Source organism: Ovis aries, chromosome 14, assembly GCF_016772045.2.
Source record: "Ovis aries strain OAR_USU_Benz2616 breed Rambouillet chromosome 14, ARS-UI_Ramb_v3.0, whole genome shotgun sequence".
NCBI lineage: Eukaryota > Metazoa > Chordata > Mammalia > Artiodactyla > Bovidae > Ovis > Ovis aries.
In genome coordinates, this window is record NC_056067.1 from 60,324,130 (window position 1) to 60,446,815 (window position 122,686).

Here is a 122,686-nt window from a genome sequence, read left to right on the forward strand (position 1 = left end):
TGCAGAAGACACGGCACAGGGGGATACAATCCTTAGGCAGGAAAGATCCCCTGGAGCAGGAAATCACAACCCAGTGCACTATTCTTGCCTGAAAAAAATTCCATGGATAGGAAAGCTTGATGGGCTACAGTTCATGAGATCACAAAGAGTCAGACAGGACTGAGCAACTGAGCAAGCAAGCATCAATCAGGCAATGCATTGGAATGGTAAACAGTGCAAAAGAAGCATTCTAATGAATAGTGTAAAAGATAAATGGCAGTTAGTAACTGTTCCATAAATACTGCATTGAGAAAATAAAGAATTCTGTAAACCATATATATATATATATTTGCTGGACCATGTGGCTTATGAGATCTTGATTTCCTGACCATGGATTAAATTCATGCTCCCTGCAGTGAAACTACTGAATCCTATCCACTGGACTGTCAGGGAATTCCCTAAAATAATTTTTTAAATTAAAAAAAAAACACTTTTCTAAATACCTCTTAGAAATCTATCAGTAGATAGACATATAGGCATTTTATGACTATTAATAAAACCATTAATAAGTGGTTCATGTAAGTTCTGTTGTGTAATACAAAAAGACCGTCATTTTTTAAAAAACAAAATATAAGTGAAACATTCTCTGCTTACACAATAATCATTCAATACATCAACTCCCTATCTACACAGTAACCTAAACTCACCCAGTTCATTGGCTCCAAGATATATGTAAAGAAACAAGCTTTGGGGCTTCCCTTGTAGCTCAGAGGTAAAGAATCCGCCTGCTAATGCAAGGCACACAGGTTTGATCCCTGATCCGGGAAATCCCCACATGCCTGAGAACAACTAAGCCTGTAGGCTACAAGTGATGATTCTGTGCTCTAGAGCTGGGGAGTCACAACTACTGCGCAAACACACAGAGACCACGCATTGCAACAAGAGAATCCACTAGAATGAGAAGTTCATGCACTGTAATTAGAGGGTAGCCCTTGCTCGCTGCAAATAGAGAAAAGCCCCTGAAGCAACAAAGACCCAGTGCAGCCATAAACAAATAAATTTTAAATAAATCTTTAACATACTGTTATGAAGATGAAGGAATGTGATTGGGAAACCTAGTTAACTAGAGTCGGATGAAGAACCTAAGCTACTCCATTTGGTTAAAAGAGAAACTCTATTTTGTAAGGTTCCGGGAGAAGAGCCTTTAGAAATCCCCTAACCTCACCCCACCGCCCACGAGCCAACCAGACCCCAGACCAAAATCTCCTGACTTAACGCTCAGGAACTTGTGGTCTACCTAGACAATAGGAACCAATCAACAACCAACATACAACCCTTCGAAAGAAAGTGACCAATCAGATGTCCCGCTACCTAGAAATCCTTTCTTTCCATGTATACTCCCTATATAAGCAATGTAATCCAAAACCCGGGGCTCCTCCCTATAGCTGCTGCGTCGGTAACGGTGGGAGCCCCAGCTCGAGCTTGGTAGTAAAAACTCTCTTGCTTTTGCATCGGATATTGGCTCCCGGGTGGTCGTTGGGAGATTTCACGACTTGGGCATAACATTTGGGGGCTCGTCCATGATCTCCCACCGGCTTCCTGGGAAGACCGATCTGGAGAGTCATCTGCAGTCGGTAAGCTTTTTTCTTTCTTTTCGTTTCTGACAGGCCCTATTTTCTGAGACCAGTATATGACTCAGGCAGCTGTGATGACGGGTCACCAGTGGGGGGTCGTTGGGAGACGTCCCTGACCCTCTCGGAGGGGACGGAGTGCCCCTGTTCTCTGTAGACGATAGCGGGTTGCTCCCACTGAACGGCCGGAGGCCGTTGTCTTTCAGTTTTGCCTCCAGACTCCCAGAGGTGTATTTCTCCTATCTCTCTGTCTCTCTGTGTGGCTGTTCGTATTGTCTGTGTTAATTTACCAACATCTGACTGATCCAGGGATGATGGGGCAACGCCATTCTAGCCCCACACCTCTATCCTTGGTTACTGATCATTTTAAGGAGGTTAAGATGCACGCTCATGACCTCAGTGTAGAAATTAAAAGAAATAAATTAAGCAATTTGTTTAAGCACTTTTTGCAGCACAGAATGGCCAACTTTCCATGTAGGCTGGCCCTCAGAAGGCACCTTTGACTTGAGAACTGTACACTGAGTCTGGGATATCATCTTCTGACCACGGATCAGACACCCTGACCAAGTTCCCTATATCATAGTATGAGAAAATATCATATTGCGCCCCCTCCTTGGGTAAAACCTTTTTTGCCTCAACAGGGATTTTCTACCACTCAGGTGTTGGTGACACGTGTAGGAAAGAACCTGAAGAATCCCAAGGAGCCTGAACTAACGGTGCTGCTATACCCTATCTTGCAGGGGAGAACAGAAGAAGAACTTCTCTTTCCTCCCCCTTACCAATCCCCCGAACCACCACCGGCCCCCGTCATCCCTTCACCCAGGGATGAAACACAGGGTGGGGGGGGGGGCGCACAAAATACTTGCCATCGGCAAGCTAGGTCCCTGGAGGGGCCGGCAGACTCAACCGTTGCCCTTCCCTTACGAGTATCTGATCCCCCCGATGAGGAAGGAAACCAACCTCATCAATATTGGCTCTTTTCTACTAGTGACCTATATAACTGGAGATCCCAAAATGCTAAGTTCTCTGACAACCCTAGAGATTTAACCAATCTTCTAGAAACTGCTTTTTACTCATCAGCCCACCTGGGACGACTGCCAACAGCTGCTCTGCTCCAGATTCTCTTCACCATAGAAGAGAGAGAAAGAATACAGTATGAGGCCCATAAAAGGGTCCCAGGGGCAAATGGAGAACCCACCACTAATATAGATGAAATTAACACCTCTTTTCCTTTATCGTGACATGACTGGGATTACAATACAGCACAAGGTAAGGAGAGGCTCCAGGTCTACCGCCAGACTCTCTTTGGGGGGCGCTTAAGGCAGCTGCAAGGAAACCTACTAACCTAGCTAGAGACAGAGATGTTCAGCAGGGCCCCACCGAGAGTTCAGCAGCCTTCCTGGAGAGGCTGATGGAGGCCTTTAGACAATACACCCCCATGGATCCAGAAGCAGAAGGCACTCAGGCTGCTTTGATAATGCATTTTGTCAACCAGGCGGCTCCCGACATTAGGAAGAAGTTACAAAAACTAGAACGCCTATGTGAAAAGAGTATCCAGGATTTAATAACAGTAGCAGAAAGAGTCTACAACACCCGAGAAACCCCCGAGGAAAAGCAAGCCAAAGCGGCAGATCGCCAAACCGTAACATGGCACGCATCCTGCTGGCTGCAACAGTTCCTGACTCGGGGGAGAGGGAGCGCCAGTTGTGCCGCCTGGCTGGTGAAGGTAAGAACCGTCCCCGTACGCGACCAGCATTAGGAAAGAACCAATGTGCATATTGTAAAGAGGAAGGACATTGGGCCAAGGGATGCCCTAAGAAAAAGAAGGGACCACGAAAGGCCCCCATCCTGGCCGTCAAAGAACTGAGCGATTAGGGAGGACGGGGTTCAGCACCCCTCCCCGAACCCAGGATAACCCTAAGACTGGAGGGGACCCCAACTGACTTCCTTGTCGGTACAGGGGCTCAATATTCGGTTTTGCTAGAGCCCCAGGGAAAACTGGTCGGAAAGACCTCTTGGGTGCAGGGGGCTACCGGAATGAAACAATACCAGAAGATCAGTGGACTTGGGTGCAGGCCGGGTATCCCACTCTTTCATGGTCATTCCAGAATGCCCCTTCCCGCTTTTGGGAAGAGACCTGTTGACCAAAATGGGGGCCCAGATTCATTTCCTCCTGGGGGAAACTAAAATATTCGACCAGGAGGGCAGACCGATCCAAGTACTGACCATTCAATTAGAAGAAGAATATCAGTTGCACCAGAAACTTATACTGCCCCCGGTAGACATTCAAAGATGGCTAGATGAATTCCCCAAGGCATGGGCCAAGACAGGGGGAACCGGTTTTGCCAGACACTGCCCTCCTGTATATGTAGAACTCAAGCCACGGGCCGACCTCGTCTGGGTCTGACAATACCCCATAACCCTGGAGGTCCGACAGGGGATCACCCCCCATACCCGCAGGCTCCTAGCCCAGAAAATCTTGAGACCCTGCCAATCGGCCTGGAACACCCCCTTGCTCCCTGTCAAAAAACCAAATTCTTGTGACTATCGGCCAGTGCAGGATTTACGAGAAGTCAACCGCTGAGTTTTAGATATTCACCCTACTGTGCCAAACCCATACAACCTCCTGAGCTCTCTCCCACAAGACCATCACTGGTTTACGGTCTTAGATTTAAAGGACGCTTTCTTCAGCCTTCCCCTGGCATCCAAGAGCCAGGACCTTTTTTTTTTTTTAGCTTTTGAATGGTCTGACCCAGAAGAAGGACTCAACGGCCAGCTGACCGGGACCCGGCTGCCACAGGGATATAAGAATTCTCCCACCATCTTCGATGAGGCCCTCCATGAGGATCTGGGTGAACTCAGACAACAACACCCCCAACTAACTTTGTTACAATATGTAGATGACCTCTTACTTGCAGCAAAGGACCAACAGACTTGGCTTATGGGCACCCGAGAACTACTGCAGACCCTTGGAAAATTAGGGTACTGAGCCTCAGCCAAAAAGGCTCAGATATGCCAACCAGAGGTCACCTACTTAGGGTATGTATTAAAGGAAGGACAGAGATGGCTGTCAGAGGCACGAAAGGAGACGGTACTCAAAATCCCTACCCCAGATTCACCTCGAGGGGTGAGAGAATTTTTGGGATCCGCTGGGTTCTGCCGTCTTTGGATCCCAAATTATGCGGAACTGGCTAAACCCTTATACGAAGCCACAAAAAGTACCACCCCTTTCAGCTGGACGGAGCGGATGGAGACCGCTTTCAAGACAATTAAAACGGCCCTGCTGTCAGCCCCTGCCCTAGGGTTGCCTGACGTTACAAAACCCTTTCTCCTGTACGTAGATGAAAAACAAGGAGTGGCAAAGGGGGTACTGGTGCAACACCTGGGACCTTGGAAGCGGCCGGTGGCTTACTTGTCTAAACGCCTAGACCCCGCGGCGTCAGGCTGGCCCCCATGCCTCCGCATGATTGCAGCAGTGGCCCTAACCGTCAAGGATGCAGATAAACTGACACTGGGGCAAGAGTTGCATATCACCGCCCCCCATGCCATTGAGGGCATACTAAAACAACCCCCAGATAGGTGGATCAGCAACGCTCGGCTGACCCACTACCAAGGATTACTGCTAAACCGCTCCAGAATCATCTTTCTGCAGCCTACTGCTCTCAATCCGGCTACACAGCTTCCTAACCCGGATTTTGAAGCCCCAGAGGAGCCTGGTGGGCTACGTCCATGGGGTCACAGAGAGTAGGACACGACTTTCACTTTTCAGATAGAGATATAAATGCAGATGCAGGTGTAAATATAGATTGGAGTTTTTGTTGTTCAGTCGCTCAGTCGTGTCTGACCTTTGTGACCCCACGGACTGCAGCATGCCAGGTTTCTGTCCTTCAGCAACTCCCGGAGATAGATAGATACAGATACTCTTGATGACAGTGAAGGAGGAGAGTGAAAAAGTTGGCTTAAAACTCAACATTCAGAAAACTAAGATCATTGCATCTGGTGCCATCACTTCATGGCAAATAGTTGGGGAAACAGTGGGAACAGTGAGAGACTTTATTTATTTATTTATTTATTTAGGCTCCAAAATCACTGCAGATGGTGACTGCAGCCATGAGATTAAAAGACACTTACTCCTTGGAAGAAAAGTTATGACCAACCTAGACAGCATATTAAAAAGCAGAGACATTACTTTACCAACTAAGTTTTGTCTAGTCAAGGCTATGGTTTTTCCAGTAGTCATGTATGGATGTGAGAGTTGGACTATGAAGAAAGCTGAACACCAAAGAATTGATGCTTTTGAACTGTGGTGTTAGAGAAGACTCTTGAGAGTCCCTTGGACTGCAAGGAGATCCAACCAGTCAATCCTAAAGGAAATTGGTCCTGAATATTCATTGGAAGGACTAATGCTAAAGCTGAAACTCCAATACTTAGCCACTGATGCAAAGAACTGATTCATTTGAAAAGACCCTGATGCTGGGAAAGATTGAAGGCAGGAGGAGAAGAGGATGACAGAAGGTGAGATGGTTGGATGGCATCACCAAATCTAAGGACATGAGTTTGAGTAGGTTCTAGGAGTTGGTGATGGACAGGGAAGCCTGGCGTGCTGCAGTCCACGGGGTTGCAAAGAGTGGGACACAACTGAGCAACTGAATTGAACTGATAGATACAGATATAGATGGGGCCTTCCCAGGTGGCTCTAGTGATAAAGAGTCCAGTTGCAATTGCAGAAGTAAGAGATAGGTGTTCAACCCCTGGGTTGGGAAGTTCCCCTGAAGAAGGGATAGCCTGCCCACTCCAGTATTCTTGACTGGAGAATCCCCACAGACAGAGAAGTCTGGTGGGCTTCCAGACCATGGGGTCACAGAGTCAGACATGACTGAGTGACTAAGCACAATCCATGATTGCAGCGACATACTAGCCCAGGTACATGGAACGCGAGAGGACTTGCAAGATCGCCCTCTAGCGGATGCTGAAGTTACCTGGTATACGGATGGAAGCAGTTTCGTCCGAGATGGGCTCAGGTACGCAGGGGCAGCCGTAACCACGGAAACCCAAATCGTGTGGGCGGAAGCACTACCTCCGGGCACTTCAGCTCAAAGGGCTGAACTAATCGCCCTAACAAAAGCCCTCCAGTTGGGGAAGGACAAAAAACTTAACATCATTACCGATAGCTGATATGCCTTTGCTATTGCCCAAATACAAAGAGCCATCTACAGAGAGAGAGGCCTCCTCATGGCTGAGGGTAAAACAATCAAAAATAAAGAAGAAATAAAAGCCCTCCTCGCGGCATTATGGCTGCCTAAAAAAACTAGCCATAATACACTGCCTGGGACACCAAAAGTCAGGCACCCTGACCTCAAAGGGAAACAATTTGGCAGACAGATCAGCCTGAGATGCAGCCCAGGGCACCATGATAGAAGCCACCCTTCAATTGCCTGACCCCGGGAGCCCTGTTCTGCCAGCTTTACCCAACTACTCACCAAGAGACTTAGACTGGATAAAAAGTTTGCCCATGACCCAACATCTGGCCGGGTGGTGGCGGGCAGCAGACAGCTCCCCGATCCTCCCGGAGGAACTAGGAAAGCAGGTGTTACTGAGGATGCATCACGCCACTCACCTGGGAAACCGCAAGATGCAGGACCTGATTAGACATGCCAAAATTACCATGAGAGACATCAGATTGACGATAGAAAATATCGTATCAACCTGCAAGGCCTGCCAGCTCACTAACGCTGCCCATCATCCAGCCAACCACAGGTCTAGAGAACGTGGAAGTCGGCCAGGAGCATACTGGGAGGTGGACTTCACTGAGGTAAAACCGGTTAAATATGGATACAAATATCTAATGGTATTCATAGATGCCTTCTCAGGGTGGGTAGAAGCTTTCCCCACCAAGAGAGAAACAGCACAGGTGGTGGCCAAAAAGCTGATTGAAGACATCTTGCCACGGTTCAGGTTTCCTGCACAGGTTGGGGTCGGACAATGGGCCAGCCTTCGTATCTCAGGTAAGCCAGGGGGTAGCCTGGGCTTTGGGGGTAGGTGGAAGTTACATTGTGCTTATAGGCCCCAGAGCTCAAGACAAGTAGAAAGGATGAATAGAACACTCAAAGAAACATTAACAAAACTAGTTGCTGAGACTGGCAGGGACTGGGTGGCTCTCCTCCCCTTTGCCCTATCCCGGGTGTGAAACTCCCCCCTACCAACTGGGACTTACCCCCTTCGAAATTATGTATGGGATACCTCCTCCAATAATTCCTAACCTAAAAATAGAGGTGCTAAAAGAGATAGATGATCAAAGATTACTCTTTTGTCTCCAGTCCTTACAATACTCCCACAGGGAGTGGAAGAGGCTCAAGGCATTATATGAATCAGGCCCACCACCTTAACCCCACCGCTACTGGTCAGGAGACTGCGTGTACGCGTGCCACCATCGTCAGGAGACCCTAGAGCCCAGGTGGAAAGAGCCCTTCCTAGTTGTCTTGACAACACCCACTGCTCTCAAGGTTTGACGGCATATCTACTTGGGTTCACTACACCCACATGTGGCCTGCGGACCTGTTCTAAGGGAAGAATTCCTCCCCCAATGGAAGACCAAGCTGGACAAAATAAATCCACTCAAACTCAAGCTACAAAGGCGATAAAAGTACTGTTTATACTGTTGTCTCTATGGCTTAGTGCTGCCACTAACCCTCATCAACCAATGAACTTGACTTGGATGATTCTAAGCACAACTAGGGGAGAAGCAATTAACTCCACCTCAGCCATTCATCCCCAAAACACCTGGTGGCTGGACTTGGAATTCGACTCTGTCTTCTGGCCACGGGATCTTGGGACATCGGCGAATGGGAGGTAAAGATGCCCGGCAAGCCTGAATGTGGGGCTAGCATTAATAGGTGTAATATTCAGCCCCCCACTAACTCAGGGCCTTGGTGCAGCCACTACATCCAAAGGGCAAGTTTACGGGAAACACCCTTCTATGTGTGCCCCGGAGGGAGATGGGACCGGGCGACCATCAATAATTGCGGAGGGGCTGACAAGTATTATTGTGCCGTTTGGCGATGCAAGTCAATGGGGACGGTCGATTGGGAGCCCCCTGTTCATGGTGACTTGATTATCTTGGGTCGTGTTTCGGGGCCCACTGGGTCAAATGGGGGACATGGAAGGGGGTCCCTCATAACTGGGCCTTGTATGAACTTTCTTTGCAATCCGGTGAGGCTCAAATTCTCAACTGAAGGAAAACAGTTCCCTGGTTGGGAAGCCGGACAATCCTGGGGCCTCTGGCTATATCAGTCAGGAAATGACAATGGGTTGCTGTTTACCATCAGATTGAAAGCAGGACCCATACAGATCGGCCCAAATCAGGGCATAGGGCCCAATTCAGTCCTAGTGCCATGAGAGCCTACCCACACCCCCATTCCCCCCCCCCCCTGCCCCCCGGCTCGAGAACCTACCCAAATACCTCCGGGGCCCTATATTACTAATACAAGCAACTCCCCTCAAGTTAGCCTTATGGGACCTAACATTAAGGATGATCAGGACCCATTATTTAATATGATAACACCTATTGGGTCCTAAATTCCACTCGCCTGGACCTGACTAGCAGTTGCTGGTTATGTTCTGACATCAAACCCCCCTATTATGAAGGTATAACTGTCCCAGGAGTTTACAGTCAAACCAGAGACCACAGAGCTTGCAGATGGCAGCAGAAAGGAGATACCAGATTAACCCTCTAACGAGTAACCGGGTGGGGCCTTTGCATAGGAAATGTCCCCCAAACCTACCAACATCTTTGCCATTCCATAGATTCTATAGAGACAACTGGGTACTTGGTGCCTCCCCAAGAAAATTGGTGGGCCTGCTCCATGGGCTTAGCCCCTTGTATTCACGGGCAGGTGCCAAATGACTCCAGAGATTTCTGCGTATTGGTACTATTAGTCCCCTGACTGTTCTATCACTCCAGTGATGAAATCCTCCCGAAACTAGAAGCTTCACACCGGTCTAAGAGAGAGCCAGTCTCAGCCCTAACCCTCACAGTCCTACTGGGGTTAGGGGCGGCCAGGGCAGGAACTGGGACATCCTCTTTAATAGTACAGAATCAATACTATTCTAGCCTAAGAGCAGCCATTGATCTTGATATTGAAAGACTAGAAAGCTCAATCAGCCACCTCCAAGAGTCACTGAGTTCTCTGGCGGAAGTGGTATTGCAGAATAAAAGGGGATTGGATTTGATTTTTCTCCAACAGGGGGGCCTATGTGCTGCGTTAGGAGAAGAATGTTGTTTTTATGTGAAGCACTCGGGGGTAGTCAGGGAATCCCTGGCCAAGATAAGAGAAGGGCTGAGTCAGAGAAAAAGAGAAAGAGAAATGTCTCAAACCTGGTTTGAATTCTGGTTCAATTCATCCCCTTGGTTCGCAACTCTCATATCTTCCTTGGTGGGGCCCCTGATTATCTTGTTACTACTACTCACCTTCAGGCCATGCTTACTAAACAAATTGGTGGCCTTCATTAAAAGCCACATCAACACGGTGCAGCTCATGGTACTCAGGTCCCAATATGCGGCCCTGCCAACAGTCCCCTTAGCGGGAGACAATATAGAGCTGACCCCAGACCCATGATTGTGTCTGTCCTGGATCCTAGAGAAGGGGGGAATGAAGAACCTAATGCTGGGGTCCAGCCCCAGTGGATCCAGGGAATTCGAAGCAGGGACGGCGTTGGTGAGGAAAAAACTTATTTATTTATTTATTAATATAAGATTAGATTAGGAAGAAATAGTGTAGTAGGAAAATTAAGTGGAGAAAAGAGGCTGAATAACTTGGTTTACGTGGAAAGCCAATAAAGTTCCAGACAAGGAGCTTGCACCATCTACGTTAGCCACCGGCGTCCGTTTGAATATCGGAGAGTGCCCAGCCTTGGGCTCTCTCTCTTACGGATCTTAGAAGCCGGGACAAGTAAGTAGACATGGCGAGCCTCCACGCCCCAAATGCGAATTCAGCCTGAAATTAGAGTAAAGAGGAGACACGGGGGAAACCAGTCCTTCCAATGACTGGCTCCCCCTCTATTGTCCTTCAAGGCCTTTTATACTTCTGGTTATACATAGAGATCAATGGGTAATACAAAGTTATGCAGTGTTAGCAGCCCAGACTCTTATCAAAACCAGGCTTTTCTCTCTGCATACAAGTCTTAGGTGATTTACATCATCTTCCGGCCAAAAGGGCCAATTAACATTTTACAGCCTTTTTTCTGATAAGGGTTTGTCAACCAGAAGACTTATTTGTGTTGTTCTTCTCAAAGTCTGGTGCCACTCTCAGAAAACACTAAATAAAGTTACATTCTTACATAGCAAAGATACAGCAATTTATAACAAGTAAGAGGAGTACAGTGATTATAACAAAAGAAAAGTAATTAACTCAAAAGTCTAATGTTGTTAACATCAAAACTATTATATATCCTTTTCCATATCCCGTTTACATTGATTAACATCCTCCCAGGTGCCTAAAAGATAAAGAATATGGAGATCTGGCAGCAATCATTGAGTCAACAGTGAAATCCTGTCACCAATATGATTTCTAGCTCTTTAGAAAAGGCTCTGTATCTTTAGAAGCTTTAAGCTTAGTGCCTCTGGCAGTTGGAGGGCTGTAAGCAATTCACAAGCTGTAAGAGGTCTGGGGGAACCTGTTAGGCAAGCTAGAGAGTTATCAGAGGGGGCTTAACTGAAACACCCCTTTCAAATGCAGAAGACTAAAGCCCTGAGTTGACCTTTTCCAGAGAATATCAGAAGAGTGGAAAAGCAGGCAGATTCTTATTTTTGGGGGTACATGCTCAGGAAATACCAGGGGGAAAACCTGAGGTCTGATTAGCCTTGCCATCATAGCTCTGCTGTATGACCTTGTCACGGGTGGAATTCCTCACGCTGGCTCCCGGCAACCTAAGCTACTCCATTTGGTTAAAAGAAAAACTCCATTTTGTAAGGTTCCAGGAAAAGAGCCTTTGAAAATCCCCTGACCTCACCTCACCGCCCATGAGCCAATCGGACCCCAGACCAAAATCTCCTGACTTAACGCTCAGGAACTTTTGGTCTACCTAGACAATAGGGACCAATCAACAACCAACACACAACCCTTTGAAAGAAAGTGACCAATCAGAGTCCCCTTACCTAGAAATCCTTTTTTTCCATGTATACTCCCTATATAAGCAATGTAATCCAAAACCCGGGGCTCCTCCCTATAGCCGCTGCGTCAGTAATGGTGGGAGCCCCAGCTCGAGCTTGGTAATAAAAACTCTCTTGCTTTTGCATCGGGTATCAGCTCCCGGGTGGTCGTTGGGAGATTTCGTGACTTGGGCATAAAATCAGAGACAATTCTCTTGGGAATGAAATGTAAAATAACTACATACAAGATGTAATGTAGATGAGACATGTGACAATAAGCATGACAGGAAGTAAATATATCTTTTAAGCAAAAGTAACGATGTGCTTCCACTGTAGGGGGCACAGATTCTATCCATGAATGGGGAACTAAGAACCAGAATGCCATGTGGCACAGCAATAATAATAATAATAATAACTTCTAATTTTTTCTGTAAAACACACAAGAGTCTATGAAACCTAATAGCACTAATTACCACAGGAGGGGGACAAGGGGAAGTAAATCCCTTTGAAATAGCTCATCACATGCTACCCAAAGTCAAGCAATAAATTGACAGGAGTCAAATGACAGACTGTTGCAGAACATATAAAGACCTTGCCTTTGGGACCTCTTTGCCTGGAGTCCAACTTCCATGAAACCTCTCTCTTTAAAAAAAAAAAAAATCACTTTGTTCATTTAGAAACAGCCATCTGTAGGTCAGAAGTACTTTGCATTTTCCTTAATAAAATGTAATTTTGAGGTACGAGTTGGAAGGGCTACAGGTTGGACATCTGCAATCATCTACCCTCCACTTTAATGCCCTGAGATAAGAGATAGGTGGGCTCGGTTAAGGAATTTACAGCCAACAAAAACAGAGTAAACAGGCAGTTTGTCTCTTAACTCAAGGGAACAATCATGGCAAGGACAAAGAAAGGAAAAAACCCTGTCTGATACAGGAGACAATACACAAGTGCAGAAGTCCAGGCCATAATGAGTTCTGCTCCTCTGAGAAGCCTTTACTTCAAGATCCAGGGTGTGCCTGTGTACCCAAGGGGAGGGTCCTGAGACAAATTAACCAGGGGGGCAAAGCAAGGTGATTGGCCCACATTTCTCATACCTTTCTTACTAAAAACACGTCTTACTTTCCTTTAGCAATCATGAGCTGTCCGTTATATTAGCATTTTGTAGACCGGTGAACATAAATACCAGTGATAATGTCTAAGAATATTTGCTTTCTTATAGAGAACATCTCAGGGTGGCACCAAATGTATTCATTAATAGTCCAAAATCTCTTTAGTTTGTCTGTAAGAGGAAATGAGTTTTCAGTAATCTGTGTTTTAGAATCTTATTTTATTTGGAAATGACCTAGATATTCAACAAACTTTCATCACTTAGTTTAGCACGACCCTAGAAATTCAGGTTATTCAAATCTGGAGAGATTAGTTTAGACAGACATTTCTAAAGTATAATCACTGCTAACAGAGTTTATCTAAAAGCCCCAGTCGCATTTGCATTCTTTCCTTAAAAGTTTCTTCACTCGAGTTACTTTAAGTGTTGACAAACTTACTTAACATTAAACCTAGGTACAATAAAAGTATTAGACAATGTTGAAGACACAAGACATGTCTTAATTAGATTAGCAAACAAACATTAATACTAGATATTTAATATTGAATATTTCCCAGTTCATGTGAACCTGAAAGTCATTTAGGTTAATTTCTCTTGTAATTGTTTGATTTGTAAGTGCTTACTTTTTTTTTTTAACAAATAATTGAATTAGAGCTCATTTACAAATTCACCTCAGCAATATTATCCAAAAACAAAGACACACACTGAGATAAACATAAATGCAGATCGACAGACATGAGAGCTCTCATACTTTCCTGCTTGAGATTTAAAATGTCTCTTTCACCTTTTTCTTCCCACCCCCCGCCCCGTGGTTTAAAATTCTAATTTGCCCAAGACTGACATCCCTGGATAAATGGGTTACGTACTTCAAGGACATGGCATAGGTTGCATGCTATGCAAGGTTGCTTCAGTCCTGTCCAACCTCCTGCAACCCCATGGACTCTAGCCTACCAGGCTCCTCTGTCCATGATGGGGCTCTGCAGGCAAAAATGCTGGAGTGCGTTGCCATTCATTCCCTACCCAGGGATCAAATCCACGTCTCCTGTGTCTCCCCAAGGGGCTGGCAGGTTCTTTACCACTAGAGTCATCTGGGAAGCCCTGGCAAAGGTTAACTTTCAGCTTTTTTTCAGCAGGTCTTTTTAACAAGCTTGCTGTTTTTAATTCCACATGTAAAAAGAACCAGTTTTGCACTTTCAAAGAAAAAAAAATTCATCTTAACCAGTTTTCTCCAGAGTCTAAACAATATGGCTATCCTGTATCAAACAAGTTATCTTTCCTTTCTATAGTCATAGATTTATGGCTAAAATACAGATCAAATAGTGCTCAAATTGACTGTGATAACAGGGCCAGAAGGACTGATAAAAATCTTGGAACGTCCCTCCAAGGAGATGGGGGTGTTTGATCAGAAGAATCTAAAGGGGTAAACAAACTTGCTAGAGTGAGGGAACCTGAGTTCCCCCTCCCTGCTCAGAGACTGGGGCAGTTAGAAGGGACCAGCTGATGGAGAGGGAGACAGAGGGGTTGGGAGGGCTGTAAGGCCACAACAGGACAAAGAATGGAGAGAGAAAGGCAGTGGGGGACACAGTTGGAGCTGTGGGCCGGCTAAAGAGAGTCGACTTAAAAAGTGAAGATTTGATCAGCCAAAATATAATGTGACATTGTAATATGGATAATCATCTTCACAAATAACATAGTTCTTTTTTCAGTTGTAATTTCTCTTTAGATACTTTTAAGTTACCTTTATTTACCTCACGGTAGGCAGAGAGGAGGATCCAGGAGCCAACTTGGATGGTGCTAAGCCTGGGGTTGGATGGCAAGGGCCCCTGCAAAAGCTGAACAATCTCAAGATTTGTCCCCTATCTTATCTATGGTGCTGCAAGACTTGCACTCACAGGAAACAGTCAGGACATTCACACTCAAGGCAGTTTCCATGCAGGTTAGAAGCAAGGTCAGAGGAATGCACTGCTTTGTCTTGAAGCCTAAACAACACTATGTATTTAATTTCCCTAACCCTGGTAAGAGAAACCCAAGTAAGATGGTAGGTGTTGCAAGAGGGCATCAGAGGGCAGACACACTGAAACCATGCTCACAGAAAACTAGTCAATCTAATCACACTAGGACCACAGCCTTGTCTAACTCAATGAAACTAAACTATGCCCATGGGGCAATCCAAGACGGGCGGGTCATGGTGGAGAGGTCTGACAGAATGTGGTCCACTGGAGAAGGGAATGGGAAGCCACTTCAGTATTCTTGCCTTGAGAACCCCATGAACAGTATGAAAAGGCAAAATGATAGGATACCGAAAGAGGAACTCCCCAGGTCAATAGGTGCCCAATATGCTACTGTAGATCAATGGAGAAATAACTCCAGAAAGAATGAAGGGATGGAGCCAAAGAAAAAACAATACCCAGCTGTGGATGTCACTGGTGATAGAAGAAAGGTCCAATGCTGTAAAGAGCAATATTGCATAGGAACCTGGAATGTCAGGTCCATGAATCAAGGCAAATTGGACGTGGTCAAACAAGAGATGGCAAGGGTGAACATCGACATTCTAGGAATCAGCGAACTAAAATGGACTGGAATGGGTGAATTTAACTCAGATGACCATTATATCTACTACTGCGGGAAGGAATCCCTCAGAAGAAATGGAGTAGCCATCATGGTCAACAAAAGAGTCCGAAATGCAGTACTTGGATGCAGTCTCAAAAACGACAGAATGATCTCTGTTCATCTCCAAGGCAAACCATCCAATATCACGGTAATCTAAGTCTATGCCCCAACCAGTAATGCTGAAGAAGCTGAAGTTGAATGGTTCTATGAAGACCTACAAGACCTTTTAGAACTAACATCCCAAAATGATGTCCTTTTCATTATAGGGGACTGGAATGCAAAAGTAGGACGTCAAGAAACACCTGGAGGAACAGGCAAATTTGGCCTTGGAATGCGGAATGAAGCAGGGCAAAGACTAATGAAGTTTTGCCAAGACAATGCACTGGTCATAGCAAACACCCTCTTCCAACAACACAGGAGAAGACTCTACACATGGACATCACCAGATGGTCAACACCGAAATCAGACTGATTATATTCTTTGCAGCCAAAGATGGAGAAGCTCTCTACAGTCAACAAAAACAAGACCGGGAGCTGACTATGGCTCAGATCACGAACACCTTAATACCAAATTCAGACTGAATTTGAAGAAAGTAGGGAAAACCGCTAGACCATTCAGGTATGACCTAAATCAAATCCCTTATGATTATACAGTGGAAGTGAGAAATAGATTTAAGGGCCTAGATCTGATAGATAGAGTGCCTGATGAACTATGGAATGAGGTTCGTGACATTGTACAGGAGACAGGGATCAAGACCATTCACACGGAAAAGAAATGCAAAAAAGCAAAATGGCTGTCTGGGGAGGCCTTACAAATAGCTGTGAAAAGAAGAGAAGCAAAAAGCAAAGGAGAAAAGGAAAGATATAAGCATCTGAATGCAGAGTTCCAAAGAATAGCAAGGAGAGATAAGAAAGCCTTCTTCACCGATCAGTGCAAATAAATAGAGGAAAACAGCAGAATGGGAAAGACTAGAGATCTCTTCAAGAAAATTAGAGATACCAAGGGAACAATTCATGCAAATATGGGCTCGATAAAGGACAGAAATGGTCTGGACCTAACAGAAGCAGAAGATATTAAGAAGAGGTGGCAAGAATACACAGAAGAACTGTACAAAAAAGATCTTCATGACCCGGATAATCACGATGGTGTGATTACTCATGTAGAGCCAGACATCCTGGAATGTGAAGTCAAGTGGGCCTTAGAAAACATCACTATGAACAAAGCTAGTGGAGTTGATGGCATTCCAGTTGAGCTATTTCAAATCCTGAAAGATGATGCTGTGAAAGTGCTGCACTCAATATGCCAGCAAATTTGGAAAACTCAGCAGTGGCCCCAGGACTGGAAAAGGTCAGTTTTCATTCCAATCCCAAAGAAAGGCAATGCCAAAGAATGCTCAAACTACTGCACAATTGCACTCATCTCACACGCTGGTAAAGTAATGTTAAAAATTCTCCAAGAACAGGCAACTGGATATTTCAACGTTTGAAATCAGCTTTATAAACACTTGAGCTGTGGAGAAACTCCTTGTGTATCACACAGTGGGCAGGTCACCTGAAGGAAAGACAAGTTTAAACTCCTGATATCAATCATGAAGCTTTACATGTATGAGTCAACAAGATTTTGAGCTTAGTCAAGAAAAACAGGCGATCTCAAAAGGTACAGAGGGAACGTGCAGAGGTACCCCAGGGCAGATCCCTACTTCAGAGGGAAGTGATCCTCACCCACAGACAGCAGGTTCCTGAGGGTCTCCACCATCACATCCTTGTACAAGGTCCTCTGGGCAGGGTCCAGGCATTCCCACTCCTCAGGAGTGAAATCTAGGAACACATCCTTGAAGCTCAACTGTGCCTGAAATGAAAACACATTCCACCAATGGGCCCTGAGGAGGATTCTTAGTTTCACACAAATTGAGAAGAGGTGAGAGGGGTAAAGCTCAGTTCAGTTGGAGTAATATTCTGATAAACCCATTAAAAGCTGCTTGAAGCAAACTGTTGGTCTCTAATCTAATTTAAAATTTCGTCTTTTTCCCTAAGATTATGACATCCTGCAATCAACATATGTTTGTCATGTATGTGGAAAATACATAAAATACACAAATTAAAACCAGCACTGGGTTGTCTATGCAGAAGAGTTCCATTCAACACACTGACTGACGTAGTGTCACTATCTAGATGAGTTACAGCAAGACTGGGGTCTTCAGAGACGACAAAGTCCACAGTGACGTTAAAAGAACACACACTGTGATGATGACGACACCATCACACTGACGACAGGTGTTTCAGCACGTCCTACACACTAAGCATTACTCTAAAGACTTCACACGGATGAACTTGTCATCAACAAAACAGCACGTTAGGGAAAGATCTCGTCCACCTTACTGGGGAGAAAAATCTTTCACTCTAAGAAATCGCTCAGATCAAACAGTTAAGAAATGAGGCAACAGCACCTGAGCTCAGGTGGTTGGGAGAGACAACTGAACCTAAAGAATCAACCAGTTAACTAGCAGAGAAGGAAAGTGCATCCACAGACAGTTCCCTGAGAATACCTGAAACACGTTCAAGGCAGCTGAAATACAACAGAACAGCATAAATGGTCACGATACAGGGTCACACCCTCTCCCATCGCAACCCACACAATGTCAGTACTCTGACTACAGTTTACATCATTCATGTGATGATGCAGAAAAAACAACATCATGCACTTAAGATACAACTGCAACTGCTACAAAGCATACACCATTATTTATGAGATGATGTTTTTGTAATAAAAGTGTGGACTTACATATCCATGCATTCATGCATGCATGTGTAAACACACAATTGATTGAAACAAGAGTTGTATTTTTTCTTTCATTCTATCAAATTTCATTCAGCATCAGCTTTGTGCCTCAAACTTGAAATACAGCAGTGAACATGATGGAGCTTACAATCTAGCGGCCAGCCAGCCAATTTCATCCACAATTTTAATGTAACTACTGAAATAAGTGCTCTGACACAGGCCCGGTGCTAAGACAAGATTAAACAGAAAGTCTTAAACTACATTGAGAAATCAGACAAGGTCTCTGTGAGGAAGAAACTTAGGATTGGCAAGGTGGGAAACAGAAGAGTCTTGCAAGCAGAGAGAACAGCCTGAGTGCCAGCTCTGAGGCAGGAAGATATTTACTGAACAGAAAGTCAGCCAGTGTGACTGGGACACAGGGAATGTACATGGGGTGATGCCAGGCAGAGGCTAATTTATGCAAGACCTATGGATTTAGGACTTTATTCCAAAAGCTACTGGAAGTCACTGAAGAATCTGCAAGAGGAAAGTTAGACACTTAGATTTGTTTTTCAGAGCTCAATCTGCTGTGTGTGGAAGTTGTTGTTTACCTGCTTACTCATGCCAGACTCTTTGCAACCCCCTGAGGGCAGCCTGCCAGCTCCTCTATCCATGGAATTCTCCAGGCAAGAATACTGAGTGGGTTCCCATTCTCTTCTTTATTTTACTTCTTCATTCAGTAACTTTGTCAACATTCTATTTCTTTTTCAAGCTCATTTATTTTGCTTATGTTGGGTCTTTGCTGTGAGTGGGCTTTCTCTAGTTGCAGCTGCAGTGCCTGGGCTTCTCCTTGCAGTGGCAAGGAGAGTCTCGTTGATTGATAACATAGGCTTGTAAAATTTGTCCAGGAAAGTGAGTGTCTTGATCACTAAAAACTGTACAAAGTACACCGCAAGTGAAAAACACATTTCAAAAATATTTATTTATTTCATTTTGGCTGTGTTGGGTCTGCTCTGCTGCTCGGACTCTCTATTTGCAGCAAGCAGGGGCTACTCTTTGCTGAGGTGCACTGGCTTCTCACTGTGGCGTCTTCTCTTGCAGAGCATGGACTCTAGGGGGTGTGGGCTTCAGTAGTTGTGGCTTCCAGGCTTTAGAGCACAGGCTCGGTAGTTGGGTTGCATGGGCTTAGTTGCTCCACAGCATGTGGGATCTTCCCAGATCAGGGATCGAACCCACGTCTCCTGCATTGGTAAGGTGATTCTTTACTGCTGAGCCTCCAGGAAAGCCCATGAGTTAATTTTCTTGCTGACAAACTTTACAACAAATATACTTACTGTCTTTGAGTAAACCTGGGTACCATAAAAACACTGTGCTGAATAGTAATGTGTTGTTTTTGAGCTGTTGTTCAGTTGCTCAAGTTGTGTCCAGCTCTTTGTGACCCCATGGACTGCAGCACACGAGGCTCCCCTGTCCTTCACCATCTCCCAGAGCTTGCTCAAACTCATGTCCATTGAGTCAGTGACGCCATCCAACCATCTCATCCTCTGCCCCCTTCTCCTCCTGCCTTCAATCTTTCCCAGCATCAGGGTCTTTTCTAATGAGTCACTTCTTTGCATCAGGTGGCCAAAATATTGAAGCTGAAGCTTCAGCCCTTCCAATGAATATTCCAGGTTGATCTGCTTTAGGGTTGACTGGTTTGATCTCCTTGCTGTCCTAGGGACTCTCAAGAGTCTTCTCCAACACCATCACTCAAAAGCATCAATTCTTCAACACACAGCCTTCTTTATGGCCCAACTCTCACATCTATACATGACTACTGGAAAAACCATAGCTTTGACTAGACAGACTTTTGTGGGCAAAGTAATGTCTCTGCTTTTTAATATGCTGTCTAGGTTGGTCATACTTTTTCTTCCAAGCAGCAAGTGTCTTTTAATTTCATGGCTGCAGTCACCTTCTGCAGTGATTTTGGAGCCTAAGAAAATGAAGTCTCTCAGTGTTTCCACATCTATTTGCCATACAGTGATGGGACTTCATGCCATGATCTTACAGATCAACAAAGGCGTTTACCGTCTGCCTCTATGGAGAGTGAACCCCATGCTCCTATAGCTGTTGCCTTTCAATAGCTGTGGAGAGAGGAACTCCATGCTCCAGGGAATCCAGTGAGACGGGTCTTTAGACAATTGGATTTTTTTTTTTTAATGTTTTTAGGAACAGATTTTATGGTCTCTATCATTGCATCTCCTCCTATCTAGAGAAGCACTAAATCCCTTTATGGTGACATCATATCCTCATGACTTACAAAAAACCTTTTGTAAAATAAGTGCTTCGTGGTATTGAACTTCCCATTCACCAAAACCTTGTATATTGCCCTTCCCCACTGCCGTTTGAAGCAGTCTCTCAGAGCTGTTTGAGATGCTGCCCCCTGGGTACAGTCCTCATTTTGCCCTCATTTTGTTTGGTGCCATCCTAAAATGTTCTCTCTAAGAAAGCAAAGGTTTTGGAAATTATCACTGGTATTTATGCTCCCCAATCTATAAAATGCTAATATAAAAGTCAGTTCTTGGCAGGTAAGGTGTCCTCCCAGGAGAGGCAGCATGGCTCAAGCATTTGTGAACAGCAACATCCAGTCTGGGAAGGTGGTTGTGTTCATCAACCCAACCTGCCCCTACTGCAGAAGGACTCAGGAGCTCCTCAGTCAACTGCCCTTCAAAGAAGGGCTTCTGGAATTTGTCAATATCACAGCCAATGGCGACACCACTGAGATACAAGGTTATTTGCAACAGCTCACAGGAGCCAGAACGTTACCTCGCGTATTCATCGGTAAAGAGTGAATAGGTGGACGCACTGATCTAGTAAATATTCATGAGAGAGGGGAATTGTTGACACTGATAAAGCAAATCAGAGCTCTGCAATAATTACAGAGCAGATCCAGGCTGATATTCCCCTTGAAGACTGGATGGCGTTCCAATAATGACAGCAGTTCCTGGAGGATGGACCTGGGGCAACTTTACCCAGTCACAGCAACTGTTTACTTAAAATTCAGAAATATGTTCACCTCAATAAAAAGGGACAGGCACTTTGGGAGGCCAAAAACAACTTCTTTTGACTCACTATTAAAAATGGACCAACTTGCCAAAAAAAAACCCCAAAACAAAACAAAAAGAGTCAATTCTTAGTTACTTAAGGAAAGTACAAAGTGTGTTTTCAGTAAAGAAGGTAGGAGAAATGGAATTGCATTCTGTGAAGGGAAAAGGAAGTAAGCCTGACTTACAGGTGGCTTTTTAGGATGGAAGAACACAGTAATGGGTACAAAAAGTGATAAGGTTTGTGAAAAGTGAAACATAAGAAATGAGTTTTGTACATGGTTTAAAATAAGTGTAAAATAAATTTAATTAAGTTTGCCTTTTAAATTAAGTAAAACTTATTTAGCTTTGAATTTTGCTTTTCCATCTGTGGCAAAACTTGAATTTAGCTTTTCTGTCTGTTAAGATGACACCTTTTCTTCAGATGGTGAACTGCCTTTGATAACAGATCTAAATTTCTTTCTCTCTTAAACGATCTGTTCTGAAATATTTTATTGTTACTTTAGCTATATGAAAAGCTATTGTTTCACAATGACCTATAATCCTATCTGACTGAGTGTGCTAAACATTTTTGATATTTGTTGACAAAACTTCCTAAGTCATTGTAATGAAGAACTTGATTTCTAGCTAACTTTGGGATGCTTCAGAGGGCCCTGAAACACCCCAAAGAGAGATGTTACACCAGTCAGCTCATGTTCTGTACAGAATGACATGGGAAGTATTGTCAAGTGAGGAATAAGTCTCGGGTTATATTGTATGGAAAATGTTACTAATATAGATATCGTAGAAACCATACGGTGCTCCTAAAATTCTGATATGCTTGGGTAAAATTTTATCAGGCATAATTCTAATTACTATCTCAAAATATTGTCATAGCACTAATCAAGTTTTGCAAAGATACTTGCTCTTCAAGAAGATGTACAGAAAGGACTTTCGGATAAATACCACTTTCTGAACTGGGTAAGGATTCTAATGGAAAACCTGAAGACTTCACAAAGCTTAACAGAAGGACTGATGAATATACTTATAACTTTTATGGTTTGCATCTGAAAAATTGCTGGTTAGAATATGTGTTTTCCAGGTGTAAGGAGAAAAAAAACCTCCCTTGAAACTAATATGACAGCAATTTGGTAAAAATTATATTTTATACACAAACTGAAACATTTATCTTTTCTCTCTACCTGAACCCTTCTGGAATGCAAAAGTAGGAAGTCAAGAAACACCTGGAGTAACAGGCAAATTTGGCCTTGGAGTACAGAATGAAACAGGGCAAAGGCTGACAGAGTTCTACCAAGAGAACACACTGGTCATAGCAACACCCTATTCCAACAACACAAGAGAAGACTCTACACTTGGACATGACCAGATGGTCAACACTGAAATAAGATTGCTGGACTCAAGATTGCTGGGAGAAATATCAATAACCTCAGATATGCAGATGACACCACCCTTATGGCAGAAAGTGAAGAACTAAAGAGACTCTTGATGAAAGTGAAAGAGGAGAGTGAAAAGGCTGGCTTAAAACTCAACATTCAGAAAACGAAGATCATGGCATACGGGCCCATCACTTCATGGCAAATAGTTGGGGGAACAATGGAAACAGTGAGTGACTTTTTTTGAGGGTGGAGGGCTCCAAAATCACTGCAGATGATGACTGCAGCCATGATATTAAAAGACACTTGCTCCTTGGAAGAAAAGCTGTGACCAACCTATACAGCATATTAGAAAGCAGAGACGTTACTTTATTAAAAAAGGTCCATGTAGTCAAAGCTATGGTTTTTCCAGTAGTCATGTATGGATGTGAGAGTTGGACTATAAAGAAAGCTGAACGCTGAAGAATTGATGCTTTTGAACTGTCACGTTGGACAAGACTCTTGAGAGTCCCTTGAGCTGCAAGGAGATCAAATCAATCAATACTAAAAGAAATCAGCCCTGAATATTTATTGGAAGGACTGATGCTGAAGCTGAAATTACAATACTTTGGCCACCTGATGTGAAGAAGTGACTCATTGGAAAAGGCCCTGATGCTGGGAAAGACTGAAGGCGGGAGGAGAAGGGGACAACAGAGGATGAGATGGTTGGATCGCATCACCAACACGATAGACATGAGTTTGAGGAAGCTCTGGGAGCTGGGGATGGACAGGGAGGCCCAGTGTCCTGTAGTCCATGGAGTCGCAAAGTCAAACACGACTGAGTGACTGAATTGAACTGAGATATGGGAAGACGCAACAAGACGAATACTTTCCTGGATCATAACTAGAAGACACTTCTTCAGAGATCTTTGACTATGGAGACCTAGTCCAGTAATAGCACATTGAGTGACCCGTCAGCAAAGCCTTCTTCAGAACTGGGAACGAGCCTTCCGAGCAACGCGAGACAAAATGTTCACGAAATGCCCCCAAAAACGTATCGGATGTATGGCCATAAGAGGGCCATGTCAACTACAAATTGGCACTTGCCAGGGGCATTGCCAGCGAGTGAATGGCAAAGGCATTTACCCTCTGCCTCCACAGAGACAGAACCCCATTCTGCTAAAGCTGTTGACTTTCAACAGCCCTGGAGGGACTTCAGAGTGGAGCGAGGCACTCTGCTCCAGGGACTCTGGTAGGACTGGTCTGTAGATAGTTGGATGTTTTTAGGAACAGACTTTATGGTCTCAATCCTTGCATCTCCTCCTATATAGAGGCGCACTAAATCCCTTCATGGTGAATCAGATCCTCATGACTAACAAAAAACCTTTTGTGAAATGAGTGCTTCATGGTATTGAAATTCCCCTTCACCAAAACCTTACATATTGAACTTCCCCCACTGCAGCTTTGGAGCAGTCTCTCACAGTGCTCAGACTATTCTCCTGATATGACTGTTTAGCAAATATGACCCTACTCTGGGGGGCATTTCATGACCATTTGGTCCCGCATTGCTGGGAAGGCTCATTCCCAGTTCTGAAGAAGGTTTTTGCTGATATGCCGTGCAATGTGCTATTACTGGACTAGGTCTTAATAGTCAAAGATCTCTGGACACCTGTCAGAGCTATCTGAGATGCTGCCTCCCTGGCTGCAGTCCTCATTTTCCCCAAATAAATCTTAACTTGCAACTCTCAAGTTGTACATCTTTTTTAATTGATACATCCTCTTCTGACAACACGAGACGACTCTACACAAGGACATCACCAGATGCTCAGTACTGAAATCAGATTGATCATGTTCCTTGCAGCTGAAGATGGGGAAGCTCTGTACAGTTAGCAAAAACAAGACCAAGAGCTGACTATGACTTAGATCATGAACTCCTTACTGCCAAATTCAGACTGAAATTGAAGAAAGTAGGGAAAACCACTAGACACCATTCAGGTATGACCTAAATCAAATCTCTTATGATTACACAGTGGAAGTGACAAATGGTTTCAAAGGATTAGATCTGATAGAGAGAATGCCTGAAGGACTATGGACAGAGGTTCATGACATTGTACAGGAGGCAGTGATCAAGACCATCACAAGGAAAAAGAAATGCAAAAAGGCAAAATGGTTGTCTGAGGAGGCCTTACAAATAGCTGAGAAAAGAAGAGATGTGAAAGGCAAAAAAGAAAAGGAAAGATAAAGCCATTTGAATGAAATGTTCCAAAGAATAGCCAGGAGAAGTAAGAAAGCCTTCTTAAGTGAACAATGCAAAGAAAGAGAGGAAAGCAATAGAATGGGAAAGACTAGACATCTCTTCAAGAAAATTAGAGGGACAGAGGACAGAAATGGCATGGACCTAACAGAAGTAGAAGAGATTAAGAAAAGGTGGCAAGAATACACAGAAGAACTATACAAAAAGGATCTTAATGAGCCAGGTAACCATGATGGTGTGATCACTCACCTAGAGGCAGACATCTTGGAATGTGATGTCAAGTGGGCTTTAGGAAGCATTACTGTGAACAAAGCTAGTGGAGGTGATGGAATTCCAGCCGAGCTATTTCAAATCCTCAAAGATGGTGCTGTGAAAGTGCTGCACTCAATATGCCAGCAAACTTCGAAAACCCAGCAGTGGCCACAAGACTGGAAAATGTGAGTTTTCACTCCAATCCCAAAGAATGTTCAAACTACCACACAATTGCACTCATCTCACCCACTAGGAAAGTTAAGTTCAAACTTCTTGATTAGAAGTCAGCTTCCATCGTCAGCTCCTCCTCATCGGGTTGGGGAATTTTCTGTCCTTACATGGTCAAGCTTGGACTCTCATGGCTCAATGGAAATGCACAAAAATTTGGTGAATCATCTCAGGTTTCAGCATAATGTCACCTTTTCCTTATATTTTTGTTTTTAGTGCACACAAAGAAGCATGTGCTAGGGGGTCATTAACTTACTGAGACCACTGGGCAGGATGTGGGGCTCATACCACTGCTGTTTTATTGTTTGGGGGCAGGTCCTGTGTCTTTGCCACATGGTTTTGTTGCTGAGCAAACCTGCTTTCTTGACTGATCCTTTAACTTACAAAGTCTCCTATACTTTTCTCTTTATTTACAATCCCCTAGTGAGATTAACGATTTAATCACCTACTCTGTCTCTTTTCTCTATCCTTACCAACTTGATTTACTTTAGTCTACTTGCCAGTCAGTCTGGGTGACCCAGGTTCCTGTGTTGGGTCCCTATCTGGGGAGGTCTGACAGCAGTCTTTATTTTTTAGCATGAATCATGCAAGTTTGAGGGGCTCGCTGGATGGTCTTCCACAGGTTAGGCTCCATTAGGAACTTGTGAATCTGCTGTGGCATCTCTCTTGGTGTGGGTGCTGTTACTGTGGTGTGGCACGATGTGCAAGAGGGCCTCAGGAGTCAGGACAGTTCCACATGCACACATCTCCCCGGTGTGTGGTGTGGTCCAGAGTGAATCCCCACTCCTTTTCTGTATACACCACCTGGTATTTTGACAAGTTGATCTGTAGTGACCCTCTCATGGCTTGAGAATCACCTGCCTTTGCTGCCTGCCTTTGCAGCTTGGTCAGCTATCTGGTTGCTTTGGATTATATGACTTTCACCCTTCTAGTGGCCTGGACAGTGCACTCCGGCCACCAGTGAGGGCTTGTGGATGGCTTCTCATCGTGACAGGATCTCAAAGCATGTTTTCTGTCTTTACTGTCCAAAGCGAGGAGCCCCCTTCTCTGCAGATGGTCCTGTGAGCAGGCACCGTAGGGAAAGCAGAGCAGGAGCCTCTGTACGTATCATTCACGTGCCTTCAGGGAGCAGTAGGGCTCCTGTCAGAGCAGTGACTTCTGCCTCCTGAGCTGAGCTCCCTAGGGGCAGGGCTTTTGCTTCTACCACCTTTTCAAGGGTTAGCACCACAGGACTTCCCTAGCAGTCCAGTGGTTAAGACTCTGCACTTCCACTGCAGGGAGTGTGGATTTGATTCCTGGCTGGGAAACTAAGATCTTGTAGGCTGTGTGGCAAAAAAACCCAATGGGTTTTCACTACATACCGAATACGTCCCCTGCCTTGGTCCACGAAGCTGCTTCCATCCATGAACAGGTCCACCTCCAACTCAGCCAAGGCTTGTGTGTTGAGCCCAGTCTGCTTGAGGCAGTCATGCTCAGGGGGGTGTGCAGCAACCGTCGGGAGCAGGGACGCTGGATTCAGGGCCAAAGTGACCTGAAGTTTTAGAGTGGAATTGCCTGAGAGAATGGCTTAGTACTTCCCCATTCTCCCAGAAGTCAGCCAATAGCCCCCTTTTTGTCCCAGTGAAGAAAGGACATGAAATGAAGTGAAAGTCGCTCAGTCGTGTCCGACTCTTTGCAACCGCATAGACGATACAGTCCATGGAATTCTCCAGGCCAGAATACTGGAGTGGGTAGCCTTTCCCTTCTCCAGGGGACCTTTCTGACCCAGGAATCAAAGTCGGGTCTCTTGCACTACAGGCAAATTCTCTACCAACTGAGCTACCAGGGAAGCCCGAAGAAAGGACATGGTGAGAGACGCACACAGTGGTGGGCTGCCCCAGGGTGAACTGCTCGGTTTCCTGAAGTCTGGAACAAGGAGTTGCCACAGCTTGAAGGCTAGGGGGCCACCCTGAACATTCTATTTTAGTTGAGAAGTAAGTAGTGGGCCGAGGGATGTTCCCCGGAGCTTGAATTAATATGTGAGACTCAGGCCTTGTCCCTCATGGACCTACAGTGTGAAAGGTTTAAGTCTGCTAGTTCCAAAGCTGGAGCTGAGACTAACCTTGTTTTTATCATTTCCCAGGCTGTTTGGTACTCTCTTGTCGAAGTAAGAGCTCAAGATATATTCTTTTAAAGCCTTAATTCGAGATCCTAATTGGACAGAATCCTGCCTTTCCCAGAAGCCCCTCAGCTCTGTGTGTCTTGGGTGTTCCCAAGCCAGCACTTGCCTATTTTCTGTCAGGCAGAGGATGAAACCCAGGTACGTGACTTGTTACTTACAGACTTGAGCCTTCTTCTGGGAGCCGTTCCATCCACAATTGGCCGAGTTCAGGGTTCTTATGGTATTTTTTAGACACTTTGCTTGTTGAGAGCAAGTCATCCACACACATTGGAGTATGAGCCCGAGCCAACATTTCCCCAAACAAGGTAGGGGAAATCTTCAGTCCCTGAGGCAACACTGTCCAGCAGTACTGTTGGACTCCCTGTGTTTCTGGGTCCTGCCACCAGAAAGCAGACAGCTGCAGTGGTTCTTCTGCAGTAGGAATGCAGGGAAAAGTATGCTTCAAGTCTAGAACTGAGCACCAGCAGTATTGTCCCACAGCAGTTGTGAGCAGAACATATATGGATTACTTACTACAGGCTGCCAATCTTGGGCTGTCTCACAAATGGCCCTGACGTCTTGGACAATGATTCGTACACTGCTGAGTTCGCCTCTTTGGGAGGATAGGAGTTTTATATAGGAATCTACAAGGTTTAATTAGTCCCAGTTAAGCCAACTTTTCAAGAACTGTCTGAATTATCTTTGCGGTCTCTTGCCTCAGAAGGTACTGTTTTAAATTAGGTGTACCAGTGTCTTTTTTTTTTTTTTTTTTTTTGGCTGTCCTGCACAGTTTGCAGGATCCTAAGTTCCCTCACCAGGAATCGAACCCAGGCCACTGCAGCAAAAGTGCCAACTTGTAACCACTGACCCACCAGGGAATCCCTCCAGTGTCCCTAATAACAGGATTTGTATTGGCCATGTGTTTGTTGGCCTTCCCTGTGGTGCTGTCAGTCCACACTTCCTGCCTTACCTTTTTGTATACCTGGGGAGGGGGAATCAGTCTCCTTCTCCAGAGTGTCCACAAATATCATCTGCCTGCTTACCAGGTGCCCTGACAGGATGCAGAGGTCAAGCTGTTCTGGTAAAAAATCATTTGTGCGTTTAATTTACAGAAGAGGGATTGGACATGTTGGCATATATAAGAAACTGTGTTTCAGGTTGAGGTCCCCTAATCGGCATTGCAGAGGTTGTAAGAAAGAACAGCTTTGCACTTCTCCAGAAACTCCTGTGACCAGGATGGACTGAGTCGTTCTCTGCGCCATCTTGCTATCTACCAGAGTGTGCCGCACTGTAGCTATCAGAAGGTCAGTCAGCTTGTCCCCACTGTCACAGGTACCTGGGGCTCCTGGGGCATCATCAGAGTGTTCATCTCTTTCTACTGCAGTGACAGGCTCCTGTCTGTTACTGCTTTCCTTCTTACTCCTTAGCCAAGGACAGTCTGTTTTCCAGTGCCCTCCTTACACTAAGCGCGTTGTTGCCTCCCCCACAGTGGCTCACCTCTCCTCAGGTTACTCGTGCTCTGGGAATCCACTGCTGCCACCAGGTAATGTGGCTTTCAGTCTTGCATCTTCTTGCTTCTTTTGTTGTTCCCTGTTGTTGAACACTTTTAAAGCAACATCTGTCAGTTGAGAAGGGGTCATTCCAAGTGGACCATCTAACTTCTGTGATTTTCTTATGTCTGGGGAGCTTTGTCCAATAAGGGTTATGTTTACCATTCTCATTATTTTCAGAGGCCTCAGGGTTTGCATCAGAGCAGTGCCTATAAGTATGATAAACTCTTTCTAGAAACTGATGGATCGTCATTGGGTTTTTGGTGTATCTCTTGAATTTATCTAAGCTCTATTGCCTGGGTATTCCTTTTCAAAGACCTGCTCAGATACACTTACTCTAATGCTCTCAGTTCAGTTCAATCTCTCAGTCATGTCCAATCCTCTGTGATCCCATCGACTGCAGCATGCCAGGCTTCCCACTCCATCACCAACTCCCGGAGCTTACTCAAAATCATGTCCATTGAGTCAGTGATGCCATCCAACCATCTCATCCTCTGTCGGTCGTCCCCTTCTCCTCCTGCCTTCAATCTTTCCAGCATCAGGGTCTTTTCCAATGGGTCAGTTCTCTGCATCAGGTGGCCAAAGCATTGGAGTTTCAGCTTCAGCATCAGTCCTTTCAATAAACACCCAGGACTGATTTCCTTTAAGATGGACTGGTTGGATCTCCTTGCAGCCCAAGGGGCTCTCAAGAGTCATCTCCAATATCACAGTTCAAAAGCATCAATTCTTTGGCACTCAGCATTCTTTATAGTCCAACTCTCACATCCATACATGACTACTGGAATAACCATAGCCTTGACTAGATGGACCTTTGTAGGCAAAGTAATGTCTCCGCTTTTTAATATGTTGTCTAGGTTGGTCATAGCTTTTCTTCCAAGGAGCAAGTGTCTTTTAATTTCATGGCTGCCGTCACCATCTTCAGTGATTTTGGAGCCCCAAAAATAGTGTCTCACTGTTTCCATTGTTTCCCCAACTATTTGCCATGAAGTGATGGGACAGAATGCCATGATATTAGTTTTCTAAATGTTGAGTTTTAAGCCAGCTTTTTCACTTTCCTCTTTCACGTTCATCAAGAGGCTCTTTAGTTCGTTACTTTATGCCATAGGGTGGTGTCATCTGTATATCTGAGCTTATTGATATTTCTCCTGGCAATCTTGATTCCAACTTGTTTCATCCAGCTCGGCATTTCGAATGATGTACCCTGCATATAAGTTAGATAAGCAGGGTGACAATATACAGCCTTGATGTACTCCTTTTCCTATTTGGAACCAGTCTGTTCTTCCATGTCCAGTTCTAACTGTTGCTTCCTGAGCTACATACAGATTTCTCAGGAGGCATGTCAGGTGGTCTGATATTCCCATCTCTTGAAGAATATTTCATAGTTTGTTGTGATCCACACAGTCAAAGAGTATTCAATGGAGCAGAAGTAGATGGGAGGACTATTCTATTTAAGGGGCAGGGTTTCTGGGAATTGGGCCTCTGCCTGCCTTTTGGCCTTTTATGGTTATCCTGTGAACTATCATTGTGCCTGTGTGTGTGTCGTTTAGGGGATGTGTTAGAGTGAGAGTGTAATGAGGCTTAAGGTCAACTGGAAGTAGACTCTTCCACCATCTTGTGCCTAGTTTTTGTCATATCCTTTTTTCTCAATGACTGTGGCATCCCGTCCCCCCACTTCTTTTAATGGTTGTGCCCTGCCCCCTTCCTTCTGTCTCATTGTGATCCTTTAGAATATTGAGAATGTTGTCTTCTAAGGAGTGATGTGGCTTGGTGCCAGAGGAAAAAAAAAAATTGATCTTTATGGTTGGGCAGGTTCTTCCATCGAGGTCTGGTTAACAGAGGGCTCATGCAAGAGGAGGAGGGAGCCAAAATCGGCAGAGGAAAAGTTTGCATTGAATTTTCCTGTCTTGCCTTAAACTGTTGAGTTTTTATTTCATCAGTGCTCTCTCAGGAGGCAGACATCTTAGTGCATCCCACCTACTCTGAATGTGTGGGCAAGAGGGATCAGGAGACAGAGTGACTGAGAGAAATAGAAACGTGAGGAGAACAGAAGAGTGGGTGAGATCAGAGGGCAGTGTGGAGGATGGGTGTTTTGCAAAGAGATGGTAAGAATGAAAGAATAAACAGTGAAAGTAGCAAATGGTAAAAAACAAAGTGAAAGAAAGCTGGGATCTCTTGGGACATTGAAGGAGTAAAGACAGAATAGGAGAGGAACCCCTGATCAGTATGAAAAGGGAAGGTTAGTCCCTTAGTCGTGTCTGACATTTTGTGATTCCCATGAACTGTCATCCACTAGGCTCATCTGTCCATGGAATTCTCCAGGTAAGAATACTGGAGTGGGTTGCCATTTCCTGCTCCAGGGCTGATCAGTATAGTGAGGGTACAAAAGGGTGGGAGACATGACCTAGGGAGAGACTTGATGCTAGGAGAGAAGGGCTGGAGTGGGGACAAAGTGAGCAGAGGAAGAGAGGGTGGAAAGGTAGTTCGGCCACCAGAGGCGGGGCAGAGTGGGGATGAAGGGCGTGTCACAGATTCAATGGTGGTAACCTGGAGGACTGAAAGAGAGGGCCACAAGGAAACAGGTCAGAAAGGTTGAGGGGGAACAATGTGCAGAGAGGCAGGACAGCAGAGGGGAACAGAGAGACAAACCAAATGAAAGGGAAACACGTGGAAGTGAGGGGGTGGAGATCTGGACCCAGATGAGTGTTGAGCTGTTTGCTTATGCATGATTAAGTTGTGATGTATTTGATTTGTGGCTTTGGACTCCAAAAAATACCTTCTAAAATTATTCTGATAAAGATGAGAATTGAAACTGTCCTGTCTGTATGTGTGCATCTTGTAATTATTTGTATCATAATAGAGCTTCCATCTGCCATCCTGGTCAGCCCAGGGGACAGTGACTGGACTCAGACAGCTGTGGGTCACCGCTTCTGTTTCCTGGTGTGGAGTAGAGGATGGGGAGACTGGTGGAGCCAGAAGTTACATCTGTCACCATGTGGTGCCTCTCTGAAGGAATGTTAAAGGTGCTTTTATTCCTTCTGGTGATGGTTTTTCTTTTTGCTTTACATTGAATTGTTTTCTATAAAGAATTATTCTGAAATGTACTTTGCTGGCTTCCTATAATCCACTCATATTCTTATGCTATATTCGAAAAGCCTTTAAAATATTTGGCTATGCTGGATCTTAGTTTTAGCATGTGGGATCTTAGCCACTGGACCACTAGGGTAGAAGAACCGTGACACCAGACTTTTTTTTAATTAAAAAAAAACTTTATAGTTTTGTTTTTTATCCCCATTCATTTCAAGTTTAGATCAGGACTTGTATGCTTTCTCCTCTTTATGTTACATGTTGAAAAAGTTCGTTGGTAATAACTTAATAATTTTACACTTTTGATGAGTACTTGGTAAGAAGTATTACCAAGTATTACCAAGTACTTGGACTGTAGTCTGCCAGGCTCCTCCATCCATGGGATTTCCCAGGCAAGAATACTGGAGTGGGTTGCCATGCCCTCCTCCAGGGGATCTTCTGGACCCAGGGATAGAACCAGGGTCTCCGAATTGCAGACAGACTCTTTACCATCTGAGCCACCAGGAAAGCCCAGTAAAGAAAGTTGATGATCATTTAACAGTCTCTTTTCTTCCCTTTTTTATAATGTAAAACAGTGAGCTGTGAGGTACTAAATAGACATTCACCTAAGTCCCTTCTCTGTAAATGAGAATCTGTCTACTTATGATGAGATAAATAGACATGTCTGTTCAGCATATTTCTAACTTAACTCCATTTCAGTGTTTTCCGGAGGAGTAGCTATGTTTTTGAAACTCAGTATTTTTTTTTAAGTATTTTATTTAGATTTTTCTGGCAAAGAGGAATTACATGGTTGTTATCTATGTGACTAGGGATTCCTTGTTTGCTCAGTGGTAAAGATTCCACCTGCCATGCAGGAGGTGAGGAAAGACCCTCTAGAGAAGGAAATGGCAACCCACTCCAGTGTTCTTGCCTGAATTCCATGCACAGAGGCGCCTGGCAGGCTATATAGTCCATGGGGTGGCAAAGTTGGACACTGAGCAACTAAACCACCACCAGTGTGATCAGATCTTGAAAGAGAGCTTTCCTTTGTGCTTATGGACACAGAAGATGGTCCCAGTGTTTTTAAGTGGGATGCACACTAAGGACAAACTGTCCAGTGACTAGCCCATCATGCGACCTCTCCAGAATTCAGTTATACCTGGTTCTTTCACTCAAGACAGTTTCAGAAATGTCTCCCTGGTGGGCCTCAGGGAGATTGAGAGACCCCTGAAGTGACTGGCTCAGTTGGGTGTGTGTCTGTGTGTTCACGAGGGTAGTGCCTACTTGTAATTCAAATTTTGAATGGATCCCAACAAATTCTCTGGCTGTCCAGTGGTCAGGACTCAGTATTTTCACTGCCTCCGGCAGGGACTAGAGGAAGTAAGATGCACAAGTCATGTGGAATGCCAGTCCTTTCAGAATGAAAAACAAAAAATGCCAGAGTGCAGGCTGGTGGAGTCATACGTCTTTCTCTGCATTAGGATAAACATGAAAAATTATGTGTTCCACGGGCTTCTAATTGTCTGTCCTCTGGACATGTAGTCACAACCCCACCCTAGGCACAGACCGTTTTCTCATGGTTCACTCTGCTCCGGTCACTTTCATCTTTTCTTTCTCAAAGTTGAGGTTCCTGTTCCTCTCCTTTGTCTCTCAGATCCTCAGGTCTAGGCTCAAAGATATCTTCCCATCCATCATGTACTGTTACCATGGTTTTATGGCCTCCCTGTCAATAACCTATCAACAACCACATCAGAACGGCCCATCTCCTTTGATTGAGTTTTCCTTCCTTTCTCTTCATCGACGGGCACACAATGTTGATTTTCTTCCCTGAATGCCTGCAACATGTCAGTCTGGGGATGTGTGTAGGCATGTGTGTAGGGGTTAAGACGAACTGTGAACTTCCAGATGTTAAAGCTGGTTTTAGAAAAGGCAGAGGAACCAGAGATCAAATTGCTAACATCCACTGGATCATGGAAAAAGGAAGAGAGTTCCAGAAAAACATCTATTTCTGCTTCATTGACTATGCCAAAGCCTTTGACTGTGTGGATCACAAGAAACTGTGGATAGTTCTGAAAGAGATGGGAATACCAGACCACCTGAGCCGCCTCTTGAGAAATCTGTATGCAAATCAGGAAGCAGCAGTTAGAACTGGACATGGGAACAACAGACTGGTTCCAAATAGGAAAAGGTGTACATCAAGGCTGTATATTGTCACCCTGCTTTTTTCACTTCTATGCAGAGTACATCATGAGAAACGCTGGACTGGAAGAAACACAAGCTGGAATCAAGATTGCCGGGAGAAATATCAATAACCTCAGATATGCAGATGACACCACCTTTATGGCAGAAAGTGAAGAGGAACTAAAAAGCCTCTTGATGAAAGTGAAAGAGGAGAGCGAAAAAGTTGGCTTAAAGCTCAACATTCAGAAAACGAAGATCATGGCATCTGGTCTCATCACTTCATGGGAAACAGATGGACAACCAGTGGAAACAGTGGCAGACTTTATTTTTTGGGGCTCCAAAATCACTGCAGATGGTGACTGCAGCCATGAAATTAAAAGACGCTTACTCCTTGGAAGAAAAGTTATGACCAACCTAGACAGCATATTCCAAAGCAGAGACATTACTTTGCTGACTAAGGTCCATCTGGTCAAGGCTATGGTTTTTCCAGTGGTCATGTATGGATGTGAGAGTTAGACTGTGAGGAAGGCTGAGCGCTGAAGAATTGATGCCTTTGAACTGTGGTGTTGGAGAAGACTCTTGAGAGTCCCCTGGACTGCAAGGAGATCCAACCAGTCCATTCTGAAGGAGATCAGCCCTGGGATTTCTTTGGAAGGAATGATGCTAAAGCTGAAACTCTAGTACTTTGGCCACCTCATGTGAAGAGCTGACTCATTGGAAAAGACTTTGATGCTGTGAGGGATTGGGGGCAGGAGGAAAAGGGGACGACAGATAATGAGATGGCTGGTTGGCATCACTGACCCGATGGACGCGAGTCTGAGTGAACTCCAGGAGTTGGTGATGGACAGGGAGGCCTGGCGTGCTGCGATTCATGGGGTCGCAAAGAGTCGGACACGACTGAGAGACTGAACTGAACTGAACTGAATGTATGGTCCATTTTCACCTGTTACTAAAGAGCTTCTAAATGTTGTGGCATTTTCTATTGGAAATTTTATTCCCTATGATTGGCGACCTTTAATAAAAGCTCTCCTTAAACCAGGAGAATATCTTCAATGGACAATGTGGTTTCATGATATAGCCAGAGATCATGCTAACAAGAATGCTCGAGCTGGAACTCCCCCAAACCAAATTACTTTTGAAATGTTAACTGGTGCCAGACAATTTGACCATAGAAGCTCAAATACAATGCCCTCCCTTATTGCATGAACAATGGAAAACAGTGGTCCTTGAAGCTTGGGATCGAATTACCCCTCAAAGAGAGCCTACAGGTAGCTACACTAAAACATTACAAGGACCTAATCAACGTTATGCTGGTTTTTTAGCTCGATTAGAAACTATTTCCCGTACTGTAATCAGAGAAGCCCAAAAGTAGCTAGAGAAATTACTTGCTTATGAGAATGCAAATCAGGAATGTCAAAGAGCTATCGTTCCAATTCGTGAGACTGGGACTATCATTAATTATTTGAAGGCTTGTGGCAATCTAGAATCAGAAACTGAAAAGATGCAAATGCTAGCTAAGACAATGGCTCCTGCCTTCTAGGAAGGGAAATGAAGCATACTTTACATGTGGAGATAAAAACCATTTAGAAAGGGACTGCCCTAAGAAGGCTACTAAAAAACTTCAAAGAATCTGCCCTCGCTGCCATAGAGGAATGCATTGGGCCAAAGACTGTAAATCTAAATTTGATATTGAAGGAAAACCTATTCCGGGAAACTCCAAACAGGGGACCCCCCACCACCCCCGCCAGGTACCCTACAACAAAAACCAGGGGCAACTTCTATCTTTTCCCTCAAACCCTCAATATCTGGCAGTGTTGCCATCGATATACCAGCCCTAAATGATTTTTTCCTTTACCCTCAAGCAGTCCCTTCTAGAGTACCTACCGGACTTTTTGGACCCCTGCGCCCACAAACCTTCAGTCTCTTGCTTGGCCAATCTAGTCTGACTTCTAAAGGAATTACTGTTCACCCTGGAGTAATTGATTCAGATTACAAGGGAGAGATTCAAATTATGATGTCATCTCAGATTCTATGGCAATTCAAAAAGGGGGACAAAATTGCTCAATTACTTCTTTTGCCTTACATTTCTATTAACTCCTCTAATAATGTACGGACAAGCAGATTCGGCAGATCTAAAACAATCCTTAAGGACATCATTGGTATCTCAATATGCCCGACCACATATAAATATCAAAATTAATGGTACAAGATTTTCTGGTCTCCGTGACACTGGATCTGATATTACTATTATTTCCAAACACTTATGGCCCCAAACCTGGCCTATACAAAACATCTCTTGCCAAATTGCAGGAATTTCTCAAACCAAAGTACAAGAAATTTATCAAAATATTAAAATCTACCCATATGAAGGACTGAAAGGCCAGCCTGCAACATTAAGACCTTATGTGATAGATGCACCCCTTAATCTAATAGGAAGGAACTTACTTATGCAATGGCAAACTCAGATATACATTCCACATTTTTCCTAGGGGCCACTGCTCATTTAACAAACAAAGCAATGATTAAAATAACTTGGAAGAATGACGAGCCTATCTGCACAGAACAATGGCCCCTTAAGAAAGAAACATTACAGGCTACTAAAGAACTTATAGACACACAATTAGAATTAAAACATATTGAGGAATCTTACTCTTCTTGGAACTCTCCTATTTTTGTTATAAAAAAAGAAATCTAACAAATGACATCTCTTAACAGACCTTAGAAAAGTTAATGCATCTATGAATCCCATGGGTGCACGACAACCAGGGATCCCATCCCCTACTACTGTTCCTCAAAATTGGCACATTATTATTACTGATTTACAAGATTGCTTTTTAAATATGCCTTTACACCCTTTAGACTGAGAGAGATTCACTTTCTCTCTCCCTTTTCCTAATCACATCGGGCCTCATAAAAGATTTCAATAGACTGTGTTACCTCAAGGTATACTTAACAGTCCCATTTGTCAAAATTTTGTAGCCAAGGCTTTACATCCAATGTAAATGTCACAGCAATTCCCTCATGCATATATCATTAGTAATATACTGTAACTACAAAAAAGAGAAGTGATATTTTTGACACTGAATGGCCATGATATTCATTCTTTAGACTCCAGAGAAAACTGATTAAAATAAAATCTTTTTAGAAATTGCAAAACCGGTTCTTCTTATATGTGCAGTTAGGAAAAGGTTAACTGGTTAAAATACTTTTTTGGAGCTCCAATTCTGCCTGGGAAACAAAAACAGGCCTAGGAAAAAACCTAAAGTTAACTCTTATCACGTCCTTGGGATACACAGCCCACTCTATCTGGGACTCCAGCCATAAACAAATTGGTGGAACTAAGGGGCAAAAAATATATATATATAAAAGATATTTTAAACATCAAGTGGAAAACTATATCTGTCTGTCTATCTAAAATTATCTATGTCTCAATGTATGTCTTTGTTTTTGGATAATATGAAATTAATGAGCTCTATTTAAATTCAAGTTCATCTGAACTGAAAAATATTCAATATTAAATATGTTTATTTAAATATAAATCTAATTTAAATATAATTATTTGCTAATCTAATTAAGACATGTCTTAAATCATCATTATATGATACTTTTATTGTGCCTAGATTTAAGGTAAACTAGGTTTGTCAACAAAAAAGAAACTGTTTATATAAATGAGATGAAAACTTTAAGATGAACTCTAATAAAAAATAATGTCTACCTAAAATAATCTCTTAGGATTGGGTTAACTTAAATTCATAAAATTGTACTAAACGAAATAATGTTTATTAAATAGCTAGGTCATTTCCAAATAAAGTAAGATTTTAAAACATTAATTACTGAACACTAACTTCCTCTTACAAAAAGTTTTTCTTACAGAAAAACTGGAGATTTTAGACTATTAATATATAGAAAATATATATTTATATAAAAATATATAATAAATACATTCACCAATCTATAAAATGCTAATATACAAGACACTTCATAGTTGCTAAAGGAAAGTAAGATGTGTATCAATCGAGACATGTAAGAAGGAAGAGGAAGTAAGTTCAGAGCAATGATTTTCATCCATTTGCCATAAAATTCTCTTTCATTTGTCAGAAACCTGTATTTTGCAAATACAAACATATAAAAAAGGTTTCTGACAAATGAAAGAGAATTTTATGGCAAATGGATGGAACTCATTGCTCTGAACTTTCTTCCTCTTCCTTCTTACATGTCTCGATTGATACAAATTCTTCTTTTACATGGGGCACACCTCTCTGAGATGAAACTACACAACATGTTATAACCCACCTGTTAGCTTACTTTGCAATAATGAGAACACCTAATTCTATAAAGACAGACAATGCCCTGCCTATATTCTAAGCGTTTCAAACAATTTTTACATTCATTCTCTATTAAACAGATTACAGACATTTCTTATAATCCACAAACACAAGACACAGTTAAACAAACACACTACACACTGAAACTACAAATGAAAAATTAAACACGGGGGAATACACAGGAACACTTTTATCTTCCTTATCCAGAGCACACTTTACTAGATTCCAATGCAATATATTCTTTAAGCCTATAACTATTGTTAATATAGCTTTGTTTTAAATTTTTTAAACTGACTGCAAGGAGGTATCTTGACACGAGCAGAAAAACATTTCCAGGAATTGAAGGACTCTTCTCTTCCTCTGCCCATTTGGTACCAAGACAGGTTGAATAAACAATGAAAATCTTGGAAATTAATCTTATAGAAAGAGGGGTATGCTTGTATTTCCCCAGATGGATCCAATGAACCCACATGGCTTCCTCTTTGGAAGATCCGACCCAAGGGGGCCCCGGGCCTTCAACATAGAAACGAGATAACAAAAACCCCAGGAGGAAGAAATTCCAATACAGGCCATGGTGGCTCTAAAGATCTCCAGAAAGCACTGCCCTCAGCGGCATCAACCTTATGATCTCCCGTCTTGGAGATAAATAAAAACCCTTACTAATCAAGCTGAAAATCCAGTTTCTCAATAGAGAAATGCCTCGGAGTCCTGAAAATATTTTTGTTGCCCTGCTTGCTTTGCTTGCTGCTGCTTCCCCCTGACTCAAGCTGAACTAATCAATCACACTGGGCTTACATACCCAACACCCCCTTTACTTCAGGTTGTAGAATGGACAGAGAAAGGACCAATCATATTAACCAATGACTTCATACATATGCCTTCTCCCTGGAGCCTTAAAGGGCCCTCTCACCCTGAAGAAGAAGGGAAACTAATGTCTCTCTAGGTTATGAAGTCCTTCCTTTCTGTTTGGGCCCAGCAAACTTATGCATAAATGTTAGCAGACAAACTTGGGCTTTTGCCCTGCCTCCAAAAGAGGACTTTCATATGCTGCTTAGATTATTTACTGCCCTTTCTTTGTCCATGAACCATGTTTATACTACTGAAACTTTAGGGAAAGAGTTAGGGAAAGAACAAAGAACACTATGCAAAGGGTTTACTAATAAGAACTTTAAATATACTCCGGTTCGTTGGGACAAGTGTCAGGCCAAATCAGGAAAATTAATGTCTGTGGCTAATCATACAATTGTCGATTGGGGACCCCATGGCATGTGGTTATCTAACTGCTCAGGTGATATTAACAGCACTGCGTGTGATTATGCTTCTCAAGTAGCATAGAAGGTTAGTAACACTATACTGCAACATTACCATGACAAAGGACTTCTTGGGTGGCTTGGTGGAATGGCACCCACCTCGTCCTCAGATAGTCCTCGATAACCAGATTGGGCCTGAACAATGGGACACCTGGAAACTTGCTGCGAGCACCGAAGAACTTAGGACTTGGATTGGACATTTCACAGAGGCTAATCAGTCATAGAAACTATTTCATTCATTATAATCAATCATATTTCATACAAGCTTGTGCTCCCCTTCCTTTTGTTCTAGCTATAGGAAGTTTACAATTCAATAAGACTTTACATTCTGTAGCTTGTATAAATTGCAAATTATATACTTAACTCTGTTTCCTTAAGAAATGACTCCCTTTCAATTCTTCGATCTCAACGTAGTCTGTGGTTACCAATAAATCTCCAGCGGCCCTGGGAAGAAGGCCCCATGGCTGGACTTGCTTCCCGGTTACTTACTAAACTGCTCCAGTGATCGAGAGGATTCACTGGATGGCTGATTCTTGGCATTTTGTGATTAATAGCTATTTGCACCACTGCTGCCGTCACTGGCATTGCTTTACAAACCTCAACTCAAACACATCATTTTATCCAAAATTGGACTAAAGATGCTCATACTATGTGGGCCTTTCAGGCTCAGATAGATGAGGATATTCAAGATGAAATACAGGAACTAAAAACAGTCATCAAATGGGTTGGAGATTAATTAACAGATGTACAAAAATATGTGATGCTAAAATGTGATTGAAATTCTACCCAATTTTGTGTTACACCTGTTCAACAATAGTACCTAGAACGTGGAACAAATCAATTTTCATTTACAAAACATACATGACAATGCCTCTCTGAATGTACAATTATTACAAAAAGAAATCTTTGAAATCTTTTCTAAAAATCTGCCCTCTTCCACTAATTTGCAAACTTTAGCTGAACAACTAGCTGATCAATTATCTGGGTTAGACCCACGTGGATGGTTTCAAAGCATTACTCACAGCACTGGGTCTGGAACTGTAATTTTGGTGACTGTCTTGACAATTATATTTGTCGTTCTTCGTTGCCTTCATGCAAAATTATTAGAACTAAACAAACTCAAACGGTCAGAACCCTTTTTACAAATATTATAAATAAGTGGGAATTGTCAGGGAATGTTTAACAGGAGGATTCCAACTGCTTTGTCTTCATCCTCTTTCTTGAGATATGGATTGTCTCCTGACCTTGTGACCATTATTAATCCCTTGTTCCCTTGGTAATGGTTGCTGTACATTTGGTTTTCCGATTTTTATCGAAAGAAATTTCTTGTACAACAGCCTATGTACACTCACAGAAAGATCATTAAAGCACCTTTGCTCTATCAGAGCTTGGGTGCCGTATCTTTCTTTCTTTCACTTTCTTATCGTCAACTCCGGACTGCCAGGTTCCGGTCCATTAAAGGACCCCAACAGATTCCAACACAATATACTCTTTAATCCTGAAACTATTGTTAATACAGCTTTATTTGCTTAAAAATTTTAAACTTGCTACAAGGGGATACTTTGACAAAGCAGAAAAACATTTTGAGGCATTGAAGGATACCTCCCTTCCTCTCCCCATTTGGTATCAAGACTGGTTGACTGAACAATGGAAATCTGGAAAATTAATATTACAGGGAAAGGGATATGCTTGTATTTCTTCAGATGGACCCAACGAAATCAGTTGGCTCCCTCTTCGGAAGATCCACCCCAGGGGAGCCACCGGCATTCAAGATAGAGAAGAAACGGTGAAATCCCCAGGAGGAGGATTGAAAAATTTGAAAAACTTGAAAAATTTCCAACAAATGCTGCACTCGAGGTCATCGACCTTACGATTTCCCCACTTGAGGACAAATAAAAACCCTTACTAATCAAGCTGAAAATCTGGTTTCTCAACAGGGAATGCCTCGGAATCCTAAAAATATTTCTGTCGCTATGCTTGCTTTTGCTTCCCCTGCTCAGGCTGATTTGATTAATCACACTTACTGGGCTTATATATCTAACCCCCCCCCCCCCTTTATTGCAGGTTGTAGAATGGACAGATATAGGACCGGTTGTATCCACTAATGACTCAGTACATATGCTGCCTCCTTGGAGCTTGGAGGGGCCCTCTCATCCTGAGGAAGAAGGAAGATTAACATTCCTCTAGTCTATAAAATCCTTCCTTTATGCATGGGTCCAGCAGAATTATTGTTAGTTGACAAACGTGGGCTTTCATCCTGCGTCCAAAAAAGAACTTCCACACATTGTTTAGACTGTTTACTGCCCTGTCTTTTTATGAGAACCATGTCAATGCTACCAAAACTCTAGGACAAGGACAAAAGTTGCAGTGTAAGGGGTTTACTTATAAGGATTTTAAATATGCTCCTGTTTGTTGAGATAGATGTCAAGGTAAATCATGGAAATTCATGTTTGTGGCCAATTACAGCATTGTTGATTGGGTACCCTATGGTATGTGGTTATCTAACTGCTCAGATGATATTAACAGTACTATGTGTCATTATGTTACTCAAGTAACATGGAAGATTACCAACAGTTCAATGGAACACTTCCATGACAAAGGACTCCTTGGCTGGCTTGATGGTGGAATGGCACCTCCTCGTCCTCAAACTGTCCTCAATAAACAAACTGGCCCTGAACAACTGGACATCTGGAAACTTGCTACAAATACTGAAAACTTGGAACCTGGACTGGATATTTCACAGGGACCAGTCATAGTCATAGTAACTATTCCTTCCATTATAATGATTCATATTTTATACAAGCTTGCATTCCCCTTCCTTTTGTTATCGCCACAGGAAACTTACAATTTAATAAGACTTTACATTCTGTATAGATTGCAAATTGTATACTTGTCTTAATTCCTCTGTTTCTCTAAAAAAACGAATCCCTTTTGAGTCTTCAATCTCAATGTAGTCTGTGGTTGCCAGCAGATCTCCAATGACCCTGGAAAGAGGATCCCATGGCAAGACTTACCTCCCAGTTACTCATTAAATTACTCTGACGATCTAAGCGATTAATTAGATGCTTGATTCTTGGCATTTTGGGGTCAACAGCCATTTGCACCACTGCTACTGTCACAGACACTGCTTTACAAACTTCAATTCAAATAAAAAACTTTATTCAAAATTGGACTAAAGATGCTCATACTATATGGGTCACTCAGGTTCAGAAAGATGAAAAAGTTCAAGATAAAATTCAGGAATTAAAAAACAGCCATCCAGTGGGTTGGAGATCAATTAATAGATTTACAAAAACAAGTATTATTAAATTGTGATTGGAACTCTACTCAATTTTGTATCACTCCTCTTCGGTTCAACCATAGCACTTACAACTGGGAAAATATCAAATTTCATTTGCAAGATATGCATAACAATGCTTCCTTAAATGTACAGTTTTACAAAAGGAAATCCCTGAAACCTTCTCTAACAGTCTACCCTCTTCCAACAATTTGGAAACCTTAGCTGAACAGCTAGTTGATCAATAATCTGGGCTAGACCCTCAAAGATGGTTTCAAGGCATTACACATAGTATTGGATCTGGAACTATAACGCTGATAATTATCCTGGTGATTATAATTGTAACATACCGATGCCTTTCAACTAACATTGTTTAAACTAAACAAACTCACTTGCTCAGGGTCTTTTTCACACAAGTATCTACAGTCATCTCCAATTATGAAAAAGTAAAAAAGGGGGAACTGTCAGGGGACATTCAACTTTAAAGGATCCAACATGATATTTTCTTCTTTTGTGTGCTAATTCTCAACTCTATTCTTTATCAGTTCCTGGAAAACAGGAACGAGCAGAGCTGCACGCAGTTCTCAGGACTGAGGTCATGAGAAAGAGCATCTGCTTGGATTCCCTTCAGTGACTTTTTACTTACTATTCAGTTATGCCACTCTTCCTCAGGATATGGAATGCTTTCTGGCCCTTTCATGATTGTTATTTGCTTCACTTTGTTTTTCCTCAATGTTTTTACTGCCTAAAGCTGCCTTGTATAAAGATATATAAACATGTGTTTTTGCAAATAAAGCACCCCTGTTTCACTCGAGACTTGGGGCCCCTGCTTCCTTCTTCTCATCGACTCCATTCCTCAGGTCCCGGCCTACAAAGACCACGACAGCTCTGTCTTCAATTTCCACAAAGAAGAGTAACTCTTCTTTAATCATACATACAACAGTTATTTCTATCCAATGGAGAACATGACCCTATTCCTATGCATTGTTCCTAGCACACCATCAGTCCCTGGTAACTCTCCCTCTCCTCCTACGAAAAGCCCAGGCCTTTTAACATCTTGCCTACTCTGTTCAAGGTCAGTTGGTAGAACATGTTTTATAACAGGCTGGACTATGTACAGAAAGGCTTCCTGATCCTACTGACCATGATGAGTCATGTCCTAGTTTTACATTATTTTCTCCCCTCCCTGTTGCTAATTCACACACACTATTGAATTTTGTAATTCAGGCTGTGTGTTTTTCTAGGGAACATGGATGTGAATGAATTGTATCTAATGAAGTTGGTCCCTTCATCTCATTGATTTCTTCCCAGAGACCATCATGAAACGCATGTAGCAAATGCATTTGATCAATGATTACCAAAGCCAAGCTCTTAGAGCTCACCACACAACAGCCCAATAAACTGAGAGACTACTTGTCGGGCAAGGAATAGTGACTTTATTCAGAAAGCCAGGAGACCAAAAAGATGGCAGACTACTGTCCCAAAGAATCATCTTTGCTGAGGTAGAATTCGGGTTTCTTTTACACGAAAAGATCTCTATAGCGTCTCTTCAAATATGGACTTAATGCAGTTGCTGAGTACCTGAATTAAGTCATCAGAGAATACATATAGTGAAAAAGGTAAAGGATTTGCCACAACTACTGAGTCTGGGAAGTATGGCTCCACTACATTCCTATCTTGTGACTTTTGGGTAAGATCCTTGCCACACACATTACATTGCTGTGTGTTTTCTCCAGGAAAAATACTCTGATACTACTGGCAAGATGTGAGGATAAGGTTATTATTATTATTTTTTAAACATTTGTGAAATTGGTGAGGAATCTTTCTAGAATGAATTCATGTTCTAAAGACCTAATAAATACATATATATCTGGCTTCTATCCAGTATGAATTTTCTCATGAAGCCTATGATGTTGCCACACTCATGATATTTGTATGGTTTCTCAGTAGGATGAATTCTCTGAGCAACTGTAGGGTGTGAATTTTGAACTTTGAATTTTGAAGACTTCTACCATATACCACATGAGTTTCTCTCATGTATGGATTTTCTGATGTTTAGTGAGTGCTGAGACCTGAATAAAGGATTTTCCACAGTCGAAAGATTTGAAAGGTTACTCTATATGTATTCTCCAATGTTTTTTAAGGTGTGAATTTTGACTAAAGAACTTGCCACATTCATTACATTTGAAAGGTCTCTCTCCAGTATGAATTCTCCAGTGAAGTTGAAGATGTGGTTTTTGACCAAAGACTTTTCCACACTCATCCCATTTGTAAGGTATCTCTCCAGTATGAACTGTCTGATGAGTTAAAAGGGTTGACTTTACACGAAAGGCCTTGCCACACTCATCACATTTGTAAGGTTCCTCTCCAGTATGAACCGTCTAATGATGAGCAAGCTTTGAATTTCAGCCAAAGACTTTGTCATATATATCACATTTAAATTTCTTTCTTGTATGAATTTTCTTATCTCCTGAGGTATTAGCTGTCAGTAAAGGCCTTGCCACACTCATCACAAGGTGTCTCTCCAATATGAACTGTCTGATGCCTTAAAAGGATTGACTTTACATGAAAGGCCTGTGACACTCATCACATTTGTTTCTCTCCAGTATGAACCAACTGATGAATTAAAAGGGCTGAATTTTGGCTGAAGACTTTGTCACATATATCACATTTAACTAATTCTTTCCTGTATGAATTTTCTTATGTTTCGTGAGGTGTGAGCTCTGAGTAAAGGCCTTGCCACACCCATCACATTTGTAAGGTTTCTCTCCAGTATGAACTGTCTGATGCCTTAAAAGGACTGACTTTAGACGAAAGGCCTTGCCACACTCATCACATTTGTAAGGTTTCTCTCCAGTATGAACTGTCTGATGCCTTAAAAGGGTTGACTTTTCACGAAAGGCCTTGCCACACTCATCACATTTGTAAGGTTTCTCTCCAGTATGAACCCTCTGATGACGAGCAAGCTTTGAATTTTGGCCAAAGACTTTGTCACATATATCACATTTAAATAATTTCTTTCCTGTATGTATTTTCTTATGTCTACTGAGGTTTGAGCTCCAAGTAAAGGCCTTGCCACACACATCACATTTGTAACGTTTCTCTCCAGTATGAACCCTTTGATGACGAGCAAGGTTTGAATTTTGGCTGAAGACTTTGTCACATATATCACATTTAAATAATTTCTTTCCTGTATGAATTTTCTTTTGTCTCCTGAGGTCTGAGCTGTGAGTAAAGGCCTTGCCACAATCATCACATTTGTAAGGTTTTTCCCTGTGTGCTTTGAGTTCTTGTGTTATTCCTGAAGGATTCATAAAATCATTCCCATATATATTAGAAACACTGGTTTGGACACAAGGAGGAATTCTTTGAACTGGTGAAAATGAGAAACTGTTGTTGACAGAATTCTCAACTTCATTATATTCAGAAATTATTCTACCAGTTTGAAGTATCTGCAGTTTATCCTGAAAGTTAAATCCAAACCTCTTTCCAAAGGGCTTGATGCCTGCATCCTTTCTATCATGCGAATCTCTTCCATCAGGCACATTTCCATTAAGGCTTACAGGTGTCCCTTTGTAATTTCTTTTGTCATCTCTCCCCTGACACTCAAAGTCATCTCTCCCCTGACACATATTTTCCTGACTTTCCCAAAGATGAAAATGTTTGATTTCACAGCTTTCAGGGCTTCCCAGCATCAATGTGTGGAATGTTTCTAGTTTATCACTGTTCACTTTGGGTTGTAAATGCTTGATCACATGTGTAGGAGAGATATCTACAAGATAAAAAGAATCATAGGTATCCTGCTCACAATAATTCAAAAGTAAATGTTTCATGTTGAATATATATTACACCAAAAGTAATGCTTACATCAAGTTATGAAACACCACAATGATCACCTTAAGTGTTTAGAAACACTAAAGGAATAGAATTCTTAACTTAAGAAAGCATAACATAAATTCACCATTAAGGTAGCCTAGTTTTAAAAACCATATGCCAAACACACTCACATTGGACGATAATATGCCAACTCTCAAAAACAGAGTGTTTTTCTACCAGGACCCTTCGGAACATATCAATCAACAGTTGTCTCAAATTGAAAAGAAAAATATTACACTATCATTGTATTCTGCAAACTTACAGTACATAAATAAATTCTAAACAATATATTATATATTCTAACAGTATAAGCTTGGTTTTGGATTAACTATTCATAATTGGTTGTTTACAATTGAAAACAAATGAGAAAATGAAGAATATGATTAAAACAATTTTTTGAAACACCATAGTTTTCTACATCTGCTACAGAACTATGTACCCAAAAAGAAAAGGCATTTTACAATGTTAACAAGTAGTATGTGTCAGCTGTATTGCAGAATACACGCTAAAAGACCATCATCTGTAAATGACACATAAATTAAGATGTAAAATAGTCACCAGTTTTCTAACAGCCAATAAACAATGCAATCCCCACCTATGTTGCTGTTGCTCAGTCATGTTTGCCTTTTTGTGACACGGTGGACTGTAGCGCACCGGACTCCTCTGTCCATGGGATTTCCCAGGCAAGAACAGTGGAGTGGGTTGCCACTACCTTCTCCATGGAATCTTCCTGACGCAGGGATCAAACCTGCATCTTCTGCATTAGAAGGTGAATTCTTGACCACTGAGCCACCAATGTAGGCTAATCTCTGCTGCTGCTGCTGCTGCTGCTAAGTCACTTCAGTCATGTCCGACTCTGTGCGACCCCACAGACAGCAGCCCACTAGGCTCCTCTGTCCCTGGGATTCTCCAAGCAAGAATACTGGAGTCGGTTGCCATTTGCTTCTCCAATGCATGAAAGTGAAAAGGAAAAGTGAAGTCGCTCAGTCTCTTAGCGACTCCATGGACTACAGCCTACCAGGCTCCTCCATCCATGGGATTTTCCAGGCGGGATTTCCCAGGCAAAAATAGTGGAGTGGGTTGCCATTTCCTTCTCCAGCAGATCTTCCTGACCCAGGGACTGAACCTGGGTCTCCTGCATTGTAGGCAGATAGCTTTACCGTCTGAGCCACCAGGGAAGTGGTATGATGATGGCACAAAACAGAAACACAGATCAGTAAAACAGGATAGAAAACCCAGAAATAAACCAATTCACTTAGAGTCAATTATTCTATAACAAAGGAGGAAAGAATATAGAATGAAGAAGTCTCTTTAATAAGTGATGCTGGAATAAATGGATAGTTACATGAAAAAGAATGAAATTACAACATTCTCTAACACCACATACAAGAATAAACTCAAAATGTGTTAAACATCTAAATGCAAGACCAGATACTATAAAATTCATAGTGGAAAACAAATGCAAAACACTGACATAAATGTCAGCAGAATTTTTTTGAATCTATCTCTTAGAGTCATGGTAATAAAGGCAAAATCAAACAAATGAGACCTAATTAAATTTAAAACCTTTTTGCAAAGCAAAGGAAAGCAAAAAAAGAACAAAAATTCAACTTTTGGACTACAAGACTATATATGCAAATGATGCTACCTAGAAGGGATTTATTTCCAAAATATACAAACAGTTCATACACCTTAATATCAAAACAAATAAACAACCCAATCAAAAACTGGGCAGAAGATCGAAACAGATACTTCTCCAAAGGAGACAAAGAGATGGCCAACAGTCACCTGAACAGATGTTTGATGTCTCTACTTATAAGAGAAATGCAAATCAAAACCACAAAAATGTATCACCTCACACTGGTCAGAATGACCACCATCAAACAGTCTACAAACAATAAATCCTTGAAAGGGTGTGGAGAAAAGAGAACCCTCCTACACTGTTGGAAGGAACATAAATTGGTACTGCCACTTTGGAGAATAGCATGGAGGTTCCATAAAGAACTAAAAATAGAGCTATCACGTGAACCAGCAATTCCAATCCTGGGCATATATCCAGAAAGGATGAAAACGAATTCAAAATGATACATGCACCCCAATGTTTTTAGTAGCACTATTTATACCAGCCAAAACACGGCAGCAACCTAAATGTTCACTGACAGACAAAGGGATACAGAATATGTGGTACATATATACATGGGAATATTGTGAAGTGAAAGTAGCTCAGCCGTGTCCAGCTATTTAAGACCCCATGACCTGCAGCCTACCAGACTCCCCTGTCCATGAAATTCTCCAGGCAAGAACACTGGAGTGTGTTGCCACCTCCACAGCATAAAACACAATGGAGTAATGCCTTTTGCAGCAATATAGACAGACTTAGCAATTATTCTAAGTGAAATCAGACAGAGAAAGACAAGTACCATAGGATATTATATGCTGAACTGAAATAAATGATACAAATGAACTTATTCACAAAAGTAACTCACCAGCATAAAAAACAAACTTATGGTTACCAAAGGGGATAGTACAGGATGGTGATGGGGGCAGGAAAGGGAGAGATAAATTAGGAGTCTAAATATTTACAAACTACTGTATATACAAAATAGATAAACAACAAGAACATACCATACAGCTCAGGGAACTATACTGAGTATCTTGTAAACTGCTGTATACCTGAAACACAACATTGTAAATTAACTATACTTAAAAAGTGGAGAAGGAAATGGCAACCCACTCCAGAGTTCTTGCCTGGAGAATCCCAGGGACAGAGGAGCCTGGTGGGCTGCTGTCTGTGGGGTCGCACAGAGTCAGACACGACTGACACGACTTAGCAGCAGAGGCAGCAGCATACCTAAAAAGAATGGTTAAAACAAAAACAAAAACGCCTCTAGCAGAGATGTTTGAAAGATGTTTCACAAGGGTGTAAAAACTACTAAATGGGGGAAGCAGTCTATGAAACAAGACATGTTGACAAAACTGAATACCCACCAGCAAAAGAATTTACTTGGAACATTATCTTACAGTACAGACAAAAACGAACTCAAAATCGTTCAAAGACCTAAACCTCAGTTTCAAATGTATAAAACTCCTAGAAGTAAATGTGCAGGAAATGTTTCTGCAAATTGGACCCACAAATGATTTACCAGAAATAACACCAAAAGCAGAGGCCACAAAATAAAACCAGATATTAATAAATTGAACTATATCAAAATTATAACTACTCTGCATTAAAGTGCAGTGAGTTTGAAAAGACAATCAACAGTAAAAGAAAAAATATGTGGAAATCATACATCTGATAGTAAGTGAATACAAAGAAAATATAAAGAATTGTAAGAGGGACTGATCACCAGTTCCACCATAAGGACCATTCCCAATCAACCATCCAACGCATTGCAAATACAAAACAGAAACACAAAGAGTAACACAGAAATTTGAACTCAATTATAAAATAAAAAAATACCTACAATGCACAGAACAACAGTACAGCCAATAGCCCCATAGATATGAGAATGTGAACTCAGACAAAGTTGTCCTGGGATAAATTCCCATACCATTTACAGAGGCTAAAATATATGGTCCTTGATACACATCAACAACACTGTCATGGTGCCCTTGACAGAGTCTCCAAAGCCAGAAAATGACCTGGAAAGATGTATCAGGCTCTCGTGATACTTTCTCTCTCATCATCCTAGAACATACTGACCACTCTACTGGATAGCTTCAAGTGCTGACTTTGTACAGAGCAAGAAAATAACATTAGGAATAGTGTGTCCATCACAGTTTTCTGTTACCTACTAAATCCACTCCACAGAGACTCACCAGAGGCTGCCAATTAAACATAGGTGGATTATCACAGCAAGGAAACCAGATAAAATTTCAGACCCTCAGGAATATATTTCAAAGAAATTGAAGAGGTAAAATGATACAAAGTAAGGAGAATGGAACATCAGGAACAGTTGACATTCCCAGACGGGGCAGAGCAGCACAAGAGTAAAACTAACACAACATGAAGGTCAGACATTACAGCATCTTGAGATGGGACCACGCACTCGACCTACAGATGGCAAGCCAAGAGCCCGTGAGATTCACATATGCTCCCCTCGTAGGATCTAGGATCAAAAAGACAATCTCTCTACCCAGTCTTACATTTTCCTAAGTAACAACCACACAGGATCCAATCCACCAACTTGTCTCACTCCTAAACAGAAAAAAAACCAATCATTTTGAGATACTCATTTTTCCTTATATGTTGTATTTTTGGCTACTTTTACATCACTCCCCACTGTACAAAGCTTTTTCTCAGGGTCCAATGTGGAGATAATATTCAGATCAGAAACAGAAATTCTGGGACTCCCCTAGTGATCCAGTGGTTAAGACTCTGCATTCCAGTGCAGGGGGTGCAGGTTTGAGTCTTAGTCAGAGAACTAAGATCCCACATGCAGAATGGTGCAGCTAAAAAAAAATAAACAAGCAAGCGAAAACAAACAAATAGATATTCAGAGTTATCAGAAGAAAGAAACCTAAAGTGCTGTGGATTTTTTTAAACACTGAGCAAAAGTCAAAAGAAAGAAAATAGGAAATCGGGTTTTTTGGTATTTTCTTTTAACATTTGCCAGTGAGCTTTGTACATAATTAAGCTCTGGGACAACCTCAGATATGACATGAAACAGACACAGCATCTGAAGAGGGTCAGTTTACCGAGTCACCAGAACTCTCAGATGGAAGACATCAGGGCCTCCCAAGGGGCACACAGGGAAAATGCAGATACCCAAGGGCAGCTCTGGAAGGAAGTCATCCTCACCCACAGATAGCAGGTTCCTGTAGGTCTCCAGCATCACGTCCCTGTACAAGGCCCTCTGAGCAGGATCCAGGAATTCCCACTCCTCCTGAGTGAATTCGATGGCCACATCCTCAGAGGTCAGTCGTTCCTGAAATGAAACCACATGTCAGCAAAAGGGTCATGAAAAGTTCTCATTTTCATGCAAAAGAGAAAGGGTGGTAAGGGGCAAGGATTGACTTGGTTGAAGTATGTGTTCTAACAGACCCATGCAGGGGTATCTGGAGAAATTACGGATCTCTAATTTTAATTTATTATGCTTTTTCCTAAGACCTTATGAGATCCTCCAATGAATATGTGTTTTTTATCATTGTTCAAAATCCATGAAATATATAAAAATAAAGCTCAACACTGTTTTGGCTATACAGAAGTGTTAGATATTATGTTCTACCCAGTGAGTACAACTCATTATCTCGATGAGGTACAGCATGAGTGGTGTCTTCAGAGATGACAAAGTCCACAGCACTTTTAACGGAAAGGTCAAAAGTTTCAGGTATGATGTTGATAACAGCAGCAAGGACTAAAAGTGTCTGAAGGCTTCCTGTTGCTCTGAATTACTATAGTATTACTCTAAACATTAAATAAGTACTTTACAGGCAAGAACCTGTCATCAATATAATAGCTCATTAAAGAACCATCTGTTCCCACCTTAGAGAAGAAAACCTGTGTCACAGACACTCTGAGAAACTTGACTCAGATCAACAAGGTAAGAAATGTTACACGAAGCACCTGAACTCAGAGGCTTGGGCTCAGCAACTGAAGCTTAAGCATCTAACAGTGAAGTAATACAGAGAACATTGGAAGTCCTTTGACAGAGGGCTCCTAAAGAAAACTTGAAAGAAGTCCAAGGTGAGCCTCTTCCCTGCCCCTCTGTCTTCTCTGCAGGGGGAGCAGCTCTTGGGCCTCGGGCCGTCATCCCTTGAACATGGACACCTGTGCCAAATTCGTCTCTACACCCTCCCTGATCAGGAGAACTTCCCCCTGTTGAGTGATCACTGTCCACAGTGGTGGTGAAGGACCAGAGACACTGACCCATGAGAGCCACAGCAGCTTGGCAGCCCCAGGTCCCCAGACCATCTCACTTATTCCTAGCCACACCTTCCAAACCAGTGCCATTTCAAGGGACTTTGACACAGCAGCCAAGTTCCCTGGAGCTGGCGCTGCCACAGAAGGGGTGGCTGGCTCTGGGGCTGGAAGTGGGACTGTGTTCGGGAGCTTCATCACTGTTATGCCAGGAACCCTTCTCTGAAACAGTAGCTCTTCCACGCCATGGGCTTGGCCCTCTCAAAGGCCATGGGGCTCTTTTGCCTGATGGTGGTCTAGCTCATCTTCTTCATGATGTGAAGGAGCTGTTTCCACCTCCCATAGTTCTTTCTCCTGTGTCTGCCCTGTATGTTCCCTTTCCTGGAACTCCCCAGGCAGCCTGGATAAAGTGGGGGGCTCACGGTTTGACAGAAGGAAAACAAATAAATATTGTATTAATATGAAAAAAAAAGTGCAATGTGGAATGGCTTGAAAGGTTATTACAGACGTGAATACAGAAACACAACTGTTGGTAATTTACTACTTAAAACACTAACAGGCTTGTTTAGAAAATTTCAATGCCACAGATTATACTGATAACATAATTTCAACTGAAAAAAAAAGGTATTATATAGTTTTTTAATCATGATGTCTTCTATCTAAACCATAAACTTGCACATGCATGCATACTTATCTATAAAAAATTAACTGACATGAGAGGATTCGTCTTTTGACAGATTTTTTGGACAATTTTATATCATCCTTTTATTCACATGTGTTTCAGCATCTTTCAGACGATAAAAATGTATCCTTTGTACTCAGCTGAGTTTGTCAACAGGATTCTATACTAGGCTACCAAAAGAAAACTGGTAAAAACATTAAAAAAAAAAAAAAGAATACTTGAACTCAATTCATAATAAAATTACCATATACAAAGATCCAAATATAATTTTATCCATGTAGATTTACACAGCAAGGCATTAACAGAAGCCGAAGACTTTCTTTGCTTTTTTTTCCATTGATAAAACAGTGATTTGAAATTAGAAGAGTCACTAGAGTATGACCCCCAAAAATTATCACAATAGCAAAGTAAAAAAACTTCTTGGAGAATTAAAAATCATGGCAAAAAATAATATGGAAAAAATATAGTTATTAAGCAAGACTATCTGAAGAAACATCATGATAGGAAGGAAATATTCAATACATTTCTTCTGAAATTACAGTGGCATGAAAGGAGCTGACCAGGGTGCCTGTCTTTCACCACCATACAATGCATAGGAGCAGGAGCCATTAGAAGAACTAACAGGAAGAAAAAACCAGGGCAAGAGACACAGAGTTTGTCAGAGACTTGAAACAGGTAGTACTCACAAACCTAAGGACATGGAAAGGTGAAAAGTGAAAGGATGGAAAAAGACAGTCCATCCTAAAGAGAGCAGGGGAGACTGTTATATCAGATAAAATAAACTGAAGAAAAAAAAAGTGCAGTGACATAAATATTGTATAATGATAAATAACGGTCAATTTACCAAAAAGCTGTAACAAGTAAAAATATATATATATACATCTAACATTAGAGATCTCAGAAAAATGAAGCAAACATTGAACAGGCATGTACAGATCACATGGCCCAACAAAAGCTGAAAACACATGTATCTCAAGGACACAGGAAACATTCTCTATGAGAGACCACATGTTAGGCCAAAATTAACCATTTTAAGAGATTGATACCATAAAAGTATCTTCCCTAACAACAACGAAATAAACACAAGAAAAAAAGAAAATTCCTCACATGTAGACATTAAACAACTCTTACACCACAAATGGGTCTATGAAAAAAATCACATGGAAATTTTTAAATACATGGATGAAAATGAAAAGACAACATTACAAAATTTATAACACAGAACACTGTACTAAAGGGAAAGTCTGAACTGTTAAATGCTTACAGTAAAAAAAAGATCTTAAATCTGAAATCTATTTTTAGACCTCTAGGAAGCAGAAAACAAACTAAACTCAAGTTTAGCAGAAGGAAACATGTAAATAAGAAAGATTAAACCAGAGATACAATAGAAAGTAGAAAAATATAAAAATCAACAAACCAAGAGTTGATGTATTGAAAAAACTGTATAGGAAAACCCCCACCTTGACTAAGGAAAACAGAAAAAAAGATTCAAATAACTAAAAACAGATATGAAACAGGAGTGATTACAACTGAGGTCAAAAAGATAAGGAAGTACTATGACCGATAATGCCTATAAATGACAGAATATAGGAGTTACAGGCAAATTCTCGGAAACATACAAACTATTTTATTTATTAAGAAATACAAAAATTGAGAAGTGTCCAAAGTGATAGCCACTCAGTCGTGTCTGACTCTTTGTGACCTCATGGACTGTAGCCCACAAGGCTCCTCTGTCCATGGAATTTCTCCCGACAAGAATACTGGACTAGAGAGCCATTCCTTTCTCCAAGGACTCTTCCGACCCAGGGATAGCACCTGGGTCTCCCACACTGCAGGCAGATTCTTTATGATTTGAGCCATCAGGGAAGCCATCATTTTAACTAGAGAGATTTTAAAAGTAGTCAGAAACCTCTAAGAAAAATACAGGACCAAATTCTACCAAACATTTACAGAAGAATTACCACTAATCCTGCTAATTCTATGGAGCAAGCACGGTTCTAATAGTTTGCTGATTTCCCAAAGACACAGGAAAGGAAAACTAAAAACCAATACCCCTGATGAATACTGATGCATAATTAAAATACTTGCAAACCAACTTCAACACATATTAAAAAGAACTGGGGAAACAGACACAGAGAACAGATGGAGGTGGGAGGGAGGGAAGGAGAGAGTGAGATGTATGGAGACAGTAACATGGAAACTTACATTACCATTTATAGAGAGCCAGTGCGAATTTGCTGACTGACTCAGGGACTCAAACAGGGGCTCTCTAACAACCTACAGGGGTTGGATAGGGAGGAAGATGGGAGGGAGGGGACATATGTATACCTATGGCTGATTCATGCTGGTGTTTGGCAGAAAATAACAACTTCTGTAAAGCAATTATCCTTCAATTAAAATAATTTTAAAAAATAAATAAAAAGATCTGACACCATGACCAAGTGGATTTTATTCATATAAGGCAAGGAGAAGTCAACATACAAAAATTGATTAATATGACACACTACATTGACAGATTAAAGGAGGAAAAAAAACAGGATCAACTCGATGCAGAAAAAACCATTCGACAACAATTTGACAACCTTTCAAGATGGAACACTCAGCAAACTACAGACAATAAATTATACCAACATCAACATAATAAATTCCATTATGAAAAGAGCACAGCAATGGAGAAAGAATGAAAGCTTTTCCTCTGAGGTCAAGAAGAAGGCAAGGATGCACACTCTGCACTGCAGTTCAACACAGCACTGAAACTCTTAGAGCAATAAGATGAGAAAAAGAAATCAAAGGTCCCCAAATTGAAAAAGAAGTAAATGTATCTTCTTTCCCACATGACAAAGTTTCATCAATATAAATCATAAAGATTACAAAAGAAACATGCTATATCAAAACAGATTCTTTAATAACCACACAAAGGGTCCATCAACCAATTAACCATTGTCAAAATTTCCATGACAATCATTGTAGAAGCAGAATAAAACATGGTGAAAGTCACAGAACTATACAAACAGCAAACAGCAAAACTCTTGAAGAAGGAAGATGGAGGTCTTTCTATTTCAACACCTATTACAAGGTAATCAAGGTGATGCGGTACTGGTATAAAAACAGACAAAGAAACCAACTGAACAGAACACAGTACTCAGAAATAATTCTTTGAGTATATGTAAGGTATATTCACAAGGATGTCAAGATACACACAAGGTAAAGGACAGGCTCAACTGATCTGATTCCCAGATTTTACCAGCTATTGTGCATACTAACACCTGACTTCCACATGCAGTTTCCTTACCCTGGTTGACAGAGCAGACAGTGCATCCAGATAGGCCCTAAGCAATCCCTGCTGCCCAACAGCACTGAGACCCCATCTCCAACCCGTGGGTGAGAAGCCCTGCCCAGGACAGTGCCCAGGGGAGCCTCCTCATAAAGGCCAGGTCACCAGGTCATGGGGAGATGGGATCTAAGTGGAGACGACAGGGCCTGAGAGAAGGCCTCGGGTGAATGTGCACGTACAGGAGTCATACAGGACACTCCTGAATAAGAAATGATTAGCGAGTCCAGAGAAGGGCATTTCAGGAAGGAGAGACTAAATATAACCTTACCTGACAAAGAACCATGCCTCACTCCTTTTCTTTCCTCTTCCTTAACTTCAGGGCTTCCTCAGGAAACACGAGTCTTCAGAGGTCTATCATGGAAGTTGAAAACATGCTGTTTAATGCTTAGAGTTAACATATCCCCATCCTGAGCCCCAACCACACACACACACACACACACACACACACACACACAGGGAAGCCCTCACCATGAGGAACAGACAGGCCCCTGTGGCCACTGTCTCAGGAGGGACTCAGGACAGTCAACTTCCGCAGAGAGACCAACATGGGACTTTCCCACACTTTCCCTCAGATCACATTCTCCTCCTGATGAGGCCTTATGTACACAGCAGCAGGAGGCACCTCCGCTGACCAGGCAGTCTCCTTCAGGTCACACAGCAGGTCCTGATCCATCCCCACTCAAAACAGAGCATCCCCTCCTCAGCCCAGATCTCAGCCCTCAGGACTGGGAGGACACAAGAGTCCTGATATTTAGAGAGGGATTCAGACTGGAATCAACTGGGCCATCTTAAACATTCTCGAGCTGTGGACCAACAAAAACTATCTGAAAGGGAATCTCTGGTCAGTGGGTACAAAACATGTGTGTCGGGAGCCACATTAAGGCATTACTGACAAAACGGAGGCACGGCCCCAACCCCCTCTCCTTGTTCCGCAGACACGGACCCGGGATGAAGGAGTTAGGCCTTGTGATTCTGACTTGTTTTTTCCCTTTCCTCGGTTGAGTTGACTGAAAAGAATGTTAAGGTGTTTATTGTCCTTGAGAGGAGCATGAGAAGGCACAAAGCCTTCTGCAGTTGTGCCCAGAGAATAATCCAAAAAGTTAACCACTGACATTTGTTCAAGGATCTTTACAAGAGTGTTCCAGGATGAGCACGTAGGCTGCAGCTTGAGGCCTTGGGAAGGACTGTCATCTGAGACCTATTTGTGAGGGAAATGTTTATGGCAATGAAAGTTTGCCAAATTTAGGGTTTAGGAATAATTAATACCTAGAAGCTAAAAATTTAAGGAATGTGATAGTGCTAACATGTTTTACTATAGCTTACACAGATTATGAATTTCAGAGATATTAATAGCTAGAAGCCTTTTTAGGAGATAGCTTAAGATGCTAGGGGCAAACAGGATTTAGAAAGATAAGAAATAAACAGGAATATAGTTTGCAGCCCAGACATAAGCATGAGTTATAATGCAATCACAAGTTAAAGTAAACAGGATTCTGAGAAAATCACTGAAGCAGAAACTCTGTTTGAAGGGCAACAATGTTTTATGGAGACAATGAATCTGGGTGAGGGGAAACTGCCAAACCTCTGACCTAATGCTTTTGTCAAAGTATAAAAGAGAACCTGAACTGCAAGGAGATCCAACCAGTCCATTCTGAAGCAGATCAACCCTGGGATTTCTTTGGAAGGAATGATGCTAAAGCTGAAACTGCAGTACTTTGGCCACCTCATGTGAAGAGTTGGCTCATTGGAAAAGACTGATGCTGGGAAGGATTGGGGGCAGGAGAAGAAGGGGACAACAGAGGATGAGATGGCTGGATGGCCTCACTGACTCGATGTATGCGAGTCTGAGTGAACTCCGGGAGTTGGTGAGGGACAGGGAGGCCGGGCGTGCTGCGATTCATGGAGTCGCAAAGAGTCGGACACGACTGAGTAACTGAACTGAACTGAAGCTTGAAATAAACATGCAGTCCCGTACCTTGAGTAAGAGGCTGCATCATTCTCCACCAACACCGCTCATCTCTTCAGGCTGATTCCCTGGCTGCTGGAGCTGGACTCTGGCACACGTGTATGCAAAACGCATCATCAGTGAAACGTGAAACCTGGACTGAGCACTATTCAGAGGAGTAAAGCACCCCCCTCCCAACTCTTTCTCTTTCCCAGCCTTATTAAGGTGTAACTAACAAAAATGGTATAAATGTACTGTGTATAAAGTGATCATGTTATAGACTCATACACTGAGTAATAATTATAGACGAAGAAGTTACACTTCCACCTATGACTACACTGTATTATTTCTCTCTGGGCAAATTTCAAGGATATAGAAATACTACCGGCAGCATGCAGTACCTCAGATCCCCAGAACTTACTTATTTTACAACGGAAAATCTCTACTCTTTGACTACCAGTGTCCCATTTCCCCCTCCACCCAGCTCCTGGTAACAGCCTTATTACTCGATGGCTCTATGAGTTTGACAAGTCTAGTTTCCACACAGGGTCTGTCCTCCTTTGTCAGGCTTATTTAACTTGGCATAATGTTCTCTAGGTTCATTCATTCTGGCATGAATGCAGGATTCTTGATTTTTATATTCATATACGGAGAAAAAATAGCTCATGAATATACAGTATATAATAAATATTTCTATACCACACTTTTGTAACCTATTCTTTTATCAAGAGACATCTGGGTTGTGTCTATGCCTTGGCTACTGCAAATCCAGTCACACTCATAGGACTGTGGACATATCCCTGAAAAACTGATTGCTTTTCCTTTGGATATCTGTCAGAAATGGGTTTGACAGACGGTAGGCCTGTTCTATATTAATTTGTTAAGGAACTTCCATTTTATTTTCCAACATAGCAGTACCATTTACATTACCACCAACAATGCAGTTAAGATTCCGTGTTTTCTGTACTGTGCCTGTGTGTGTGCTTATTTTGGGAGGGACAGGAGTGGATAACACAGAACCCAGCCTGGCAGCAAGACATTTGCAGCTGCATCTTCTAGAGGACAAGCCTCCAGGCTGCAGATCACTGTGGCATCACTGCCCTCTGATTTTTTGGAGCCATCTTCCCCTATGTCACAGGACTTTATGACTCTTCTCAGGTTGGGCCCAGAGATCCCTACCGAGCAGGACCACCTTATAACAAGCATTCTGTGATCTTAACATTAGTACTCCTATTTTCCCAATGGGACTCAAACAAACTTACAAACTTTCATGGTGTCCAACAGAGTGTCCATAGAGCCCATAATGAGCCTCTAACCCTCTTACACAAACACAAAGCATTCCAAGCCCTGATAGCTCATGCATGAGGCAAAATACAAAAGAGGACACCAAGGATCCACAGACACAAGACACCGTATTTTCATTTACAGTGAGTGATCCAGGTCAAAGATAGAAATCTCCAAAGACTATGAAAAAGAGGGATAAATCCAATGATGCACATGGCCCACTGAGGCCTCAAACTCTTCCAAGGAAACATCCATATTCTCTTGGTATCTTCCCAAATGCACATGAACCTTTCTGCACCGGCAACCCCAACTACACAATGATACCAAAGTTGATGCAAAAAATGACCTGAGATTTTCCCTGTTACTCTACGGTGTCTGCCTGCTAAAAGAGCCAACAAAAGCCAGGGAGTGGAGTGGATGCTGGGGGCACCTACTAGAACCAGCCCCTCAAGCCCAAGGCTCCCATCCTCCTGCACCCACAGGTGCCTGGGGGCTCAGCCCAGGCCAGTTCTAACAGTGGAAAAGACTTCTCTTGGCTGAATTCCACGTCCTTCATTGCTGCTCACGTGCGGTCACGAGTTGTCAAATCAAACCTGTGCAGGCACATGTCAGCCTCAGCACTGCTGTCCCGGGGAACACAAGCTCAGGCAGTAGAACCTCAAACCACTCCATGTGGGCTCTCCAACAAACCCGCTTCCAGTTGCTCCAGCCTGAACGGAGACATTCTCTTTCAACAGATCCACACACCCCTTGTCCCTGAAACTACACTTGGGATGGGTACACACTCCATTCACTGGGCTCACCTTGATGCCCCCAAGTACTGCCACAAGCCTCCTGCAGACCCCACCAGGCTCCCTCCACTTTCCCCATTTGTCTACCTCTCCTCCCTGCATGACTGGACTAAGCAAGACTAAAGCGCACAGGGGTTTCCTGGCAAAGGTGGTCACAAGAGGAGTGCCCACTAGCTACCACCCAAAGGACACTGCACACGCAGCATGAAAATCAACAGACTGGCCCTCCTGGGAAAGTCTGCCACCACCTGGGGACATTATGGAGTCCACGTACAAAGGCATTTGAGATGAGCAAGTCTCAAAGCAAGGGTCTCCAGGTCTCACTCTCTCCTGTTTTCTCCACCCACACCTACTTGGAAGATATTCTAGCTCTTGGGGGGCGCAGGGGGCAGCATCTCCTTCCTGCCCCATTAGATTTTCGATTTCTGCTCATCCTCAGTGCACTGAAATCACAACGCTGACATGGAGCACATGAACTCCTAGATGGCAAAGCTGCTGTCCACGATGGTGACTGGTCCTGGATGGACACAGCTTAGATCTGGGGGCTGCAGAGGATGAAACCCAGCAGACTAAACATGGGGACATCTCAGCCCACTGCTTGAGGACACCAGTTCTGTAGGGCTTTTCAGGACTTCCTATATTTCTTGGCTCATCTTTTGAGTAATTAAGTAGTCACATGGGGTAAAGATCAATTACAGCTGAAATGTCCAGAACATGGGAAACATCTTCATCACCTGCCCTGTTCTCTTGGTCTTCCCTGAGGATTATTCAGCCCAACCCATAGTCCTGTCATCTACAGATATTTCCAGTAACAGGTACTGCAGCCACGCTGGGAAGAAGAGGAACACTATGAGCCCTAAAAGAGGGGAACCAGGAAGGACTCAAAATAACCCATGAACAAGGGCATTAGTTTCTGCGGATGGCAACTGACACACAGGCAATAAACTTGGGTAACATGAGAGAGACTGTTAGGAGGGGATGGGGAGACCTCTCTGAGCCTAGACTTGAAGGGTGACAAAGGGCCTGAGGCACGGTGACCTGAAGGTGAGAAAAGGAACTACAATGTCAGACAGAAATGGTTTTGGTATTTGGAAACAGAAAAGGTAAATGAGACCAGGACAGGCTGAACCATGAGCAAAGGGTCAACTCCCAGGATGAGGCTGGAGACACTGACAGGGCCCTGAGCTTGACAGAGGGCTGTGGAGAAACAGCGAGGAGTCAAGCTTTTGACCCAAGAACAAATGAAAGCCAGTGGAGGTCTGAACGTCAGGATGTTAAAAAAAAAAAAAAAAAAAAAAAAAAACTCCCTTCAGATTTAGCCTCATTCATAGAAGTCATCTAATTCTGAGCTTGTGATCCTGCCTCCATCCTACAGTTTTCCTTTTCGTTTTTCATTCAGGGAGGACTGAGATTTATTTAAAATTCTCATTACCACCAGAAACTCCCTCCAAACTAGAACTGCCACACACAGGCAGACAGCCAATTAGCTAATCATTTCAGGGGTCAGTGTTGCTCACGCTCAGATTCCGGTCTAGTCTCTCATCTGAATGTTACAAGTGGGCTCCCTCAGGCCCAGAGAGAAGCCGTTTATGAGAAGGTCTGAGCTGAGTGAAGAGAACCGGGTATAACTGAATAATGAAATGGGAGGCTGAAAGGCAAGGGGGCCAAGTTTGTCCTTATTGCCCATCCCATTTAAGACCAGGAACATCTGTCATGCATCTGAGCAAAAAGAAACTTTTCTTTCACGATTGGGTCAAACTGACACCAAACAGGTAATTCTTTGTTATGAGATTGCAGTAAAAATAAAGAATTGCAAATATATATCCACTGGTACAACAAACATTGTTAAGGGGTCAGCTTGGAAATAGGATCTGAGCAATCTTTTTCATTATGGAGAGAGAGGCTCTGTTGGAAGGTTCCAGGTCAGTCCAGCCCATTCTTCCTCATTTGCACAGAAAAGTCAAAAAGGGACCTGAAGGAGACATCTTCATATCATCTCACAGCTCACTTTTTTTCACTGATCATAGAAAATGGAGAAAACAGACCATTAGGCTAACCAGTTAAACCAGGTGTGGTTTTTTTCTTTTTTTGAAAGGAAAGAATGAAGCATTTTGTTGCTTTTATCGTGTTAAATGTTCTTTTATTTTCCCATTTCTCAAAGAAATGCCTTTAATTTCACAAGATCTAATGTCATACCTGTGTTATTCTCTGGTAAAGAGCTGAGACCAGAAATATCCATTTGCGTGTGCACACATCAACACATACACACAATTCATGTCTTTGGTAAAACCACAGTTGAAAATGTGTCTATTTTATTACAAGATGTTGAGAGGGTAACAGGCAGGAAGGCCAGGAGTCTCCAAAGGGAGGAAATAGGCTGCAAGTATCAGACATTTTTATCTCTCTTAAGCAGGAGGAGGAAACACATCAGTGATATTTTTTTCTTTCTCTATACAAATCTAAAAGGAGGTTTCTCTTAAAATACTGGTTTGTCATAATGACACCTGGGGTCAGACTCTCAAGATAATCAGGACTGAAGGTGCCCGGGGGCCCCCACACAAGTTCCTGTCCTAATTACACCTGAGGAACCCCGGGTATTAATACCTGTGGGGGGCCAATCCGTCGATTTCCTTTCAGATACTGGGCAACTTACTCCGTGCTTACTGAAGCCCCTGGCCCACTTCCTTACCGATCCACTTCCATAGTGGGACTGTCTGGACGAGCCAAAGGGTATTATTTCAGTTATTCTTTATGTTGTAACTGAGATTCTGTGCTATTTTCACACGAGTTTCTGATTGTGCCAGAGTCTCCCTCACCCATTTTGGGGAGGAATATACTGAACAAGGTCCATGTCTCTGTTTTCATAAATATGGAGCCCTCCCTTTCTCTCCCTTTCAAGTTCAGTTCAGTCGCTCAGTCGTGCCTGACTCTTTGCGACCCCATGAAACACAGCACGCCAGGCCTCCCTGTCCATCACCATCTCCCGGAGTTCACTCAAACTCATGTCCATCGAGTCCGTGATGCCATCCAGCCATCTCATCCTCAGTCGTCCCCTTCTCCTACTGCCCCCAATCCCTCCCCGCATCACAGTCTTTTCCAATGAGTCAACTCTTCGCATGAGGTGGCCAAAGTACTGGAGTTTCAGCTTCAGCATCATTCCCTCCAAAGAAATCCCAGGGCTGATCTCCTTCAGAATGGACTGGTTGGATCTCCTTGCAGTCCAAGGGACTCTCAAGAGTCTTCTCCAACACCACAGTTCAAAAGCATTAATTCTTCGGCGCTCAGCCTTCTTCACAGTCCAACTCTCACATCCATACATGACCACTGGAAAAACCATAGCCTTGACTAGACGGACCTTAGTCGGCAAAGTGATGTCCCTGCTTTTGAATATCCTATCTAGGTTGGTCAAAACTTTTCTTCCAAGGAATAAGCGTCTTTTAATTTCATGGCTGCAGTCACCACCTGCAGTGATTTTGAAGCCCCCCAAAATAAAGTCTGACACTGTTTCCACTGTTTCCCCATCTATTTCCCATGAAGTGATGGCACTGGATGCCATGATCTTCCTTTTCTGAATGTTGAGCTTTAAGCCAACTTTTTCACTCTCCTCTTTCACTTTCATCAAGAGGCTTTTTAGTTCCTCTTCACTTTCTGCCATAAGGGTGGTGTCATCTGCATATCTGAAGTTATTGATATTTCTCCCGGCAATCTTGATTCCAGCTTGTGTTTCTTCCAGTCCAGCATTTCTCATGATGTACTCTGCATAGAAGTGAAATAAGCAGGGTGAGAATATACAGCCTTGACGTACACCTTTTCCTATTTGGAACCAGTCTGTTGTTCCATGTCCAGTTCTAACTGTTGCTTCCTGACCTGAATACAGATTTCTTAAGAGGCAGGTTAGGTGGTCTGGTATTCCCATCTCTTTCAGAATTTTCCATAGTTTCTTGTGATCCACACAGTCAAAGGCTTTGGCATAGTCAATAAAGCAGAAATAGATGTTTTTCTGGAACTCTCTTGCTTTTTCCATGATCCAGCGGATGTTGGCAATTTGATCTCTGGTTCCTCTGCCTTTTCTAAAACCAGCGTGAACATCAGGAAGTTCACGGTTCTCTCCCTTTAGGTGAACAAAATGTAAATCCTGGAGTATGGGCTGATGGAAAATCTGTGGGTCAAGCACAGAATGCTATTCCTATAGTTGTCAAGCTCAAAGACCCACTTATTTCCACATTAGAGGCAGTATCCACTGAAACCTGAGGTTAAGGGTTAAAACACATCATCGAAAATTTAAAGGAGCAGGGACTCCTGTTACTGTTCCCTGTAACAGTCCATGCAACACTTCTATTTTGGGTATAAAGAAATCAAATGGTAAATGGAGACTAGTTCAACATTTACAAATAATAAATGAGGCTGTAGTTCCTTTACATCTCATGGTGCCTAATCCTTATACTCTATTGTCTGAAATTCCTCAACGAGACAAATATTTCTCAGTAATTGATTTGAAAGATGCTTTCTATTCTGTGCCTTTGGCAGAGGAAAGTCAATTTCTATGTGCCTTTGAAGACCCTATGCAGCCAGCTTCTCAGCTAACCTGGACAGTTTTGCCCCCGGGATTTCGTGACAGTCCTCACTTATTTGGACAAAGTTTGTCACGGGATCTCCAAAACTTTAATAGCTCCGAAGCGGTGGTTTTACAATATGTAGATGATATTTTGCTCTGTGCTGAGACAGAGGAAGCTTGTTCTGGAGCCTCAGAAGATTTCTTTAACTTTCTGGCAGGCTGCACTTATAAGGCATCACGAGAAAAGGCTCAGCTTTGTCAACAATCTGTTAGATATCTGGGCCTAATCATATCAGAAGGGACTAGGGCCATAGGCCCTTAGAAAATTAAACGCATACTAAATCATCCCCTACCTATGACTTTAAGACAATTGAGAAGATTTCTGGGAATCACAGGCTACTGTCATATTTGGATTCCGGGTTATGGGGAACTTGCCCAGCCTTTATATAAACTTATAGCTGAAACTCATCAGGCCCAAACAGACAAACTGCTCTGGTCTCCAGATACTCAAAAGGCTTTTAAGGTTCTTCAGACTGCCCTCCTGCAAGCTCCCAGTTTTGAGCTTGCCCACAGGGTCAGGATTTAATTTGTTTGTCACGGAAAGAAAAGGTATGGCCTTGGGAATTTTCACACAAGCCCAAGGGCCTCACCAGCAACCTACTGCTTATCTAAGCAGAAAATCAGGCGTAATTTCACGTGGGTGGCCCCACTGCCTAAGAGTAATTGGGGCAGCGGCTTTTTAGCATCTGAAGCTTTAAAAATAGTTAATCGATGAAATCTTACTGTCCTGACTTCTCATGATGTGAGTGCAATGTTAAATTCTAAGATTAATATTTGGATGGAGACAGTAGGCTTCTCAAATATCAGTCATTGTTATTAGAAGGACCAGTAACTAAGCTTAAAGTATGTGGACATTTAAATCCTGCCATTTTCCTCCCTGAGAAGGAAAATGAAACACCTGATCACGATTGTTCCCAATTTCTAACTTTAAACTATGCAGCTTGGGAGGATCTAATGGATACCCTATTAGACAATCCTGACATGAAGTGTTTACAGATGGCAGTTCCTTTGTTCGGGATGGAGAGCATAAAGCAGGTTACGCCATGGTGACTGCTGAACAGGTTTCAGAAACAAAATCTCTCCCCCTGGGAACCAGTGCTCAGTTAGCGGAGCTTGTGGCTCTGACCCGAGCTCTAGAGTTAAGCAAAGGGCAGCAAGTAAATATCTACATGGATTCTAAGTATGCTTATTTGACTTTACATGCTCATGCTGTAATATGGAAAGAAAGACAGTTTAAAACAGCAACAGGAGAACCTATTAAGCATTTCAGAGGGATCGAGAGACTTTTAACTGCTATATATTTTCCTAAAGAAGTGGCTGTTTTGCATTGCAAAGGGCACAGTAGGGACGGGAGTAAAGCAGCTGAAAGTAATCAGCTGGCTGACTCTCAAGCCAGAAAAGCTGGCACTTTATGAAACCCCTTCACTGTAGACACCTTTGATCTGGACAGATCCTGTGGAACAGGAAAGACCACAATATACTGAGGAAGACTTAGAAAGATATGAGAAAACACGAGCAAAGATTACAGATAAAGGATGGTTACAGTCTGAGGATGGACGATTAATAATTCCTGAAAATGCTCAATGGAAAATTCTTAAGGGTTTACACCAGAGTTTTCATTTGGGTGCAGAGAGTACTTATCAGATGGCTTCTCGTTTGTTTGAAGGTAAAAATGTAATGAAAACTTTAAAGAACATTATCAAAAGGTATGAGGTTCATCAGACACTTAACCCAAAGCCTGAGAAGCTAGCAATATCTGGATTACAATGAAATGGAAAGTATCCTGGAGAGGGCTGGGAAATTGATTTTGCTCATATGCCAAAAGCTAATTGATATTCTTGCTTACAAGTCTGGTTAGATACTTTTACTGGATGGATTGAGGCTTTTCCCTGTCGTAGCAAGCAGGCTAAGGAGGTTATAAAGATTCCAATCCATGAAATTATCCCCAGGTTTGGGCTGCCACGGAGCCTTCAGAGTGACAATGGCCCTGCATTTAAAGTTGCTGTTAACTCAGGGGGTATCTAAACCTCTAGAAATAGAGTATCACTTACACTGTTCCTGGAGACCCCAATCTTCAGGAAAGGTTGAAAAATCTAATGACATTATCAAAAGACATCTGCGCAAATTAACTCAAGAGACGCAGGACAAGTCCTATCCATAGCTTTAATGAGGGCTTGAACTGCCCACAAAATGGAGGGACTGTCCCCCTTTGAATGTATTTATGGAAGGCGTTTCTTACACACAGACATCATTATAGACCCTGAAGTCTTGGAATTAACTAGTTATGTAACTCAGGTCTCAGCTTTTCAACAAGCAATAACAGAACTCCGGGAGATGACTCCTGACCCAGCTTCTGAGTCAAGCAAGCCTCTATTTGAGCCAGGAACCAAGGTCCTCATAAAACATTGGGATCTGGGGGCCCATCCCTCAAGCCCCTCTGGGAAGGCCCTTAGCAGGTTATTCTTTCTTCTCCCACAGCTGTCAAAGTGCCAGGAATTGATTCGTGGGTACATCACACTTAGAGTTAAGAGGTGGCACCCTGACCACAACTAAGTGACTTCATTTTATGTCTTTACTTTCTATGCTTTGACTTTGTACTTTTCAAATGCGCTTGATAATCTATGTGAGCCTACTTCTGCTGACTCCAAAAACCCTGAGTGTGCCGTTTGATCCTCAAGACAATACCTGTCTGGGCTCATTCCTACGCTGCATTCCACAACTGGTCTAACTGCTGGATCTGCGGAGCACTCCCCTCTTCATCATGAAAGGCTTTTGTGGTGGACAACTCCACTTCAAGAAAAAGACTTTCTCCAAGTCTCTGAATACCTTCGACAACAATCATATGTGATGCCTCTTCTTCATCTGATGACATCTACCAACCCTAAAATGGACTGGTGCAACACTTTGTACTTTAACTATGGACATAACATGACTTTTAATTTTGACTATACATTGTCTTGGTTTAATGACTATTTCGCTACACATAAGGCAAATAGGTCTGGATCTAATGGTTTTTTACCTGAGGTTTATCAAATATGAGATGAGGTTATATGGCCAACTCCTGAAAAAGGACGTCTAGTATCTACTGCCCCTATATGCTGGGAACAAACAGAGCCATTCCCAAAAGTCAGCCAACAACTTCATTACAATGATTGGAAACAACTGGGATTTTTGCCTCAGGATGTATGCAACGTAATCATTCCCGTGTTTTCCAACCCCAATTCAGGTCCTCCCTTTGTCTGGTCAGGCACTAACTGGGACTGGATATCTCAGTCAGCTGGCTTGCTCCAAACGGGACCTATTGGATATGTGGCTCTTACCTGTAGGCATGGCCTCCCCTTGGTTGGATAGGGAGATGCACCCTGGGTCAGCCTTTACTCACAGCTTTATATTTTCAAAGCTTCCAGAAAAGCCTGCTAATTTACCCCACCTTAAAACTCGGTGGGCAAGGTCTGTATTTCACTGGTATCATTATTTGGCTGCAGTCTTTGTCCCCTCTTTGGGAACTACAGATGTTATGCTACGAGTGGATGCTTTGACAAATTTTACTCAACAGGCATTACAAGATTCTCAAAAAGCTATTTCAGCTCTTAATGCTGAACAAGCACAAATTAGAAAGGTGGTTTTACAAAACAGATTGGCTTTAGATATTCTGACAGCTGTGCAAAGAGGAACCTGTGCCATTATTCATACCCAATGCTGTACATATATACCTGATATGAGCACTAATGTTATTCATTTTACTAAACACATGAACAAAATGACTGGGGCTATGGATATTCCTGAAGTCTCAATTGCCTCATTTGGGGAGATGTTAACTAGTGCCCCATGGTGGAAAACTATCTTACTTACAATAATTCTGATTGTTTTGTTTTTGCTGTTTGCTCCCTGCATCTGTAACTGTGTAACTGGATTTGTTTCTAGTTGCATGAAAGCTTTTAAGTTACAAATGGCTGTGTTAGGGGAAGCACACTGAAACCGCCCACCCTGGCCAGGCACCATAGTAACCATTTGCATGAGTTGTTTTACGACAGGAGAGCCTGATAAGGAATAAGGAACTAATGAACCACCACAACCTGAAGAGTTCGGGAAAGGTCAAAAGGAGACATGGAGTGTCTGTCCACTTCCCAGAATCCCTCTCGCTAGCATCCATCTTGGCTGAGCCATGCGTGCGCCACCAGGAAAGACTCCGAATTAGAATGATTGGCCAAAGACCACCTGGAAAGTAATCTCATCACCATAAAACCCGATACTGCGACCCACGCGGCAGAGCAGTTCTCCTGGGTTCCCTTACCCTACTGTTCTCCACTCGAGTGCCCCTTCCCAATAAAATCTCTTGCTTTGTCAGCACATATTATGTCTCCTTGGACAATGCATTTCCGAGTGTTAGACAAGAGCACAGTTTCAGGCCCTGGAAGGGGTCCCCCTTCCTGCAATAGTTGCTCAAACTCCTACTACTGCTGCAGCTTCTTCCAACTACTATTTGGGGGACCTGGATCAGACATCTTCAGTATGAGGGTTAGGAAAATACGTTGGCTCACCAATTTAGGGACAACACCCCTTGTCAGCTCGGAAGCAGTTATGGAACAAGAATGATGCCCCTTTTCCAAGGCAACATAATTCTTCTAAAAGGAAAGGGGGGCTGAGAGGGTAACAGGCAGGAAGGCCAGGGGTCTCCAAATGGAGGAAATAGGCTGCAAGTGTCAGACATTTTTATCTCTTAAGCGGCAGGAGGAAACAAACTAGCAATACTTTTTTCTTTCTCTATACAAATTTAAAAGGAGGTTTCTCTTAACATACTTTGTTGCCATAATGACAGCTGGTTTCACCTGAAGTTAACTATTATCAAACCTTGAGTTAACCAATCCATTTTTCTTATGGAAATATTTGTCTTAAGCTATGTGAATGGACTATGCACTTACCCCAGACTCTGTCTTCAAGTCGGTTCCGCCTAATGGCTCAGAACCTACTTCACAAACCAGTATGTTATACTCAGATATTGTTCGCCTAATCTGTGGAAACAAAACTATTTGTATGGTAATCTGCCCTTCTACAAGATTCAGGTTAATCATTTTATGGCCTGGGATGAATCATCTGCTGCCAAGATTATCCCAAAATGCATCTTATAGATGAGGGGCCTGGTGCCATTCTCAGTTTTAAAACCTTCCTTTCCTTCATTAACAGACTACTAGTGACTGTAATGGCACCCCACTCCAGTACTCTTGCCTGGAAAATCCCATGGATGGTGGAGCCTGGTAGGCTGCAGTCCACTCGAAGAGTCAGACACGACTGAGCGACTTCACTTTCACTTTTCACTTTCAAGCATTGGAGAAGGAAATGGCAACCCACTCCAGTATTCTTGCCTGGAGAATCCCAGGGACAGAGGAGCCTGTTGGGCTGCCGTCTATGGGGTCGCACAGAGTCAGACACAACTGAGAAAACTTAGCAGCAGAAGCAGCCCCCCTATTGTGAACCCTCTTCCACCTCCCTCCTGACCAGATCTCTCTGGGTTGTTCCAGAGCACTGGATTTGGGTGCCCTGCCTCCTGCATTGAACTTGTACCAATCCTTCTATTTTACATATGGTAATTTACATGTTAATTTGGCCTGGGAATGCGGAATAAACCAGGGCAAAGACTAATACAGTTTTGCCAAGAAAATGCACTGGTCATAGCAAACACCCTCTTCCAACAACACAAGAGAAGACTCTACACATGGACATCACCAGATGGTCAACACCGAAATCAGATTGATTATATTCTTTGCAGCCAAAGAAGAAGCTCTATACAGTCAACAAAAACAAGACCAGGAGCTGACTGTGGCTCAGATCATGAACTCCTTATTGCCAAATTCAGACAGGGATCAAGACCATCCTCATAGAAAAGAAATGCAAAAAAGCAAAATGACTGACTGGGGAGGCCTTACAAATAGCTGCAAAAAGAAGAGAGGCAAAAAAGCAAAGGAGAAAAGGAAAGATATAAGCCTCTGAATGCAGAGTTCCAAAGAACAGCAAGAAGAGATAAGAAAGCATTCTTCAGCAATCAATGCAAAGAAATAGAGGAAAAGAACAGAATGGGAAAGACTAGAGATCTCTTCAAGAAAATTGGAGATACCAAGGGAACATTTCATGCAAAGATGGGCTCGATAAAGGGCAGAAATCGTATGGACCTAAAAGAAACAGAAGATATTAAGAAGAGGTGGCAAGAATACACAGAAGAACTGTACACAAAAGATCTTCACGACCTGGATAATCAGGATGGTGTGATCACTCATCTAGAGCCAGACATCCTGGAATGTGAAGTCAAGTGGGCCTTAGAAAGCATCGCTACGAACAAAGCTAGTGGAGGTGATGGAATTCCAGTTGAGCTATTTCAAATCCTAAAAGATGATGCTGTGAAAGTTATGCACTCTATATGCCAGCAAATTTGGAAATCTCAGCAGTGGCCACAGGAATGGAAAAGGTCAGTTTTCATTCCAATCCCAAAGAAAGGCAATGCCAAAGAATGCTCAAACTACTGCACAATTGCACTCATCTCACACGCTAGTAAAGTAATGCTCAAAATTCTCCAAGCCAGGCTTCAGCAATACTTGAACCGTGAACTTCCTGATGTTCAAGCTGGTTTTAGAAAAGGCAGAGGAACCAGAGATCAAATTGCCAACATCCGTTGGATCATGGAAAAAGCAAGAGAGTTCCAGAAAAACATTTATTTCTGCTTTATTGACTATGCCAAAGCCTTTGACTGTGTGGATCACAAGAAAATGTGGAAAATTCTGAGAGAGATGGAAATACCAGACCACCTGACCTGCCTCTTGAGAAATCTGTATGCAGGTCAGGAAGCAACAGTTAGAACTAGACATGGAACAACAGACTGGTTCCAAATAGGAAAAGGTGTACGTCAAGGCTGTATATTGTCACCCTGCTTATTTCACTTCTATGCAGAGTACATCATGAGAAACGCTGGGCTGGAAGAAGCACAGGCTGGAATCAAGACTGCCGGGAGAAATAGCAATAATCTCACATATGCAGATGACACCACCCTTATGGCAGAAAGTGAAGAGGAACTAAAAGCCTCTTGATGAAAGTGAAAGAGGGGAGTGAAACAGTTGGCTTAAAGCTCAACATTCAGAAAACAAAGATCATGGCATCTGGTCCCATCACTTCATGGCAAACAGATGGGGAAACAGTGGAAACAGCGTCAGACTTTATTTTGGGGGACTCCAAAATCACTGCAGATGGTGACTGCAGCCATGAAATTAAAAGACACTTACTCCTTGGAAGAAAAGTTATGACCAACCTACATAGCATATTCAAAAGCAGGGACGTTACTTTGCCGACTAAGGTCCGTCTAGTAAAAGCTATGGCTTTTCCTGTGGTCATGTATGGATGTGAGAGTTGGACTGTGAAGAAGGCTGAGCGCCGAAGAATTGATGCTTTTGAACTGTTGTGTTGGAGAAGACTCTTGAGAGTCTCTTGAGCTGTAAGGAGATCCAACCAGTCCATTCTGAAGGAGATCAACACTGGGATTTCTTTGGAACGAATGATGCTAAAGCTGAAACTCCAGTACTTTGGCCACCTCATGTGAAGAGTTGACTCACTGGAAAAGACTCTGATGCTGGGAGGGATTGGGGGCAGGAGGAGAAGGGGATGACAGAGGATGAGATGGCTGGATGGCATTACTGACTCGATGGACGTGAGTCTGAGTGAACTCTAGGAGTTGGTAATGGACAGGGAGGCCTGGCGTGCTGTGATTCATGGGGTCGGAAAGAGTTGGACACGACTGAGCCATTGAAGTGAACTGAATTTACATGTTTCAGTGCTATTCTCTCAAATCATCCCACCCTCAACTTCTCCCACTGAGGTCCAAAGTCTGTTCTTTACATCTGTGTCTCCCTTTGTTGCCCTGCATGTAGGATCACCCGTACCATCTTTCTAAATTCCATATACATGCATTAATATACAGCAGTTGTTTTTCTCTTTCTGAGTTATTTCACTCTGTATAATAGGCTCTAGATTCATCTACCTCATTAGAACTGATAAACCAGGTGACACTTTTGCTAAGTATGGTACAAAATAGTGTACGATGATTTACTACTTACCAAAAAAATTTCAAATGCATGAGATGAAGGGAAGAAAGCACTCAGGCAAGGAATGAATCTGAAAAAAAATTGTAAAAAAAAAAAAAAAACCTGAGAATTATCTTTAATCTAAAAATCTGGTGTCAAACTTTAAAAAAATGTGGAGAATAATCATATTTAGAAAAGGATGATAACAGTAGAATACTGGAAACTAAAAAAGCTTATTTCTGAGGTTAAAAATGAGTACAGAAACTGAATGAATTAAGACCTAGTCCAAGCTAGAAAAAGCACCATAAAGAAAGGAGAAAATGTGAATCCGTTCAGAAAAAAAAAAAAGTGTTCCTTTGAAAATGCTACCCAATAATGATACAGTGATAAGAATCTGCCTGACAATGCAGGGGACATGGGTTCTATCCCTCCTTCAGGAAGATCCCACAAGTACAAGCAACTAAGCCTGTGCACAACTACTGAGCCTGTGCTTTAGAACCTGGGAGCCACAACTCCTGAGTGCACGGCATAGCACAGACAAAAAAATTCATTTAAAAAAAAAAAAAAAAAAAAAAAAGCTACCACAGAGTGACATTCTAGAGTCAGTCATTTCTTGCCCCAGGGCTCTTGTTCCTTGACCTCTATCTTATGATAGGACAAGGGAAGGGGGTCTCTCACACCTCAGTGAATCAAGCCACTGCCCCAGGTTCAACAGGGTTTGCAAATGAAAATCATCCTCTGCCACAAATAATAAAAAAAGACACAAGCCTTATAGACAGGAGTTTTGAAATTTTCATCCTTCTCTGTATAACTAAAAAAATCATCTGTATCCAAACAACTGGCCACACCTGGATCGAGCTGACCCCTCTGTTCACCTATCTCCCTATTTCATCTGGGTCTGGTGTGTCTTTTTCTCCCCCTCTGCTCTCCTGCTGCTCCTGTCCTATTTCCTCCCTCACATATGTCCTGTCCCAGGCTGCTGCAATTCGTTCCCCCTCGAAATGCTCGCTCTCTCCAACCTTCCTGAGTCTTTCAAAAATCCATACCTATGCCTGCCTCTTTCTTCCCCCATTTCGGCTCCCTCTCTGCGCTCCAGATTACTCCCCTCCTCTCGCTGTGACTCTCCCTGCCTCCCCACACTCTGGCAGGCCACGTGGCTATGCTTCCTTCCAGCCCTTTCTTCCTCTGCTCCTTACCTTTCTCTGTCAACACCATAAAACCGACCACCTCAGATTGAGACTTGAACCCTTGTGGCGGGACTCTAACCGAGTGAAAACACAACTCGGGACTCTAACCCAAGAGGTCTGGACTCAAACCCGGCCAAAACCCAGTTAGGGACTCTCCACCTCTGACGTCCTCATCGCCCTTCGCCTCCCCGCTCCCATCTCTGAGACAGGGCAGTTCTCCCTATGCTGTTTTGCAATCCCTGGAGATCTGGCTTTCTAATTTATTAATACTTCTCTATTTTACTCACTTGGCTATTTTCAAGGCTTAACCTCTTTGACTTGACTATCCCTTTGCAAATCCCTCAGCCATTCTGTGTTCCCATTGGTTCTCCCTGATGCTTTTCTCCTCAGTTTCAGTTATTTCTCTCAGTCCTTCTGACTCTGCCTCTCCTGATCCTCCTGCCTCCTGAATTTACTGAGTGGGCGACAGAACGAGACGCCCCCGGACCTTTTCCAACCGAGTTGAATTGGGCATGCAACAGCACTGGCTGTCACATGGCCCTATGGGGGGTGAGGGGACGGGCTGACAGGAAAAGGGGCTGCTGCGGAGCAAAAGGACCGGCCTCAGGAGACGCGAGGACAGACGGGCTGGGAGGGAGGGGGCTCAGGAGCGGGGCGGCCTCTCCGGAATCCCGGGACCGGGGAGAGGGCGCGCGGCCTATCTGGGCTCTGCCTCCAGCGGTCGAGAAGGCGACGCGGCGGGCGCGACTCCAGCTCGCGAGAGAGGGCTTTACTTGGCGAGGCCAGAGGCGGTGTCTACGCGGACCGAGGGCCGAAACCGCCTCAGCAACACTTAAAACCCAAACGAAAAGATAACTAACTGGGCCGCCACGGCGCGGCAGCGTCTATTCGGGGCCGAGCACCGGGTGCCAGGGTGTTCAGGTCGCTGGCAACTCCCACACCATGAGGACGAGAGCGAGGGCGGAGGTGGGGACTGGAGGGGTGGCGAGCTCTGCAAACTTACTCTAGAAGGACGCTTAAGAGCCGCTCGGGGACCTCGGCTCCGCGCTCTCCAACTTCCGGCTCCGTGGGAAAGGGCTTTTGGTTTTAGAGCCGCAGCTTCCGACCAGGGGCGGGGCGAGCACTCGGGCGCGCAGAGTTCGTGGGAGGGGCGGGGCGCGGAGGGGGCGGGGCCTGTTACCTTGACAGCATTAAGTTACCGTCTGTAACACTGCTCAGGTAAAAGCTTCAAGTTATGTCAGAAGCGAAGATACTTCCTCTTAACTAAAAGGGTTCATTCTCAATAAAAAGCTGTTTTTCACAGCATGGTGTGCTCAGATCCTGCTAGTGAGGCTGAAGCAACTCAGGGATCTGGGAACTTAGGCAGTTTTAAGAAACAAGAATGGGACTAGTCTCTATATTACAAAACTCTGCCTGGGTAGAAATGGGCTATTCCCTACTCATACCCTACAAAGCAGCAACCTTAGCATAGTGTTGAGTTCAACAAACTCAGGGTGAGTACCTGGGTGTCTGAGATGGAGGACTTAAGGGATGTGATCATTTGGATCACTAACCACAGCCTTTTAAGAGCAAGACACTTTAAATGATTATAAACTGCGTTATTGTTTCTTTTATCCAACGTGTTTTAATTACTTCCCCTTTCTAAACCCAACTCTTTAAACAGTGACATGAAGGGGGTTGTATAAGTAACTCTTACAATGACAAATATCATTGTGTAAGTTTAAGCTACAGAGAAAAGATTAACTGATATGTATACTGTGAAACGATTATCACAACAGGTTTGCCTAGCATCCATAATTTCGTATAGATAACCTAAAAATGATTCTCGACAGTGGGTTCACCAATGATTTATCAGATATAAACCAAAAGCTCACCTCAACAAAATAAAAAGAGGTAAACTGCACACATCCTAATTATCAAATATTGTGCAGTAAACCATCCTCAGCAGTGAAAAAACAATGTACACTATAATACCAAAAAATTGCCAAGCATATATTCAATAATAGTTTGTCATCAAGAATACATAAAGAAAATAGTTTAAATAGTTTAAATCATCAAGAATACATAAGAGCTCTAAAATGTACTGATCACCAATTCCACCATAGGGGTGGGGGAGCTTTCTTAACCAACCATCCCACATATGGCAAATAAAATACAAAGAGTAACATAAAATAGAGACTTAATGACAAAAATAAAAGACAATCATTTATAATGCATACAAATATAAAAAAAGAGGAAAGTAGCTATGCCTTAAAAAAAAACAAATGATGGTTCATCACTGAAGTTATCACTCCACTACATAAGCTCTGTCATTAAGTTGCTACAAAATTAAGTGTGGAGGCAGAATGATCAATAGCACCCAGGTGACAAGCATGCAGCATCAGCAACAGCTTAGTCAACAGCCTCACAACTCTGAGGGTGTGAACCTGGACAGTACCCTGTCAGGAGAAGTTCCTATACCTCTTGGTGAGGCTCAAAGGGCATGGTGATAGCACACGTGAACAACACTATCATGGCGCCCTTCACGCAGGCTTCTCTGACATTCAAAGCCAGAAAAAGATGTACAGGTCAAGGTCTTCAGATACTTTCTCATATCAGAGAACACGATGACCACTATACTAAGTAGCTTCAAGTGGTAATTCTGTATGCAGCAGGAAAATATTAAAACCAATAAGGAAAAGGATTCTCCTTTAAAAATTTTCTCTTACCCAGTAAACCCACACCAGAGTCCATGAGGAGCTGCCCTGTAAACACAGGCGGATTACCACAGCAAAGAAACTGGACATGACTTCAGACCCTAGAGCCACATACTTCAAAATCAAATTCAAAAGGAAAAATTATACAAACTAAGGAGAAGGCAAAGTCAGGAAGAGTCTACACTCCCAGACTACACAGACCAGAACAAGAGTGGAAAACTATGAGATGTGGGGGTCTCATATCCTAAGACCTTGAGATGGGACTATTTGGTCCACCCAGAGATGCCAAGCTAAGCGCCTGAAAGATTCACACATATTCCCTTTGTTGGACTGCTGTCCTTACAGTTTTCCTAAGTAAGAGGCACAGAAGATCCAATCCACCAGCTTATTCCACACACCCTGACATGTATGGCAGCAAAAGGAGAACAGCAGAAATGGCTGAGCGATCTCAAGAGGCAGACAGGGACTCAGATAGTTCATTACAGGTTCTGAGGTGCCAGATAAAATTAAAGAGCAGCCAGTACTTTCCCATTTTCCGATTCTATCTCCCAAATATGACAACTGTGATGAAAGCAGCACTGGATCCGGGGTTAGACGCTTGGGGCATCAGCTCTGATCTATATGGACTAAGAATTGAGTAGCCAATACATCCAAGCCCGCAAAGAGAGAAGAGGGGGCAAGGCAGCCCACCTCATGCTCCTCACACTCAAGAACAACCAGCTCACAGCAGCGAGATGGCGAGTGTTGTGGATACAAACCTTGCCTTTGTGTCTGATGGAGCTGCAGCACCACTGGCGGGTGAAAGAACACATGATACATGTTGAAGGACAGGCTGAGGACTCGGGGAAAAGTTAAGCTTCCTCTGGGATTTTAATAAACAAATTTCTCTTTGGCCAACAAAGTGAGAGAGTCAATTCCTAGGTAGTTTGAGAAGTCCAGGGTACCCGAGGAGGAGAAAGGGGTCTGGGGCTCTCGAGGAGGACAGAAAGCGGTCTGGAATTATCAAGGAGGAGAAAAGGATAAACTTTTTTCTTTAACCCAGAGCTGATGATTACACAACAAAACGACTCCACTTAAACTCTGTACTAAGCAGAGGCATTACTTTGCCAACAAAGGTCCATCTAGTCAAGACTATGGCTTTTCCAGTGGTCACGTATGGATGTGAGAGTTGGACTGTGAAGAAAGCTGAGCTCTGAAGAATTGATGCTTTTGAACTGTGGTGTTGGAGAAGACTCTTGAGAGTCCCTTGGACTGCAAGGAGATCCAACTAGTCCATTCTGAAGGAGATCAGTCCTGGGTGTTCTTTGGAAGGAATGATGCTAAAGCTGAAACTCCAGTACTTTGGCCATCTCATGCGAAGGGCTGACTCATCGGAAAAGACTCTGATGCTGGGAGGGATTGGGGGCAGGAGGAGAAGGGGACGACAGAGGATGAGATGCTGGATGGCATCACTGACTCGATGAACATGAGTTTGAGTGAACTCCGGGAGTTGGTGATGGACAGGGAGGCCTGGCGTGCTGTGATTCATGGGGTTGCAAAGAGTTGGACACGACTGAGTGACTGCACTGAACTGAAGATAATAGAACAACAATGTATCCTGCTTGAGGAAAGGTTTCTCCTTCTTGAGAACCTCCTGACTAATCCTGTCATCTTGAAATGTCAATTCTGGGCATGGGTCTGGTAAGACCTTTACAACCTTGAGACATTCTTTTGACTTACTGTAATAACCAGTTGAGAAAGTATATAGCTTCCTTGCTAAGACTAGCGAGGGGGGGCATTCTCCATCTCCCTTCTGATGTCCATGTCAGAAGCTTTCTCTGTCCCATTTCATACTTTAATAAAACTCTGCTACACAAAAGCTCTTGAGTGATCAAGTCTGGTCCCTGGTCCCAAAACTGTATCTTCTTCTTCGGAGATCATGAATCTGACATTGTTCACTGTAAGTTCTCATCTCTATGTACCATTACAAGAAGTTTCCAACCACTATTAATGTGCTTTCCTCTCTGCCCTGAGATCTCATCTCTGTTCACACTTTTGATACATTCCCATCCATTTGGGGGTTTTGTTTTGTTTTCAAAACAAGTATCTCAAACTAGGTGTGAAAAGAGCACACCTAACATTGTTCTCAATGGTGAAAGACTGAAAACTTTTCCTCTGAGACTGGGAAGAAGGCAAGGACATGCACTCTGCATCACTGTTCAACAAAGGACTGAAACCCCTAACCAGAGCAATTAGACAAGAAAAAGAAATCGAAGCTTCCCAAAGTGAAAAATTAGAAAGTTACCTTCTTCCCTAGAGGACAAGGTCTTTTGTGTATACACTGTAGATTCCACACAGACACAAAAAACCTCCTGCCACATCAAATAGCAATTTTAGCAAACTTGCAGGATACAAAAGTCAACGTGCAAATCAGCTGCATTTCTATACACAGTGAACAATGTTAAAAGAAAATCACATAACAACTTTATTTACTATTGTATTAAAAATGGATGAAATATTTAGGAATAATTCACCAAGGAGGTGAAACATATACACTGAAAACTACTTAACCATTTCTAAAAGAAATCCAAAATAAACAAATAAATCTAGTAGTCATGGACTGGAAATCTCAGTACTCGATATTTCCAAGTTACTCAAAGTGTCCCACAGATTTAATGAATTCATTATGAAACTTACAATGGAAATGTTTGCAGAAACAGAAAAAACTTGCAAGAAGTCATAAAGAGTCTCAAGGGGACCATAAACTGCAAAAATACTCTTCAGTAAGTACAAGGATGAAAGATGAAGGCCAACCTTTTTAAAATTTCAAGCCATATCACAATATAATCCAGATAGTGTAGTACTGGCATAAACACGGATTTATACACCAAGGGAACAGAAAGGAATGTTCAGAAATAGCCATTTGCATATATTTTCCTATATTTAAAATATAACCATATGCATATAAATATTTGCATATATTTAAAATCTAATGACAAGGATGCTAAGAAAACCCAGTGGAAAAAAGACAGTTGCCATAACAAATAGTGAATCTATGGGTTAAACAATGAAGAGGAAACCTCACCTGCATCAAAAGTAAAAACATCTCTGTGCCAAACCACAAAATGAACACAGTGAAAAGACAAAATCTGAACAATGAAGGCAACGAAAGTGAATTTCCAGCTCTCAGAGATTTAGATTCTTGTCACAGTTTCAAACAGATGATGGAATAGCACACTGTCACTGATACCTGACTCAGAATTTTCCATCCCATTTCCAATCAAGATTTTGAAGTCAGTGACTCACTCACTTAGCTTCAATTACCTTAGAACAAATTTCCCTTTTTAGGTCTACTTCCAGATTTTACCAGGTACTGTGCATGTTAATACCTGACTTCCACCCACAGCTTCTTAATCCTGATTGACAGAGAGCAGACTGCACAGCTAGAAGGACCCGAGGCAATCCCTCCTGCCCAACAGGACTGAGACCCCTTCTCAAACCTGTGGGTGTGAAGCCCTGCCCAGGATGGTGCCCTCCACACAAGGTCCAGGACACTGGGTCATGGGGAGATGGATCTAAGTGGAGACAACAGGCCCTGAGGGAAGTTCCCTGGTGATGTGCACCTACCAGGGTCAGGAAGGATACTTCAGAGTCAGAGATGATTAGTAAGTCCAAAGAAGGGATTTCAGGAAGGACAGACTGAGAATCAACTGAGAATATGATTTTACCTGAGAAAGAGCCATTCCTCTTTTCTTGCCTTTTTTCCTCCTCTTCCCAGCTTCTTCCTCAGACAATCTAAGTTTTTAGAAGTTGATCTGGCAAGTGGAAAACAGGCTGCTTAAGGCTTAAAATCAACGTGCCCCCTTCGTTTGCCACAACCAGAAAAACAGGAAGACCTCCCTATGTGGAACAGTGCTTTGGTGTCCACTGCCTCAGGTGGGATGCTGTTTCTGCCCTCCTATTTCTTCCCTCACACCTGTCCTGCCCCCCTCGGCAACTTGTTTCTCCTCCTGCTGCTCTTCTCCCCACCCCAACCCTTCTAATTGTTCTAAACATCTATACATCTGTCTTTTTCTTTCTCCAACTCTGCTCCCTCTCTGCCTTCTAGTCACACCCCTTCTCTCCCTGTTACACGCCCACTCTGGGGCACTCCAGGTGTCTAGGCTTACTTCCTTCTCTTCTCTTCTAGTCAACACCTATCCCTGTTTCTCTCCTAGGATCACCCCTGTCAGCCCTCCTACCGCAGACGCGGGGCCCCTGTCTCCTTGTCTCCAACTCCTGGAGATCCCACGCCTTTGTCCATTTCTCTTTCACCCACCCGCTACTTTAAGAGCTAAGTCTATTTCATTTTACCATCCCTTTACAACCGCCTCAGCCATCCTGGGCGACCCCGTGGGTTCTCTCATTGTTTTCCACTTCTGAGTTTGCCTTTCACTCTCAGTCACTGCTTCTTCTGATCCCCCTCGCCCACGTATCTACAGAAATGATGAGTAAATGAAACGCCTGCCTATCAAAAGAGCACCTTTTCCAACGAGACGGACTCGTGACGGAAAAACACTGGGTGTCACACGTCCAGCCCAGGGGTGAGGAAAAGGGACTGACCAGGAAGCGAGGCCTGCGGGGCAGAACGATCGGCCTGAGGAGACGCGAGGGCAGAGAGGCTGGGAGCCAGAGAGGTCTCGGGCCGGGCGAGCTCTCCAGAATCCCAGGACCGGGGAGAGGACGCGGCTTCTCCGGGAGCGGGGCTGTCGACGCGACCTCCAGGGGCCGACAGGGTGAGGCGGTGGAGATGGACGTGCCCGAATCCCCCTCGCGCCCGGGACTTTACAAGGCACAGGCGTAGGTACTAACGGTTAAGTTTTAAGCAGGAAAATATCCCGAAAGGCGGTGTCTCTGGGGCCGAAGGCCGAAAAGCAAACGGCAAGGACAAGCCTCAGAGCGATTTCGAATACTCGACCAGCAACCGCGGCCTCTGGGTTTATTTGGGGCGGACGGCGGGGTGTTGGGATATTACTGCCGCGGAACCAGCGGGACCATGAAGATGGGCTGGCGAGGGCGGGTTGGACGGCTAAGCGCGCAGCACACGTTTACACTGGGAAAAAAACACTCAAGGGCCGCCGGGCTACCTTCTCTCGCGGCCTTCCGCTTCCGCAGGAAAGTGCGCGCGCGCGGATTCCGAGGCGGAGCTTCCGGGTCGGGGGCTGGGCGGTTCGCTGCAGGAGAGGGGCGGGGCGAGGAGCGTCCAGGTCTCCAGAGCGAGAGCAAGGCGGGGCAAGGGGCCGGGAGGTGTTTAACAGTCCTGTGATGCCCCGTGAATGACAGTCTGTTTTTTAAAATTTGTTGCCTTTAACGTCTAAATAGATAGCATATTCTCCTATAATTACAATATGGAAATGTCTATGAATAAAATAAACTGTTTGTCATACGTTGAGGAAAGAACGGTGGTAGTAGTGAAAGTCGCTCAGTCCTGTCCAACTCTGCGACCCCATGGTCTATACAGTCCATGGAATTCTCCAGGCCAGAACACTGGAGTGGGTAGTCTTTCCCTTCTGCGTGGGATCTTCCCAAGCCAGGGATCTAACCCAGGTCTCCCGCGTTGCAGGTGGATTCTTTACCAGCTGAGCCACAAGGGAAGCCCCTGTTAGTAAGATTCATCCAGTGTTTTAGCAACAACATCTAAGCAGCCAGGGTATGGGGACAGACTTAAAAATCTGGAATCCGTGCCTAGCTTTGATTTCTTCTTTTAGTGCCTGTTGGCTGCTAGACAGTTCTCTTCTTAAATTCTTCTGATTTAATTTGAATTTTATAGATTCCCCCACAGCCTCCTGGAAATTTTGAGGATTTGGGTCACTTTGAGCTCCCCCCTCGGGATGCGAGGAAAACATGCACTGGGCACAGTGGAGAGGAGGAAGCTGGTGGGTTCCGCGGACCAGAGGCACTGCTGCAGCGGGGCTCCACGCTGCCACGCAGGCAGAGGCGGCCGGCCTTCCCAGGTCGCTGTGTTCCCCCGTTACACTTTTAAGGCAAAAGCTTATAACTTTGGAGACCAGTATGTTGGAAACTAGGATATGTCCTCCTGACAAGTAGAAAAGTTTCAATAAAGTTTTTATTTTCCTTTCTAAAATTTTTTGAAATTACGAAAGTATGACAACACATTTACATGAGGCTTTCCAAATAGTTACAGACAGTCCCACTATATATTACAATTTTTACGTAGACAAATTAAGATTTTCAGTTGGAATTTCAATATTAAACTCTCAAAAATTAATAGAATGGACAGGAAAGTAGGATATACTAGACCTGAAAAGAATTGTGAACCAATTCAACCTAATTAACACTTACACAATTTTCACACAAGAGCAGGATACAAATTTTATTCAAGTTCCCATAGACTATTAACCAGGAGACACTGGAACATGATGTAAAACAAGGTGCAAAAGTTTCATGGCCTAAATAAAGAGTATTGAAATCATACAGGGCCTGCTCTCTTAATGATGTTAAACTATGTGAGAATCAATACCAAAGGTATTTGGAAATAACCCACATAGTTTCAAGTGCAATAAATAAATAAATGTTTTTGTCAGCAGGTTCTTGCCTGTCCTGTTCCTGGCACTTCAGGGGTTGGGAACCTGGGTCTCTGAAGAGTTCTTGTAGGGCGGTAAGTGGATGCAGAACATTTCCTGCCATTAGAATAATTTAACCATTTTAAGAAAACAAGAAAATTTTCTGGATTTCTCTCTGTACTGCAAACTAAAATAAATACAAAACTATCCCTGGGGAAAATGTGCCGTTTTACAGTGACATCCTGTATCACAACTTTTCCTCTTTCCACATGGCTAAGTTCCTGAGACACAAGGTCAAAACCTACAGTCTGAGACTGGAGGACTAAGGTATGGGATGGGAACTTCTGTCAGTACCTTGATTTTTTTTTGTTTGTTTGTTTTTGTTTGAAATTGACAAAGTTTACTAACCATTGCTTTTAAAAGAGCAATTTTTGTTGATCAGTTGCTAAGTCGAATCTGACTCTTTCCAACTCCATGAACTGCAGCACACCAGGCTTCCCTGTCCTTCACTATCTCCCAGAGTTTTCTCAAACTTGTCTTCATTGAATGGGTAATGCCATCCAACCATGTCATCCTCTGTCACCCTCTTCTCCTGCCTGCAATCTTTCCCAGCATCAGGGTCTTTTCCATTGCGCCTGCTCTTTGCATCATTTAGCCAAAAAGAGCAATACATCTTTAAAAATTGATGAAAACCGCATTGTTCCTTTAGTACACATTCTAAGCTTCTACTGCTCTCCACACAACAGGCCAATAATTGAGAGACAAGTTGCTGGGGCAGGAATAACAACTTTATTCAGAAAGTCAGCAAACTGAAAATACGGTGGACCTGTACCCCCAAAACCATCTCATCCGACTTAGAACTCAGTCCCCTTTTATACTAAAAGTGGAGGGAGTAAAGTCAAGTCAAATTCCTCTGAACCTAAGGAATCAAACAGTTAAGTAACAGAGCATAAAAGTCCATCAATAAGAGTTCCCTGAGCAAACTAAAATAACATCAAGGAATTTGAAGAGCAATGGAAAGCTATGAAAGGTCATTGTATAGGGTCACTCCTCAACTTCTCCCCCCCAACACAGTATCAGTAATCGTATTACTATTGAAATCATTCATGTGCTGGGGTAGAAAAAATTTACGGGTACATAATATATTTAAGATATAATTTCAACTGTTAAAAAATACAAAGCTTATTTATGAGATGATGTTTTGTAATAAAACCATGGAGTTGCATATCCATGCACACAGGCATGCACATGTAAACACACAATTGACTGAAATGAAGAGTTGCCTCTTGACACATTTTTAAATCATTTTCTCATTATCACTTTTAGTCAGATGTATTTCAGCATCTCTGGGGCCATGAAAATGAATCAACTGTACTTAAGTTTGTCAATATTACATTTAAAAAAAAATATGTTTATTTATTTAGGTTGTGCTGGTCTTTGTAACTTTGTGTGGCTTTTTCTAGTTGCACTGAGCAGGAGATACTCTGTAGTTGTGGTGAGTGGGCTTCTCACTGCAGTGGCATCTCTTGTTAACAACAGGTTGCAGGTGGACTGCAGGCACAAGGCTTCTGTAGTTGCAACACATGGGGTCTGCAGTTTCCGCTCACAGGCTCTCGAGCATGGGCTCAGTAGTTGTGGTGGATGGGCTTAGTTACTCCCAGGCATGCAGAATCTTCTCGGACCAGGGAGATCAAACCCATATCCCCTGCATTGGCAGGCACATTCTTATCCACTGTACCAATGGGGAAGTCTCAACTCTAATACTATATTAGTTTTAAAAAAAGAAAAAGTAGTATACGTATAAAAATCATATGTAGAATACTTTGAGTGCAATCTCTATAAAATACCTATATTCAAAAATAATATGAGGGCATCTCTCCTGGCACAATGGTAAAGAATCCACCCACAAATGTGGAAGGCATGGGTTCTGCTTCAGGATAATGCCACATGCCTCGGGGCAACTAAGACCAAGTGACACCACTACTGAGCCTGTGCTGTAACGCCCAAGAGCCCAAACTACTAGGCTCACGTGCTGAAACTACTGAAGCCCAAGCCTCATACAGCCATGCTTTGCAACAAGATACCACAACGAGAATCGCATGCACCAGGACTAGAGAACAGCCACCACTGCTGGCAACTAGAGAGAAGACCAAACAGCAACAAAGACCCAGAACACCTAAATAAATAATTTTTGTAAAAAAATGATTTTATCTGCAGTTAATTTTAGGTATGTAGTTACTAAAAAAAATCCAAAGTTTACTTGTTAATTCCACAATAAAACAATCAACCAAGGTTAGTAAAGTTGGGGACTTCCCTGGCAGTCCCGTGGTTAAGACCTCAGGCTTCCATTTCAGGAGTTTCAGGTTCAATCTATACTCAGGGAATTAAGATTCTGCAAGCTGCACCATGTGACAAAGAAGACAAAAAAAATACCAGTGAACTTGGATTTCATAGTGAAAAATAAATGATGGAATGAAAAGCCCCCTAGCCCTGAGGTCTCTTTCTGCACTTTCCATTCCATTCCCAAACTGCAAGATTTTCAAGGAGGTCCTCATTTAGTTTTAAATGTACTATAAATAGTCAGGACTGATTTCCCCTTACTGGCCTCTTTTCCAGATTTTACCACATATTCTAAGTGTTAATACCTGATGTCCACATGCAGCTTCTTTACCCTGGTTGACAGAGAGCAGACAGTGCATCCAGATGGGCCCTAAGCAATCCCTGCTGCCCAACAGCACTGAGACCCCATCTCCAACCCGTGGGTGAAAAGCCCTGCCCAGGACGGTGCCCAGGGGAGCCTTCTCACAAGGACCAGGTCACCGGGTCATGGGGAGACGGGATCTAAGTGGAGACAACAGGCCTTGAGGGAAGGCCCCGGGTAAGTCTACACATACAGGAGTCAGACAGGATTCTTCAGAGTCAGACACAATTAGCAAGTCCAAGTAAGGGCATTTCAGGAAGGACAGACTGAGAATCAACTTAGAATATGACCTTACCTAAGAAAGAGCCATTCCTGACTCTTTTTCTCCCCTCTTCCAGGCTTCTTCTCAGGCATTCTGCAGAGGTTGATACTGAAAGTTGAAAACATGTGTTTAATGCCTACAGTCAACATTCCCCCTTCCTGATCTCCAACCACACATACAGGGAAACCCTCACCATAGGGAACAGACAGTCCTCTGTGGCCACTGTCTCAGGAGGGACTCAGGAAAGGCAATTCCCACACAGAGACCAACCTGGGAGCTTTCCCACACTTTCCTTCGGATCACAGTCCCCTCCTGGTGAGGCCTCCCTCGTGCACACAGCAGCAAGGGGCACCTCAGCTGACCCAACAATCCCCTTCAGATCACAGAGCAGGCCCCGGTCCATCCCAACTCAGAACAGAGTGGCCTCCTCATCCCTGGGGCTGATCTCAGTCTCAGAAGTGGAGGCTAAGAGCCTTGGTGCTCAATGCAGGATTCCGATCAGATTTGCTGCACTGTGAACGTACCTGGGACTAGGACCCACACAAGTATCTGAGGACGTCTGATAGGGCAGGGGGTACCATACATGGTTTTGCAAAATGCTTCATGGATCTCATGGGAAACATGGGTTGAACACCATTAAAGGTGGCAAACCCAGCCCACCTCCTACTTTCTTCTTTTCCAGCCTTACTGAGATAGAACTAATCAAATGGATATGTGTATTCTTATCATGCATGATGTGACCATTTGAGAGATATATACACTGTGAAATATTTATCACAATCCAGTCATCAACACATCCATCAACTCCCAGTTCCCATGTTTTGTATGGTGACAACACTTAAGATTTACGCTACTGGCACATTTAAAGTATTTAGTAACACAGAAGAATTTACTACAGTTAGAATGGTGCACATAGCTCCCCAGAACTTACTCATTTTACAACTCAAAGTTCATACCTTAACATCTTCCCATCTTCCCCAACTCCCAGATCCAGAAAACCACCACCCTATTGGCTGTTACTGACTTTCGCTCTAGTAGATTCTACATGTAAGTGAGATCATACAATAGCTGTCTTTCTCTGCCTTAGTTCACTTAGCATAATGTTCTCTACATTCATCCAGGTTATCCTAAGTGGCAAAAATCTTCATTTTTTAATGGCTCAATAATATGTCATCTACTACTCCTTCAGTGACTATTCGAAAGCCTTTGACTGTGTGGACCTCAACCCACTATGGGAATTTATTAGAGATGGGAGTACCAGACCACCTTACCTGTCTCCTGAGGAACCTGTATGCAGATGAAGCAACAGAACTAGAAATGGAACAGCTGGCTGGTTTAAAATTAGGAAAGCAGTAAGTTGTCACTCGGCTTATTTAACTTATATGCAGAGTGCATCATGAGAAATGCTGGGCTGGATGAATCAAAAGCTAGAGTCAAGAGTTCTGAGAGAAATCTCAACAACCTCAGATATGCAGATGATGCCATCCTAATGGCAGAAAGTGAAGAGGAACTAAAGAGCCTCATGATGAGGGTAAAAAGAGGAGAGTGAAAAACCTGGCTTAAAACTCAACATTCAAAAAACTAAGTTCATGGCATCTGATCCCATCAATTCATGGCAAATAGATGGGTACAAAGTGGAAACTGTGACAGATTTTATTTTCTGAGGTTCCCAAGTCACTGTAGATGGTGACTGCAGCCTATGACAAACCTAGACAGCAGATTTAAAGCAGAGACATTACTTTGGCGCCAAAAGTATGTGTAGTCAAAGCTATGGTTTTTTCCAGTAGTCATGTACAGATGTGGGAATTGTACCATAAAGAAGGCTGAGCACCAAAGAACTGATGCTTTTGAATTGTGCAGGAGAAGACGCTTGAAGAGTCCCTTAGACTGCAAGATCAAACCAGTCAATCCTAAAGGAAATCAACCTTGAATATTCATTGTAAAAACTGATGCTGAAGGTGAAACTCCAATACTTTGGCCACCTGATGCAAAGAGCTAACTGACTGGAAAAGACCCTGATGCTAGAAAAGATTGAAGGAAAAAGGAAAGGAGACAGAGACCATCACTTAGCTAGCATCACTCACTCAATGGACATGAATCTGAGCGAACTCCAGGAGATAATGGAGGACAGAGGAGCCTAGCATGCTGCAGTCCATGGGGTCACAAAGAGTTAGACACAACTTACCAACTGAACAACAAAAAGCAGCAGCTTGCAGAATTTTATTTCTCCAAACAACTATTGAATTCCAGCCCCTGGGGAATAAAAGATCAGTCTAACTACTGGATTGCTAGAGCATTATCTAGGTGATTTATTTATAAGTTATAAAGATATAGTCAAGGAGAGGAGTAATGCATTACTCACACCTTATTTGGCAAGAGAGTTCTCATGGCCTTGTTTAGCTGCACAGTGGCTGTGAAATTAAGAACACACATTGCTATGTATTAGGAATGAAGAAAGTCATTACACTGTAGTGATCTTCAGTGTGAATTTATATGTGGATATAAAAATGAATGAAAGAACTGAAAACAGCAAGATAAAACTACTTCATGTCTTTGAGACAAACTTAAGTTCAAATATTGAAATAATAATTTAAAATAATTTCACAACTATAAACCTTTTATATATCCCTCAGGCTCAGGTAGGGTGGTATGAATGACATCCTAAAATGGATTTTTTTTTTTTCATTTACCTACTTTGATGCTAGAATCAGAATCTTTATATTAAAACTTAGAGACTCATTTTAGCTTGTTAAGATTCAGAAAAAATCTAAAGGAAAACAAATCTGTGAGTTAAAAAAAAAAAAACACACACACACACAAAGGCCTCATTTAATTTTAAACTCTCATTTGGGACAAGGAAGAGACTAGCCATGGGTTACATGGGGTATTTTACACTGAGGATAGACAGTGGGTTGCTATATCTCTTTGAACAATTTTCCTTGACTGCCTTGTTATTTGGGGCTTCCAAGATGGCTCACAGAAGTTCAAGCTGGTTTTAGAAAAGGCAAAGGAACCAGAAATCAAATGGCCAACATCTGCTGGATCATGGAAAAAGGAAGAGAGTTTAAGAAAAACATCTATTTATTGACTATGCCAAAGCCTTTGACTGTGTGGATCACAAGAAACTGTGGAAAATTCTGAAAGAGATGGGAATACCAGACCACCTAACCTGCCTCTTGAGAAACCTATATGCAGGTCAGGAAGCAACACTTAGAACTGGACATAAAACAACAGACTGGTTCCAAATAGGAAAAGGAGTATGTCAAAGGTGTATATTGTCACCCTGCTTTTTTAACTTATATACAGAGTACATCATGAGAAACCCTGGGCTGGAAGAAGCACAAGCTAGAATCAAGATTGCTGGGAGAAATATCAATAACCTCAGATATGCAGATGACACCATCTTATGGCAGAAAGTGAAGAAGAACTAAAAAGCCTCTTGGTGAACGTGAAAGAGGAGAGTGAAAACGTTGGTACGTCACTGTGGTTTTGATTTGCATTTCTCTGATAATGAGTGATGTTGAGCATCTTTTCATGTGTTTGTTAGCAATCTGTATGTCTTCCTTGGAGAAATGTCTGTTTAGTTGTTTGGCCCACTTTTTAATTGGGTTGTTTATTTTTCTGGAATTAAAATGCATGAACTGTTTGTATATTTTGGAGATTAACTGTCAGTTGTTTCATTTGCTATTATTTTCTCCCATTCCGAAGGCTGCCTTTTCGCCGTGCTTATAGTTTCCTTTGTTATGCAAAATCTTTTAAGTGTAATTAGGTCCCATCTGTTTCTTCTTGTTTTCATTTCCATTACCCTGGGAGGTGGCTCATAGTGGATCTTGCTGTGAGAGTGTTCTGCCTATGTTTTCCTCTATGAGTTTTATGGTTTCTGGTCTTACACTTAGCTCTTTAATCCATTTTGAGTTTATTTTTGTGTATGGTTTTAGAAAGTGTTTCATTGTTTTACAGGTGGTTGACCAGGTTTCCCAGCACCACTTGTTAAAGAGATTGTCTTTTTTCCATTGTATATTTTTGCCTCCTTTGTCAAAGATAAGCTGTTCATAGGTGCATGGATTTATCTTTGGGCTTTCTATATTGTTCCAATGATCTATATTTCTGTCTCTGTGCCAGTGCCATAATGTCTTGATGACTGTAGCTTTGCAGTACAGTCTGAAATCAGGAAGGTTGATCCCTCCAGTTCCATCGCTCTTTCTCAAGGTTGCTTTGGCTATTTGAGGTTTTTTGTGTTTCTCTGACATTATTTGTTCTAGCTCTGTGAAAAATACTGTTGGTAGCTTGACCAGGATTGCATTGAATCTGTAGATTGCTTTGCGTAGAATATTCATTTTCACTATATTGATTCTTCCAATCCATGAACATGGTATATTGCTCCATCTATTTGTGTCATCTTTCTTTCATTAGAGTTCTATAGTTTTCTATACAAAAGTCTTTTTGTTTCTTTAGGTGAATTTATTCATAAGTACTTTATTCTTTTCATTGCAAAGGTGGGTGGGATTGTTTCCTTCATTTTTCCTTCTGTTTTTCATTGTTAGTATATAGGAATGCAAGGGATTTCTGAGTATTAATTTTATATCCTACAACTTTACTATATTAACTGATTAGTTCTAGTAAGCAAAGGAGAAAAGGAAAGATATAAGCATTTGAATGCAGAGTTCCAAAGAATAGCAAGAAGAGATAAGAAAGCCTTCCTCAGTGATCAATGCAAAGAAATAGAGGAAAACAAGAGAATGGGAAAGCCTAGAGATCTCTTCAAGAAAATTAGAGATACCAAGGGAATATTTCATGCAAAGATGGGCTGGCTCCACAGAGGACAGAAATGGTATGGACCTAAAAGAAGCAGAAGATATTAAGATGAGGTGCCAAGAATACACCGAAGAACTGTACAAAAAAGATCTTCACGACCCGGATAATCACGATGGTGTGATCACTCACCTAGAACCAGACATCCTGGAATGTGAAGTCAAGTAGGCCTTAGAAAGCATCACTATGAACAAAGCTAGTGGAGGTGATGGAATTCCAGTTGAGCTATTTCAAATCCTGAAAGATGATGCTGTGAAAGTGCTGCGCTCAATATGCCAGCAAGTTTGGAAATCTCAGCAGTGGCCACAGGACTGGAATAGGTCAGTTTTCATTCCAATCCCAAAGAAAGGCAATGCGAAAGAACGCTCAAACTACCGCACAATTGCACTCATCTCACACGATAGTAAAGTAATGCTCAAAATTCCCCAAGCCAGGCTTCAGCAATATGTGAACCATGAACGTCCAGATGTTCAAGCTGGTTTTAGAAAAGGGAGAGGAACCAGAGATCAAATTGCCAGCATCCACTGGATCATGGAAAAGCAAGAGAGTTCCAGAAAAACATCTATATCTGCTTTATTGACTATGCCAAATCCTTTGACTGTGTGGATCACAATAAACTGTGGAAAATTCTGAGAGAGATGGGAATACCAGACCACCTAACCTGCCTCTTGAGAAATCTGTATGCAGGCCAGGAAGCAACAGTTAGAACTGGACATGGAACAACAGACTGGTTCCAAATAGGAAAAGGAGTATGTCAAGGCTATATATTGTCACCCTGCTTATTTAACTTCTATGCAGAGTACATCATGAGAAACGCTGGACTGGAAGAAACACAAGCTGGAATCAAGATTGCCGGGAGAAATATCAATAACCTCAGATATGCAGATGACACCACCCTTATGGCAGAAAGTGAGGAGGAACTAAAGAGCCTCTTGATGAAAGTAAAAGAGAAGAGTAAAAAAGCTGACCTAAAGCTCAACATTCAGAAAACAAAGATCATGGCATCCGGTCCCAATACTTCCTGGGAAATAGATGGGGAAACAGTGGAAACAGTGTCAGACTTTTTTTTTGGGGGGGGGCCTCCAAAATCACTGCAGATGGTGACTGCAGCCATGAAATTAAAAGACGCTTACTGCTTGGAAGAAAAGTTATGACCAACCTAGATAGCATATTCAAAAGCAGAGACATTACTTTGCCGACTAAGGTCCGTCTAGTCAAGGCTATGGTTTTTCCAGTAGTCATGTATGGATGTGAGAGTTGGACTGTGAAGAAAGCCAAAGAATTGATGCTTCTTATCGTTCAGAATTGCCCTGACTGCACATGTGGGTGACTATAGTTTCTTTGGTCCCTTCCAGTGTCTTTGTGTTCTGTTGCCCAAGGAGACATTTGTCCAGGAGCAAGCCCTGCAGTAAAGGGCCTCAGGTCCCAGTCTATCTCACGTGCTGTGTGCTCAGACACTTCAGTCGTGCCCTACTTTTTGTGACGCTATGGACCTTAGCCCACCAGGGTCCTCTGTCCATGGGATTCTCCAGTCAAGAATACTGGAGTGGATTGGCATGCCCCCCCTTCAGGGCATCTTCCCAACCCAGGAGTCAAACCTTCCTCTCTTATGTATCCTGTAGGGGCAGGTGGGAGGCCTGTCACACACACGTTTTTATAATTGAATTATTTGTCAACAGACATTTAGTTTATTTCTACAACAAATGATTGTTGTGAATAAAGAAATATTGGTTATATGAATGCAGGTAACTCGTTCAAATCACTGATTTTTCACAGGACATTCCTGGTGGTCACAGGAATTCTAGGTTAAGAACCTGCCTTGCAACAAAGAGAACTCGTGTTCAATCCTTCATAAAAGCAGGGCACACCCCTGCTTTTGCTTCTGGAGCCTCAGATATAGCAGCCTCAGAAATAACATGGGGACGTAAATACCACATGAGATGGAGGAACTAAGCCCAGGCACTGCAAAGACAGAGGCTGCATACTCCAGAGCCCCCATGCCACGATGAAACGTCCTGTGTGATGCAATGAAGATCCCATGATCCACAACTAAGACCCACTGGAGTCAAATAAATGAACAAATATTCTTTAAAAATATACTGATCTGCTTCCTTTGGATATAATAATCAGAAGTGAGACTGTGAGGTCCTATGCATGTTCTATTTGTAGTATTTGAGGAAACTCCGTACTGTTTTCCATGTACCATTTACATTCCCACCAACCATTCACTAGAGTTCCTGCTTACCTGTATTGTGCAGGTATGTGGCACATGCGCGTGATTTGGAAAGACATGGAGCGAAGCCCGCTGCACTGGCAGCAAGAAATAGCAGCTGCATCATCTCCAGAATAAGCCTCTATACTCCAGATTGCTATGGAGCTGATAGTCCCCGGAGTCTATGAATAATCCTTCCCTGTGCCCGTGAGCTAAGACACTTCAGTCATGTCTGACTCTTTGCGACCCTGTGGACTGTAGTCCACCAGACTCCTCTGCCCATGGAGTAGGTTGCCATGCCCTCCCCCCGAGTCAGGCATCAAACCCGTGTCTCTTATGTCTCTGCATTGGCAGGTGATCCTTTATCACTAGCACCACCTGGGGAGCCCGAGCCTTCCTTACATCCTGAGATTTTTTTATGGCCCCTCCCTCACGAAATCCCTCTGCCATCAAAGTTTAGCATCATTTTCCATCTAGGTTGAAAGACCCTTATGAAATTTCATCTGGTTCAACACACAAGCCACACATGCAGTAATAATCCATCCATCGTGCTATGCAATCCCCAGAAAGATTCCAAGGTTTAACAACTCATGCATTTACGATGGAATAATACACAAGAAGGCACCCAACCAGCAAACCGGTTTCAAGACAGCTTCTTATCAGTCACAGTGACCTCAGCCAGCCCAAAAACTGTCATCTCCAAACTCTAATAATAAAAAGTACATGTGTACGCTGATGTACATGCTCCAGTGAGACTTCAACATCTAACAAGGATACACTCCAAGGTCTCTTTTGTTGTTCTTCCAAATGCAGTGGAAACCTTCTTCATTACAACTCAAAATAACAGAAAATACTAAATGGAAGCAACAAAATCATCTCCGGGATTTTCAGTTCAGTTGAGTTGTCACTCAGTCGTGTCCAACTCTTTGCAACCCCATGAGTAGCAGCACACAAGGCCTCCCTGTCAATCACCACTTCCAGGATTTACCCAACCCATGTCCATCAAGTCAGTGATGCCATCCAGCCATCTCATCCGCTGTCATCCACTTCTCCTCCTGCCCCCAATCCTTCCCAGCATTAGGGTCTTTTCTAATGAGTCAACTCTTGCACGAGATGGCCAAAGTATTGGAGATTTAGCTTCAACATCAATCCTTCCAATGAACACTCAGGTCTGATCTCCTTTAGGATGGACTTGTTGGATCTCCTTGCAGTCCAAGGGACTCTCAAGAGTCTTCTCCAACACCACAGTTCAAAAGCATCAACTCTTCGGCGCTCAGCTTTTTTCACAGTCCAACTCTCAATCCATACACGACCACTGGAAAATTCATAGCCTTGACTAGACAGACCATTGTTGGAAAGGTAACGTCTCTGACTTTAAATATGCTATCTAGGTTGGTCATAACTTTCCTTCCAAGGAATAAGCGTCTTTTAATTTCATGGCTGCAATCACCATCTGCAGTGATTTTGGAGCCCCTCCACCAAAAGTCTGACACTGTTTCTACTGTTTCCCCATCCATTTCCCATGAAGTGATGGGACCAAATGCCATGATCTTCGTTTTCTGAATGTTGAGCTTTAAGTCAACTTTTTCACTCTCCTCTTTCACTTTCATCAAGAGGCTCTTTAGTTCCTCTTCACTTTCTGCCATAAGGGTGGTGTCATCTGCATATCTGAGGTTATTGATATTTCTCCCTGCAATCTTGATTCCAGCTTCTGCTTCTTCCAGCCCAGCATTTCTCATGATGTACTCTGCATATAAGTTAAAAAAGCAGGGTGACAATATATAGCCTTGACGTACTCCTTTTCCTACTTGGAACCAGTCTGTTGTTCCATGTCCAGTTCTAACTGTTACTTCTTGACCTGCATAAAGGTCTCTCAAGAGACAGGTCAGATGGTCTGGTATTGGGATCGAATCCAGGTCTCCCACATTGCAGGCGGATTCTTTACCAACTGAGCTATGAGGGAAGCCCCTCTGGGATTTTACCAACAGTAATTTTACAGGTTGCATAATGATTCTTGCCCTTCCAAAAGACATCACAAAATCCACTCCATGGAGTCAATGCTGTGGGGAACCTTCTGGATTCCACCTCCAGGGCCAATGCACCCATCCCTCCCTGTGGGCTCAGCTCAGGCCTTGATTCTAACACACTGCAGGGTAACAGTCCTCTTCCCAACTCCGCTTTCTTCCTTCCTTCGTAAGTGTGATCATGACTTTCCCAATCAACCAAAGCACACAAACCTCAGTCATAGAATCTGTGTCCCAGGGAAACTGAGCTAAGACACTGTGGTGCGCTGCCCTTCCAGGCAACCCACAATTAGCCATGAGCCCACATCCAGGTCCTCCAGTCAAAACTGAGACCACCCTTGTCAACAGTTCCACACAACGTGATCCCACAACTGTTGCGGGGAAGAGCCAATGCTGATTCCAAGTTGGAACTGTTTCTTTGCCTTGCTTCTCACTGCTGTGGTTATTGTAATCATCCATAATGGCTGGCCTCAGAGGACCCTACCTCTTGGCCTGACTATTAAACTAAAGTGCCTTTGTTGAACTCACAGGGAGATGCTCTGATCTCACAACCTGTGAATGCCTGCAGGAAAGAAGAGGTGAACACAGAAGGCTGGCTGTCCCTGAGATGTACTGCAAGACTGATGGCCCTTTACTGATGGCCCTTTTTACCTTACTTCCTCACTGCCTCTCCCTCTCGATCCTCCCTTCTGACTTTATTTCCTCACTGCTTCTTTAGTTTCATAAAAGAATCTGGCATCCAGACACCAACAAGATGGCTATTTTGAGATATTAGTTAGCCATCTTCTTGGTCAGCTGGTTTTCAAAATGAAATCCCATTGTTTGCCTCAAGAAGTCGTCTTCCCAAAGTACTGGCCTCTCTCACAGGTGGCAGAGCGAGCCTGCACTGGGTCACAGCACTATGCTTGCAACACATGGATATACCATTCATAAGGCTCATCCAGAGGCCAAAATTTGCCTCCTCTCACAACTCTCCTAGACCCCCAATAGCTTCCTCTCCACTTTCCCACGTTTTCGCCAGTTTTCTGTGCTCTGTTGAGCAACAGGGCTAAACAGCAGAGACCACTGGGCCTGGGCAACACACAGAAATATACAAGCCACATATGCAAGGGCACTGGGCACTCAGTATGCTATTGCTGCTGCTGCTGCTAAGTCGCTTCAGTCGTGTCCAACTTTGTGCGGACCCATAGACGGCAGCCCACCAGGCTCACCCGTCCCTGGGATTCTCCAGGCAAGAACACTGGAGTGGGTTGCCATTTCCTTCTCCAATGCATGAAAGTGAAAAGTGAAAGTCAAGTCACTCAGTGGTGCCCGACTTCACGACCCCATGGACTGCAGCCTACCAGGCTTCTCTATCCATGGGATTTTCCAGGCAAGAGTACTGGAGTGGGTTGCCATTGCCTTCTCCGATGGAGACCAAGAAACGGTCCCACCTGGGAAAACATTCCAGGAACTGGGATATCACAAACTTTTAAAGGTCTTTGAGATTTGGCTTGATTGAGCTCAGTGAAGAAGTCACAGGAAAGGCCCCAATCTCACTGCCATCTGTGGTCCCTGAGTGAGCTAAATGGAAGATACCCCAGCTCTTTAAGGAAGCGGGGCCTCCTTCACAGCCCCTTAGATTCCAAAGCTTCTGGCCATTCTAACCACAGTAAAATCAGTATCCCCCACTCTGAGTAGATAAACTGCTGAAAGCAATGTGTTTCCCCACTACAGCCCTCATTATGAAGTCTCCCATTAAGAGGATTACCAATCCTCACAGGCTTGGATTCTTAAGATCTTATTATCCAATCACCCCAAATGTTGCACACCAAGATCTGAGCCTATTAATAACCCTGTCTCTATATCCCACACAGCTGTGTACAGCACTCATGCCACTGGCTTCACAATTCTAGGACAAACTCCCTTCTCCAATTAATTTTAATTAATGAAGACAACCCACTCCTATTCAACTCTATCAAAGGTCTGTAAGCTAGAAGCATTTTCAAAAAAATTTTTTTTTAATTTTAAAATGAATTCATTTCTTTATTGCATATTGCTATTTTTAAAAAATGTACAGTCTCATAACACATACAACATCTTTTTCTTGGTACTATAACAACAGTCTTGCACCTATAGAGTAAGTGGTTCCAACTACTAAACTAAAGAGATACAAGACATAATTAAGCTTACAAATTATAATGCTTTGTCTTTTTGGCATTAATTTAAAAAAACAAACAAAAAACTTTTAAAATACACACCCAAGAGAGAAAAAGTGGCTACTTACACCAGCACCAATCTAAAAAGTAGGTGTTTTTTTTTCCTTTTTTCCAACAATGGCACATGGAACGACCTGCACACAGCTTTCGGGGAAAGAAACAAAAAACGGAAATGGCAAAGGAGGCCTACCAGGATGGCCATATCAAAACGAGGATGATTACAAAGGGCAAGAGGAACATGCTACACAAACTTGCTCCTGTATGTGACTCCCTCCACTTGCCCATTCCTTAAACTGGAAAACAAACCCATTTTCAAAAGTCAGTCCCAAACTCAAGCCAGATCAAATTTCTCCTGCTCTAAATAGAAAAGAATATATACAGAGGCATTTTAGTTAAGGAATAGACAAACCCCACTAGCGTACCCCACTTCTCCTCACCTCCAGGCTTTTCTGAGCGAAGTCTCAGTCTGCATCTTCGACACAGTATACTTGCAGACTTTGATACCTAGGAGCTGGGGGAGCGCGACATCTGCTATATATTTGTGACTGTTTTATCTGCTAGTCATTCACTTCTGTGTAATATGTAGAAAGTCGCTAAGTTTGCAATGAGGGGGATTAATCTCTGACAATATTCCACCAACAGTTCACTTTAGTTGCTCAGTCGTGTCCGACTCTTTGCAACCCCATGCAGCACATCAGGCCTCCCTGTTCATCACTAACTCCCGGAGTTCACTCAGACTCACGTCCGTCGAGTCCGTGATGCCATCCAGCCATCACATCCTCTGTCGTCCCCTTCTCTTCCTGCCCCTAATCCCTCCCAGTGTCAGAGTCTTTTCCAGTGAGTCAACTCTTCGCATGAGGTGGCCAAAGTACTGGAGCTTCAGCTTTAGCATCATTCCTTCCAAAGACAAATTAGGACTGATCTCCTTTAGAATGGACTGGTGGATCTCCTTGCAATCCAAGGGATTCTCAAGAGTCTTCTGCAACACCACAGTTCAAAAGCATCAATTCTTCAGCGCTCAGCTTTCTTCACAGTCCAAATCTCACATCCATACATGACCACAGGAAAAGCCATAGCCTTGACTACACGAACCTTTGCTGGCAAAGTAATGTCTCTGGTTTTTAATATACCTTCTAGGTTTGGTCATAACTTTCATTCCAAGGGGTAAGCATCTTTTAATTTCATGGGTGCAATCACCATCTGCAGTGATTTTGAAGCCCAAAAAGATAAAGTCTGACACTGTTTCCATTGTTTCCCCATCTATTTCCCATGAAGTGATGGGACCAGAAGCCTTGATCTTTGTTTTCTGAATGTTAAGCTTTAAACCAACTTTTTCACTCTCCTCTTTCACTTTCTGCCATAAAAGTGGTGTCATCTGCATATCTGAGGTTATTGATATTTCTCCTGGCAATCTTGATTCTAGCTTGTGTTTCTTCCAGCCCAGTGTTTCTCATGATGTACTCTGCATAGAAGTTAAATAAGCAGGGTGACAATATACAGCCTTGACGTACTCCTTTTCCTATTTGGACCAGTCTGTTGTTCCATGTCCAGTTCTAACTGTTACTTCCTGACCTGCATACAGGTTTCTCAAGAGGCAGATTAGGTGGTCTGGTATTCCCATCTCTTTCAGAATTTGCCACAGTTTCTTGTGATCCACACAGTCAAAGGCTTTGGCATAGTCAATAAAGCAGAAATAGATGTTTTTCTGGAACTCTCTTGCTTTTTCCATGATCCAGCAGATGTTGGCAATTTGATCTCTGGTTCCTCTGCCTTTTCTAAAACCAGCTTGAACATCTGGAAGTTCATGGTTCACATACTGCTGAAGCCTGGCTTGGAGAATTTTGAGCAGTATTTTACTAGCGTGTGAGATGAGTGCAGTTGTGTAGTACTTTGAGCATTCTTTGGTATTGCCTTTCTTTGGGATTGGAATGAAAACTGAACTCTTCCAGTCCTGTGGCCACTACTGAGTTTTCCAAATTTGCCGGCATATAGAGTGCAGCACTTTCACAGCATCATCTTTCAGGATTTGAAACAGCTCAACTGTCCATCACATCCACTAGCTTTGTTCGTAGTGATGCTGTCCAAGGCCACTTGACTTCACATTCCAGGATGTCTGGCTCTAGGTGAGTGATCACATCATCGTGATTATCTGGCTCGTGAAGATCTTTTTTGTACAGTTCTTCTGTGTATTCTTGGCATCTCTTCTTAATATTTTCTTCTTCTGTTAGGTCCATACCATTTCTGTCCTTTATCCAACCCATCCTTGCATGAAATGTTCCCTTGGTATCTCTGATTTTCTTGAAGAGATCTCTAGTCGTTCCCATTCTGTTGTTTTCCCCTATTTCTTTGCATTGATCGCTGAGGAAGGCTTTCTTGTCTCTTCTTGCTATTCTTTGGAACTCTGCATTCAGATGCTTGTATCTTTCCTTTTCTTCTTTCCTTTTCGCTTCTTTTCTTTTCACAGCTATTTCTAAGGCCTCTCCAGACAGCCATTTTTCTTTTTCGCATTTCTTTTCCATGGGGATGGTCTTGATCCCTGTCACCTGTGCAACGTCACGAACCTCTGTCCGTAGTTCATCAGGCAATCTATCTGTCAGATCTAGGCGCTTAAATCTATTTCTCACTTCTACTGTATAATCATAAGGCATTAGATTTAGGTCATACCTGAATGGTCTAGTGGTTTTCCCTACTTTCTTCAATTTAAGTCTGAATTTGGTAATAAGGAGTTCATGATCTGAGCCACAGTCAGCTCCTGGTTTTGTTTTTGCTGACTGTATAGAGCTTCTCCATCTTTGGCTGCAAAGAATATCATCAATCTGATTTCAGTGTTGACCACTGGTGATGCCCATATGTAGAGTCTTCTCTTGTGTTGTTGGAAGAGGGTATTTGCTATGACCAGTGCATTTTCTTGGCAAAACTCTATTAGCCTTTGCCCTGCTTCATTCCATATTCCAAGGCCAAATTTGCCTGTTACTCCAGGTGTTTCTTGACTTTCTACATTTGCATTCCAGTCCCCTATGATGAGAAGGGCATATTTTGGGGGTGTTAGTTCTAAAAGGTCTTGTAGGTCTTCATAGAACCGTACAACTTCAGCTTCTTCAGCGTTACTGGTTGGGGTATAGGCTTGGATCACTGTGACACTGGATAGTTTGCCTTGGAAATGAACAGAGATCATTCTGTCTTTTTTGAGATTGCATCCAAGTACTGAATTTCGGACTCTTTTGTTGACCATGATGGCTACTCCATTTCTTCTAAGGGATTCCACAGCCTGGTCTAACTCAATGAAACTAAGCCATGCCCTGTGGAGCCACCCAAGATGGGCGGGTCATGGTGGAGAGGTCTGACAGAATGTGTTCCACTGGAAAAGGGAGTGGCAAACCACTTCAGTATTCTTGCCTTGAGAACCCCATGAACAGTATGAAAAGGCAAAATGATAGGATACTGAAAGAGGAACTCCCCAGGTCGGTAGGTGCCCAATATGGTACTGGAGATCAGTGGAGAAATAAGTCCAGAAAGAATGATGGATGGAGCCAAAGAAAAAACACTCAGTTGTGGACGGGACTGGTGATAGAAGCAAGATCCAATGCTGTAAAGAGCAATATTGCATAGGAACCTGGAATGTTATGTCCATGAATCAAGGCAAATTGGAAGTGGTCAAACACAGATGGCAAGAGTGAACGTCGACATTCTAGGGATCAGCAAACTAAAATGGACTGGAATGGGTGAATTTAACTCAGATGAGCATTATATCTACTATTGCGGGCCGGAATTCCACCAACAACATTCCCACAAATAACCAGGCCTCATTACTTGAAGCTAACTGCTCCTTTTCCATCTGCCCCACATAATCACCTTAGGTTTAGTGTATCACTGACAGTCAACCTTGATGCACAAAAGCTAAAATTATCCCTCAATTGTCTTCAGATTCTCCGATTTCTTAAGATATTTCCCCACTATTATATGCCACTTTCCACTGCACCTGTCAGCAATCCATAATTCAGCATTATCCACACTGAGTCTCATTGACTGGAAAACTACCAACCAAAACTCTCACTTCTTTAATTCAAATAAAAAACTAGTATCACATCAAAGAGGCTTCCCAGGTGGCTCAGTGGTAATAATCCTCCTGCCAATGGAGATGCAAGAGATGGGGGTTTTATCCCTGAGTCAGAAGATCCCCAGGATTAGGACATGGCAACCCACTCCAGTATTCTTGCCTGGGAAATCCCATGGACGCAGCAGCCTGCTGGGTTACACTTCATGTGGTCTCAGTCAGAAATGTCTGAGCAGAGAGACCACTTTATATTTTTCTTTGATTCTAGAGCTCATACCAGTAACCAGCATCACTGAAAATTATCTCCTAAAATGAAGAGTCTCTGTAGTCAATTTATTACCCTGGTCATATAAACCAGAAGAGGACAGTAATACACCTCCCTAACACTCGAGAAAGAACTCCAGCTCCACCACCAGTTGCAAAGATCAAATTCTAAGCTAGTTCCTGAACAAGAGTTTTGGTATATTAACAAAATTATCAAGCATCATGTCTCAATTATAATGACTTTCCCCCTATAAATTACTATACATTTCATGCACGATATATGTTACCTCAGGATTTTACACTGAAAGGAAATTAGACCACGGGCCTCTCAAGGTAACAATTGAATTTACTTGGGGAGGAAAGGCTGGGGGATTAGGAAAGTCCTAAGTTACCCAAGACAGAGATATGGAGTAGAGGGGACCCTATGCGCGGACCTTAACAAGGCTAAAAAGCAAAAAACAGTACCTCACTATTCCCGGGGCAACCGCACCTACCATGTTTCGGCTTCAGGAATTGCTGTAAACTCATGTCTGAGTGGAGATAGCAGAGACTTCCAAGCAGTAGGTTCCAAAGGATAGGGAGAATGAGGGTCAGAGCCTAGGACACAGGCCTGCCTCTGGATGTGAGAGGGGCGGGGTCACGCAGAGCATACACCTACCTGCTTGTTCCTCCCTTTGGATCCAGAGGTGTCTTGTCAGGGTTAAGTAGTACTTGAGGGTCTCTCACATCTTGTCATACCATTGATTGCTCATTAGTTTAAGTAACTGTACCACTTTTAATAAAACCTTAAAATTCGGTGGGATAGTCACAGTGGAAAGAAAGGTTTTGGCATAACATCTGGAGTCCTGCACGTCCAACGACAGAGGATGAGACGGTTGGATGGCATCACCGACACAATGAGTTTGAGTAAACTCTGGGAGTTGGTGATGGACAGGGAGGCCTGGCGTGCTGCAGTCCATGGGGTCACAAAGAGTCGGACATGACTGAGCAACTGAAACAAACTGTACTTGGAGTCCTACTGATGAGGATGATGTGATTAAGGGGCCTGGGAAGTGAAACCTGGTCTGCTGTCCAAGTTGGGGTTGGGTGGGGATTGATGTGGGGGGCTGGTGGGGTGGGGCTGGATGTGGTGTGCTAGCTGAACGCATGAATATTCCTGTAATTAGAATTAATTTAAGCAGTTTAAGTAAACAAGAACTGGCTTTGTGTACGGATGACAAGCTACAATGTGAAACACACAACTCTTAGAAAGGGCTACTTCATACTAACGCTTTTAAGGAGAAAAATGGCTTGACATTTCACTTCTTCAAGGATCAAACTTATTACCCACTGCAGTGGTCCAGCGAAAGTGCACCCTGAGGGGAATGCAGGATGGAGAAAAGCAGACCTTATATGGTGTTTTGGACACTCTGGCCTTGATATTTCAGGAAGGGTCTCTTGGGTCCATACACTTCTTCAGTGAGTCCAGAGAAGTTTGGGGGAGTCTCTCCTGGTTTTCAGATCTCCTAGTTATTGGTTGATGACCCCCATTTTGTTTGGCAGTGTATTAACATACATAGCGCCCAGTTAAAAGACACTGAGTAGAATTTCCCTGGTGGTGCAGTGGTAAATAATCTACCTGCCAATGCATAGGACCCGGGTTTGATCCTGGTCTGAGAGGATGCCATGTGCCTCAAGCAACTAAGCCCGTGCTACACAAGCACTGAGCCTGTGCTCTGCAACAAGAGTAGCTACAGCATGAGAAACCTGCACACAAGTAACTAGAAAGTCACTTCTGCTTGCTGCAACTAGAGAAAGCCTACATGCAGAAAAAAAAAAAAAAAAAAGGCTTAGCACAGCCAAAAAAAAAAAAAAAAAAAGACATTGAATCCTCTGGACTGACCAAAAGACGCATTAAAATGCCAGTCTCCAACCATACCCCAGCCAAGTTTATGTGGAGAATTCATAGTCTGATTGCTGCAAAAAGAGAAAGGACCCAGCACAATGAAGACTTAGCATAGTCAAAAATAAATTTTAAAGATTTTTAGACAGAAAAAACTTTTAATGAGAAATGCATTCTTCTTGATAAAAGTTTGTGTTCCATGCTTATGATGAGAAAGCTTCAAATACTTATATGACGAAAACTTGTTTACATCATTATAATACTTAAGCCAATACTTCAATGTAATATTCAAATAATATTTCTAAAAATCAAATATCTTGTCACATAGTAACATAGGTAATTGTGAGATTCATGTACAGAGTAGAAAGCCATGTACTACCAGGGAATACAGAGAAGTAAAGACACAGCCTAAGCTTAAGGCGTCAACAAAAGAAGTAAATATCCAAGAAGAAATGCTGTAGGGGAGGTAAGATTACTTCTTGTTGGCTGGATCAGGAAAGACCTTAGAGGGCAGAGGTAGTGAGTTATACCTTAAAAAACAAGTATAATTTTGGACTGAGAAATAGACACATGGAGAGAGTACTCTTCAGGATGGAAATGATAAGCAAAAGAAGAGAACAGGAAATTACAGAGCTTGGAAAGAACTTACCCTCAGAACTCTGGAAAGATACAGCTCCTACCCAGCTCTAAAAGGCTAGCAGCCAGGCTTACATTTATCACAAAGGAAACTTGAGAAAATCAACCATACAAAATGATACCAACATTTATGTTCCCCCATTACCATTTCCGGAAAAGGCAATGGCAACCCACTCCAGTACTCTTGCCTGGAAAATCCCATGGATGGAGGAGCCTGGTAGGCTGTAGTCCATGGGGTTGCTAAGAGTCAGACAGAACTGAGCAACTTCACTTTCACTTCAATTTCAATGGAATGGAATGTCAAATTACTAGATGATCACTTGACGGTAATTAGGCAATTTACTTCTTGTTGAAAATTGTAATATATTTTCTCTGATTTCTTTGTTGTCTGTTTCTGAAAGATCTGTCAGTTGTGGACAACAAAGCACATTGTAAAATATGAAATCTTAAGACACTAGAATTTATTTTCACCAAATTTATCAACTTGGCACTATTTATAAATATTTCTATGTGTACTAATTGATTGAACTCAAGTTCTAAAGGAACTTTCTTTATATTTACAGGGCACCTGCTATGTTCCCTGCCATTGTCTACGTTCACTTTAATGTTACAAAAGTCTCAAAATAACCCACTGACTTAAGGCAGGAAAGAAATGTAAATTAAACATTAAATCTGGGTCATAACGTGGATAGAAAAAGTAACGCTAAGGAAAAGCTATTGAAAAAAAGAAAAGAAATAGGATGGCAGGATTTAAGATATTACCACTGAAACATATATATTATCATATATAAAAGAGCCAGTGGGAGTTTGATATAAGAGCGAGTGCTCTGGGACAATCTGGAGGGATACGGTGGTGAGAGAGGTGGGTTCAGGAGGGAGGGGACATATGTATGCCTATGGCCTACTCATGTTGATGTACAGCAAAAACCATCACAATATTGAAAAAAACAAAAACAAAAAAATTAAGCGATGGTGTTAGGCCTGAACAAAGAATCAAATCTTTCCCACACCTAAAACATTTGTGTAGTTTTCCTCCAGTTTGAATTTTCTGACGGTCAAAAAGTTGATATATTTTACTGTACTTATGTGTAAGTTTTCACTGCAGTATGGATTTTCAGATAATCTGCAACATCATTCCTTGTGACCAAAGGGTTTGTCACATAAATAACATTTATGTGGTTTCTCTGCTGTATGATCTGCCTAATGGGCAGTTCATGCTGAACATGCACTAGAAACTCTGCCACATTCATTTCACTTGAACGTTTTCGATACATTATGAATTCTCTGAGTTATAAGGCCGGAACACTGACTAAAGGCTTCGTCACACTCACGACATTTGCACTAAAATGTTTCTCACAACTGTCACATCTCTAATGTTTCTCTCTAGTATGAATTCTCCGATGGTTTCTAAGTTCGTCATTTCAAGTAAAGCACCAGCCATATACATCATATTTATATGGTTTCACTCCTGTCTGACCTGCTTGATGATGAGTTATGGATGACTGTGCCTAAATGGTTTGTCACAACTTTTATATTTGTAAGGTTCTCTCCAGTATGAACTCTCTGATGAACTGCAAGGTTTGCATTCACACTGAAAGCCCTGCCACATATACCTCATTTATATGGTTTCTCTCCACTATGAACTCTCTGATGAACAGCAAGGTTTCCACTACAAATAAACACCTTGCCACATACAACACATTTATATGGTTTCTCTCCAGTATGAACTCTCTGATGAACTGCAAGGTTTCCAGTATTATTAAACGCTTTGGCACACACATCACATTTATATGGTTTCTCTCCAGTATGAACTCGCTGATGAACGGCAAGGCTTGAACTTTCACTGAAAGCCTTGCCACATATACCGCAATTATATGGTTTCTCTCCAGTATGAACTCTCCGATGAACAGCAAGTTTGCCATTACGACTAAATGCCTTGCCACACACATCACATTTATACGGTTTCTCTCCAGTATGAACTCTCTGATGAACTGCAAGGCTTGAACTTTCACTGAAAGCCTTGCCACATATACCACAATTATATGGTTTCTCTCCAGTATGAACTCTCCGATGACCAGCAAGGTGTCCAGTACGACTAAATGCCTTGCCACACACATCACATTTATATGGTTTCTCTCCAGTATGAACTCTCTGATGAACTGCAAGGCTTGAACTTATACTGAAAGCCTTGCCACATATACCACAAGTATATGGTTTCTCTCCAGTATGAACTCTCTGATGAACTGCAAGGCTTGAAGTTTGATTAAAGGCACTGCCACATACTTCACATTTATATGGCTTCTCTCCAGTATGAACTCTCCGATGAATAGCAAGGCTTCCAGTATGACTAAATGCCTTACCACACACATCACACTTATATGGTTTTTCTCCAGTATGAACTCTCCGATGAACTCCAAGGTGTCCAGTATGACTAAATGCCTTGCCACACACATCACATTTATATAGTTTCTCTCCAGTATGAATTCTCTGATGAACAGCAAGGCCTGTTGTTCTAATAAAGGCCTTGCCACATACATCACACTTATATGGTTTCTCTCCAGTATGAACTCTCTGATGAACTGCAAGGCTTGAAGTTTGATTAAAGGCATTGCCACATACTTCACATTTATATGGTTTCTCTCCAGTATGAATTCTCCGATGAATAGCAAGGCTTCCAGTATGACTAAATGCCTTGCCACACACATCACACTTATATGGTTTTTCTCCAGTATGAACTCTCCGATGAACTCCAAGGTGTCCAGTATAACTAAATGCCTTGCCACACACATCACATTTATATGGTTTCTCTCCAGTGTGAATTCTCTGATGAACAGCAAGGCCTGTTGTTTGAATAAAGGCCTTGCCACATACATCACACTTATATGGTTTCTCTCCAGTATGAACTCTCCGATGAACAGCAAGTTTGCCAGTACGATTAAATGACTTGCCGCACACATCACATTTATATGGTTTCTCTCCAGTATGAACTCTCCAATGAACTGCAAGCCTTGAAATTTCACTAAAGCCTTTGCAACATTCATCACATTTATATGGTTTCTCTCCCTTATGAGTTCTCTGATGAACTTCAAGTTCTGAGTTCTGACTAAAGCATAGGCCACATATATCACATTTATATGGTTTCTTTCCAGTATGAAGTCTCTGATGAACCGCATGGCTTGCATTCTGACTAAAAGCTTTTCCAGAAACATTACATTTAGATGGTTTCACTCCAGTATGAGTACTCTGATGATTTTCAAGGTGTGTACTTTGTATAAAGCAGTGACCACACACATCACATTTATATAGTTTCTCTCCAGTATGAATATTCTGATGAACTGTAAGGTTTCCAATTTGAATAAAAGCCTTGTCACCTACATCACATTTATGTGGTTTCTCTCTAGTAAGAATTCTCCAGTGAATGGCAAGTTTGGTAGTTTGATCAAAAGCCTTGCTACACACGTCACATTTATATGGATTTCCTCCTGTATGGATTCTTTGATGTCCAGTGAGTTCTGAGTCCTGAAGAAAGGTTATGTCACATTCATTACATTTGTAAGGTCTTTTCTTTTGTGTTTCATGGTCTGGTAACAGTTCTGAAGCATGCATAACAGCATTCTCATGTTTATGAGAAAAGCCTTCGCAGACATTACAAGTTCTGTGAGGTGGTAAACCTGAGGCGCTGAAGTTTGTCACAACTTGACTACATTCAAAAATTATCCCTTCAGATTGTACCATCTGCAATTCATCCTGAAAGCTTGATCCATGCCTTTCAAAAGGTCCATTTCCTGCATCACTTCTACTATGATGATCTCTTCCATCAGTGAGATTTTTGTTATAGGATGTAGACATTTCCTTGTCATTTCTTTCATCATATGTCCACAGACAATCAAAGTCATGTACATTTTCCTGAATCTTCCTGAGGCGAAAATCTTTGATTTCAAGGATTTCAGCTCTTCCAAACATCACTCTTTGAAAAATTTCCCCTTTACCACTGTTTGCTTTGGCCTGTAATTTTTTGACCATATGTATATGAGACATATCTACAAGACATAAAGAACCACAGATATTCTATTAGTTACAATTCATAAATAAATTATTTCCTGTTGAACACATGATATTATACCAAAGGTCATATCCATCCTGAACAGAATTATGAATCTTCGCAATGATGATCTTAAAACGATACAACACTAAAGGAATATAACTCTTTAAAAAGAGTGATCATAGGTAATTCAAATTAATTTTAGGGTAGTATAGTTTCAAACACATCAGAAAACATTCATTTTATGCAAACTCACGTCAGTTCACAAAGAAAATGTATTTTCCCACCATGACCTCAAAGCTCATCCTACTTTGTACTAAACACATTGCTGTCTCATAATTGAGGAGAAACTAATGGTATATTGTACACACTTTATGCACACTTATACTTATTTAAATGGTAAAGAACATACAGGCCTAGAGAGGTGACTCAGTGGTAAAGAAACTGCCTGCCAATGGAGAAGACACGGCACGGGGGGATATAATCCCTTGATAGGAAAAATCCCCTGGAGCAGGAAATCAAAACCCAGTGTACTATTCTTGTCTGAAAAAAACTGAATTGACGGGAAAGCTTGGTGGGCTACAGTTCATGAGATCACAGAGTCAGACAGGACTGAGCACCTGAGCATAAAAGCGTCAATCAGGCAATACATGGGAATGGTAAACAAGGCAAAAGAAACATTCTAATGAATAATGTGAGAAATAAATCAGAGTTAGTAACTGTTCCACAAATACTGCATTGAGAAAATAAAGAATTCTGTAAAGTATATATATAAGTTGATGAGCCACAGATGCTAAGGTTGCATTGTAAAACTACTCAAGCCCGTGTGCCTAGGGCCTGTGCTTCACAAAAAAAGAAATCACCACAATGAGAAACCGTGCTTCCCGCAACTAGCGAGTAGCCCTCTGTTGTCTCAAATAGACAAAAGACCACACAGCAAAAAAGAACCAGTACAAGCCAAAGGAAAAAAAAAGACTTTGCCTTCATCTCTGTGGGTGCTACAGCACCACTGGCGGGTGCTGTACATTTCATATGTCAAAGAACACAGCCGTAAGTTAGGGAGACGAAAACTCTCCTGTGAGAGTTCACAAACATTAAACATCTGTTTTCTCACAGAACTCTCCCACCTGGAGAGTTTCCCAAACACTATAAATGGTGTGGCTTCCTCTCTGTCCTTGTGACCTGTGATCACACTGTGGATACTTTCCCACTCATCTGGATGTTTGCTATTAGCACCTCATTCTCCACAATCCAGGGGTCTTCTTCCTTGTGCCACAAGAATGGAGATAACGTTCAGATCAGAAACAGAACTCCCTACTCAGAAGTAATGCCATATACTGTGGCTTCTTCCAGAATCCCACCTTTCTTTTTTAAATAAATGCTTCTGTTATTTTTAATACATTAGGGTACTCATTTCTTCTGGATCAGGTGAGTGTTTGTTGCTGCTTGGTCTTTTCTCCAAGTTCAGCAAGTAGGGGCTACGCTCCAGTTGCAGTGCCCATGTTCCTCACTTGCTGCAGCTTCTCCTGGGTGCACGAGCTTGAGTAGTTCTCCTATGTGGGCTCAGCAGTTGTAGTTTCCAGGCTCTAGAGTGCTGGCTCGTAGTTGAGGCATACAGGCGTAGCTGCTCTGTGATGTGTGGGATCTTCTCAGACCAAGGATCGAACCTGTGTCTCCTGCATTGGCAGGTGTAGAATCCAGCTATTTTGTCAGCCAAGGAATGCAGACATTATAAACCGACAGAAAAATACTTCTCATTAAATTTACTCTCTGCCTCCTTCTGAATGCACAGGGAACAGTATAATATACAGTACAACATGCAGCAGGGATCCAGTTCCTGTCTAAGAACTACTGAACCAAGAACACAAGGCTAGAAAACAGGCAACTGGAGATTTCACAGTTTGAAATCAGCTTTATAAACACCTGAGCTGTGGAGAAACTCCTTGTGCATCACACAGTGGGCAGGTCACCTGAAGGAAAGTCAAGTTTAAATGCCTGATGCCAATCAGGAAGCTTTACATGTAAGTCAACAAGGTTTTGAGCTTAGTCAAGAAAAACAGGGGATCTCAAAAGGTACAGAGGGAACATGCAAAGGTACCCCAGGGCAGATCCCCACTTCAGGGGGAAGTGACACTCACCCACAGACAGCAGGTTCCTGAGAATCTCCACCATCACGTCCTTGTATAAGGTCCTCTGGGCAGGGTCCAGGCATTCCCACTCCTCAGGAGTGAAATCTAGGAACACATCCTTGAAGGTCAATTGCGCCTGAAATGAAAACAGATTTCACCAAAGGACCCTGAGGAGGATTCTTAGTTTCACACAAAATGAGAAGAGGTGAGAGGGGTAAAGCTCAATTCACTTGAAGTAATATACTTTCTGATAGATCCATTAAAAGCTGCTTGAAGCAAACTGTTGGTCTCTAATCTAATGTATAATTTCCTCTTTTTCCCTAAGATTATGATATCCTGCAATCAACATGAATTTGTCATGTATGTGGACAACACATGAAAAATACACAAAGTAAAATCAAGACTGGGTTGTCTATGCAGAAGTGTTCCATTCAACACAGTGAGTGACACAGTGTCACTTACTAGATGAGTTACAGCAAGACTGGTGTCTTCAGAGACGACAAAGTCCATAGCGACTTTCAAAGAACACACACTGTGATGATGACGACATCATCACACTGACAACAGGTGTTTCAGCACGTCCTACACGCTAAGCATTACTCTAAAGACTTCATACGGATGAACTTGTCATCAACATAACAGCACGTTAGAGAAAGATCTGTGTCCACCTTACTGGGGAGAAAACTCTGTCACTCTAAAAAATCGCTCAAATCAAACAGTTAAGAAATGAGGCAGCAGCACCTGAGCTCAGGTGGTCGGGAGAGACAAGTCAACCTAAAGAATCAACCAGTTAACTAGCAGAGAAGGAAAGGGCATCCACAGAGAGTTCCCTGAGAATACCTGAGACACGTTCAAGGAAGCTGAAATACAACAGAACAGCATAAATGGTCACGACACAGGGTCACACCCTCTCCATGGCAACCCTCACAACGTCAATAATCTTGCTATAATTTACATCATTCATGTGATGATGTAGAAAAATCAACACCATGAAATAAACTTAAGAGACAACTGAAACTGCTACACAGCATACACCATTATTTATGAGGATGTTTTTGTAATAAAACCATGGAGTTACATATCCATGCATTCATGCACACATGTGTAAACACACAATTGATTGAAACAAGAAGAGTTGTCTTTATTTTTTTCTTTCATTCTATCAAAATGCATTCAGCATCAGCTTTGTGCCTCAAACTTGAAATACAGCAGTGAACATGATGGAGCTTAAGTCTAGCAACCAGCCAGCCAATTTCATTCATTTCAAATTTTAATGTTACTACTGAAATCAGTGCTCTGACACACGGCTAGTGCTAGGACAAGATTAAACAGAAAGTCTTCACCTACATTCAGAAATCAGACAAGGTCTCTGTGAGGAAGAAACACTTAGGATTGGCAAGGTGGGAAATGGAAGAGTGTTGCAAGCAGAGAGAACAGCCTGCGTGCCTGCTCTGAGGCAGGAAGATATTTACTGAACAGAAAGTCAGCCAGTGTGACTGGGACACAGGGAATGCAGATGGGGTGATGCCAGGTAGAGGTAATTTATGCAAGATCTATGGATTTTGGACTTTATTCCAAAAGCTAATGGAAGTCACTGAAGAATGTCCAGGAGGAAAGTTAGATGCTTAGATTTGTTTATCAGAGTTCTGTCTACTGTGTGCAGAAGTTGTTGTTTACCTGCTTACTCATGCCAGACTCTTTGCAACCCTGCTGAGGGCAGCTCACCAGCTCCTCTATCCATGGAATTCTCCAGGCAAGAATACCAGAGTGGGTTCCCGTTCTCTTCTTTCATTGTACTTCTTCCTTCAGTAACTTTGTCAACATTCTATTTCTTTTTCAAAGCTTATTTATTTTGCTTACGTTGGGTCTTTGTTGCTGTGAGTGGGCTTTCTCTAGTTGCAGCTGCAGTGCCCGGGCTTCTCCTTGCAGTAGCTTCTCTTGTTTTGGAGCACAGGCTCTGAGAGTGTGGCTTCCATAGTAATGGCTCCCAGGCTCTAGGGCACAGGCTCAGTAGTTGTGGCCCATGGGCTTAGTTGCTCTGAGGCATCTTCCTGGACCTGGGATGGAACCCGTGCACCCTATGTTGGCAGGAACATTCTTAGCCACTGTACTACCAGGGAACTCCTCAACATTATCTTGTTCTAGTTCAAAAACTAATAATAATAATACTAGCAGAAAATAACATACAGGAGATTTCTTCCAATCTTTATAAAATACCTGTATTTAACAATATGTGGCCCTCCCTATGGGTAAATGGTTAAGAATCCACTGGGCAATGCAAGAGATGTGGGTTGTTGTCTGGTCTGAGATCCCACTTGCTGAGGGGCAACTAAGCCTGTGAGTCTCAATTCCTGAGCCAGAGCTGTAGAGCCCAGGAGGTGAAACTACTGAAGCCGGTGTGCTCTAGAGCCTGGGCTGCAAGACAACAGAAGCCACCACAGTGAGAAGTGTGCACACTGCATCCAGAGAGTGGCCACCACTCGCCAGAACTAGGGAAAAGACACTAAAGCAATGAAGTCAGAGTACAGGAAATAAATATATTTTAAAATTAATAATGTGATTTTTATCCTTAGTTTTAGCTATGTACTTATTAACAAAATCCAAAATGTATTATTTTATTCCATTAGGAAAATACTGAATCAAGATTAGTAAAGTTGGAGAATTCCCTCATGGTCCAGGGGTTAAGATCCCTCACTTCCACTGCACGGTTTCAGGTTCAATCCCTATTCAGCAAACTAAGACGTCAAGAAGAAAGAAAAAAAAATTAGTAAGCCTGATTTCATAATTTAAATTAGATGGTGTAACAAACCACTCTCTAGCCCTGACATCGCTTTCTGAACATACCATTCCATTCTATTCCCAAACACTTAAGTTTTTAAGGAGGTGCTCATTTAGTTTTAAATGTGCTATAAAAAGTTATAACTGATTTCCACTCATTGGCCTCTTTTGCAGATTTTCCTGTGTACTGTACATGTTAATACCTGTGGTCCACGTACAGCTTCTTTACCATGGTTGACTGAGAGCAGACACCGCGTCCAGATGGGCCCTCAACAGTCCGTGTTGCCCAACAGCACTGAGACCCCGTCTCCAACCCGTGGGTGAGAAGCCCTGCCCAGGATGGTGCCCAAGGGAGCCTCCTCACAAGGGCCAGGTCACCAGGTTGCAGGGAGACCGGACCTAAGTGGAGTTGACAGGGCCTGGGGGAAGGCCCCGGGCAAGCGTGTGTACAGGAATCACACAGGACACTCCAGAGTCAGACACAATTAGCGAGTCCTAAGAACGGTATTTCAGGAAGGCAGTGTGAGAATCCATTGAGAATATGACCCTACCTGAGAAAGAGCCATGCCTGACTCCTGTTCTTTCCTCTTCTGGGCCTCTTTGTCCATGAGTCTTCACAGTTCTATCATGAAAGTTGAAAACATGTTGTTTAATGCTTAGAGTCAACACATCCCTCCTTTCCTCATCCCCAACCACACACATAAGGAAGCCCTAACCATGTGGAACAGACAGTCCTCTGTGGTCACTGTCTCAGGAGGGACTCAGCACAGTCAGCTCCTGCAGAGAGTCCAACACGGGACTTTACCACAATTTCCTTGGATCACACTCCCCTCCTGGTGAGGCCTCATGCACACAGCAACAGGGGGCACCTCTGCTGACCCCATGATGCCCTTCAGGTCACACAGCAGGCCCTGGTCCAGCCCCACTCGAAGCAGAGCACTCTCCCCTCCCCCAGGGCCTGATCTCAGTCTCAGAAGTGGAGGCTAAGAGCCCTGGTGCTCAGTGCAGGATCCAGATCGGAATCATCTGCGCTCTGTGCACATTCCTGGGGCGAGGCCCCACACGAGAACCTGAGGAGCCTGTCTGATCGGGGAGAACCGACTAACCAAAGGAGTATGTGTATACATACCATACACCCTGTGAGCATATGACACATGTGTATAGTGTGAAATATTTATCGCAATCCACTAATGAACACATCTATCACCTTCAAATTCCCATGCTCTGTGTTTGGTGAAATCACCGATGACATACTCTCCTGACAAATTCCCAGCATGAAGTAACAGAACAGGATTAACTATAGTCAGCATGCAGCGCATACCTCCCCAGGACGCACTCATTTCACAACTCAAAGTCTGTACATTTTGACCAACATCCCCCCATCTTCCCCACCCCCCAGCCCCAGATGACCACCATCCTACCCTCTGGTACTAGTGAGTTTCATTTTTTTTAATATTCCATATAATGGAAGGACATATAATACCAGTCTTTCCCTGTCTTAATTCACTTACCATAATATTCTCTACATTCATCCAACTTATCCCAAGTGAGACAAATCTCCATAATTGTTTACAAGAAAGTCGCTATTGAATGAACAAATGTTTATCCCAAGCTACAAAAATAATTAAGTGTAAAGAAAGCAGAAAGCCAAAAGTAAAACCTACACAAGGAACATGTTGAAAGTTCCTTGAAAAGGCATCATGTAGTAAGTCAGTCAGTTCTTGCCCCATTTTTTCTCTCACATAACCTCTACTCTGCATCAGGAAGAGCGAAGGGGGTGACCCACAGCTGAGAGAATCAAGTCACTGCCACAGCCCCCACCTCAACTGGCTCTACACATGGCATGCTCTTTTAATACAAATAATTACAAAATACATATGCCTCACAGACAGAAGTTTTGCAATTCTCATTCTGATCTGTATAATTTAAAGAAGAGTTGCATTAGATTTTAAAGCCAAGAATCAATGTATAAGGACTTAATAATTCTTACCCAGCTGATTCAGCACTCTTCCGGATCTAGTCCCCACCATCACCTGCGCAATAGCTGTTTTCACTTCATTTGGTTGATCTGTTTCCCTGCTTCTTTCTACATCTCCCTTTCTCTGCTTGCATCTCTGCTCTCCTGCTGTGCCTGTCCTCCTCTCTACTTCTTCCCTGCCTCTCATCCCGCCTCTCTCTGCCATCTGTTCGCCTTCAAGTTGCTTTCTCTCCAACCTCCCTGGTGATCCTCAATCTCCATGTATTTCTGCTTTTCTTCTTCCACCTCTGCCCTCCCTTCCTTCCAACTCTCTGGCACTCCCAAGTGGCTATGCCTCCCTTCAGCTCGCTTTTTCTCTCAGCTCCTCCAATCACTAGGAGTCCCCTTTCTCTCCCACCAGGATATTGTTGCTCTGGTTCCAGCTCTTGTATCCCCTTTGCGGGCTGTGTGAACTGCCTCTCCAATGTCGCCCTCTTTGGGACCCCTGATTTACAGCCCCTCTCCCTTGAAGGCTATAGAAGGGGGCGGTAGAAGATGAGATGGTGAGACACCATCCCTGGACTCAACAGACCTGGATTTGAGAAAACTCTTGGAGATACAGGGCTTCCAAAGAGTCGGAATGAACAACCACACCTCCCTGTGTTGCTCACCCTTAATTCTCCGGAGACCCTGCTTTGCTCTGAATTTCTCTCCTTTCCGCACCCGCTCCCTTCAAGGCTCATTCTCTTTCATGAAGCTGTCTCTTCCAAGTTCCTCACCATCCTCTTCACTGCCATCGCTTGTCCCACAGGCTTTTCTCAATTTTCCATTTCCCTAGGAGTCGCTGTCTCTGCTTCTGATCCCGCCTTCCGCCCACTATTTACAGGGTAGGAGACTGAATAAGAAAGGCCCTCCCGCAAGAGCCAAATTCCAGCGGGTGCTATTTGGGGCCAAAGAACCATGGGTGTCACGTGGCTGGTTCAGGTCAGCTCCCCCAATCAGGGATCAGGGGAAAGGTCACTCTGAAGGGCAGAAGGCCCGTCGTGAGGAGACGTGAGGACAGACGGCTGGGAGAGAGGGGGTCTCAGGAGCGGGGCGGGCTCCCCAGAATCCCAGGACCGGGGAGAGTACGCTGCCCCTCCGGGGGCGGGGCGGCCGGCGAGGCCTCCAAGGCCCGAGAAGGAGAGGCTGAAGAACGTGCAGCGAATAAACCACCTCACCTAATAGAATTGTATGTGGTGCAGAAAGGGTAGAGGGGTCAGTGAGGCCAGTAAACGGTTTTAAGCCGGGGAAAGGTGCGAAACGCAGCGTTTCAGTGTTCCAGAAGCAGGAACCGGCTTCAGTGCAGAGTTTAACCAAAAGGCAGGCGCCCCTTGGCCGCTTAAGGAGACGTCTGAATTTGCTGGGGGTGGTAGGGCAAAAGCGGGGATTTAGAGTCAGGCTCAGAGGTTAAAGCGTCTGCCTCCAACGCTAGAGACCCGGTTCGATCCCTGGGTCGGGAAAATCCCCTGGAGAAGGAAATGGTTCTTGCCTGGAGAATGCCATGGATGGAGAAGCCTGGTAGGCTACAGTCCACGGGGTCGCAAAGAGTCGGAAACGACTGAGCGACTTCACTTCAGAGTCACTAGCGACCCTCAGATCCAGGGTACAAGGAAGAGGAGACGCGAGAGGCAGGCTTGACTCCAAAGACAGAAACTCACCCAGCGCTGGGACCTCCAGTCGCCGCTCTCGGCCTCCGCGTGGGTCACAGTGCGCGCACGCGCAGACAAATAGCTGACCGGCCTGCAGGCGGGGCCAGGCCGTCAGCGGGTGGGTGGTGGAGAGAAGCCGGACCAGCATAGCGCCTTTGAAAGGTGAGGCGGAAACTCTCTGAGTGGCAGGGCGGGGCGGAGCGTCCCGGCCCGGAGGCGGGGCTACTCGTTGCGGGGGTACGGGGCTACGCCGCGTGGGGCGGGCGCGGGGCGGGGCGGGCGCGGGGCGGGCATCGGGGCGGGCGCGGGGCGGGCACGGGGCGGGGCGCGCGCGGGCGTCGGAGCGGGGCGGGCGCGTCGGGGAGGGGCGGGCGCGTCCCGGCGCGGCGGGGCGGGGTCATTCGGCGCAGCGTTTCGAAGCGTCGCGGCGCAGAGGGCGGAAGTGAAGTGAAGTGAAGTCGGTCCGTTGTGTCCGACTCTGCGATCCCATGGACTTTAGCCTACCAGGCTCCTCAGTCCAGGCAAGAATACTGGAGTGGGTTGCCATTTCCTTCTCCAGGGGATCTTCCCGACCCAGGGATCGAACCGGGGTCTCCCGCATTGTAGGCAGACGCTTTACCGTCTGAGCTACCAGGGGGTAGAGGAAACTGTAATTCAATACTGTAATCACTGCTAAAGGGGACTGCAGCCACGGGACTGCTCCTTGGAAGTAAAGTTATGAGAGAACTAGATGGTGTATTAAAAAGCGAAGGAATGACGTTGCCAACAAAGGGCCCTATAGACAAACTATGGTTTTTCCAGTAGTCAGCTAGTTCAGTTCAGTTCAGTCATTCAGTTGTGTCCTACTCTTTGCGACCCTATGAATCGCAGCACGCCAGGCCTCCCTGTCCATCACCAACTCCCAGAGTTCACTCAAACTCACGACCATCGAGTCAGTGATGCCATCCAGCCATCTCATCCTCTGTCGTCCCCTTCTCCTGCCCCCAATCCCTCCCAGCATCAGAGTCTTTTCCAATGAGTCAGCTCTTCGCATGAGGTGGCCAAAGCTAGGGATGTGATTTAAAAAGGGATGTGAGAGTCGGTCCATAAAGAAGGCTGAGCATAGAAAAATCGATGCTTTTGGATTGTGGTGCTGGAGATTAGTGTTGAGAGTCCCTTGGAGAGCAAGGAGATCAAAGTAGTCAACCCGAAAGGAGACCAACCATGAATAGTCATTGGAAGGACTGATGCTGGAGCTGAGGCTCCAATACTTTGGCCACATGATGCAAATATCGGACTCACTGGAAAAGACTTCGAGGCTGGGAAAGATTGAAGGCAGGAGGAGAATGGAATGACAGAGGATGAGACGGTTAGATGGCATCACCAACTCAATGGACATGAGTTTGAGCCAACTCCAGGAGATGGTGAAAGACAGGGAAGCATGGCATCCACGAGGTTGCAGTGAGTCAGTCATGACTGAGCGACTAAACAACAACAGCACATCACTGATAGGGCATAGACTGGGAATTTGTGGCGGTTGTGTCTGTTTTTTTCCCAGGGAAACAGGGGGCCTAGTGGGGGTCTCAAATCAGTGATAATGGGGAAGGGTGGCTCTTGGCAGTAACCCTTTTCCTGGAAGTGAAGTGGCAGAATTCTTTAATCTTTGCTCTTTTCCATAATTACAGGATCCGAAGTAAGCTTCAACTCTGTCATCAGAAGCTATAATACCAAGAAAAGTCAAAGAAGATAAATACACATGTAATAGGTAATATTAACCCAATATTAACCCCTTAGGAATATTAACCCAATAATAATAAAAACAACAAGGAAGGCTTGAGAACCTTGGTGTATGTACCTTAGAACGTTGGTGAGGGGACCTGTGTGTTCCTGTGTGGTCCTATCACATCTTAGAGACATCAGTACGTGTTGGAAGACATTCCTCTGAATCAACAAGTCAGAGGTCCAGGTTGAACCAGAACCCAGAGGTTATATTGATGCCAAAATCTTGGCTCTCTGTGCAGAAATGCCAAACCGAAATATTTGAAATACAAACACAGAGACAGAGTTATGGAGGATAAACAGTGGCTTTATATATATGTGCGAGGCTAAAAGGGAACACTTTAGGCCCCCTCCCTGGTGATTAGGAAAATGTTATATCATCCGCTAGGGATATATGCTAAGGATCAAGGCAGTAATAGTCTTGTATTCTTGTTTCCTCTGCAAAGTTGTAAAAGGATGGGGTTGGTGACAAGATGAAATTGTGTGCAGGGTCTTAGGTGGTCTGGTCTCCTAATCAGTGCAGTGGTAAAGAATCCACCTGCCAGTACAGGAGACTTGGGTTTGATTCCTGGGTCGGGAAGACCACCTGGAGGAAGAAATGGCAACCTATTTTGTGTCCATTGGGTCACAAGAGAGTTGGACACGATTGACCCGGTGTCAGCATCCTTCTTTGATCAGCAACTGTTCTGCCCTTTGGAACTCACAGAAGGTCATGGAGGCTGCAGTCCTGCCTATAAGAAATGGGAACCAAAAAGGCCTCTGTGCCTGGAAGCCCCACAGGGCCCTGCTCTGCAGCCTCAATACTAGGAAAAGTATTTTCCATTTTGCCATTTCTCTGATGATCACGGAAAAAAAAGTCCTTGCACAGCATCCTGGATATTATGTGTATGATTAGACAGTAATGAACTATCATACTGATGTAACTAAATTATCCCCTCATCTCCTCTTTTACCAGCTGTGCTCTGGTGAAGAAATAGCCGGTGAGAATAAGCCTTTCTTCATTAATAAAATAAAAAAGCCGTCAGTTGTTTTCTGTGCTCTGAGAAAAAATCTGCATGAGAATTGTCCACGTTCCAGATGCAGACAGTACACACGGATGTGGACAGATGTGGTGTTCCCTTAAAACGGTTTGGCCCAGACACCTCGGGGAAAGTTCATGAAATTCCAGGAGTAGATATACTGAGGATTTAGCACATATGAAGTAGTAAACACAAACTGAACTGAATTATCCAAGAAATACTCAACATTGTTGGGAAAACGAAATTAAACAGGAAAGTGATTGGGCCTGGAAATGATCATTCTGATAGGGTAACACGCAGGAAGGTCAGGGGTCTCCAAATGGAGGAAATAGGCTGCAAGTGTCAACGTTTTTTATCTTTCTCCTAAGCTGCAGGAGGAGGAAACAATCTACAAGTGTCAGATATTTTTTCCTTCTCTATCCAAATTTTAATTTTGTATAGGAGGTTTCTCTTAAAATTCTGTGTTGGTATGACGACACCTGGTTTCACCAGAACTTAACTTTTCTCAAACCTTGAGCTAACCAATGCGTTTTTATTATGGAAGTGTTTCTATTAAGCTATGTTAATGAACTATGTATTTACCCTAGACTCTTTCTTCAAGTTGGTTCACTTAAGAGACTCAGAACGGATAATGGCTCAACAAACCAGTATGTTTTACTCATACAATTATTCTCCTAATCTATGTTAATGAAACTATTTATTTGCTCAGAAACCTGCCTGTCTTCAATATTCATGTCAATCGTTTTATGGCCCGGGACAACTCACCTTGTGCCAATGTTATCTCAAAATACATGTTGTGGGTGAGGGGCCTGATGCCAATCTCTGAGTTTTGAGACATTTCCTTTCTCCAATTAGCAGTCTACTAGTAGCTATATAATATTCAGCTAAAGACAAGAGGGGGGGCACTCTTTTTGTCCCCTTGTGATGTTTATGTCAGAAACCTTCTCTATGTCTCTTATACTTTAATAAAACTTTATTACACAAAAGCTCTGAGCGATCAAACCTCATCATTGGCCCCGGATTGAATTCCTCTCCTCCGGATGCCAAGAATCCTGGAGTGTTTCACGGCTCAGCAACAACCTTTCAATACTAAGTGAATAAGTCAGAGAAAGAAAGATTAGACATCACTTATATTTGGAATCCGATTGTATAGCACAGGGAGCTCTGCTCCATGTTATGTGGCAGCCTGGATGGGACAGGGGTTTGGGGGAGAATGGATACACGCCTATGTGTGGCAGCATCCCTCTATTGTCATTTATCCTGACCCGTTAAAAGATCTGAATCCTCTTGGGACCCAGCAGTAACCTACACCCATACCCACCTCAACCCCCAGTATAAATCCACCTCACCCTGCCTCGTCTTTGCTCTTTTGTTAAAATTTGAAAGAAGTAGAGTAGATTCACAATGTTGTGTTAGTATCAGGCATAGAGTGAATTGACTGCATTATATTTAAAAAATTATGAAGAGAAAAAATCTCCTTTAATGAGAACTGCATTCTTTATAAAAAGTGTTTCTGTTTTATGCTTGTGATGACATAGCTTCAAATACTTGAGAAAAAGTTGTATAATAATATATATAATTATATATGTTATGTATAATAATTACATATAGTAATTATCATTATATAATAAATATATAACAATACATAGTTGTCAATATTTCCTCAATGTACCAGTGCCAGTGAAGTTGCTCACTCGTGTCCGACTCTTTGCAATCCCATGGACTATAGCCTACCAGGTTCTTCCATCTATGGAATTTTCCAGGCAAGAGTCCTGGAGTTGGTTGCCATTTCCTTCTCCAGTGGATCTTCCAGACCCAGGAATCGAACCCAGGTTTCCCACATTGTGGGCAGACGCTTTACTGTATGAGCTACCAGGAAAGCCCAATGTAATGGAATATCAAATTACTATATGACCATTTGAGGGTAATAACATTCAGAAAACAAAGATCATGGCATCTGGTCCCATCACTCCATGGCAAACAGATGGGGAAACAGTGGAAACAGTGTCAGACTTTATTTTTGGGGGCTCCAAAATCACTGCAGATGGTGACTGCAGCCATGAAATTAAAAGACGCTTACTCCTTGGAAGAAAAGTTATGACCAACCTAGATAGCATATTGAGAAGCAGAGACATTACTTTGCCAACT

At 43.1% G+C, this 122,686-nt stretch overlaps 2 protein-coding genes and 3 pseudogenes across 22 annotated transcripts; 3 read left to right on the plus strand and 2 right to left on the minus strand.

Annotated features, from left to right (window-relative positions):
* The first annotated feature begins 1,559 nt into the window (after positions 1-1,559).
* LOC121816440 (uncharacterized) lies at positions 1,560-8,721 on the plus strand (annotated as a pseudogene).
* Positions 8,722-20,823: 12,102 nt separating this feature from the next.
* Positions 20,824-21,144, plus strand: LOC114117853 (glutaredoxin-1-like; annotated as a pseudogene).
* Positions 21,145-44,657: 23,513 nt separating this feature from the next.
* Positions 44,658-82,724, minus strand: LOC114117925 (zinc finger protein 665-like). 17 transcript variants are annotated; one of them, XM_060399073.1, is made up of 8 exons: positions 82,079-82,724; positions 81,285-81,371; positions 73,728-73,785; positions 70,554-70,643; positions 58,972-59,050; positions 57,265-57,347; positions 51,922-52,048; positions 44,658-47,016 (listed from the first exon to the last, which is right to left on the minus strand). In XM_060399073.1, exons 6-8 carry the CDS (start codon positions 57,277-57,279, stop codon positions 45,920-45,922), a joined length of 1,239 nt encoding a protein of 412 aa, XP_060255056.1. In that variant the 5' UTR covers positions 57,280-57,347; positions 58,972-59,050; positions 70,554-70,643; positions 73,728-73,785; positions 81,285-81,371; positions 82,079-82,724; the 3' UTR covers positions 44,658-45,919. The 17 variants fall into 17 exon arrangements, with proteins under 17 accessions (XP_060255056.1, XP_042087123.1, XP_042087122.1 ...); XM_042231189.2 differs by lacking the exon at positions 70,554-70,643 and having other exon boundaries at positions 82,683-82,724; XM_042231188.2 differs by lacking the exon at positions 70,554-70,643 and having other exon boundaries at positions 82,159-82,724.
* LOC114117790 (ATP synthase F(0) complex subunit C2, mitochondrial-like) lies at positions 52,883-53,280 on the plus strand (annotated as a pseudogene).
* Positions 82,725-104,666: 21,942 nt separating the features above from the next.
* Positions 104,667-117,821, minus strand: LOC105605937 (zinc finger protein 665-like). 5 transcript variants are annotated; one of them, XM_060399022.1, is made up of 5 exons: positions 117,771-117,821; positions 115,982-116,029; positions 114,665-114,735; positions 111,345-111,471; positions 104,667-109,204 (listed from the first exon to the last, which is right to left on the minus strand). In XM_060399022.1, the coding sequence occupies exons 3-5, from the start codon at positions 114,719-114,721 to the stop codon at positions 106,779-106,781; spliced, it is 2,610 nt and encodes an 869-aa protein (XP_060255005.1). In that variant the 5' UTR covers positions 114,722-114,735; positions 115,982-116,029; positions 117,771-117,821; the 3' UTR covers positions 104,667-106,778. The 5 variants fall into 5 exon arrangements, with proteins under 5 accessions (XP_060255005.1, XP_060255008.1, XP_027833464.1 ...); XM_060399025.1 differs by having other exon boundaries at positions 113,013-114,735; XM_027977663.3 differs by lacking the exon at positions 115,982-116,029.
* Positions 117,822-122,686: the final 4,865 nt, after the last annotated feature.

Bases quoted from the DNA above. Each gene is read 5' to 3' on its own strand.
- LOC114117925 (XM_060399078.1), bottom strand. The intron at 47,017-51,921 runs GTGAGGATGACT...TTTATCTTGTAG, and splicing joins CAGGAACCTGCTATCTGTGG to ATATCTCTCCTACACATGTG.
- LOC105605937 (XM_027977663.3), bottom strand. From the start codon at position 114,721: ATGGACAAAGAGGCCCAGAAGAGGAAAGAACAGGAGTCAGGCATGGCT. The intron at 111,472-114,664 runs GTAGGGTCATAT...TTTTCATTTCAG, and splicing joins CAGGCATGGCTCTTTCTCAG to GCGCAATTGACCTTCAAGGA. The intron at 109,205-111,344 runs GTGAGTGTCACT...TATGTCTTGTAG, and splicing joins CAGGAACCTGCTGTCTGTGG to ATATGTCTCATATACATATG.